The following is a 144,179-nucleotide window of genomic DNA, read 5'->3' as shown; positions in this document are numbered from 1 at the left end:
GCAGCAGGAGCTGGCAGCAGCCAGACAAGCTGTCCCTGGCGCTACCACTGGGAGTGTGTGTGGTCAGGGTGGCTTCAGCATCACTGCCAGGAGGAGCTGTGTCCAGGTTGTACAGCACGTGGTCAGCAAAAAGTGCTAACTTGGGGTATAGGAGGTGCTGCCTTATACCATCTGTGTGGTTTGCGCTCAGCTGCAGCACTCTGGGCTGCAACACTGGCTCTTCTCCAAAAAGGAGTTTACAGCTTATCTGTCAGGTGTAGGGCTCATAACTGTTGCAAAAGATCAGGTGACGGAGTAATATGCTGTAATACTGGTACTGGGCAGTGTCTGCTGCAGCAACAGCAAACAACAATTTCTGGGCCCTGGAGTGATTGTCTGCACTACTGAGCTGGGAGCATGGCACGGGTAAGGTGTATGCACTTAGATTTTGCAAAAAAGATGTTCTTTCTTTCCCTCACTGTCTGGCCTGGGCCTGTGTTCCCTTTCCAAAACCTTTCTTCATGGTGCACTACCAAGTTCATCTCAAAGCAGAGGAAGACAGCTGTTCCAGTGCGTCACCACCCTCTGTGTGAAAGATTTCCTCCTAATATCTAACCTAAACCTCTCCTATCTCAGTTTAAAACCATTCCCCTTGTCCTATCACTATCCCCTTCCTGTTTATATGCTCCCTTCAAGTACTGGAAGGCCACAGTGAGGTCTTCCTGGAGCCTTCTCTTCTCCAAGCTAAACAAGCCCAGTTCCCTCAACCTTTCTTCATAGGAGAGGTGCTCCAGCCCTCTAATCATCTTATGATCATCTTAGTGGCCCTCCTCTGGACCCGCTCCAAGAGCTTCAAGTCCTGTCTGTACTGGGGGCCCCAGTCCTGACTTTGCCATAGTGGCAATCAACCAGGGATAAGGAGCACCAGTCAAGCGTGGTCAAGTGTGACTTATTCCAAGAGAACCTGTTTGCTTTCTCTTCACCTCAGTGATGAAAGCTTTTGCCCAAGGTTTTGTTGAGATGTTAATAGAAAATAACTTGGTTGCCCTCTGCAGTGCTTCTCTCACACCCATCTGCTGCTGTGGCTGGGATCATGCAGCTGCCTGGCCACCTCTGGGTGGCTCCAGTTAGAAGCACAGTGCAGGAACATGCATCAGAGGAGGTCTGGTGTGCTGGTTCCTGAAGCAGCAACATACCCATGCACCTGTGTTGGAGTTTGTATCGATGCCTGCACAAGGCTGTGAATGCACACAGGTCCAGCTGGCAGCAGATCACCCACAGCACCAATGCTGTGTGAGGAGAACCACTGAAGTAGGCATGAGTCAAGGAGGACTGCCGCAGCACAAAACCTTTGTGGTTGATTTTAACAGAGGAAGACCACACAAGGACTCTGGTTACATTCCCAGACAGAAGCACACAGATTCTCGTACAAAGCGGCCACCAACTCAGAGCCGGCAATGCTGATGCCTCTCCACAAAATCCAGGCTAGCACAGTTCCACCTGGCCATCTATATCAGAAATGCTCACAAACAGTTCTGAAAATACCACATGCAGCTGCTGAGCGATAAACTGAAGTTAAAACGTCCATTGTACTGTTGTAAATGGAATCCACATCATGAGATGAGCACCGGCCCACTAACAGAAAGAAAACCCTTTCTTTGCTCCTCAGGCTGGAAAAGAAAGACTGAAGGCACGTTCACACATCCTACTATTCAAAACAGAACTGTACACAAACTGTGAGGTGTGAGTAAGGGAAATGAAATCAGTAGCATGAGTCATCCCTTCATGGCTTTTTGGACCGTGGCAGTGAGCAGCATGTTCCAACAGTATGCTTGCTGGGGTAAAGAAACTCTGTCACCACAACCTATTTGCATCAGGTAATATTGTGGGTACAGCCCCCAAGAGAAAAACTGAGCTGAATCCATCCTGGAACTTGTGGTAGAAAATAGAAGTAAATAAAGGGCGTGGAAGGAAAACTAATTTGATGAATACCGTTCATTTAAATATGTAGAGAATAAATCTTGCTCCACTATGCACTCAGAGTAACTGAAAGCAAAACCTGTCTCTCTTCTGTTTAAAATATGAAGTGAATGATGTTTAATTTAAAATAAAACTGCTTATTATTAGATGCTGCAAGGTCGCATTTCAACATTGAACTTCTTGATGTCGGGCTTCTTTAGTGAAGTCCAGACTGCAGATCTAAGCAGCTGGGCTTCCTTTGTGGTCTGCCAAAAAAGCAGCAAAAGCACGCAGAAAGAAGAAACTGCACACTGCTTGCCTTTGTTTTTTTGTTTGTCTTTTTAATGTCAGCTGCAATGTATTGTGAACCCACAGCTTGACCCTTCCTAGGCATCATGCATTAGTAACTTTGTTTCTGTTTGTTTAAATCGAACCTAATATTTCAAGAATTCTTCTGCATATCTGCATTAGTGCTTTGGGTGAGGAATGTGCTTTTGAAACAAAGCTGTCCCCTGATGAAGGAGGCTTGGAGTCTGTAAATCCCACGCTTTTCAGATTAAATTAAAGTGCAAGGTGTTCTCCACCAGCACGTCTGATGCTCTCCAACCACAGTGCAAGTTCAGTCCACCAAGCCAAACAAGCTCATCTCAATTAACCTCCCTAAAAGGCACAGAATGGGGATGGGAAGCTTTTAGCGTGAGCTGTTTCACTCTGTAGATCTACTCCTATTACATCACATCACTCGATATGTAGGCAGGGCCTTTCCTCAGGTCATTGCAGGCTGCTTGGCCTGAAATGTTTTCTGCCTGCCGTGCATGCGGCCTGCAGCCAGCCCTCACCTTCTCCAGCATCCAGCTGACACTTCAGAAATCACCAGATAACTGCACACATACGCACACAGACATTCCAAAGCAAAAGAAAACAAACAAACAAAACCCTAACCAACAAAATGCCTCTAGAAAGCATAAATCCTGCATGAGAAGACAGATGAGAATTAGTGTATATTAAGCCCCCTGGCTATGAAAAAAAAAAAGCTTATTGATTGGTAAGGAAAGCATCTTAAAGACAAGAATAAGTGTCTGCTTCACTTTCCCTATGGAAAGTGAATGATCACTAACACATCAAACTCTCTCAGCAATCTATTAACACAAGACTGAATGGAAGAACATATTTCTGACAAATCCATACTACCTTCCATCAGGCCTTTACTAGATACCCACATACAATCAGAGGTATCATCACCCCACATTTCCAGATGTCTCTGTTTCACTCAGAAAATCAATTTTGCAGGCATTTTGGGTCTCAAAGTGCTCCTGTCCCCTCACTTGGCTGGTGGTTCCTTCTCTCCTTGCCCCAGTTGTCATCTTCTGCACAGAGAAATGAGCCCAGAGGAGGGAGAGGAATGCCTCTGTACAGAGCTATTCTGTGGGTGTGAGATATGTGCAGAACCCTTATGCAGGACAGGTAAGAAGGACTTGGTTTCCCAAAAGTGTGCCCTTCAGCATTAGGTAGGTGCTGAGCTCACTTCCAATGCTGAGGCTGAGCTACACCACACCACAGCATGCTTGGAAGTAGCACTTCAGCTGTTTGTGGCTGGATAAAATGGGCAAGATAGTGAAAGCAACCCTTGACATTAGGAACTCCTTGGCTTAGGTGGAGATATGGAAGTAGAAAAGGTTGCGATTAACATCATTTTAGACAAATGAAGTTCAAAATTGGGTAAATTTCTTTGAACTCACTGCATGTTAGGAACAACAGGGGAGGAAGTACAGAATAATTAGTGTGTGGTAATGGATACTTCTGCCTATTTCACAATAGTTTATCTCTCCTGACTTCCTCCAGAATTCTATTGGAGCTGGGTCTTTGTTACCATCCATGCAAGTGAATACAAATGAATCCTACTGCTCTGATAGAGAACATTTCAAGCTGACATCAATTAGCCTTCTACAGATAGTTGGCACAGACCTCACGAGAAGCAGTGGGCAATCTGTGTATGGTTTCTCCAGTTTGGATGGAAGGCCTCTAAAGCCGTGATAGCTAAAAATGGTGGGAACTTACATAACGTATGGCATGAAGGACAATCAAGCACTAAAACACAGCCTGATGGAATGAGTTGCAAATGCTGAGGAAAGCAGGTTGGCTGCTAGAAGTACATTAGAGGCTGCAAGCCAGGAAAAATAAGAAAAGAAAGTAGCAGAGAGCATTTCCTTGAGACAGATCTCCTGGAGACGGAAAATTTGGGCAAGCAGAGCTGAGAGAAGAAGCAGCCTTGGAAAGAGTGAGCAATGCGACCTTGCACTGTTTGTGTCCCACTCATTTTGGTGACAGGCATATATGCATTTTCCTGCAAACAAACAGGATCAAACAGCCAAGGATCACATTTTGCATAGAATTATTTTCTCCTCCTGCTAGGAACAAACCTACAATGCCATTAAATACAGTATTATGGAAACAGACAAAATAATAGGAGTAAATTGGAAAGTTGGCTCCTGCTGCATCAGCCCCAAGCTGTATCTGAGCCTCACGCAGAGGGACCCAAGTAAAGCAGTTCCTGCAGCAGACCCATTGGAAGTAACCAACACACTTCTTTAGCAGCAATGTAGCTCTGGAACTGGCTTCTGGTAGTGCATCTGAGTCTGGGTTTGTCTTTGGTAAGCAGGAAGCAGCCAAGCAGCAATGTTTGAGACAACTGTACACCATTAGGGTCAACAACTGAACACTGCCCATTGCGGCTCTGGAGCCTGCTACCTTGCAAGCCAAGCACCTGTTTCTACAGAGTGTCTTTGATTTAAGTGAAGATTTTAGTTTTAAAAGCATGGGTAATTTTCTGTGGCTTTTTGGAAATGTCATATTTCTCTGGGGAAATGGATGGTGGAGGTGTTGTCCTTCTAAGTGTGATGATCACCAAACTGTGGGAGACGCACAGTTTCCTGCTGAAGGCTGAGAGGTTGAGTTCGTTTGTCAGAGTGCATGACATGTAACATATTTTACAACAGCCTTTTACAACAGAAGGGTGGGACGAGAAATGTAGCTAATTTAAGAGTAAGCTTGCTGAATTTGTGCAATGTTTTACATGATGTACTTGTTACTGTGGCAGGACTCAGCCTTTTTATTGCTCTCCGGGATCCTCTCATTGCAGTGCCTTTGTAGCTAAGTCCTCTGACAGTCTACACAGTCTCAACTTTTAAGACCACATGAAGGTCCTTATTTTCAGGTGCACAGTGCACCTATTGCTCTGCATGGCAAGACAAGAAACTGGGCTCACATCCATGGAATTAACTTCATTGCCTCATTGGCAGCAGTGTACACTAACATCAGGATTCCTGTGCTTGCACATGCTTAATGCCGTTTTGCCGTTCTCTGCAGCTACTGTGCACCAAGGGGCTTGGGCCTGCTCAGCCATTTCTCCAGTCTCCCTTCCCATTCCCTACCCAGCATGGGACACAGGCTTGCCCCCTTTGTTTTTTATCTTTTCCTGGCACAACCACTAACCAACATTCCCATGTACATGGTTCATAGGCAAAGGAAACCTCAGCAAAAGAACCCTTTACTTGCCTTCCTTTGGTGTGACGAGTAATTGCTCTGCAGAATTAGCAAGATCTTGGCAGTTAGAAAACATGGAGAAAAATGAAGCTTTGTTTAAAAATACAGGGCAAAGCACTACATGCTATATAGTCACACTGCTTGGGTTGTTTCAGGGGTGATGGTGCAAACTGTGTGTTGGGCAATAGCTCTTGACAACCTCCAGCAAAACATGTGGATATTCCAGTTTCTGATTCAATAAACTCTTACAGCCTTTTTTTAGACATGATATAATGTGTTCTAAGGGAACATCACTGCCTATTCACTTTCAGTGTAACACTAAATATAATCCTTGTCATGAGTGGGTTATCTTGGGAAACTCCCAGCTGTTTCAAAGAAAATTAAAAGTCATGACCATTTGATATAGTACCTTTAAGTGAGATAAATCAGGTCTAACCTGTGGAGCTTTACCTGGGACTATCGAGTCCTTCTCCAGACCAGATGTTTATTTTCCCATGGATGTCTGAAGTCAGGTCTTAGCAGACTTTTCTCTCCTGCCAACTCTATTCAGTTCTCTTTTGGTCAGACATTGGCATGGTCACTTCATGCTTTATGCTTTGCCCACCATGCCAGCATTAGCCCAACAGGGAAGAGCAGTGAGCAGCAAACTCACATCTACCAGGCATGGGGTGGGACAGGCTCTTAATGTTCACAGCACAGCACAGTCCTCCTCTTTCAGCTCCTGAGGGAGGACGAGTAAAATGGGGTCTTGGAGAAGGGCAGAGGACACTTGCCTGTCCACACACACGTCCAAGGAAGATGTCTCTCTTTCACTAAATGAGCTTCAAGGAAACAGAGCACTGCTAATGGAGATTCTGTTCCCTACAGGGTCTCCTGTAGAGACCCACGGACTCTTCAGATTGTTTCCGCAAGGATGATGATTGTGGTGTTCACTGCTCCATAAAGGTCTCTGGTACATGCAGCAGTAAATCATCTGTTTATAACATGAAGTCCATTTTGTATATGCTTCCTAATAGTACATTTACAGCAAAATGAATGACTGTGACAAAGGATATAAAAAGCTGTATGCAGTGACCGACCTGCCTGTCATCTGAAGGTCTTTGAGCAATGAAGCTGTCACCTTTAGGCTCTCATCCCTCCAGTGAAAGGGTGTTTGTATCAAACTTGCAGACAAGGGGTGACGCATGAGGCTCTTGGCAGGTGGGCTTGGTCTCTTTTCATCTCTGGCTCAGGAACAAGGGGAAGAGAGGGGGAATTCATCCCTTCCTGCCAGAAGGTGGTGCGACCATGGCTATGACATCATTTTTTTTTCAAAACCTGATAGAAAGCAAAGCCATGGGGACATCTGAGGCTGTGGATGCAATGTCCCAGCATAGCTAGAGACTGTTAAATCAGTTTATCAGAGTGTTATGGGCTTAACTTGAAGTTCAGAAAAGATACAAATCATGATTGGTTGTAGGAAAAACCCTTGAATGCAGTAGCTTGCAAGTTGTGTATCTCATGTAGTAAGGAAAAAGGAAAAGTATATTGCAGGTAATGCTGAAATTTTCATTATTAATAATGATATACATGGAAGCATAAAATACACATTCAGTACCAAAGAAAAATCTTAATTCTTAGCATCACTGTTGGCCAGTCTGATTGACTGACATGTTGATTTAACTGGAACAGAACCAGCAGCAACGTAAGAAACTACTTAGAGAAATGAGAAAAGGAAGTACAGAAGGTCAAGCAAAAAAGCTCAGTAAGTTCCTGGTGATATATCCCATGCAAAATATGGTTTTGCCACAAGAAATGTCAAGCATGTAAGACTTCTACTGGCTTGTCAGTGAAAACAAAGATGTTTTTTAGCCTGAAAGAACCTCTGCCAAGACAAATGACAACAGTGTAAAGCTTTAAGTATCCTTCTGGGCATCTTTAATGGCCACACATCCCCAGCAGAGGCCAAGAGTCTGTGTATAGCAAAGGGAAAACTGCATTCATTAGAGAGGGAAACAAAGCATCAATTTGGTGAACCTAAGTACTATTCTGAAGGCAGGACAGAAGATGCTTTCTCCTGCTGTAACTTCAGAGGTAACTCAGTGACTAAATAACCCAGCTGGTAGACCACCTGCCACACCATTGACAGGGACGGTGAATGATCCTCAGTGCTCAGGTCACCCACAGACAATGTCACATGTGCTTCGGCATCGATGGAGCATGTCATCATACTGCGCCCTTTAGACCAAGCTGGTGGAAACTCTGCCTGTGTCTGTTCCGAATCTTTATGCAGCTCAGCTCCAGATATTTCAGCTTTATTTAAAGGTGTAGAGGAAGGATTGCATCAGTGGTACTTAGAACAGTTGCTGCCACCTGCACCTCAGCCAAAGGCCCTATGCCAAACTCAGGGCATAGCACTGATCCTTGATACCTTGTCACAGGCAGGCTGCTCTTCTTCTCTGTTCACTCAAAGACTCTTTTCATACACACCCATGACATTTGAGGAAGGGTATCACAAGAATTTTGAGTAGAAACCCCCAAGCCAAGGGGCAGGTTTGGGGCTGCCCTGCCTGCTCACAGGTGTGTGTGAAACTGTACTCACTCTTCCCTTTCCTCACCTGCAACAGGACGTGAAGGCTCTCAATGTATCACCCAGCTGTAACCCTAACATGGGAAATATTAACAGAATGAAGATGCTTAAGCTAAAGTAGAAATAAAGTAGAAGGAAATGGGGGTCAGCCAGCGTTATCTTGATCTGCTGTTCAAAAGCTGTTGAATCTCACAACCTTTGATAACCAAGAAGCACAGAATGTACAAGTACTGAATAATAAATTAAAATAAAATATTTACCAAACAGTCTGACACACATCCAGTCAGTGTCAGCTGTACATCTGTATTTGTAGCCAGTCTTGGAAGCGAAGTAAAACTTAATCATTGTTACCCCAGAGAGGGGAGTTACACTTACATTTCCCCTTTGACTTACCACAAGGATTGAAAAATGCAAAGAGAAGGGAAGAGTGCCCAGGAAACTGTCCAGACACAATATAGGTGAAATATGTTCTTCAGGCATAGGTTTTCAGCCATTGTCAAAAATAAGATGTATAGCTGGGCACTGAAAGCCAAAGATCAAGAACCTTGGAACAAATAATGTGATGATAAATATGGTAGAAATGGACAACAAATCAGAATGGGTTAACTGCAAGAATAATGCCTGGGGCCTCTAATGATTACCGAAACGTGTAAAGTCATTTTCTGTGAAGCTACTTCCGCAGTACTTCTGATTATTGAGTATGTGATGAACTATATTGATTCAATACACATCTACTGTGGTGGGAGCTAAAAAAAATGTTTCCATGCTTTGGGAATGTGAATTCTGTTAATGCATTACTAGCAAATATCACTGTGGCATATGGGACAAAGAAGTAAAAGCTGAAAAATACCAGGGTCAGCGTTCCAACACTGCTATATTGTACAGTGATGCCAAGGAATATGGGGATGCTGCTGTTTTTGTTTTTTTTTTTTTCTTCCTGTTGTTGTGTTCTCTTTAATCATAGGTCTTTAGTTGAATGATTTTCACATGTTCTTTTTCAGGTGGAAATTTTAGAGGGGAATCTCTGCACTCCTGCATCTGTGAAACATTAACATGCTAAAAAGATGAGTGCCTTCCTGTAAAAAGTTGCAGTAAGCAATTGTTTGTCAAAAGGAAAAAGACTAGAATGAATTCCAAGTATGAAAAATTTAACAAGTTACCCTATTTCATGACAGAATTCGGTAGCAACTCTCTGCAAAGCAAAGTGCCAATCAGCCATCAGATCAGGCTGCCCAGGGCCCCATCCAGCCCCATCCCACTTGGCCTTGAATGCCTCCACAGATGGGTCAACCACAGCTTTTCTGGGCACCTTGTGCCAGTGCCTCACACCCTCTCAGTGAAAAAGTTTCTCCCTGACATCTAACCTAAATTCCTGCTCTTATAGTTTAAAACCGTTCCCTCTTGTCAATCACTATCACTATTTGATTATGTTGGCCAAATGTTAGTACTTTTATTGGTGAAACTCATTTTACTAGGAAAACTAGTGACAACTATGCTAATGAGATAGCTCTTAGTAATTCCTTGCTTACACGGAAAGGGATTCACCCAGTCTAGATAAAATAATAATTTTAACTCTGCAAACTTTTTACATGTGAAAGCCAAAAGGAACCTGACTAAAACTGGATTAATGGGAGAACTCTTTGGAGCTGGGCGCATGAGGAAAGATTGGGGATAACTTGTCTTGAATCCCTTAAAAATAAACCACAGTAGCTGAAGTCACCTAGAGCTGGGTTTCCCCATTTCTCAGCCCTATCTCTGGCAAGTGGGGCACAGCACTATCAGGCCAGCCTGGGGTTCTCATGAAGAAAAACAAAGAATAAGCAGCTTAAAGCTCGTTAGTATTTCTTTGTCATTCATACCAGGTCAGTTAGGGAACAGTGTAGATCACTGCATATTCTCTGGTCCAGCTCCAGCTTTGCTGGATAAGGCTGGAGAACTTTATGCTGATGATAGAGAGGAGCTGAAGGGCTCACTGTACATTGCCCTGCAAGCAAAGAGGTTGGCTGCAAAGCTTAGGTGCTCTCTCTATATGAGGTAGGCTCACCAGTGAACATATAATATGCTCTGACATTGGAGTTATGCTATTAAAGGGACATTACTGGGGTTTTACGTGGTCATTCAAAGTCATGGTTTGAACCCAAGCAGAAAGGAGGGATCTGTCCTTTTGTTCTGACCCATATTATAGAAAACCCACTTTCAGTTGCTGGGACCAAATAACAGCAGACGTGAAGGTCAGAAGTAGAAAGCAAACTGGTGAGGCTTTCTAATAAAAATTGTTGTGCCCATCAGTGGCACTTTGGGCACCTGGAAGCCAAAGCCGTTAAAATATTGCACAAACACGCAGAAGACAAATCCCACACTGGGAAATAAAGATAAAGCATTGTGTGAAGCCTAAAGCCTCTGCAAATATCGACTTCTGAGAGGATTTATTCAGCTTCAGAATGCTGGAAGTGGTGGGGAGGTTCTCATGGAAAATACAGACTCCGCTGCAGCTCTGGTTGCTCAGAAGCCCTGGGGCCTGGCAAGTCAACTCTCAGCTACATCTCACATCAAACCCCATCTTTTTAAAGCCTGAGTGCACTGTGGCTTAGCAAGGTATGGACTATAACTGACTCTTCTGCTTTATCTGCCGCCTCTGATTTCTGCAGGGAATCCACTGCTCTGAATAGGATGACTTCTAAAGGATTTGCCAGCTTTGAAATGGATCACAGGGAGATGGGGATGGAAAAGCAGAGAGAAACATGACAAAAACGTGATCAGCAGTACACGTGGGACTGGAGACTAACAGAGCTGACAGCAACAGAGTAGTGGTGAAACTGCAGCTGTGCTGAGATACTACCTGTGAAGTCAAACCACATACAGCCACATTTACAGGAAAGCTGGGCAGTGGGCACTGATTAACACCATATCACTCTTACTGCAGGTGGTTTGCTGTACGTGTGGAGATCTTCAGAGCTTGGACACTAAAGGGAACAGGTATAGAATCTTGACTGTAGGCTAGGTCTACAAACAGACAATGAATTTAAGTTAGTCCTGTGGTTTGCTGTGTGAGACCTTTCCTTTAAGCAGTGTAAAAGCTGTACTTCAGTGCACTGGTGGTGCAGACAGGAACACGACTGACTCTTCACACCACAGGGAAGGCTGCAGAGCCAGACCCTGCTGCTTCTGGGAAACAGGAGATTAAAATCCTCAGGAATGCGATAGGATGGCACGACCAGGCTGAACATCAAATATGAAATACAGAGAAACTGAGGGCTTTGTTTGCAAAGATGTGGTTTTAGAAATAAATGCTCAAGGAAAGCGTGTTGTTAAGAAGAAAAATAATTGGAGCTGAGATGCTGCTGGTGGAGACAGAAAGTCAGACAAGGGAGAGGAGCAGCTTTTCTCATGAGTTCTTTTCTGAGACAGCCAGTCTCCTTTTTAAGGTTTGTGCCCATTCTGAAAGCTCTGCTACAGTGCAGCACCTCTTGACCTCTCAGGTGTGCTGTGCTGTGCTGGCTCTGACAGAATACATGGGCCACAGCATCCCAGGTGGAAACAGGATCTCACTATGGCTGGATGTGTTTATTGGGCATTTGGAGTACAGGGGTGAGAGCCTGCTTATTCCTAGGGTGAGCACCATCACTAGAAATCTTTAACCTGCACTTGAGAATCTTGTGAACAAAGAAAATGTAGGTAGAATGATTAAGCTGGATGATTTTAGCACTTTCAGTTTAATAAAATCTCATATTATTTCCTTCAAGCTGCAAAGAATATCAAACCCCCCTTTGGCATGGCCTTTAGGATGACTAAGCATAGAATCATAGAATGGCTTGGGTTGGAAAGGACCTCAAGAATCATGATACTCCAATCCCCCCGCCACAGGCAGGGCTGCCAACTTCCGTATCTAATAGTAGGCCAGGCTGCCCAGGGCCCCATCCAACCTAATTATAGGATTCTTTTGGCTTTCTAAGGAGGCAAAGGGTAAAAAAAAAAAAAAAAAATAGGTCTCCACTGCTGTAGATGGAGTGCAACTCAATTTCTGCAGACCGAAAGGCAACAGAAAAGCACAGCTGGGAGCTCAGGGGCACCGGTGCCTTTTTAGCACCTCTGTGAGGTGACAGAGCTGGAGAGCCCAGCCTCAGGGAATGCTCTGCATACCGAGGCCATTTTTTCTTCCAGTTGTTGCAAACGCTATAATAAAAATTATCACTTATTTTTCAAAAATCATGTAGGGAAATTATTGTCAGGTGGCAGATTGGGGGTGAAAGGAAGCACAGAAAGGACACGGGAAGGACAAGAGCTGCTTTCCACTGCACACATTCCTCCTCCTCCTCCCATCTCCCCTCCATCTGTGGGTGCGTTTGACCTCGACGCCGCCTCCCTGCAGCCGGGCAGTGCTGGAGGAGGGCTCTGCAGCCGGGCCTGGATCTCTGGCACTGCGCTGTTTTCCATGGGAAGGGCGAGTTAATTTGTTCACTAAACGTTCTCTTATCTCTGGCAGGCAAAATTAGGGAGTCGCCTTTACTGGAAGCCTTTCAAAGGAACAGAATCTCAGCTCTGTTCTCTTCCTAATTTTCCTTTCATCTGCAGGCCAGCGTTGTAAAGCCGTGACTGTCTCCAGCAGTAGAGCAGCTCGTGTTACTTTTCAGTGCTGCTCGATGGTACCAATTCTGCCTCAGCATTTTGAATCTAACAAAATCAATTCCTTCTTTTCTCCTGTGCTGCTGCATGGTGCCATGAAGTGTGCACGGTCATTTTGTTGTTTTCTTTTAGCTACTTTACAAAACAACTGGTCTTACCCATGCAACACAACCAAATCAATTGGAACAATTAAACCAAAGCGAAGCCTTAAGTGAAACCCACTGCCATCATTCTAAGACCTTTTATTCCAGGTAACCAAGTGAGGAAAAAGACGGTGATTGCAGCCAGTGGTTGCCTTTTTCCAACATGGGCAGAGTGCTGCTGAGCCTGCTGTGTGCAGGGCTGAGCCAAAGCTGCTACAGAGACTTTCCAGACAATGTCTGATTAGAAAACTTAGAATATGGTCTCCTATCATGAGTTATTACTGCTCCTGAATGTTGTTCAGCACTTAGGAATACAAATCCTGGTCTCTTCAGCACACATTTAAATGGTCTGTGTGTTTTCCTTTATCACACTGTGAAACGTGCTTCTTATTTTTATTATTTTGATTAGGTTCCTCTGTTGGAAAAGTGGAAAATCAATTCTCAGACAGAATCAATTAAGCTTTAAGTTCAAATACACTACAGGTGAACAGCCAGACCTGTAGGTTTTCCTCCCATCATCAGTACATAAAGGAGATAATGGGTCCTTATCTGACTATGGAATTTAATTTTTTTTCATAGAATCATAGAATCATAGAATCTTTAGAGTTAGAAGGAACCTTTGAAGGTCATCTAGTCTAACTCACCTGTGACTGCAGTGAAAAGGGGCATGCACAGCTAGATCAGAAAATGTGGTTGAGACTTCACATTGTCAGGTTTTCTCATATGTGAAGGAGAACTTCAAAATTTTAATGTATAGCAAAATTTGGGATTCTTCATAACCAGATAATTCTTGGAGGCTGAGCTGTAAGAAAACACTGGGTGTTGGAACACATTCTACAGAATTCTAAAAATGCAAAACAATTATTGTTGGCTTCAAAGAATTACTCAGAGTAAAAAAACGCCTTTATCTACATCTGATCTTTGGGAAAAAAGAAACCAAAACATATGAGCCTGGAAACATCCCAGCCTCTCAGACAGTGTCGATATTCTCCTAATGCAGCTACCAATCCAGGTGTACCTCAGTCTCAGGTCTGTGTGGTAGCCTTTCAGCAGGTCTTTTGAAGCTGCTCTCCTGCTGCACTTTGGTTATACACAGTGATTTATGAGTGTATGACTGCTAACCACAGAGCATTCACACATTTAAGCTTCATCACCAAATCAGGCCATAGGTGCATAAAGACAGCCTTCTGAGGAGGAACGTGGGTTTTATCCGCTCACTTGTTTGCTTGGGGGGCTGCCTTCAGCTGGAGCTGCCAAACCCTCTTCTGTGGTAATTAAATTGTACATTTGGAGCAAAAGGAAAATATGCTGCAGTTTGTTTATTCAGAAGGAAATACTTGATATAATCTAACAGATTACATTCTTGGAAAGGAATGGGAGCAAAAATAGATCCTTGTGCCAAATTCTGCCTTTCGCTTCATCTCAGCGTTCAGGTGCCTCCAGAGCCTTCAAAGTGAGGGGGCTGCACTGGGCTGAGATACAGTGCTGCTGTACTGCTGGCTGAGAGATAGGCAGCACCCTGCAGGCCCCTGCTGCAGCCAGCCTTGGGCTGCATCTGACACTGAGCCTGCAGCTGAGAACACTGCTCCAGGAAAATGCACGGGGCATTCTTACCTGGGGCTGAGTATGGGACGGTCAGGCATGCCTTTCTTCAGCACTGGCTGGGATGATAAAGCCTAATGGTGCTCTTGGAGATGCTGGTGAGCTATGGATTGAAGTAACAGGCAGCCTGTTTCCTGGTAGTGTAGACTGTAAGCTCCCACAGTCTGGGTTTGGTACGCAAGGCCCGTTCTGGCTTGGCTGTGGGGTAGCTCTGCAGTGCAGATGCAGACACCTCGCCCTGCAATGAGGAGCATGGTTCTGCACTGCTAAGCAAGCAAGGACAAGCCTTAGAAAGGGCATAAGGTTCATAAAACATAATAAAATGTTAAAGACGTGCAGTCTGGATGATTCTTTTTAAAGAAATAGACAGAACGTCCTGCAAGTATTACAACATCCCGTCCCCTGCTCATCTCGGTTCTCAGCTCTGTGGCTCAGTGAAGGGGTGGAGACAGGGAAGTGCTCGGAACATCTAAACAAAAAATACAGACTTTAAATGACTGTGGGACAGAGCTGCCTATTTCAGAAATTAGGAAATAAAAAGGGGAATGGAAATCAAAGAATTCCTGTCATTTGTCATCTACCAAACGTTGCCATGATTCAGCTTTTCCTACTTTTGGGACGGATGAGTAGACAGCCTTTCATTCTACTGAGGCTGGGCACTCTGAAAAGAGGGAGCTGATGGCAATGGCTCCAACAGGAACTTCAGCAGCTCTCTGCATGCTGCCAGCCAGCAGTGGCTGCTGCCAAGTGTGCTTATGTCTGTGCTCTGCACATCTGTCACTGCCAAGGTTTCATCTTTTGACCTTCATCTCCATCCCTTCTTTACAAAAAGCAGAAGTATACATAAAATGTTACTTTCAAGGCTTCTACTCAAAGAATCTATTTCAGGAAAGTATCTTTAATACTTGCAGCTGGTGTTTCTCCTCATCGACTCTTCTTTCTCTAGCATCAGTTGTACCGTATTCCCTACCAAGCTGCAGCTGCCCCTGGTTTCAGAGGGCTGCAGCTGTATTTACTTTGCGCAGGAATGTGGAGGTGTAGGAACTGCTGCTGCTGTTGTGCAATGGTTCTGCTGCTCCACCTGCAGGCCCGGGGCTTATCTTCACACACACTTCGTTCCGGGTCAGGGACTCTCATATTTAGCGGTGTGTTCCAACATGTGCGTGCCCTCCTGTCTGTGGGATCCGACACTCGGTGAGAGATTTTGTTGCTACTCTGGGAATAACTTTGTAGTGGAGAAAGTGAAAACGTTTTGTTCAGCACCCGTGAACCACAGTATTTTGAATAGAAGTTTCCTTCTGTTAGTTGGCAGTAGGGGGCTGTTCTGGCTTTATCTGCAGGTACCTGGAATGACTCCCAGGGGGTCTGCAAAGCTCCACCAGCGCTGGCTGACCAGAAACAGGGTTTGGTGCAGGACAGCGGTGTGGAACTGGGCTCTATCACACATATAGGTGGGAGGTCATGGGCAGAGAGCAGGACGGGACCAGCTGGGAAGTGCAGAACAGATCAGCCCCAACACCCACACCTCAATCTGCTCAAATGGCCTTGAGATGTGTTTGCAGACAAAAGAGCTGTGAATTGTGCTACTTGACAGTGCTGGGAGCTGCCTGGGAAATCAGCGTAGGAAGTCAAGGTTAGTTCTATTTTCACAAAGCTTAGGAAGATATTTTGTTTTCTCTTGAAAACACGCTCTGCTGAAAACAGCCTTAAGTTGCACTGGGAGAGGTATAGATTGGCCATTAGGAGGGTGGTGAGGTATTGGGGCGGGTTGCCCAGGGAAGTGCTGGTGTATGTAGGAGACAATAGACGTGTGGATGTGATGCTGTGGGATGTGGTTTAAAGGCTGAACTTGTTGAGTGGTGGTTAGATCTGATAATCTCAAGGGTCTTTTCCAACCTAAGTAATTGGAAAGCTCTAAAGAAAAGTTCTCTCTAAAGTGCTCTCAGGATATTTAACACCTGTTTTCAGGCATTCCTTAGCAGCTCTCACCTAGATGTGTCCCAGGTCCCCTTTGCTCATCCTGCTTAATTCATCATCCCATCCCATTTCCTCAGAACCACCACAGCTGCAGCTGGGCAGAAATGTTATGCCAAGCAGCAGGCAGCTTGCATGCAGCCCTGTTAGCAGTAGATGCTTGTGGCAATGTCCTCTGCTTTACCAGGAAACCCGAGAGAGACACCTGAGAAGGACTCCCTGATTTCAGGGTCCTGCAGGTAGGTCTGTGCAGTGTCCTGGGGACACAGTTTCCAGAACAGGATGTGATGTGAGTCTTAGCATTGCCAGCTCCTGTTACTCCTCAGACCTGACTGTTATGGGCACAAGGTCCCTCAACAGTGGCAAAGAGAAAAAGCTGCTTGCAGCAGTTCTGAGACCTCTCCCAAACACCTGCTATTTTGATGTAAATCACTTCTGTCCACAAATTCAAGTCTCTCTTTCCACAGCTGTATGTGTTACCAGTTCTTGCGCACTTACTGCTGTCTGCTCTTTTAATGGGTGAATTCAGTGATATTGAAATAGCATTTTTGTAAGCTCGGGAATGTTTTCAGCTATATATTTTTTTGCAACAGTTTGGATTTCCCATGTTGAATCCACAAAATGTTTACAGAACAGCATTTTATGAGGCATGAATTTACCTTGGCCTTGCACCCCAATGCTTAGTATTTGTAATCCTGTACATGGTCAAATGGCATGCACCATCTGCAGCCCATGTCGTTTTCTGTGTGGTCAATCTTTTTTACAAGAGACATCAAAACTTCTAAAAAGTCACCAAGCATCCCTGTCCCCACCAATGCGGAGAAGCCACCTGAAAAGAAGAGCATTTATGGCCCTGACAGCAATTCAGCATGGAGCTCTGCCTTGCCTGTAGCTAGTGAATCATAGAAAATCATCTGAGTTGGAAGGGACTTTTAAAGACCATCTGGTCCAACTCCCCTGCAATGAACAGGAACATCTACTTCTAGATCAGGTTGCTCAGAGCTCTGTCCAGCCTGACCTTGAATGCCTCCATGGATGGGGCATCCACCACCTCTCTGGGAAACCTGTTCCTGTGCTTTCTTAATGGTATGAAAATGCCACGGCCCCTGGTCGGAAAGGGAGGCTGGGTAGAAGAAAGGCTTCAGCTTGTTCCAGAGGCAGGTGTGCCTGTGCCGTCCATCCACTGAGCATCTCAAGTGAGCCCATGGCACACAGGGTTCAGCATTATCCAGTGCCTGCTGCAACACTGCACACAGGAGGAGAAAATTCCCAGCATGGTCCCCAGGAAGCAGCAAGAAGTTCCTTCCTGAATGGCTGTTGTTCACGGAGATGCCTCGTTTCATGTCAGTTAGTAGGAACCTGAAGGAAATGACTTCAAAACTGAAAGGAACCCGAATCCAACGACTTCATAGTACTTTTGGGAGGAGATAAAGATGAGAGGACAGATGTCAAGGAGCAGTTCCTCTCTCCAGCACTTGGGCCAAGCTCTGTGTGAGAGCTGTAAGACTCCTGTCCTGGACATCCCATCAGTTAAAAGAGGAGAGAAAAGGAAGCACGGCAGCCCTTGCTGCGGGCCCCACTCCAACTCTGCTAATGTTTGCATGGGAGCACAGAGACATTAATGGGCTTTGGAGAACCATTAACTGCCCCTGCCAGGCCAGGTAACCTCGAGGTCGTGGAGCAGATGTGCAGGGCCACAGCTAAGCAGCACAAGGCTGGTAGTGCTGGGGGACCCAGCTCCCCTGGACTTCACTGCAGTTCCAGGGAAAAAAAATCCAGCCTTAACTGTCCAATCATAACTACCACCTGCTAGATATTGAACAACACAGTCCAGTTGCCTTGAGCTGTGTCTGGGCTCAACCTTCAGTTCTGCAAATCCAAATCTAGCATAACAGGTTATTCTACTCACACTTGACACGAGCAGAAAAGAAGCACACTAGCCTTTAAGCAAGACTGATGTGTTAATCTTACCACTCACAAGTTTAATCTTGTGAGTATGATTCTCAATTTTCAGGGCTTTCTCTCACCAGCTTTGTTACTGCAAGGAGAATGCAGTCAGAAGACGCTGCCAGCGTGCAAAGCCATGTAATTAACAGTCTGACCACTGGATGCTACTGTTGCTCCAAACATCTGCAAATGGAGGCAGGGGAACACCGGGCAGTGCCAACTCCTCATTTTTCAGCCCAGCTGAGTCAGCGACTGCTGGGTCATCCTCTTACTGTCTGCCACCAGGCAGGAGGAAGAGCTGGAAGTTATTCTGATGCAAGGCAATGTCTGCGTCCAGCAGCACACAAGCAAATTATTAAATTAGTGGCACTGGGGTGAGATTTTAGTAATGATGAAGTAAGGGATTTTAAAAACATTAGGCTTAGGAATTCTAGCACACTGCACAGGACAGTCAAATTGTTGTGTATGTAGTACACAGAGCCCAGAAATAAACCTTAATTTCAGGTACTTTTGACCAATATGCTGCAGTTTACTCACTGATATACTCCCCTCCCTCCCACCCAAAGAATGATTAGCCTGCAGGCAGTCTTTATCATCGTCATCACTATCATCAGATACAAACATTTATCTTTTCTCTTTTAAAACCAACAATTAACGTCATAATGTGACACCAGACAAACACTGAATTCTGACTCACAAGCAGATGACTGCACCTGCCAATGGATCAAAGTGAGCCCAGACTTGGGTGCTTTTATTTTTCTCTTTCCACCAGCCTCCCCTTTTTCTTCTGAGATCCATTCCAGGGGATACCTAACAAGCCCACTTCTCTGTGTTTTAATTTTCACTTAATCTCTGTCCCTCCCAAATTTTGTCTCCCTTTCTGGGCAGTGCCGAGATCTGTGATCACTTTTGCTCTCCACTATACACATTCCTCCCCATCCTCTTTTCTGTATGGATCCCACACAGCTTTCTCTGAAGCAAAATCTTCCTATCAGAGCAGCATGGTTGTTATGACTGGGATGTGCCCAAAGCAGTTCATCATTTATTGATTGGCACCACTGTGGAATATTTCCTTTGTGCATACAGTACAACCTGAGATTTCTATTTGATCTTCACCAAATCAGGCAGAGAGCCTTGTGGATATGCAGGATGATGTCCCTATGGGTAGACAAAAGCATTGCTACACTCGACTGAAGCCGGCAAATGCAGTAAATGGCTGCTCACCATGAGTCCGTCAGGATGCTTTTGCAGGTTTGGGCATTTTCCTCACTCATTGTACTACCCATTTCATCTTTTTAGTGTAAATGATTCATGATTTAATTTGTCTTGTTTGGCTTTAGACATCACCCAGTTCAATGTTTTGATCACAAGCAGGTCATGATAGCTCTGTTCTGTCAGTGGGAAGAGACAAGTCCAAGTGAGTGAGCCAGCTCATCTATAGCAGAAGCATAACTCAGGAAGATGTGAAAATCCCAATGGAGATGCTGACTTCTGCCCGTTTGTGTGCGAAATGGCCAAGGGAAAGCTTCATCACTGTGCATACCAATACAGAATGGAGATATTCCAAGAAAAAGAGAATAAATTTTTCTCTTTTTGACTCAAAGTTGTTGCTTAAAAGTGGCTGTCCCCTTAATTTATTTATTTTAATTCTGAACTACTTTTTTTCTATCTCATCCTGAGAAATTCTGGGAGCCTTGGTACTGGAAAAAGTTTCTTTATCAATATTTCCCTCTATTTCGTACACAGGAGCATCTGTCTTGTTGATGAAAGACTGACTGCTGGTGGGTTGATGGGATACCTTAACATAGAAAATGTGGGAATATTTTAAACTGACTTATAAAGATTTCTTCATGTTTGAACCTTCTATTGTAACTCTGTTTCCTTGCTAGGGCAGAGCAGTCTACACCTTTTGCTATGTTCTTGCCTGTTACCATGATTTACAAGCAGGATTAATGTGAGGGCTAATAAATTAACCAAGTGGAGCTCCACAGTGCATAATTCTCAGAGCTTTAAATGAAAAATGGTGTGCCGTGGGCAGGAGAGAGTTCTGTACAGAACTTTGCCCTGCAGGCACATTTTTCACCATCCCTTCTCAGGTGCTATGGATGAAAATGCCAATTTTACTCATTTTTTGACAGCTTTTTTTCTTTGTGTTTTTCTGTTTTCTTTTTCTTTCTTTCTTTCTTTTTTTTTTTTAAACTTTTCTTGAGACTGTAGGAAACTACATACAAAATTAAGCATTCAAACCAGGGCACAGAAGTGGAATGCATGCTACAAGCCAGAGCAGCATGAAATATTCAAAGAATGAATATACATGTATTTAGGTCAAGTAAAATGAGGGATCCCCACAGTCACTTCCTTTCTGTGTCTTGAAAACATTGCTACACATTAGTAATGCTTGGCATCTCTTCTTCTTTCAGGTCCCTTCAGCTGAAGAGCTGGTAGCCTGGCATTTAGTCCCTGGAATATTCTCCTTGTGATCTATCTCCATCTCACTTCAGTTCACTTTCTGGCAGCATGAGGAAGAAATCTTAGCTTATTGCTGCCTGATATAAGGTATCCAAAGGTATTCAGAATGCCCAAAGTGGAAGATGTCAAATTCAGACCCTGGCCAGATTAGCTCTGAAAGGTTTGGAGAAGTGAGTCAAGCAGCAGCACCTACAACAACATTACCTATAATAGGTTTGCTTTCAGCTCTACCTCTATCCTCTCTTCAGAACCATTTTTTCTTGGCATGGGCTGGAATAGCATCTGCTCTGGGAGAAGACAGAAAACCAGGATGCTCTGAGTGACCAACGTATGAGAGTTGAAATAAGAAAAGCTCAAACTGTACCTTTCCACAGGAATTTTAGTCAGACATGAAATTAAAATGGTTGATGGTCATATTTTTTTTTCTTAACTTTTCTCCTAGAAATACAGGTCTAATTCTGTTAATGCTGAAAGCTATATGGCCAGATGCTCTCTCATTGATCATGTCGTGTGGCTTTTCAGATGTATGATATATTATATTCCTGGAACACTCCTGAGCTGTATTACTTTACAGCTGAAACTTAGTTGTTCCTTCCTACCTCATGTAAAAATCCAGTATGGATTAAATATCTGCCTTGACTTAAACAGACATGAGATCTCTGGAGGATCTGAACGTTGAACAGCAGAGTTCAGCCTTGAGCTTTTACCAGCTCAGGAATGAGGGGAATGAGAGAGGGAAAGCCATCCTTGGTTTTCTTTATCTCCTGTTCTAGTTTGAACCATGTCCACCACTACATCTTAAAAAGAGCCCTGAGCATTCAATCCTTTCATGTTTAAAGGCTCTGACAGTGGTTACTGGAACGTCTCCCTTGCATGCTTCACACCCTGCCCGCCGTGGCCTTGCCTGTTGTCCTTTGCAGAAATCCCAGAAGATCTTCAGCACAACATGGCTGAGAATCTGCTTGCCAGTAGCTTCAGGTCTCCACAGGTGTCTCTTCCCACCCTCAAGGCAGATAACGGATTACAGATTCCTTTTTATCTCTGACTGGAGTGGTTGGCCTCCATGGGTTCCCATTTCGGTGGCGTTCATAGGGAGGAGGAAGAAGCTCCTCTGCAGTGAGGAGCCCTGCAAAGTGTCGGTGGTAAATTCTGGTGCAGGATTTTCCTATCTGGTTCTGCACATTTGTGTGTGCACATTCTACAGACCTAACCAAGGCTCCATCTCATTTATAACATATAGCCTCTCCCTTGCAAATTGCCAGTATTCAAATAATAAGATTAGCACAGAAAAAAATAGTATATTTAATACTCCAACTGGGCCATCTGTCTGCTTTCTGTCCATTCATGTGCCTGTTGCCTTCTTGATTACTGTTTCTCATCCCCACTAGAATCCAGCCTTGAAAATCCCCAAAACAGGATTTTGGGCCACAAAGCATCACAAACATTTATGCCAGCACATACTGTAAAACTAATAAAATGAAAGCAGCTGCATCAGTCAGAGGTTTCTGGCAATTTGTGTAAATGAACAAGATAGCAGAGCCTGATCATTATGCATTCCCATGTACAGCATGTACAAGGGCTGCTGGATCTGGCCCCACAACTGTCATGTGCAGCCATGCAGCTTCACTCCTCCACACATTCCAGGCAAGATGACACTGAGCTTAGTATGGGGAGCAACAGTAGTAGTAACATTTATTTTCTGATTCTTTTACTGAGAATAACCAGCTTCTCTAAATGGACTTCTTTAATATACAGAGACAACCCGCTTGGTTTTCATGTTCTCTGCAAAGAGGAGTGAGCAGTTTATTAAAAGGCTCTTTTGAGTGACTTATCTAAACCTGTCTTCTCCTAATCCCTGTTTTAGTCTGGAAAATAAAATACTCTTTCTTTCTCCTTTTATCCCAAAGTCACTCAGCAAATACCCTGCTGAAGATTCAGAAAAATTCTCATTCGTACTAATGAGATACAGTTCTCTTTGGACTAGTAGCTATCCAAGGACATCAGGAGAAGGTGGCAGCAATAGCACTGCTTTGTGGGGATGGAAAAATCAGGCTTACTTGCCATGGCATAGGGCGCTTTGCCCTGTGGAGCATGGCTGACTGAGCTGAGGCCCTCTACTGGGAGACAGGCACTTCCATGGGCTGTGGTACCACGGTGCAGACCTCACCTGGCTCAGCTCCATCCCTGCCTCACCCCAGTCTGCCCCAGCACCAGGGGCTGGTGAGGTGACCTCCAGGCTGAGCAGGGCCATAGCACTGGAACTTCCCTTCAACACTGCTGCCAGCCTTTGACAGCTTCCTGACAAGGATAGAGCATGTTCTGAACAACAGTCAGCAGGCTGAAGACAGAGCTATGTTTTTATTAGAAGTATTATTCAGCTGTCCCACAGCATCACGTAATGAGCCTTTGGTGAGGCAGTGGCACACATGTACACATCTGCCTTCACGGGGGCTGAGACAGCAGCGAGGCCCTGCACATCACACCCAGTCCTCTGGTTCAGGGGGACACTAAGCAAGGCTCAGAGCTTACAGGAACGGTGTTACCTTCTAGATGTGCACAGCAGGTGCTAAACAAATATTAAAACTCCAATTCTCATCTGAGGAAATGCTCTCACGTTGACCTGTTGTGTTAAACCCAGTTGTGATGCATTAAGCAAAGATCACTTGGGTATCTCCAACTGTAGGTGTACCTCATGAAAAACAATGGAATATCTTTTTAAAGTATGAGGATATATAGGACATCAGAATCGCTGCTCAAACCCAGTCTCACATAGGCATAACCACATTGGTTCAGGAACTGATGATGTTCAGCAATGGGAGCAGGAGTCCCACTAAATCCTATTTGCTCCTTATTTTTGCTCACATATGCTACTTAACTTTTCTTTTTTTCCTTTTCTTTATGGGGTAGAGTCAATCAGTTTTGGCTTTACTATGTACAATCTAGATGAGGATAGCACAGTGTTGCTAAAATTAGTCAGGAGGCAGAGTTGTGTCTAAGGAGATGGTCAGAGCGTTCCCTCAAGCTTCTGGATCTGAAAAGAAACTGAAAAGAATCAGAATGCTACCAAACACCATTTCCCAGCCATTTTTGTGATTTTGAAGGTTTTCTCTTGTCTTCAGTGGTAGCAATAAGAAAGAGGCTGTTTAGGGTAAGCATGTGGGCTTGGCCCCTCTGCACTGTCCACTTCTTGAGCACATACAGTTATACTAAGGCTGCAGTAGGGTACATTCTTCCCAATTCCTTTCAGTATTTTTAGTCCTGAAGAAGAAAAGGCAAATAAAGAAATGTAATGTTCACGGATTTGTTGTCATTTCCTCCTGCTCTGCTCTGCAATTAAATCCATGTGGTCTGCACATGGTAAGGCAGGATGCAAGCCAGGAATATGGAGCAGTGAGATGGGAACCTGCTTGCCAGTGACCTGTTAAGCATCCATTGCCCAGTGCCTGGATGTGCTCCTGGGGAAAGGCTGAGAACACCACCTGGGAGGTGCCAACATGCTCCTGAGTGCTGATGAATGTATGTGTAGCCCTTTTAAGGGCTGCCCACTTCCCCTGTGACTCTGTCATTGCTGCATAAGCAGAGTGTCTGAAAAGCCAAGCAATTAGACAAGTAAAAGCTGAGGGAACTGTGCATAAGTGGTCTTCATAAGCATGTACACCTCCTCCGGTTGCATTCCCCACTGCAGGCAGGAGGAGCATGTAAATAGGTGGAGTATTTATCAGCTGAGATCTTTTTTATGATTGTTCTTTTTGGGGAGTGGGGAAGAGAAATATACATTATATTTAATATGAAATAAATGACTACTTAAAGACAGAAGATACTTTGCTAAAAGGTCCATCTTCCCCATACCTTATTTATTATTTAGGGCTTTAGCTGGCATATTTAATACTGCAAGGCACTTGGAGACTGTAGTTTGAAAGAGATATGCTGTATACAGCCAAGCTTCTTCACAAGAGCAGGAAACTCAACCTCAAAAGTTAATTGCTCTTTCACAATTAAATAAACCTCTTTATTACTACTCTTTTGGTAAGGTGAAACAATACACAGCATGTCTTCAAGTTCTTCAAGGCACATGTTAAATGGGCAGTCTGATTCCTCTCCCATTTTCTGTATTGATAGCAGTAAAAGCTTCAGACTAGCCAGCTGACTCTGACTTTATCATGGCATAGACAACAGGAGTTATTTGTGTTATCTGTGATATTTTCTCTTTATGCTGAAATTAGCAAGAGAGACAGCAACACATTCCTAATTTGTTTTATATATAAACCTCAGAGAATAAAATATATAAGAGCTGAAAAGAAACCACTGACTTTGCTCTAGACTGTTTCACGTTGACATTAGTAGATAATATATGAAGTGGAAAGCACACTAGGGACACTAGTGTGTGCTGTCACAATAAGGGAAATAAAAACATAGATTTCACTGTTCAGAAAGAACAGCTGCAAATATCAGTTCTTCACCATGGTAGGAAAGTAATGGCTACAGCCTGAGCAACAACACTGTTTAGATGTTTTTGTCCTCCACAGAAAACCAAAATATTCTTTGTAAACCTGCAGCAAAGACCTTGATTAAATAAACAGAGATCCTATAACCAAACATCATAATCAAAGCCACTAGGACTTTGCAGAACAAATAAACATTGGCCCTCAGTTCATTCCACTCTGAGCCCACATATACTTACATGGTCTAACCCAGCAGTGCTTGGTCCTGCCATGGAAGCGCAGAAGAGGGGGCAAACAAGTGTGCACACCGAGACTGGATGTGAATATGAAGGGCTGGATTACACAGGAAAGCAAAAGTTGAACAAACCCAGCATGTAGCTCCATCCCCTGCTGCACGAAGCTCCAGGAGCTTTGCAAGGAGCTCTGCATTATTTATCTTCCAGCACTTCCAAACAATATCCTGTAGTGAGGTTACACTAACATCATGAAGTGCCTCTCTCTCAGAACTGCATAAGAAAGCCACCTTGTTGGCAGCATGCTCAGTGACTTTTGCAGTCATAAAGGGAACAGGATCATTAGTGAGCATCAAGTCTGTCAACTGGATTTATACCAGAAACACAGATTGTTTACTTAGTAAAGTAATGGAAATGAAAAACGTGAATTGTTAGAAATACAGTTCCAGGTGAGTAGGGGGAGATTTGAGACACACGGGTTTCTCAGATATTTTCCCAGTTGGTGCTTATTTGTGGATCCAGAGAGCTGCTGCTGTGGAGAGGACTGATTTTATAGGGTTATCAAAGCATGAAGCAATCACATGTGGAACTGAAAGGAATAACTGAGAGATGCAAATTTGGAATGGAGATGTTACACATCCATAGGTGGCCCAGCTGGTGCTGCAGGGGGCAGAGTGCCTCTGCAAGCAGGGTTCAGCACTGCTTTGGGCTGCCAGGCAGGTGACTGCAGGTATGCAGCCAGCAGTGTTACCATGCACGAAGCCTCCACAGTCACAAGGGCAGATAAGAACGCCCTAACGTTTGCATTTAGCACACGGGCTGATGTACCACTCAGGCAGAAATACACAGGCTCTTCAAACAAAACAACTGCTGGGATTTTCTCTGATGAGGAAAAAAATGACAGCTATTCAGGCAGGGGATGCCAGGTGGTTCTCTTTGCATAATCAAGCTGCGTTTCATTTGCTTTTGAACAGGGAAGTGGGTGACCCATTTTCTGAGACCTTCTCATAGAAATTTGGGTTTGTTGAGATATCAGGTGATCTCCAGGCTGCTTTTGAACGAATAGATAAATGATAGGAAAGGAAAGGAGGAGGTTTGCTTGTTGTGTTTTGTTCTTCCTGAAGTCTATTTGTGATGGGGAAGTTTTGAGACTGGATTTTGCAAGGAATTTCAAGATGAGCTTTGTGAGAGCAGGTAGGAGCTATAAGGTACCATCAGGAGACCTGGCAGAGCTGCTTTTCCAGCAATCTGTAGGAAAAACTGGATGAGACAAACCATAGGTATTTGTGTATCTCATGTTGGAAGCATATTTCTAAGAGGGACTGTGATGGAAGTGTCTCCTGCCTGGTGCTGGTGGCAGGAAGCAGCAGTGCTGCTGGTAAAACATTTATGAGGTAAATGAATCTTTAATCTTAGTGTTTACAGCCTGATTTGTTGCTTGTATTTTCATATAGTGTTGGCTAGCCTTAACAATGACAACAGCAAAGTGCTTAGAATCTCAAAGTGAAAATTGTCTCTCTTAAAAAGACTAGATGATGTTTATTTACAAAATAAGGAAGGAAAAAACATTTACCGAAGGAGCGTAAAGACTGAATTTCTATGGCTTGCATTATGCTAGTGAGCAGGCTCCTGCTATAGTCTTTTTCTCCTTATAACATTCATAAACATTTTGCAGTAGTTCTTGTTAATTGGGCCTTTTTTGTTATTATTTTCCTGTCCTTGTAAGCTTTTTCTTGAATTTCAATGTATTATTTTCTGTTTCTTGTCTGCTTTTAGCAAATTACAAATAAGCTTTTTAGTCTTGATTTACCAGCAGTAAAATAGACCTGGCAACACCTGGCTATCTCATAGGAATATGCTGGACATTAACTACATTTGGAAAAACGACCCTAGATCCTCTGGCTCTTAATTACCACTGTAATTGTACAGCACTGCAGCCTTAACAATAGTCTAATAATGAGCTACTGAAGACATGACCTCCTTTTATTCCTTGTATCAGTTTTTAGAAGTTGGAAATGTTGCAGTTAGCTCCTGTTCTGGAATGTCATACTTATGACTGCCAGCAGTTAGCTGACAGAGATGTAGTTTCACAAAAGCTTAGGCTACAATATATTTACTACAGCAATAAAGGTGCTTGTTGCAGATGATAATACATGTGCAAAGAAAGTACTGTGTTTCTACGAGCAAGATACTCATCACATCTGGAAATAGCTCAGGGGCAAATATTATTAAAGGAAGCCATGATACCAAAGCAGTGCAAAGTGCAGGTGGGTGTCATGAAGCACCTCTGTTGATGGAAGGCTGGGCTCCTGTAAGGATTTGTTCCAGAACTATGCTACATCAAAGTAACTATTGCATAATACCGGGGGTGTGGTGCAGCGCTCCACTCTGACTGGCTTTCAGAGATGCCTCCAAAAGAACATGGAAGTCTTCAGCTACCAGTCCTGCCCTGGCTGTGCTGATAGCCAACGACCAGGACCACAGGGTAACTTTCTTCTCGAGTATCTGAGCAATTCAATTTAATTCCCGTTTGCAAAAGTGACCTTGGACTTAAAGGCAGTGTGAGTTTTGGTAACTGGCATAGCAGATAGTGATATTAGCATCAACTTAATTGGATTATATTATTCTTTCATGTGATAAAAGTCGCAGCATTCTTGTATCTGTGTGTATATCTATGCCAATCTGTTTTGCATACGAAATAAGCCCTGTTAGTGGTTTTGGGCTGTTAAATAAATTAGGCGCGCCTGTACCATTCCTTAACCAGCAGACCACAAATCATCTGGTGGGTGAATTCCTGCACCCGCAGAGGCTCAGGCGCTCCCTCTAGCGACACTGCCGCTCATTTAACGCAAGCGTTATTTATATTTAATAGCATTTATCTTTGCTCTTCCTCCCTTCCCTCGTGTCTATTTATTGCACGCTTGCTGGCTGCTGCATAGAGTGGGTGTCAAACGCTACTACGAGGGGGAGGTTTGAGTTCTCAGCTAATGGTGTTTTGCATGCACCCGGTTGGATCGGTTACAGGAAATGGGTTTCAAGCAGATGGGTGTCATGAAGCACCTCTGTTGATGGAAGGCTGGGCTCCTGTAAGGATTTGTTCCAGAACTATGCTACATCAAAGTAACTATTGCATAATACTGGGGGTGTGGTGCAGCACTCCACTCTGACTGGCTTTCAGAGATGCCTCCAAAAGAACATGGAAGTCTTCAGCTACCAGTGCTGCCCTGGTTGTGCTGATAGCCAACGACCAGGACCACAGGGTAACTTTCTTCTCGAGTATCTGAGCAATTCAGTTTAACTCCCGTTTGCGAAAGTGACCTTGGACTTAAAGACATTTGTTCTTTTAAAGAAATGGAAAGGCATCTGCAGCTATTTTCAGCAAGTTACAGCACTTCTGGTGAGATGGAGCCTATGGCATTTGTAGAATTCCACCAGGAATTTATCCACCCCAGTTATGTATAGAGGATCCTGAAGTTGACCTGTAGATGCTATGAGGTTTGAGAGGTTTATTTTCCACCAAAGGCTTTTGGCAGGATGTAAATAAGATTTTTTTAAAAACAGTGTAGACTTTAAAAAGGCACTCACATGTGAAGTGTCTGTTCTTGACAATAAAGTCAATTGGGCAGATGGAATTCTAAAACTACCTGAGATGGGACATACTGCAAAGGATTTCTGACTTGATCTATGCTCCTCTGTCGGTGATGACTTTGATCTAGTAAGTGCTTTTGGGGTGTGATTGGTGAGATATCTGGGCAAGAATGTAGTAGGAGAGAAACTGCTTGCTTGTCTGGTTTTCTTCCCCTAATACCCAAGTCATAATCACTTAGGATATGGCAAGTACAGTTTCACTGAGTATCTGTAGCTTTTATTTGCCCATAATACTTACAGTTCAGTATGCATTCGTCTTCCATTTAAGATTATGTTAACGAAATCCTTCTGTTTGGGTAATTAAATCCCTCTAGGCACTGCCTTATGAAGGAGACAAGCTGACTGTGCTCTTTTGCCGTGTTTTGAAATAAAAACTTGGATGTGTTTCCTTAAGACAGATTTCTTCCAGAGGATGACTCAAGGCTCTGAATGAAAGGAGGGCTTGTTTGGTGCCAAGTGAAGTACTAGAGCTTCAGAAAGGGAAGGCATTCAGGACAGATTTCTTTAGCATTCTGTATTGCTTAGATGTTGAGGCTCTGTGGGTTTCGTTCATTTGTACCTGATTCTTGATCTGGCAACTGAAAGACCATGTGAATTCTGCAAGCTGCAGCACACAACTCTGTGCTGCATTGCCAAAGAATGTCTACAGATGCAGGTCAGAAATATGCTAGGACTCAGCCCTCTTGGTAGCTTGGTTGCACAACCATGCTTGTTCATGGCAGTGCATCAGCATAACAGCTACCTTAAAATAGTGCAGCTCGTCATTGGACTCAGCTCTTTGTACACAGGATGGCTTATTTGGAGGTAATCACATCCGTGATGGAGCTGAAGAGACAAAAAAATACAGCAGCATCTTTGGAAAGTAGTTGGTTGTCTTAAATCCGGATTGAGTGAACTTATATGTATTAATTCTCTGAAACCTTGACTTTTTGGCACTTCTGACTGCTTTTCTTGTTATACTTGCCCTAGATCAGATGTTACTGTGAATATTAAAACCAGGATCTGACTCTAGAGCAGGAGATGCAGCCTGACTGCAGCCCCATGGCTGTGCAATGAAGCCTGGTGTACAGCTGCCCCAGGAGCTGCTTCTGGCTTTGCTGCTGCTCATGTGCTCCTGCACAAGTGGCACCTGCATGGGATCTAACTGCCTGGAGGAAACAAGAAGTCAAGGCACAAAGCATAGTAGCTCGGTACACTGCTGCCCCCATTGCCCTTCACACTTCTCCTTTGTAAGGACAATAATGCCTTCAGGGAAGGCTCAGGCTTTTGAGTTTGTTTATAATCTGGGGTCATAATTGGAGCCTTAGGCAACAGTCATACTATTTTTAATAGGCACCAGTTACAGATACTTGTTAAAACAATTCCATCTCTATGTACACAGGACTGTGTAAAAAGGAACTATGTTATCATATTTGGAGATGGGTTTGAGTGTCCTTGCATCTAGAGCCTTTCTGGAAAAGACAACTAGGGATGTGAACTGGCTGAGATCCACAGGTAGCCATTTCTGCCCTTTGAATGGGCTGCAGGTGCTGAGGAAACCCAACTGCTGGGTGAATTGGAGAATTGCTAAACTTGTAATTCAGCAAAAATTGGTGCACTTGTAGGTTGCACCTAGGCTGAAGAGGACAGTCCTAAGTGGGGTGGCTGTGGGTGAGGCACTGCTGTTTGCTCAGTGCCAGACTTCTGTCAGCTGTGCCCAGCTCTCAGGATAGCATGCATGTCCTCACTTGCTAGCTCATGCTTTTTTGGATATGTTGGCTAAGTATTCCTAGTCCCTCAAGCAGTGAACAGATGCTGACAGCTTCCCTGCTATGCAGGTTGGCTCCTGGCAGGCATTTGGTGCTGCTAGGGTGAAGCAGCTGCAAAGTGAAGGGATGCAAATTGTAATGCTCTTGATGGCTTCCTCTGTGAAATAGATCCTGTAGGAAATAGCAGCTGCTCAGTGGGGAAGCCTGGGGCTTCAAGTGGCATACCATGGGGAAAAAAATATTTTAAGAAAAGATTACTTGTACAGATATTTGAAAAAAGTATTTTTTTTTAACAGTTGTAACAGATATGCAGGATGAGCTTTCTCTGGTGAGAACCATGCTTAAATTACTTGCTGTGCTATGAGATAAAAGTATATCCCTGTGTATTTATACCTTGTTTTATCTACTTGCTATTTTTATGGCACCACTGGCCTCCTGCTGTGACTGTGTATATGCTAGGACATAAGCAAGTGTGCCTTTATTCTAGCAAAAGCTTAAGTCTTTAACTGCCTTGTGCACTAAAAAGTACCTGGATTTGATGCTGTTTGTTATCTGAAGCAAGGACATCCTGAATTGGCACCTCCTGACTCTCCATTGTGCTCTGCTTCCCCATGTGACTGCATGCTACATGTCAGGGACAATCTGGCTATTCACAAAGAGCCATGCCAGGCATGCCTTGCTGCTGGTTCTGTGTGCACATCGACCTTTCAAACAAACAATGATAGATATCAAGGCCCGGGGATTTGAAAAGGATGGAGCAAAAGATATGTTTGGTAGCTTAATGTTCTGATAGTCTCCTGCTTTTCAAACTACATAATGAAAAATTCTCTGTGGTTGGTGTTATTTTTGCAGGAAGAACACAGGCTGTAGGTAGGACAGGCACTTCATGGTCTGTTTTCAGCTATTTGATTCTCCGTAACGCAGCCATGGGGCTCAGGTTTGCCTGTTGTGCTAGCAAGCCCCACAGGGGAATGAATCTCAGAAGCTAAAATAAAACTGTGTTTTAATTTCAGCAACTTGGTGCAATTTGTGAGTGTACCTATGCTTTGGCAGCAAATGCATAATAACTAGAAGGTGGAACCACTGAAGGCAGCTTGCAGCATAACATAAAAGGTTGCTGCAGATGCTGTACCTGTGTAACTGCTCACACTGTTAAGCAGAAGGAGCTTTTCCTGTCTCCTTACTCAGCCTGTGTGGGTTGTTCCAATAAGCAGACAACCCAGTGCTGCATGATGTGCATACCACTTGAGGTGTGCGAGCACTGTACAGACACACAACGCTGGAGAGAAAAACACTAGATAAGGACTTGAAGGAAGAAAAAGAACCACAGCTGGAGGAGCTTGGCCTTGGGTTGACAAGCCAATAAATCCAGCCTTAGGACTTCTAATGTTGGATTAACAGTGCTGTGGCCAAAAGATACACAGAACTTAGCCACTACAAGTTAACAATGCCACCTTTAGTATCTTTTCGAGATGGGAGCTGGCTAGGTTGTGCTTTGTGTGAGAAGAGGCAGGGATATAATTTGGATGAGAGGACTGAATACACTCACTAAGTCTGCAGATGTCTCCAACTGGGGAAAGAAATGTTGATCTGCTTGAGGGTAGGAAGGCCCCACAGAGGTGTTGATGGACTGAGGCTAACTGTATGAACTTTAACAAAACTAAGTGCTGAGTCATAACACTTTGGTCACAACAACCCTACAAAATGCTACAGGCTTGGGGCAGAGTGGCTGGAAGACTGTGTAGAGGAAATGGACCTGAGTGTATTGTTTGATGCTTGGTTGAACGTGAGCCAGCGGTGTGCCCAGGTGGTTGAGAAGGCCAACAGCATCCTGGTTTGTTTCTATCAGACACAGCATAGTCAGAAGAAGCAGGGAAGTGATTGTCTCTCTGTACTCAGCACTGGTGAGGCTGCACCTCAAGTACTATGTTCAGTTTTGGACCCCTCACTACAAGAAAGACATCGAAACCTTGGAGTGTTTCCAGAGAAAGGCAATGAACTGTGAAGGATGTGGAGCACAGGCCTTACCAAGAGCAGCTGAAGGAGCTGGGGCTGTTTATTGTGGAGGAGGCTGAGAGGAGATATTATTGCTGTCTTTAACTCTGTGAAAGGATGCTGTAGTGGGGTGGGGGTCAGCTACTTCTCCTAGGTAACAGGGATAGGATGAGGGGTGATGCCCTTAAGTTGTGCTGGGGATGTTCAGGTTGGATGTTAGGAAGAATTTACTCTTGGAAACTGTGGTCAGGTGCTGGAATGGGCTGCCCAGGGAGGTGGTGAAGCCATCATCCCTGGAGATGTACAAGAAACGTGGAGATACAGCATCATTAGTGGGCAAGGAGGGGATGGGCTGATGGCTGGATTTACTGATCTTAGACCAACCTTGATAATTCTGTGAGGCAGGGGCTGTGCTTCAGCTGCCCGAGGGTGGCCCATCAGGCACGGGCACCTCAGGGCCGTGGCTCCTGGGGCAGTCGGTCAGTGAGCAATCCCAAGCCAGGTGGACAGGCAGACGTCGGGCCTCCTCCGGCACGGCCGAAAGCAGTTGGTGTTCAAATCTTATTTTTCAGCGTTTAAACTTCAGTCTCGACGTCTTATCCCCTGGCGGCGCTCACACTCCCCTCACAGCCCTCCAGCGGGCGGCTGAGCGCTCTGAACCACCGCCGGGGCCGCCCTCACCTGGCGGGACCGGGCCGGGCAGGAGGGCCGCCTGAGTGACGCGATCGCGCCCCGCCTCGCCAGGGCGGGCGGCGCCTCCGCCGGCAGCAGCGGCGGCCGAGGGGGAAGGCGGGGGCGGGAGAGCGGTGCCCCGAGGCGGGGAGACGGCGGAGGAGCCGGGGCCGTCATGGAGCCTCACGGGGAGCCTGGTAGGGCTCCGTGTACGGCGGGGCGACGGGCTGCCGGAGCCGCCCGGCATGGCCCTCCCGGCGGTGGCTGCGCGCACCCCGCGCTTCGCCAAGCGTTGATCTGGGTTGGGCTGCGGAGGGACCGCGGCTCCTCGTGGCTGTCGCGGCCGTCGGTTGGGTCGGCCTGGCCGGGAGGTCCCGGGGTGTCTCGGGAAGCGGTCTCCCGGTGCGGAGACGCGGAACCGGGGCGGGGCTGCCGTGTTGTGGCCGCGTCCCGCGGGCGGAGGTTCGGCAGCGAGGGGCTCCCGAAGGAGCGGGGCGGCCGGGCGGGAGCGGAGAAGCGGGACGGGAACTTGCGCGGCGTGAGCGGATGGCTCGCGTCCAGCCGGTGCCGCGAGCGGCAGCGCGGCTCCGGGCTTCGCGATATACGTATATATATATATATATATATATATGGGTGCGGGTAGAGCAGGATCTGTCGGTCTAACAGCTACCCTGGAGGTGCGCACGGAGCCGCAGGACGCCTGCGCCGTGCCGAAGCACGCGGCCGCTTTCCCTGGACGGGGGAGGAGGCGGCCTCGGCTGAGCGGTGTGTGTGCCGGGGCGGCGGCCCTGCCCTAGGGATGGTTGCGGGTCCTGCGAGCATCCACGGCCGGGTGCGCTGCTTCTACGCCAGCCGGTCGGTGTCTGCCGTAGTGCTTCGAGCCAGTTCTTCCAAACTCTTCCCAAGTCTTGTGTCTATCTTCGGTGTGTGCTTAAACCTTGAAGCCGTGGGGATTGGCGAATGGGACTGTTCTGCTAGCTGTTGGCTCGTTCTGAATTTGATTCCAACTGCAGTATGTTAATGCATGCCTTGGTACGTGTCCTGAAGTTCTCTCAGGATTGGTTGTAGTAGTTTTAGGGTCTTGGCCAGCTTCTAGTGAAAAAAGGGTTAACTACTGGGCTCTCAAGAGCTTTATTGATAATGCTTCTCTTCCTAGGGGCGTGTTTTGGTACTGAACTCATTTTTGGTTTAAATATGGCTCTGAATAAAGAGAGTGCTGCACCCCAGGCTGTACATCAAAGCAGTATATCTGCTGTGAAATAAGATTGCTATGGAGCAAACATAGCATAACACCCTCCTCCACTGCTTTCATTTTGGGGGAGTGTGCTTCTCATTCTGGTGAGGTGAAGATCTGTAGGTACATGGAGAAAATCTAGAAAAACACAACGTGCTTGTGCTCAGTCAGTTAATGGCTTGTGCTCAGCTGGCCAGCCCTCAAAGACTTCTCTCTGGCAAACTGGAGTGCTTGTGCTGGAAATCCTGCCTGATGATACGGTATTACTCACCAACGACATGCACTTTGCGGAAACCCAGGCTGCCTAGTCCTGTCCCCAGGGCTGCTGTGAGCACCCTGTGTTGCTTCTAGTAGCCAGGAATGAGTTTAAAGCCTAGAATCAGAGGTTGCATGTGACTTCTTGTTATTATTTGTATGGTATTGCTATAGGACTGAGAATCGTGAAATCATTTAGGTTGATATGAAGACAGCTTTCTTAGCTAGCAGGAGTTCGGAGATGAAAGTCTCCACGTAGGGAGTGTGGCCAAGAAAGCCTTAGACAAGGTTAATCCTCTAGGTGTGCAATGTATTCAAGTCTTCCACTTTTATTGAGTGTAGTCAAGGCGGCAATGCTTAAACAGCTATTAATGTGTATACTTCTGAGGTGATATTCTGGGAGTATAGGATTGCTGATACAGTGAGGTTTAGGGCCAGCAGCTGCCTATGTGAAATTAAGTTTGCTGCACAGTTATATGTAGTAGAGTTCCAAAACAAGCTCGTGGCTGAGCTGGACACCACAGTTGCAGAATGCTTTGGTGGTTTCCTTACTCCTCCCACCTCCTGTATGTGTGAAGAAGCAGTCTCTGCTCGACTTATGCACGGAGTCCTCATATCAGGGGAGAACAGAAGGGAAGGTACTAGCCTATGATCTTTGGCTTGCAGAGGCTTCATTTTCAGCAAAGGAACGTTTGAGCTGGCTGTGTTCCTCTAAATGGTGCCTAGTGCATGTTCCTTTGCCAGCCTCTCTGGGAAAACTGGGGCTCCAAGCACTTGGGAGTCTCTTGATTTGTGACTATAAGCACTGAAACAGTGCTGCTAGTTCAGGCTGAAGGGTTGTAGTATTCTCCTGAGATGAGGAGACCTGTCTTGTAGTGCTGTGTGTTAAGATGCTATGATCAGAAATCCCATCTTTCTCTGCATGGGCTAGTAACTGAAGTTGCATGATTTCTTCCATCTTTAAAGTGAACATGGTTTTGTTTGCAGAAGAGCATCTCTGCGCTCCTGTTTGTGCTGGTTCCATAAGCCAATGGAAAATGAGGATAAAGCAGCACTGACAGTACTGACACAGTGTGCTGCTGTGCTCTGACTGATTAGGCTGTACTGCTGGAAGCCTAACAAACACAGAGCAAAACTGCTGCCTGTTAGTGCGGAATCTCAGTTGGTGATAAGGTGGTTCCTCTTATATTTCTGCACTTCTGTAGTTATGTAAACTGATGTCTTTCAAAATCTCTTGTTCTCAGAGTTCCTATGTGATCCATAAGACAGCATATAAGCCTTTCCTTTTGTAAAGCCTTGTTTTACATGTTTGGGGCTGATAAAGTGTACTTTAACGTTCTTTTTTTTCAGAAGGAACTGACTGCTGGCAGTAGGACAGAACTTCCCTCATTGTCCTAGTGAACAAAGGAACACCTTTTTCTTCTGCTTTGTTTGTTTTCTTTATCACTAAGTATTTGTAGCGCTGGAGGAAAGAATTATTTTTGCTGTGCTGTTATAAAACCAAACACTTGATAAGTAAACAAAAGAGAACAGAGGACAGTTTGAACTGTAAAGGAGGAATTATTTCACTGAACTGGGTGTCTGCAGCAGTGAGTTGAAGAATGGAAGGCCCATTACATCAGTAGGTCCACTGACCAGAGCCAGGTCTGCTTGAAATCTTCGAGAGGGAGAAAGTTTTTGTTCTGATCCACATTGAGGGTCCTGGCTCAACAGTGCTGTTAGAGGAGTTACTTGATGACGTGGCTGAGCTTCCCTCCTCAGCTGGCGTGTGGATGAGCGCAGTGGCTGAGTTGCTGGGATCAGCATGCTGTGTTGGAGGGGCACTCCAATAGCTGCCATGTGTGCCTATGCTTTGGCACAGCGTGGGTGGCTGGAACAGCATCAGCTGTTTTTGCTACGTCAAAGGCTGGGGAGTTGGAGGGTGACTGCAAGCTGTCGCACCCTTTTCAGGAGGATGGGGAGCAGGTGGGGTGGTGACAAGGCCTGAAAGAGGCTTTTGCTTGTGGTGTGCACAGATCCTCTGTCCTTCTTCCCTGTTGCAAATGCTGTGGCTTGCAGGTATCCTGTCAGGAAAATCTTCCACCCAGCTGGAGAAAAAATGCTCTCAGACCATTCGGGGTAGTGAAACTTAGCTTAAGGACTGGCTTTCTCTGGGCTCTACAAGGCCAAGCTGTAACTGTTTGAGCTTTTAAAATCCCAGCAGTGTTAAATTAACGCAAGCCATCTCTTCTGCAGTTTCTCATGCTTCAAAGCTCTCAGAAAAGGCCTTTGGGTTCCCCTTTTTCCCTCTACAAATGCACAGCCAAGAGACCTTGAAATCTCAGCCTACCCTTGTCAATTCAAAACAAAAGCCTGCACCAGACCTGTAACAGTATGAATGAGATCAGTGCCTTGCTCTGCTTGATCTGGGTAGAATGGGCACAGCTGACTCTTACGCAGTCGGGTGCCTCTTAAACTCTATGGGAGGGAGCAGAAAACCTTAGTCATGGTTGTCTTACTTACCTTCAGTTCCACCCCCCACTCCGTTATGTATGCAGTGGTCAAAAGATCTTGCTTCAGACCTTCATCAGGTGCCTCTTGAGCAAGTGCACTGTCGGTGAGTTGAACTGGACTTCCTTGCACCTTCCTGTGACCCTTGTACTTCATGAGCCAGATTTCAGCTCTGTGACCCCTTCCTTTACTGGCATTTTCTCCTTCAGCAGGAAGAGGTACAGATGACTTTCTTGGGGAAGGTGTTCCCCATCTCATGCAGAGAAGTTTAGCCTGAAGATGAGGGGCTAATCATGCCACATACCATCAGTGAGTTTTTTGTAGATTGCTGATTTGTGGTGGTGGCGGATGCTACTCCAGCTAAAGGAGGATATCAGCTATAGCTCTTCAAAAAGTGATGTTTCCATGGCAGCAGAAACAGTGCAGGGAGTCTTATTGAAAGCCAACATTTTGTTGACCAGCTTTCACAAGGAAGGGAAAGAAGCTCCATTCATTTTACAGGGAAAAACCAGAGGTGGTGGTTGTTGAGCCCATCACAACAAACAAGCATACATTTGGCTTTAAGGGTTTTTTTGTTGTTGTTTTTAAGGGAATGTCACCTCTAGATAGACTGCTGATGCTCCCTGTTACCTCTGCTGGAGTCCTTGTAGCATGCGCTATATAGAGAATCTTACATTGGAGGAGAGGATGTTTTTACCCTTGTCCTTTTAATATCCTGCAGTGAGTAAGCAGAAAAATGTCAAACAAAGGATGACTGAAAAGGAAAACAAGCATTAAGTGAGATTAAGCACAAAACTGAAATGCTGTTGTTCAGCCAAAATTGTTACTGTGTCTGTCAGCTTCAATTTAAGACTCCAGAGGGAGTATTTCCTCTCCTGTTAAAGGTAGTGGGTGTCTTCAGAGTCCCTCATGTCTGAATTTGTATTAGCCAGAGAGGGTGTGAGCTGTTGTTCCAAAAACCTTATGCTAGAGGCTAGACTTCCAAGCTCAGACCTTTTCATATGAATGTCAGTTGTAGCATACAGGCTACCCATAGCTTTCTAATCTGTTTCTCTCCTGAAGGTTTGGTGTTGCTCCTGCCACTTCTTCCTCCCGTTCTTCGTTCCTCTTTCCCAGTGGTTAAGGGGGCTGAGTGGGTGTGCAGCACTTTTGGCAGCAAAGAGTGACAGCATGAGCTGTCGCAGGTGTTGACTGTGGTTGCCCTGCTATGAAAACACAACCCCTCTGCCAGAGGTGTAGGCAGCTATATGAATTTCTCAGCTGCAATTACAAATGGTGGCAGTTGGAATACGCAGTCTGTTGCCTTTTGGAGAGGGAAAATACAAGGGAGAGCACACCGGCTACCAGCAAATGCTGGTGTGTGGAAAAAGGCATGTTGTGCTATCTCTTACCCTAGCAGAAAGAAGTAGGCTAATGCTGACTCATGAGAAACCAGTGCTATTGTGGTGTGAGTACTGTCACTGAAGGTTGCAGTTTTCCTGTTGCACAAGTTGACTTCTCTATTGCAGAGTCTGAGGGCAAGCAGGAAGTGTCCTGGGGTGCTGACTGGCTGGGCTGAGCTGAGAGTGCACAGCTGAGGTCTTTTGCAATAAGATGCTGTGCCACAGACAGAAGCAGAGTGAACTATCTGTGTGTCTGGCCTGCCAGCAGCACAGGAAATGTGCATTGTGCTTTAAACCTTCCTAGGCAAAGAGGAAGCACACGTGTGTGTGTACATTATGTATGCACCAGTAATTAATTGTTACTGTAATTGAAACTTTAATTCAAGAATAACTACTGGTTTAGATCTGATTATTACTACAGAAAGACTACTTATGCAGATGAAGTACCAGTAATAATAACACTCTGTTACATCTAAATTTACAGGATGCATTGCCTTTATATGTTAGCTATAATTAGTTTAATTAGTTATAATTTTTTTGCCGCATTTGTTACCACTGAAATCTAGTTTGGTCCAGCTGCAGATCTCCAGTGATGACAGACTTTGAGCCACGGAATCTCCAGTCTCAAGCAATGGCAATATTATGTTACAGGATTGCAAAGGCTGGGGAGCAGCTTGCCGTGGTTGGTGGGAGAGGTTAGAAGCGTCAGAAAGGCAGAATTCTGTTTTGCTTTCCCTTCTGTAGCAGCTGGAGGGGGGTGGAGCGTTGTTAGAGACCCATAAGCTTAGGATGCAGTTGAATGATGCACCAAGGGAAGTGTCTTGGGCTGATGTTGGTGTTTTCAGTCAGGTGTCTGTGTGCTGGGCACTGATCCCAGGTGAAGAGTAAAAACCTTGAAGGAGAATCTTACTAGGTAATGTTTTGTCATCGTAACTTAGCATGGTGAATCAGCGTGTTTTCCCTATGTGTATGAGGGTGGTTGTTCACATCTAATTTGCTTATTTTTTTTCTAAAGTACTTTAAGCTAATAGGAATCTGAAGCTGAGCAGAGAACAATCCTACTTAGCTCTCTCTTCAGCTGGTCTCAGACTACACATGTTGCATCCTGGCATTTGAAAGGTTTGATAAACTTGATGTATTTCAGCACACTTCACACATTTTGCAAGTGTTTTAAGGACTCCTGAGTATTGAGAAGCAGCAGATCTCCTGCCTGAAGCTAATCATTGTTGTAAGCCAACCCGCTGATTCTTCCTAGCACTCTGATTACTGTTTACAAAGCTGAGCTTTGTGTCTCAGCTTTGACAGGCTGCAGTGCGCAGGAGCAGATTGGGAACTGCTGCCTGCCATCTCCATAGCACTGCTGGACCTGGCTGAGGTGGTCCCTGAAGATCAGCTCTGAGCAGCTGGAGTGCTGCCAGAGATGTGGAGCATCCCCAGCCTATTTCACAGCGCTGGGAAAGGAGACTCGATTAAATATTGACTTTCCTGCTGCCAGATGTCACCCTCTTGTCAGAAGACAGACAAGCTGTTTTACTGCAGTGTGCTTAGCTTTGAGCATTGAGGTTTTAAAGCACTTGTCCTGCTGTCCTGCATCTTCTCAAAAGCCACTTGTGATTTCGTGCTCTGTGCTCCACAACTTTGTTTTAGAGAGGATTTGATGTTAAGAAAAAGGATAGATCCTTGATCTGAACTTTGAAAGCTTATTCTCTGGAAGGAAAGTGGGGACTCTGTCACAAGCTTGCTATCTTACATGCATTGCGCAGTACAGATGCTTTTTGTATTTCCTTCAGGTTCTATTGCATCCAGCTCTGCAATACTGGTCCCAAGATGGTAGTGTGTGGGAACGTATTGGCAAACAGCACTGCTGTGGCCAAGCTCCTTCTTATTTTAGCTCATTTTCTTCCCTGCCTCCCAGTGCAGTGGCAGCTTGATTTCAAACTTGTGTAGATTGCTTTGGACAACACTGGGAGCCTTGAGCAAGGTGGTGAGGGTTCCAGCTAAGGCTGGAGTGTCGGGATGTCTCCTGTGAGCTGTGTGACGGTCTGGGTGTTGTGCCTGCAGTGTGGCTGGCCCTGATGTGACCTGCAGGGAGCCCTTGTCTTCCTCTTTCCCTGGGACCGCCCCACTGCCTGTGCAGCATGAATCTCTTCTGTGTTCTTGTCATTCTGGAAGCTTTTCTACTGAGTATCAGTTAGACCATCCCTGAAGCATTAGGGTTGAAAAGTTTACTAGACTAATCTATTAAGCAGAAAATTGATCGCTCAGACTGTAGCATGGCTGTATCTCAAGTGAGTGAGAGTAGGGTGTTTTTTTTTTTTTTAATTTACTGCTGTGAAATGGGACGTGTGATGGGTGAGCTTGTGTGGTAGGAAGTGACACTAAGCCTCAGTTAGTTGTGAAAAGCTATATTTTAGGGTTTTTAGTGATGTTCAGGTCAAGCTGAAATACTGCGAGGCTTTCGTGTGTCAGTAAAATCGATGGTTTAGCTTGTTCTACTTAATGCTCTGTAGGAGTATAAGGAGCCTAGAGATCACCTTATCCAAGTACACTGATATTTAGGATTTTTTTTTTTGTGGAGTAGATGGGGACGGAATTATGTCATGCATAAATACAAGAACCACTGCTTGGAAATCTTGAGGCTTGAGATCAGTAATCTGAAGGCGTTTCCTGTGTAGGTTGTGAAAAAGCAAATATAAATTGCCCGTAATGTCACCCAGAGGTGAAAAGTTGCATCTTCTGTCCAGAGCCAGGTGTCAGAAAAGGGATACTCGAGCTCTTCTAGGACATGGAAATCCTTAAAAGCTTTCCCACTCAATGTGAAATCATCTCCAGACAAGCTTTCTTGACCCTTTTCTTTGTCCTCTGCTGTTGGAGCAATCACTGTTTTATGGCTGTCTAATTCATGTGACAGTAATATCTCTGTCAGCTAGCCATTTCATTTAATTGATTGTCCGAGTCTGACTTGAAGTAAGAGCAAATGTCTCTTAACAGAATTTACTCAGCTCAAACAGCATTAAAAGTCATTCAAGGAGGTATCAATCATAAAATCTCGGAGCACTTATTAATGTAATGGAAACTTCAGTGGTTATATTACTTTAAAGGTAGATGCATTAACTGCATTATATTTAAAATAACAATGAAAAAGCAAAGCCAAAGAAAACCCTGCAGAGACTTGCTGATTTTGTGACTGAATTCTTCATGGCTTATTGTATGCACAGTTACAGGATTCTTTCTTGTTTCCTTAACAAGATTAAGAGTAGCGCAGAAACATTCAAGTGCCATATTTTAGGCATAACCAATTTGCAGCAATGACAGAATCCATGACAAGGACATGGTGTAGTCTATCTACCTGACCTGGAAGTCTTGGACGGGGAGCAGAATAAATCCCCTACCATTCAAGTGGAAACAGTTGGAGACCTGCTACTCCACCTGGACTGCCACGAGTCCATGGTGTTGGATGGAATCCACCCAAGGGTGCTGAGGGAACTGGTGGAGGTGATTACCAAGCCACTTCCCATCTTTCAGTGTTCCTAGTCAACTGGAGAGGTCCCAAAGGATTAAAGTCTTGCCAATGTGACTTCCATCTACGAGAAGGGTCATAAGGAGGATTTGGGGAACTACAGGCCTGGCAGTCTGACCTCGTTTCCAGCAAGGGTTGTGGAGCAGATCATCTTGAAGGAGATCACACAGTGTGTGTGGGTCAACCAGAAGATCAGGCCTAGCCAGAAAGGGTTTGTGAAAGTCTGGTCCTGCTTGACCACCCTGGTCTCCTTCTGTGATCTAGTGACCTGCCTGGATGAGGAAGGGCTGTTGATGTAGTCTACCTAGACTTCGGCAAAGCCTTTGACACTGTCTCCTGCAGTATTCTCCTGCAGAAGCTGGCAGCCTTTGGCTTGGACAGTACACTCTTGGCTGGGTGAGGAACTGGCTGGTGGGCCTGGCCAGAGAGTGGTGGTGAATGGAATTAAATCCAGCGGGTGATCAGTCATGAGTGGTGTTCCCCAGGGGTTGGTATCAGGGCCTGTCTCTTGTCCAGTATCTATGTTGATGACCTGGATGACAGCATTGAGTGCACCCTCATTAAGTTTGCAGATGACACCAGTGTTTGTCTGCCTGGGGGTAGGAAGGCTCTACAGAGGGATCTGGACAGGCTGGATAGCTGGACTGAGAGGCCAGTGAGGTGAAGTTCAAAAGAACAAGTGCTGGGTCCTGCACTTTGGCCACACAACCCCAAGCAATGCTATGGGCTTGGGGCAGAGTTCTCTACAACTACCTGAAGGGAGATTGTGATGAAGTGAGGGGTCGGCCTTCCCATTCTTGGAAAGAGTGGTCAGATGTTGGAATGGGCTGCCAGTGGAGGTCTGGGAGTCACTGACCGTAGAGGCATTCAAGAAACAGTTGTTGTACTGAGGGACACATTTAGTGGGAAGTATTGGTGATAGGTGGACAGTTGGACTTGGGTGATCTTGGAGGTCTTTTCCAACCTTGGTGATTCTCTGACTCTTTGCAGGTAAAAACTGTTGCTCTGTTGCTCCAAAGCAGGCTGGAAGCACTACAGGAATTTGTGCTGCCTGGCTGGGTGTGCTGTGTACTCTATGGGCAGGCAGCAGCCAAAGCCTTGCTGGAGTAAGGCACTCCAAGCAATCCATGTTTGCATGGGTAGCTTGTAAAATCCTGTACTTGTTGCAGATAGAACAGCACAAATTAGTGCTCCCTAATGAGGATTATTCAGTTATATCCAGTGATAGTGAATGGCTGTGCAAAAGCACAGAGGCAGTGTGGGCAATCTTTTGGTGCAATGCTAGTGTTTCTGTGTTACCTCTTGCATCTTGGTGGTGGGCTCACCAGTGCTCTGTGCCAGGTGAGAAGTGTAAATAAACAACATGGGCTTGTCTTCTGTATAGGCTCTTTAGCTTGACCATGCTATGTTACTGGCTCTGTGTCTGTTGCCTGCCCCTGTGTACCTAGTGGAAAGGCTGGTTCCTGGAGGGTTTGTGGCAGCAAACATTACAGGGCTGAAGGTGTGATTTGAGCGTTTGGTGATCATTAGATCTGGTGTGTGTTCTTACATTCTGAGAGATTCTGGGGCATGTCTAAAACATATATATGTACTTCAGCTGCTGGCTAGGAGGGTTTTAGTATTTCATGGGCACTTAACACTCTCGCCTCAGACAAAACAATAGCAGAAATGTTAATAGAGTTTCTATACAGCTTATTCCTTGTGGTTACTTGCGTTATAGACATTAAACTTGAAGCGTTATGCAGTAAAAATAACTGGATTTCACTTGCTGAATTTCAGAAGTTTAAATCTTAAGTTTGGTTAGGCAAACGCTCTGAAAGGAGTAGAAAACAGGTAAATATGTTAACTTGGTGATTGCCCTTATTTGTTTTATGTCAAGTACTGTCAGCTGTACTGTGATACATCATCATCTGTTTTAAGCCAGCTCTGGAGGAAGGCAGGGTAACGCAATGAGGGGATTAGACAGACTAGATGTAAGGTATCAAAAAAACTTGGTAGAAGCTCTGTCATGGTGCCACTGAGCTCTGTGTGTAACAGTAGCATTCAAGTGATGCTTCTATTAAGACCCATCAAATGTGCAGTGAGGTTGCAAGGGATGAGGATACCTAAACGTTGCCTACCGCGTCTCCTACTGAATGTTCTCATAGCAGCTTTTGTCTGGACCAAGGATGTTTGCTAGGAGACTGTGACAGCAAGAACTGGGGGATGCTGCTGGAGAAATAAGGGAAGCTGCAGTGGGGCAGGTGGGGAATAAACTGACGAGTCAACATGGGAATTTGGAGTCAACTTCAGTCTAGTTTTCATATGCACTTTTAAATCAGTGGATTGAAGGAAGAGAGGCTTCTGTTTTAAACAGCACGTGTAGTAGTTTCAGTGTAGTGACACTGACAGCAAATTTGTTATCTTCAAGCTTTTCTTTTGTGGAAAAAGTTCACTGAGACAAAGAGTCATACATTCACCTGCCTTCTGGAGGACAGGGTTGGGGAGAAGTGAATGGCTTTGGAAAACTTTTAGCAAGAGTTAAAGGTCTGATGCCACATATCGTATATTTGTAAGAAGTTGCTCATGCCTTCATTCGTTTTATGAACAAAATGTAAGTCAGGCCCTTTATGTAAATACAGGCTGCTGCTTCCAGAACCTGGCTGAACTAGACTGGTCAGGTGCCTTTTGCCTACGGACTCCAAACTGAAATCAAAGCAGTCTGCTGTTGTACATGTCCCGTACTTAGCAGTCACATCACTTTCCTGAACACTGGGGAGATGTGGAAGTCCCAGGTGTTCTCAGAAATTCCTGTCCGTGCCTCCGTTTAGAAAATACAGAAGAAAATTGCACTTAATTCTGTCAATTGATGGGTATTTGCAAATCCACTTGACAAGTTGGAGGCCTTTGCTTCCCCCAGTGCATGGCACCGGGACCAATGCTCCCATCCTTTCTCATAGGCTGTGACTTTGTACAGCCATCATCTTCATCAGGGTGATAATGCCTCCCAACACAGAGCTGCCTGCCACAGTACAGCATGCACTCGCAAATGCACCGAGCTGCCTGGCAGCTCACACGGATCTCAAAGTTTGTGTGGCACGTTCTCACAGACGTCCTGACAAAGCACCCCTCTGCTGCTCCCTGTGAGGAATACTGAAATGATGCGCTAGAAGCTGTGGAATTCCACCAAGCCAGGTCTCCGTGCCTGGGTCTGAGCTGTGGATTTGGAGTCTCTCTGCTTCGAGTACGAAGCTCAGAACCAATATACTCACTTGTTGCTATGCTTGCCAAAGTACACTTGCTAGACTACTTCTCCTAAGCCTTGTTGTTTGCATACACTTGTGTACTGCTTGGTTGTACAGGTGCTTTGGGTACTGTCACCTGTTGTGCTTCTGTCCTTTTTAGTGTGGAGTTTACTTCACTGTACAAAATCCAGGTGCGAGCTTGGTAAATACATAGTGGGAGTTAGTCATACTCCAAGCATTGAGAAGGTGTTTGCTAGTGCTACTAAAAGCAACGTTGCAGATGGTGCTTCCCTGGTGATTTCAACTTTCTTAATACATGATTCAGCTTCACTTGTAACTGTTCTGTGGTCAGACATAATACTGTGAGGTTGGCACTGAGCTTTTTTGGAGTTCTTTTTGGAGGCAGAAGCGTTGGTGTGTAGCTGGAAGAGGGCTTAAGAGCACAGGAGATCAGAGCTGTCTTCTGAGGGAGATAGGAATCATTCCAATCAAACTCACTTTAGTAAAGCTTTTAATTAGATTGAGAAACAACAGACTTAAACTTTGTTTAAAACAGTCCTGTTCTGTACCATGGCCTCTGTTCTTTCTAATCACTTAACTGTCACCTAGCTGCAGCTCAACAGTATCTTCCTGAAGTTTTTTCCTGTTTCAGTCTCTACACATGGATTGGAGTCTCTGGAGAACGGCCACAGAACTGAAATCACCAGCTAAAGTCAAATAACTAAATGCAAATTCCTCCTGGCAGTATTCTGACTTGATCTGGTTTGGAAATATTTCTCTCTGCTTTCAATTTGGCTCCATGTCTCCAAAGGTGATGCAGTGCCCTACTTGATGGCTGATCTGGGGGTGCTGCTGCTGCAGGCCTGGACTATTCCTGTAGATTGGAAATGCTTCTCACCTTTTATTGCTGGAGTGGGCAAGTGGGTTAGTTCTGACCTCTGCTTGAGATGTAGCTTTGCGATGAGGCAGGGATTTCTCCCTAATAAAAACCTTACAGATCTTGGAGGAGGTGGCTTCGAAAGGTCATGGAGAAGCTTTGAGAATGCAAAGCCTTCTATCTGATACAAAAAGGCTATGGATCTTACTGTGGTATTTGATTGTCTGGCTGCAAAATATGCTGAAATGTGGATCTACTCTTTCACAACATCTCCAGAAATTAGTCTGAGTTTGTAATTGGATTGGGAGGAAGAGAAATGAGAAGTGCTGCTGCTGCAAGACATGCCTCAGCTGTTGGAAATGACATGAGCTGAAATTCTGCTTTAAGAAAAGAACACTACCAGCAACCCAGTGATACTGAGCTCGCCAGTGTCCATGTTTCAGGATGGTATATCTTGGGAGGATACTGATCATCCTAATGTGGTTTTTTTTTTTTTGTTTTTAATATGAGTGAATGAAGATAGTTTACTCCTAGGAAAATGTTGGAGATGTTTCTTTAAGAAGGACCCTGCTAGACAGTGCTATTGTGTGAAGATCTGGTCCAGAGAAAGTCTTTGGGGGCGGGAAATTGGTGTGGTGGTGAGTTGGACTCTGCTAGAAGACTGCAAATCCCTAAACTTCTAAATCAATCTGCTGGCCTCTACCAGTAGGGCTGTAGAAGCCTGGGCTGTTACTATTCAAACAGCTGCTATAGCTCTGCAACCCCATCTGTGCCATGAACTGACCTTTAAATGAAGGCGAGAGAGCAAAGTGTACAAATCAGGATCATAGAATCACCAAGGTTGGAAAAGACCTCCAAGAAGATCATCCTGTTCAACCATTCACCTGGCACCAGTATTTCTCTGCTAAACCACGTACAACATCTAAGTGTTTCTTGAATACCCCCAGGGATGGTGATCCCACCACCTCCCTGGGCAGCCTGTTCCAATGCCTGACCAGTATTTTGGAAACGACACCTTTCCTAATGTCCAACCTGGGCATAAATGTACTAACTGAATGCTTGCTTACTATTTGGCTTTGTCGTACTGCTTCACAGCATTTTTGTATCCTAGAGCAGTTTTAAGCCTTGGATCAGGTGCTGTAAGGCTTTACTTGTCTATAAACTGGCGAGGCTTTGAAGATCAAATTCATAGTTTAGAGCCTAGATTGGCTTAGGATTCTTAAGTGACTTTTTAGCTCTTAAAAATGGCTTAGACCCTGCAAAACTCATCTAAAGTGGGGACAGAAGCCTTATTTGCTGCCTCATTGAGACCTGCCTGGGAGAGATGGAGGCAAGGGAAGATCTTATTGGAAGTCTTTACCCTGGTTGCTGGTACTAAAAAGTCTCTTTGCAGTTTTGCCTGTCTGCACAGTGCAGGAGGTGTGAATTCAAACCAGCTGCAAGCTGAGTAAGCAGTCATCCTTGAAACAGGAGATAATCTCTCTTGCTCTGCTCCCCATAAAGCCAGCTCATCTTTCCCTTCTCTGATGATGCTCTTTCCCCCTCCACCCCATGCTCCTTTGCTTGCAGACCCAAGTGTTAAAGTCATCAAGGAATTGGGATGCTGCAGGTGCCCACACAGTGCAGGATTTGTTTTTTTTTCAGGGAAAGGAGAATATAACTTTTTCCATATGTAAATAAATTATTTTCCTTCAAGGCTTAAACATGTGAAAGCAGTTTATCTGCAAGACTACTATAATGTCTTAGCCTTACTTAGTCGTCACCAAGTTAAAATGCTTTAACGTTATTGCTTTACTTCACTTGTTGCTGGGTGGCCTTGGGCTGAGCCTTGGGAAGCTAGGCTGTATAACTGGGTAGCCAGTGGTATCAGAAGGAACTGTGCTGACAAAAAGCAGGCATACAGCCAGCTAGTAGTGTTTACTCAGTCTTAACAGCTCTTCTAGCTGTGCAGAAAGTTTCCTCCCCTCCCACATGATTAATGACCTGTACGATCTGCTAGATTGGTGCTCAGCAGTTACATGAGAAACCTTCACATGCACTGGAACCTTGGAAGAGCAGATTACAATTTGGTTAATGGTGGGAAGCCTGTGGTAATGCCTTGCTGAGCCTTTTGGAGCCACTTTGTAACATTCAGTGGAATTTGTCAGTAATTGATTCAAATGTCCTTGACAGAAGTAATCTACCTTAGTGCCAGTCTTCTGAAAGTCAGCTTCTAATGTGGTGTGGATGCCTGCTTCCTTATCCTGTCTTGTTAAGGACAAAGAAGTGTAAGTTCTGAAGCAGCAGAAGTACCCACAGCAAAATTTTCAGTTCTGATTTCTTGTGTAGTGAGCAAAACCCCACTGTTTCCTGTCTTTGGTGCAGGTCTCTTGCACTCCTCAGGTATGGGCTTGCAGCTGATAGTTGCAGTAATATCTAGGTACAACTGTAAGAAGTGGATTTGATGTGCAAGGCAGACAGCAAAGATACTTGAGCGTGCAGAATAACTGCTCTAAGCCTCATAACATATGTCTATAGTTAGCCTCTTACAGCTCCGAAATGTATATGATTGCACCAGGAGGTACATCTATGTGGTCTTAATTCATCTTGAGCTATCTCAGTGAGCTGTGAATTACCTTGAGGAGCGAGGGGGAGGAAGGCTGTGCAATGGGATGTTTTGGTCATGGAAGGACACTTTAGAATGGCTGCAGAATAAGGGGAGTCTGCCACTGTATAGCAGTGCTTAGAGTGTGGTGAGTCAGTAACCTTGTCCAAAAGCTTCATGCTGTACATCAAAGGGCACCCAAGATGAGAGCTAGCAGGGCCCAGCTCTGCAAGCAGTCTTGCTTTGCTCCGCATTCCTGGCTGCACTGGGGAAGGAGTGGAGGATCAAGCAGGCTCCTGTGGCTGACAGGGAAGTGTCTGTCTTCCCTGGAGTGGGGAGTTGGGAATGCAGCCCAGGATACAGTTTGCCTTCTAGGCTACAAGAGCATACTGCTACCTTGAGTCCAGCTTTTTGTCCATCAGGACCCTCTCTCAGCATGGCTGCTCTCAGTGAGTTCTTCTGCCAGTCTTCAGAGGAGATTGCCTCAACTGAATCATAGAAGTGCATCACCTTGCACTTGGCATTGTTAAACCTCATTAGATTCTCATGTGTCCACTCTTTGAGCAAGTCCAGTGGGAGGCTGATGGGAAATATAGGTGGCTTGTTTGGGTGCTGCTGTAGCAACCTAGCTCTATGGCAACCTAGCTTAATCTGAGCAAAGAGACTGCGCGTTAGCCAGGGTGGAAGAATTCAGTCTTTAACCTGGAAGCTTAGATATGTAATGTGTCAAACTTTCCCTGACACCTGAAGTGACAGTGGAGTGATGAGCAATGCCTTGGACTCATCTTGGTTTACGGTGCTGGTGAATAGCAGAGTTTGGCTCATACACACTTCTATTGTGGTGTAACTGGTGTCCGGATCAGAGCTCTCAGGCTGTCGATCTGGATGTCAGTAGGGATCTGAAACCAACTTTGGTGCAGTGAAGATACAGGAAGAGTGCCAGTGCCAGATTGTTTATCCTCATACCGTTCATTAAAAAGTGATGCAGGGAGTTTCCTGTAAGTGACAAGAATGTAAGTATAGACTCTAACTAAATGCCCTTGGCCAGGAAATGGTATTCCTAGCTGTTAGTGTTAGTGAATGAATCTCCATTAGAGGTTCTTTTTTCCTGCAGTCGCTATTTCTAACAGTCATAATGTGCTAGCATTGATTAGTTTACAAAGAATGATTCTCTGGGGTGGTTAAACTCACCTTCGTGCTTTCTGTGTCAGGAGAATGACAGCTGATTACATCCTGCTTTTCCACCTTGCCACATCTAATAACTTTTCATTTGTCTAATCCAGTTAGTGCAGCTCTTGCGTGAGCTTTTGTGCAGGATAGCATGAAGAAAGGCTGCAAAACAGTGTCGGTAGCTCTTCATGTTGATGTGTTTGGTTAGCAGCCTATGACTGCTGCAGCTATGGTACTCTTCTCTACCTTTTCTGGATGCCTAAAGCAATACCTGTGACCAGGGGTTTGACCTTTGTTAGATAAATTTAGTAATATTGTAATACTGTAATATACAAAAGTAAAAAATCTGTGTGGTGCTCAAGTCACATGTCAGCAATGCGGAGGGACATAATATTCTTGTCTTTTGAGTGGATTTGGGAAATAGCGGGGATCTGTATTTCGGGCTGCTGTACTCTCATTGTTAGGAGCCTGCAGGTTGCCTGCTCCAGAAACCAGCTTAGGTCTGCAGCCTAAAGGACTGCTCTTTAATTAGCCTGGAGGTCTGCTCCTGCGGTGGAAAGGAGGAGTTAAAGCTAAAGTGGTGTGCTTTCTTCTGGTATCCCTCTGGATCACATTGACTTGAGTATGTGGCAGCACTCCTTTGCTTTTTATGGCTGTGCAGAGAGTGGTGGAATGGCTCTGGTCAGATCTGCCCTACAGTGTCACTTTTAGGGGGTGGAGGGGGAGAAGATTAGCTTACATCTGATTGTACTCCTGTGTGTTCAGGCTGCAGTTCACAGCCGAGGCACAAAACATGGAGCTGGGAGAGCTCAGTGAAGGAAACTGCTTAGCTGTGAAGCTGCTCTCTTGTTAGTGAAGCTGTGTTTGCAGTGGAAGGAGCTGACCTTAGGGGGGAAAAAGTAGCAAAGAGCTGCAAAACTGGGCTAAGTGCTTCTTTTAAGTAAGAACTTCTGCTTCCCGAGGCTGGTTCTTTATAGCACCAAGTCAGATGGCTTGCGCGCGCTGGTCTTTCTTCATAGTATACGTGTCAAAACAAATACATTTTGTCATGGCCATGTGTTCCGGTGTTACCGGTTCCTGGCTTAAAGCTGGCTGCTATGAGTGAGTGCAGCTCTAAGGGCACAGGGCAGTGTGCTCCCATTTATTTTAAGAAAAGAAAAAAAACAGGCCAAACACGTCTCGTACGTGGGTATGTTTAGCCTCTTGGGCAAATACCATAATGCACATCAGCACCTTCCTAAAAAAAAATAAGCCAGGCAGATATCGGTGCAGCCATTGGAGGTGATTGCTGTTACCTTCAGACTCACCCTGCAGAGTGATGCTGGGCAGTGGGACTGAATTTGGCCACTGGTTGCTGCACCGCTGGGGACTGCTGGGGAAGCGGAGCTATGCAGGCAGAATTTTCCATTAATCAGAGGAAAAAGTCCTACACAGATGGTATATAGGATAGATTACTGCGGGTAATCCTTTTGTGTCCTAGAAGATTAAGGAGATCCCAGTGTAGCCGCTGTCAGCTGACCTTTTTTTATTTAAATGACTGGAAATTCATGATGTGATCCTGCAGGAAGGAGGAAGGCTTCTCCAGCAGCCTGGGAGCAGCGCACCGTGGGTGTTTGTTAAAGGCACGGTCTGTTTGAGTCCGGCTCTGGTTATAAATTGACAAGAACTCAGTTTTGTGCTGTGTAAACAGCAGAAGCTACGACATGGTTAAGAAATTACTTGTTGGACGGCTGCATCGAATTTAAGAGAGGTGTTGGCTGAATTTGATGAGGTACAGCGAGAGCCGGGTGAAGAAACAGGGGGCGAAGAAAGCCCCGTGCTCTGGTGCGGCTGCCCAAAGAGAAGATGCCTCCTTCAGTAGAAGCAGAGGGTGGTGGTGCTCTCTGAGCTTCCTGGCATGGATCTGAACGAGGATTACAAGTCACCCTTTGATTTCAATACAGGAGTGGACAGAAACTACCTTTACCTGTCACCTGGCATAAACCTGACTCCACCTGAGTCACCTACGCTGACCAAGTCTGGTAACTTCTTTTTAACAACTTCATGTGGGAAGCTCGGTGGCTGAGATCTGTAGAAAGGTGATTTGGCTGAAAGATAGATTAAATGAAGATCAAAGTCCTGCTGGTAACTGTGGTGATCTGTTAGCTTTGGTATGTCATGCAGGTCATGTCTCATTTACCAGCTTTGGCTAATTTTTTCAACTCTGTAGAAAGGCAATCCTAGGGAAAACAAAGTAAGCAATAAAATTAGGAACAGAAGGGCAATATCTGCAAGATATTGTAGCCAGACTATTTTGACTGTTAGATTTTTATTTATTTACTTATTTAGTGAAGAGGAAAATGCAGGAATTGCATACTTAAGCTGTCTAGAGCTCTGAAGTTACTTCATCGCTGCCACCTTGGTATAAAAAAAAACCATGGACTGCCAGAAATACTTTCTAAAACATGGGTTCTGTTCCACCTAGCATTTGAAACGCCATATATTTTACCCATGTATGCACTTGGTGTACTTGCCAGTGGCTGTTGCATGCTGTGCTGCAGGAGCTTGGTGCTAATTCCAGCCTGCTTCCAGCTGGTAACCTGGTGTGCACATAACCAGCACCATGCCTCTTGGTGCAGCCTCGTCTGCTTTTTGCCATCTTTCTTCCATGCTGTTGCATATTATTTTCCAGTTCCTGGCTATCCAGGGTAATTATAAATACAGAAAGCTTAGCTTTTTCTTTTCTTTTTTTTTTTTCTTTTTCCTTCCTCGTAGTCTTGCTCTTTAAAATTTTAAAGTGTGTCCTCTGAGAAGGCTCTGCTTGAATAAAACCAAACGTCTGCATGACCTAGATGAACCACAGAGTGCTGAAGAGCAGCAGTCAGCTCTGCATCTCACCCCTCCTCTAGGGGGGCAGCAGCTGTCCTCTGTGTGTACTGCTGATGTATGGCAGTAAGCACCAACCTTTGCTGCTTTCATATTCATTCACTTTGATCTTTGCTTAGGAGAAGCCCAAGCTGGCAAAAGAAAACCTGACTGCTACTTTCACTCAGACAAATGGGTTGTACTTCAAATTTGATCTTATGTATTGTGAATAAATATACTCTGTTAGTCACACTATTCAAGTCTTAGAAATTTAGGATCATTCCAACAGCTTGTTCTTCTGAGCTCTAACAAGTACCTTTTGTCAGCTGTGTAGTGATCAAAAGCGACTCATCTTGAGGATGTTAGCACAGCCTGTCTGCCTGAAGGTAGGCTTTGGAAAGGCTAACCCTTCCCCACCCCAGAGGCTGCTGCTCATCTAAGTGACCAGTGGTTCCTTAAATGGCTTGTGTTTGCGCTTATCTCCAAATTCAGGCCAAGAAGTGGTGGTACTTTAGGTCAGGATAAGTAACAAACTTGCTCTGAAGGTAAACAAAGCAAACCCCAGAGCAGAACCTGAGTGAAAGCTTCATGTTTTCTCTACTCTGGAAGAATAATGTGGGCTTAGATTCTGTTTTCCTGACTGCTCATGATTTCTATAAGACTCAACCAATTGCATTCTCAGTGGCTCTATTTGATTAATTTAACTAGATTTAGTAAACTTCTGTGACTATACATCAGTCGTAGAAATACAGACTCCTAAATACTGACCTTGAAATGATGCAAGTTTTCCCAGTACAGAATAAGTGTTTCCATCTGTTGGGTTATCTCTGCAGAATTTTCCCTTTGCTTAAGAGACTAGGAAAGATCATGCTAAACTTGATTGTAGCAGAGTGTCAAATGCGTTGTTTTTTCAACTCCAAAGTAAAGAACTGCCAAATAAAAATAAAGCATTGCCTTCCAGTAGTGCAGATGCACTGCGTCCTACAAGTATTGAAGTGAGAAATGGGAATAAAACAAGTGTAGAGGCGATTGGTAATGAGAGCATAGGTGGCTGGATAGACATGTTAAATGGGAGGGCGGCAGAGAGCAAGAAGGAGAAGGTGTGATGAGATGAACTGGGTGAGGTGTGGAGGAGTCTCAGTAGCAGTTGATTTCCTATCTTCCTAAAGAATCCATGCATATAGAGGTCTCTTCCTGCTCCTTAACGTTTTTCTTCTCAGTGTTGAATCTCAAGTTTGGTGATGTGCTGCAACAAGCAGCATGAACTGCATTAATATGCCAGTTTTCCAAAGGAGGGGTGTATGCCCAAAACAAGCTGTTGATGCAGATGATCCAGCACGTTTTGCTGCTGCTGAATTCACTTGATCTATTTTTGGTGAGCTAATCCAGATGACTTTTCATAATGAGATTGAACAACCTCTCAGCGGGATGTGCTAATGCTCCATAGTCAGTGTGCTCTTTAGCGCCTGAAAAGCTTCTGCTGTTTGGTTTTGAAAGGGCGAGCTCTGCAGCCCCTGAAAGGACTGCGCCCTTAGGGTAAGCTGACAGTCAAAGGCCAACATAGGGAAACATAGCAAAAAGTGCAATTTGAATTTCTTCCTTCAGTTGAACTTATGTAATTAATAGCATAGATAACGATCAGATAAAAAGTTACGGCATTCTTAACAGCTTGATGCTAAGAAAAGGAAATATGTTCAATGTCCCACAACCAGATAATTTATTTGTAGAAGAGCCCGTAGTCATTTGTGTTCAGGGTTGTAGTGCTGTGCTTTGATTTAGACATTGAACTTAAATCCTTTTTTTCCTTTCCTTAAGCTTCTGCCAGAAAATAATTGGGAAACCTGTAGGCAGTTATGTTTGTGTAAGGCAGACGTAAATCTCTGGGAAAACGTGATACTGATTTTGTGCTCCCCCATCAGTAACTCTGCAGCTGCCTTGCCTCTTAGAAACGTCTGCCCATGTAGCAGAGAGCAGAGTTATTCTTTGTACAAATACAGGTAGAAAACATATGGGAAATAATCTGTGGAAATTGAGCTTTACTTGTTATTTTATAGGCTTTACTTTATTTTGTAGATATACAACCTTGTATAATCTTTTTTTTTTTTTTTTTTAACAGACTTTTTGACTTGATTGTGATATATCTATTTAATACCAAGTCTTACAAGGAAATCAGAGGAATGGTCTCATTGCTCGTTAATGAGTTGCTGGATTCCCAAGCCAAATAGTGTCGTGTAATGCCATCAAAAGCTGCTGAAATGAGAGTGGAATTGCATCTGGTTAATTACTGTAGTGATTAGTAAGGGAATGTTAAATAATGTGTCCTCAGCTAGTCTGGATGAATGTATGCTTTGAACTCTATGAAAGGATAGAGAAGGCAATTGTTCTCAGGTTACCCGTGGCGCTGCAGTGCCAGGCTGCTGTGGGCAGAACGGCTGGCTGGGGGGAGCCATGCCTAACTGCTCCAGGCCTGATTTACTGCTCTCACACACACACATGTACACATCTCTATCCCTACAAACAAAATATTCCCCGTAGTTTAATTTGTTGTATTTTAGAACTTGAGTAGAGTGGTAGTTCTGGGATGCCATTTTTCTGCAGATTGGTCTTTTGCAAATGAGCGTAGGATTACTTCGCTGTGGTGAGCTGGGTGTTTAAGTATCAACGGCAAAACTACAAAATGGGAAATCTTTTGTTGTTCACTGCGTGCTCAGTGCAGAGCAGAGGAGCTGAGGGGAGGCCTGATGGTGGCTGCAGCTCCTCACAGGGAGCGGAGGGGCAGCGCTGAGCTCTGCTCTGTGTGACAGTGACAGGGCCCGAGCTGTCACAATTCAAGAAGCATTTGGACAACAATCTCAGATACAGGAGATGGTTGGACTCAATGGTCCTTGCAGGTCACTTCCAGTTTGGGAACTTCTGTGATGCTGTAATTGCTGTAAGAAAGGATCTAACTAAGAGTAGGAAAGAAACAAATTGTGAACTGAGTGATGAAAAGGAGATTGTTCTCCCTCCTTTGCCAGAAGCTGTGAAGGACCACAGGGGTGTTTCATACAGAAGGAACTGGTGGAGTTTTGGTTTCTGGATTTGGAAGGGGAGAAGGAAAAGGCACACACTAAGGACAGAAGGTTGCACAAGATCCAAGGGAAGAGTTCCTACTTGAGGTGTAATCCTTTTCTTGCTGCTGCTGAACTTGCTTTTGTCTATGGCAGATCTTGTTTTGGTGAGAAGAGAGGGGAGAGACTTTTTAGAAGGGCATGTAGCAGCAGGACAAGGGGAAATGGTTTTAAACTGGAAGAGGGTAGATTTAGACTAGATATCAGGAAGAAATTCTTTACTGTGAGGATGGTGAGAAACTGGAACAGATTGCCTGGCAAAGTTATAGATGCCTCCTCCCTGGAAACATTGAAGACCAGGCTGGCCGGGACTGTGAGCAACCTGGTCTGGAGGGAGGTGTCCCTGCCTATAGCAGGGAGTTGGAACTTGGTGATCTGAGAGGTCTCTTCCAACCCAAACCATTCGATGATGATAATGCTTGGGGAATGTGACTCTGATGTCCTCTCATTAGTCTTTATTATGCACTGCCATAAAGGGGCTGTACATCAACTGCTGTACATCCATCTGCTGTCTGGGCAGCATGTTTTGATTTGGCTTTTAACATTTTATTTACCACTAGGGCTGCTGAGAACTGATTCTATACCTGAGGTTGGAGAGGATGCTGCTGCTACAGTTGGCATGTCAGAAACTCTCTCTGAAGAAGAACAGAATGAACTGAGAAAGGAGCTTGCCAAGGTAAATCTCTTGCAAGTAGTTCTTCAACTGGTTTTGAGAACGAAAATCTGCTGTAACAATGTCTGTGAATGCACAGTCAGTGCTCTTTGTATTCCCTCTAAATCTGGGTATGGGATTCTTCTGTATTGTAGCATGGAGAGTGATGAGAAAAGGAAGGTATCATAGTTTAATCTATGAGGAATTAAGCTAGAAGTAATTAGCATACAGTGCTTAAAACAGAATCTGTAAGTGTGTAACGTTTTTCCCCTTATGTGAGAAGCAAGTAAACAAGGCTGTCAAAGAGAAAATTATTTGAAGCCAAAACCAAATATAGTCTGAACTGATGTGGTGTGATTTAAAACTGTTATTTTCATGAAGGATGCTCTGTGTACACTGCTTTGATGATGGCTAATCGTGTAACTGTTTTTGTCCAGAATTTGTAGTAGCAGAAAAATTAAAAGCAATAGAAATAGCACTTGTTGAGGAACAGCCAAATATTCAAGCCTGCTAATTACATGTAAAATGTTGTCAAAGTCAAGATTCATTGAGTGGCTGTTTTTTTTTTTATTTTATTTCTTCCCCTTTGTAGCTCCCTGCAAACTTAAGCTTAAGTTTGGCGTACCAACATTAGCTGTGAAATAAATGTACAGCTGTATTCAGTACAGCCTTGTTTTTGGTAGTTCTGAGTATTATTCCATGCTGAAAGAATCAATTGAAGACTGTGGGGGAAATCCAGTCCTAGCAGGGTGTATCATGCTGATTTTCAGAGGTATCCAAAAGGAGGTACATTGAGGTAATGAGATTCCTTCAGGGGCACCTAAATGAGTGAGCAGCCTCATGTCCTGCAGTAGTGTGGTCCAGTGTGGTAGGGATAGATGCATGCCTTTGGCTTTTGTCACACCTGTACAGCCTATGGATTAGCGCTGTGAAACTGTGACGTGTCTAACCATGCTCTGGCCATGATTCTGAGAGACTCATTTGGCAATTTATGTAAATGAGAAAGTGCACACACAACGGTTTGTTCTAGTTACCAAGCAAGTTTTGGTATGGTGTATGGGTTGCTTTTTTTTTTTTTTTAAATTGCTCAGTCTGCCACTGTTTCCATTCCCTCCTCCCCCACTTCCTCCCCAAGTTCTGTCAAGCAAGGAGACAAACTTGTGTGGAGCAGATACTCTGAGCTTCCTGGATCATACAGGCTTGGCAGCTGTCCCAGGTTTGACTAATCTTCATGCACCATGTAAGCCAATGCTGTCAGAAGGTACTGATTTCTAACCATACGGTCTCTCAGTGCTACCTGCTTCCTAGTGTGCACTGAACTGATAGAGCTGGCTGCAAGTAGACTGCTTTCTGACTAACAAACTCCATTTTAATAGTCGGAAACAATGATGAGGCAATGCTAAAAACACATTATCCTTTCCATAACTAATGTCTAGTAGATGTTTTCATGAATGCATAGTTTTACAACAGTGTAGATCACTTATTAACTCAATTCTCTTATCTCTGCTGCAACAGGTGGAAGAGGAAATCCAAACACTCTCACAAGTGCTAGCTGCCAAAGAGAAGCATCTAGCAGAAATCAAGAGAAAGCTGGGAATTAACTCATTACAGGAACTAAAGCAGAATATCACCAAAAGCTGGCAAGATGTTACATCAACTGCAGCGTATGTACTGCTTCCTGATGATAGTCTGTCCCAGCTGTTGAAGTGAAAACTATGCAACTCATACATCTAAATACTCGACTCTTGTGAAACAAGCTGAGTGTAGATAAAACAGTGCTAAGTTGTACTAAGGTGAACCTGTGGAAGTTGTCATAGGTTTCTTCCAAGAAGGCCATAGCTAACCCTACTGGCCGTATCATCTCATGAAAAATTATTGCCTGTAATTTGGGCAGTTCTAATATATTTGACTAAAAGAACTGAGATGTGACTGCTGAGATATCCCAAGTCCAGCAGAATTCTTTTCTAACCTGAGAAAATGTAAACATAGTTCATGTAGGAAGAATACAATGTCACTATATTCCAGCAAAACAAAACCTTTACCTTGCAGTTCAGAGTTTATCTTACTACATGATCTTTTCTGGTGAAAATTGTTTTTCACAAAGCCATTTGGTGTGAATTTTAGATGCTTGGCACCAAAAGTAACATCTGCCGTTCTTTGTGTTTGTGTGGTGGTTTTTCTGTTTTGAAAGTCCCCACAATAGCAGAAAATCACATGTGTGGGGTGGCAGATGCATCTTGGTGAACCTGATTGGAAATCTGAGGTTGCAGAGATGCCATTGCCAGAAAGGACTGCAGGAATTCAAAATAGCTTCTCAAGTGGCTTGTTTACTCCACCTAAAAGTTGAAATATAATTCTGGGTTTGAAACAAACTTAGTGTATACTGGAAAGTTCCTTATGTCATATTAAAATTACAAATTTAATTTTCTTTGAACACAGGTACAAGAAAACATCAGAAACCCTATCTCAGGCAGGTCAGAAGGCTTCTGCTGCATTTTCCTCTGTTGGTTCAGTCATAACGAAGAAGTTTGAAGATGTCAAGTATGTTTCTTTAACTTTTAACAAGCAGTTGCACTTCTTTATTGAAACAGATGCCTGCTGAATGTTGTGCTGTTAACGTACCTAGCACTTCAAAAAGTTAATCTGTCACGAACCTTCAGCATGTCTTAGGAATGCTGATTGATTTGCTGCAAAATCTGCTTGTATGCGGATGAATCTCTTCACTGATGCGGACGAGTTATGTGGTGTGTATTTCATATATGTGAGAAAATCAACAAAAGCTGTTATCTACACTGCTGCTCTGATTTTTCTGATGGGATTGCTGATGGCAGCATTCCTGCCTGTTTCTGTGTGCCCAGTGCACATGGCATCATCACTTCTCTGTTTTTTCTCAGCTTGTGGAACACCACCTTTAAACAACCAGTGTCTTTATCTGTCCTTTCCTGTTTTGTTTTTTTTTGTCTTGTGTTGTCTTGGGTGTGTGTGGATTCCTTTTAAGGTGTCTTACTTCTTTGTAAGCTGTTCCACCTTACCACAGTGGCTTGATTTTATTACCTTTTAATAGACTACTGATACTTGTTAATTCCTAAATATTGGTATACAGCAGTATATTTTGACTGTGTCAAATGACAAAGTCCTGTCATGCAAATTAGGTAAGTTTGGTGGTAATTTTTAGCATTAAATGCACTGTTAGCTGCATGGGGATTCTTCCTGGATGCAAACTACTCATGTGCTTAACTTAGAATTCTGTGATTATATAATTTCTACAACAGGAACACGTAATTACTCATCTCAGTTTCTAATTTACTGTGAATAGTGGATCAAACTTACTTTTCAATTACTGAGCAAGTCATAAAATCACAATCTAACAGAATATTGCTGCATTGGTGGACAACAGTGTAATAAAATCAGCCATTGGTTTTCAAGTGCTGCCATTAACCTCCTTCTTGCTTCTTGAAGTTCAGTGAGAAACTTTGAGGTGGAGCAACGTAGTTCAATATTTTGCTTCAGATTTATCAGAACTTCCTTTCTCTCTTTAATGCTTACTCTGGCATTGTGCAGACTACAGGCATTTTCACATTCCTTTAGGTAAGGTGGGACGCAAGAATTTTTTCTGAAACTAAGCATGTAGTCAGACTGCCTCCATTAAAAGCTTTTAATGAGTTTTATCTGTAAAAGGTAACTTCTTTTTTTCTCCAGTGTTATTGTAAAACTGCAATTTATCTGATGTCAGGGAAGATCCTTCTTCATGTTCACCTGGTAACTGTCCCAGAACATGAAATAGTGATGATACGTAACAATCAATTAGTCTCTATTTCTTATTTAAAAAAAAAAAAAAGGGAATCTGTTAAAATGAGTCTGAATTGTTTTTTTTTTTTTTGAGATGAAATTTGTTTTTGAGGTCAATGGCGTGCAGAATTCCTCCTTTGTCTGTACAGTGTTTGTGCTCTGAGAGTAGAAATTTTCCCTTTTTGGTGTGTATGACAAGAGTTGTTTAGTGTTGTGGTTTTACTTAAATCAATGGAGTCTAAGTCTAAAATAGTTGATGAATTCATTGGTCACAGTTTGTCTGATGAAACAGTTTTTATCTTTCAGCTGATTACTTTATCAGCTCCAGACACAGGATATTTTAATTACCTTGCCTGCAGTGTGTTTCATCTGCTTATTTGTAAGCAAATACTGAGTGTGAACTTTTCAGTAGTTAACTTGACTATATAGCAACTTCTTATCTTATATTCTGTCCTCTGTGCACTTCAGTGTCTGACTTCATCTTTTTTACTCTCATTAAATAGCCACAGACAGTATTAAGAGGTGTAGGTATCTGGCTCCTAGAATGCTAGTGAGGAGTTCTAGCCCAGTCTGTAGTGCCTGCGAAGTTGAGTTTGTTCAAGCAGAAGAATAGCAGCCCATCTTAAATCTCATCTTTGTCATCAGTAAGACAGAGGGAGACTGGGAGGTGTCTGTCTCTCAGATGCAAGGCTTAGCTAGCTGCTCACTTGTCAGGGTTCAGCTTTCTTCCTTAAGGCTGTGGTGTTCCTGTGCTTGTATTGGTCTGCTCATTTGATGAGGACGAGCACAGACTCAGAGCTTTCTTCTGGCCTGAAGAATTTAATACCTCAATATGCAACCACCTGCTCAAGTTGGAGTACTCAATGCCAACATAGCTACTATCAGAACCTGTGCCACTGGAAGGGGTGTGACGGAGCCTAAGAAGTAACACTTTTCTTGCATTTCTTGGGAGAAATCGCAGCAGTGGAAATTCAAAGTGTGAATATAAATTCAGGTGGATTTTAAATAAATAAAAATAGTGCTGTTCTAGGTCTTAACTGCACTTAAACAAGAGATTATAGACACTTGGGGTGTTTTGCTTTCATAAGGACCAAATTCTACCAGGGTTCAAACAGTGAATTCAGGTCGGGCTGTAACGTGACTACTGAAGCAGTGCCTACTACAAAGGTAGTACAGCTCTGAACTTTAGAAGCATATAGATGTCAAAGTCTTGTCCTGGAACTGAGAAGTGATGGGCCTGATACTTGAATAAGTACTGAACATTCAGGTGCATTTTCTTAAATCATTTTCTTTCCTTGTGACTTTGTTTCTTGCACTGTTTTAGCTTAGTGACTGCTCAGCTGTAATAGTGTGATTCCTTCCATGCTGGACTACTTCTATGTATTCCATGCAGCTCCTCATTCTTACAAACTGACTTTGGAAAGAGTTGTACCTGGAAGCAAGGGGGCTAGCTAATGGAGCTGAGGTGAGCTTGAAAAGTATGGAAATAGAGAGCTGGTAGTGTGAATTCAGGTCACTATTGCTTTCATTGTCTGTCTTCTGGTTTTTGTTGGAATTGAAAACTCTGTACCTTCTTAGGTTTTTCTTAATACCTTTATTTTTCTTGATATAAGTATTTTGATTAACTGGACATCTTGTAAAGGCAGCATGAGCATTATAGGCAAAATAGCAGTAGTACCAGGATTGCAGGTCCTAGCAAGCTTCCTGAGCAATCATAACTCTGCTGCGTCCATACTGTGGAGCAGAAATACTCATCTTTACCCTGTTTGCAGGTCTTAGAATAATTTCCTTTGCTTGCTTTGGGAACAGTATATGATCATGGACTTCTAAATGTCGCAATTTATCAGCATATCTATTGGAAACCTAACCATTAACAAAGGAAATAACCAGTGCTTTTGTTTTCTAGGGAGGGACACTGACACATCTCCCTGTGCATTTTCAAAATGTAGCGTACAGTGTAGTGACTGTAAAAATAATCATTTCTAAAATAAGAGCAATCTTTCAGTGCGGTACAAAGTGTATGGAAAACTAGAGAGCAACTTACTATACCTTTTTTGTTACTATAGGGACTTGATGGTGGGTGTTATAAAAAGGGCTTCTAGTCTTCAAACCATCCTACTTCTTGGACTGGTTGAGTGCTTTGTGGTACTCTGTCACTTGTGAAAAGAAAAATTGACTTGTCTTTGTAAAGTTTTTCAATATTTTATCTTGCTTCTTTGCGCTAGTTGAATAAATGATTTGATGTTAAGGATAAATTTATCTAATCCAGTTCTCCTGCAAACCAGATGATTCTGTGCCAAAACCATCTATTCTGGTTATATTTTACACATATTCAGGATGTTTTGTGAAATATATTGCATAACAAGTTAACTTTTTGGGATGTGAATAGTTCTTCCATTAAATGATCTCTGTAGGACTGAGCTAAAGTTCTCTAGGTAGCCGTTAAAAGATACGCAGTATAACACAGCTTGCTGCTTTTCTGTGCAAGCAGATTGTAAATGTGGAGAAACAGAGGTAATTTTCACCCTCTTTAGTCTTTAACTTCTCAATTAGAGAGGCACTTCTTGCAGGGTAAGTGGAAGTGGCTCAGTGTGACTGCATGAAGATTTAGGTAACATCAATCTACTTCTATGCTGAAACTTGGCAAGAGCAGCAAAACCAGAACGTCTAGTAATCTGTGTCAAAGAGCAAAGAATGCAGATGGTGCTCATGAAGCTTGTCATCTTTGTGCGCTCTAAAAAACTTGGCTCAACTCAAAACACCAGTGAAGATGAGAAACAGCAGAAAAGGGCTTTAGGGTAAGGGGATGAAACATGGCTCACATGGCTGATGTGGTGGGACAGCACCCGGCCTCTGTGAATCTGTTTCCCAGTACTCTGCACCCACAAAATCCTTCAGATGTGCATCTGCCTTAAGGGATCCCAACCTTAAGGCAATTTGTTTGCGTGTGTTTTTTCTTTCTATCACTGTTGTTTCAATGAGCCTCCGATACCTTCCTGTGCAATGAACATGGAGCCCTTCGGCATCTGTGAATGTACTTCCCATTGTGCTGCGATACTAATTTGGCTTCTGAAGGTGAATCATGTGAGGATTTTTGTTGCTGCACCACACCCTGGCAATTGCTTGAAACAGATTCTCTTGAAAGATGCCATAAAGCCCAACCAAGATTCAACATCCTGAATTACTATGAAAAACAGGTTTTTCTAACTTGCTGTTGCGATATTTGACAAACATTTAATGTGTAAGGCTAGTTTGTCTGAAGAGTAAATACTGATTTTTCAGCGCGTGAAACTGCTGGTCTTAGAAGTTACCTGGGAGCTCCTTAATGTAACTGCAGTCATTTTATAGGAATAGGTACATGTTGTCAGTAGACAAACAGTTACAGAATGGCAGTGTGGGCAGCTTACAGGAATTTTCATGAGTTTCAGAACAGCATTGGAGCTAGAACTTTCCCCTTGTCCCTACCCAGAAGCTGATCTTGAATATAGATGGATGGAACTGCTCTCTCCTAATAGTTGTTTTTATATTGATGAGTATGAAACTTCTGTGTTGTAGTGAAGTGGGAATTCTGACTGTCAGACTAATCCTTGGAGCAGGAGGACTTGACTGATAGCTGTTGAGTGTTTGCTTTGTATTTGATATCATCAGAACTGTAAATGCAGCATGTCTCATTGCTTGAAGACTTAACAGATAGACTGCAGCTAAAAAAAAAAAGAACACATACTTACTAACAAGCATGGCACTTGAATATTTTTAGAAAGGAAAGAATTGTTGCAGCTTTTGCTCTTTTGTACTTGTGTGTGTGTACTTGTGCACGCATGGCTAAGCAACTTAAAAAAGCAAAACCACACATTTGATGTGATGGACTGTTTACCAAAGGTGGTGTCCAGAAAGTCATCTTTCTAAGCCAGTTTTTCCTCTGTCATTTCAACTAACTTCTTGCTTTCTTTTTTTTCTTAATGCTGGCAATTTAGTATACGCTCCATACAACATTCAATTAGCATGCCTATTATGAGGTAATGTATGCATAAAACAGCTGTTGGGTTTATTTATTGTCAAGCGTGGAATCAAAATGGAATTTAACAGATAAAATACTGGATTTTGTATACTAATGTGTAGGATGAAATTTGTTTTTATTTCTGCTTAACAGTGATGGTATTGCACACCTGGAATGTGACTAACTGTGCTTTCCTGCTGTTTGGAGAGCTATAACAACTTTCACCTTCTTGTTAGACATGTAATATTGTGCAAGTTTAACAGTTGCTTGGTGTCTGTTTTAGAACTGTCTGTGACAGTGAGTAGAAAATAATGTTTCACAAAAAGTGTCTAGCTCACTTCAGTGCTTGCCTCTTGTTGCTTCACACTGTTCCTTCATCTCCTGAGAGAATCCATTTATGAATACATGTGTGCAGTTTCCCAAATGAAAGAGTGCATCCAGGCATGGCTGGCATACACAGCCACCAAGCAAAGGGGGTAAAGGGAAGCTTCTTTTTGGAAGTTTTTTTCATTTTTAACTTTATTTTGTCTGCTTCCAGTTTTTAGTCTTGGTCCAGTGAAGGCAAGCATTTTCCACTCTGCACGAGGCAGAAAGCTGTGCAAGCTATTGTACAAATCTGCAAGCAGCACTGACAGCTAATTGGAGTATTAAGGCACCTTTGATCCTAGTAATAACAGTACACTGAACCTCTATATTGAACATCATAAGCTGTCCTGCTCTTGTGCATTTAGAATCAAGCTGTCTCTAGCAATTAAAAGGCAAGAGGAGTCTCCCATAAATTTACATTAGCAGAAAATGCTGTTGTGAACTGGTCTGTTAATTAAACACACAGCCTGTTAAATTAAAGTTATTTTCCTAGAACAAGCAAAAAAAAAAAAAAAAAAAATCTGACAGCCAATCTTTATTTAGGATGGCAAAGTCTTCTAACCCATAAGCCAGAAAACTGCTGAAATTCACTGGGAAAAATAAGCTAAAAATAAGCTAAATAAAATAAATAAGCTAAATCTGAAAAATTGCTTGTTTTCCCTTCCATGTTGTGATAAAAGAACCTAGTGTTGAGACTGGCAATTGTTAATTGCAAAAGATATAAATGAGCTCTGCTTGAGTGTTGTTGAATTTTAGTTTTGTAGTGTAAGTAGGTATTTTGGGCTTTTCTTAAAAACAAGGAAAAAGCCCCAAACAAAATGCATGTTGACATTGGAAAAAGCCACTGTTTGCTTGTTTTCTGATACTTATACGTTGACTAGATCTGTTTTTAATTCTGTGGTTCCTTTTTGTCCCCTAGAAATTCTCCTACTTTCAAATCTTTTGAGGAAAAAGTTGAAACCTTAAAGGTAAGCATTACTTGGTGATTGTGGAGCTGTGAATGTGGAGAAAAGACCTTTGTGAACTCTGGGTAACTTTTTTGTTCCAATTTTAAAGGTACTGGTAAATTGTCAAAGGTGCTTAGGTGATGCCTTTTTAAGTACAGTGGAAATGGTTTCTCGGCCTAATGATTTGAGGAGAAGAAAACAGACCAGGAAAATGCCTTAACTAGATTGTTTAACACGTAACTAACCTCCACAAACAGCTAGTATAATGTACCTAGTATTATATATTGAAAATATATAGTACAGCTTGGGATGCTTGTCTTGATTCTGACATAAAATGTGCAAGATGTTTGTATCTTAAATTTGCAGACAGTGTTTGTAAAAATAAATTGACTTGGCTATTAGTAGCTTCTTCAAATTAAACAAGGAAACAAAAAAGCAAACTCAGCTTTTAAAAATAATTAGTACCAGTAATTAGATTTGACTTTTTTGGGCACACTGGGTTAGATGAGAAGCATGCAAACAATAGCATGCAGCTCTGATGACTGTCTAGCAAGCTGAGTGTTGCTAGTACTCGCACAATAGCACACAATACATACTGCAGAGAGAAATAAAGAGGTAAATGTGTTGCCTTGTGCAAGCATCATAGCTGCCAGGTTTCACTGTGGAACTCAAGATGTGCTCTCAGCCTCAACTGAAAACCATTTGAGATCCTTACAGAGCATACAGCAACTAGTTTCATCTCTGGATCTTTTAAAACATAAATGGCCTGAAAGGCTGCATGCCTGGATTCCTTGGAATTTGGGCTGTTTCATGCTTTTTGTATCTTGAAGCATGCCTATGATTCTTAAGGTGTTGTCTAAATAATCTGAAGTTTATTTGGATGTAGCTCAGTTCTGGAAAAGCTGAGCTGAGGAGGGTTATTAAGCTGCTTTGTGCAGAGGTGCAGCTAACTGGCATGCCAAATAACTGCAGTTTTACATTGAGGGTCTTTATTATGCTTCAGTCTAAAGTTGGAGGAAGCAAACCTGCCAGCGGAGACTTTGGAGAAGTTCTGAACTCAGCTGCCAATGCCAGTGCCACAGAAACGATTGCAGAAGAGACACAGGAGGAGACCCACTGAGATTCCTGCCTCTATCCTGCTCCCCACTGCCAGTTGCTGCAAGCAAGAACCAAGCACACTTGTAACATTCTTTGTGCTCTTTCCACCAGATGTGCTTTTATTTAGCACGTAGTTGTTTTACCAGATTAACTGATAACAAGCTTGTTGTGGGTTCAGATTATTTTTGAAACTAAAATATGTTGGTTGTTTGGGGTTTTGTGTGGGGAGGGGAATTTTTATGCCTTTCAAGCATTTAAAGGACTTATCCCTTATTTGAAGGCAACCTTAAAAAATATAGCAATGAAAAACTATTTGAAGAAGTTAATTATACTGTACATACATGTGGATACATAATTCTTTCTGAATCTGTAACTACTGTTCAATTTAGCCATTTTGAATCTATGCTGCTGCCAAACTGAACCTTGCTACTTCACTCCCGTGTCATTATTTCAGTTAAGTGTTGCCTGCATGGGACACCGGACTTAGAGGGGCACTCCCAGCTTAAAGAAAGGCCTTCAGCAGGCTTAAGATTTGTCCGTGAGTTATCCAACTAGGAAGGCTCTGACTACTAGAAGCAAGTTGCCTATTAGTGCTGGTTTAGTTCAGCTATGATGATGCTGTCAACATTGCATTTTGTCCTAAATAATGGGGAAGATGTACTGCTCTGAACTTTTGATCAGTTGTGAATCATCTTAATTCACAGAGTGGTCTCCCATTTATACCTACAAAAATGTGAGGATGAGTTTGGGGTGAAAGTTGTTCTGTTAGGCATCAAATTGTTTTCACGTGCTAATGTTGTTTTCCCTGTAGCCTGGCCATTGATAAAATCTGTTTGTTTGTTTGTTTTTCTGTAGCTGTGAAGGACCTGTAGCATCCTGCTCTTGTTAACACCTAAAAGCAGTGCCCAGTGTTGTGCTGCAGCACAGCCCTCCTTCCAGGGCTGCTCTCCTGCCTGTTGCTTTATGCCCTTGTTCTCTTCAGATTCTGTTTTCTGTTTCTGACACAAGATGTGGGTAAGATCACAATTATTGGCGAATGTTTTTATCGCCACACTTAGAACTGGAACCAAGCTTTGAAACAGTGGTGTGTGATCTGTGCTCCTTCAACTGCTGCAGATGTATGGAAGAAAAAAGGTTCCCCACGCCTTTATTAGCACGTCAGCTGCAGTGTATATATGCTCAATTACATGTCCTAAATTCAATAAAACCAATGTGTGAGCCATGCAGTGTCTGTGCAGCGCGGTGTTCTCTGGCTATGTCACAAGGCTGCTCCTCTGAGCAGCGGAGCTCGAAGCGCCGCGTCCGGCAGGGGCCGCTGGATCCCTCCTCGGCCAGGCCCGCCACGCGTGGTGCGGAGCAGGCCCGGGGGCCGTGCGGACCGCCCCGGATTCTCCTCGGCGGGCGCGAGCGCCGCGGCCGGCTGGGCCGTGCACTCCCATCTCTCCTTCCCCGCTAAGATGGCGGGCTGTCCGCCTTAGTCGGGTCCCGCGCGCATGCGCCCGGCGGGGTCAGAGTTCGCGCCCCGCCCACCACGCAGGACAACATGGCGGCGCCGGGCTGCAGTCGGGCCGCCGCGCGGACGGTCGCCCGATGGCGGCTGCAGACGGCAGCGAGGCGGTGCAGCGGTCTCCCGCCTGAGGAGCCGTCGGCCGCCGCGTCGCTCCGGCAGGAGCCGCGAAAGGGGCCGGGGAGCACCGCGGCGACGGAACCCCGACAGGTGAGGGCGCGGTGGGGCGGGGCGGGGCTCCCGATGGCGGGGCGGGGTTCTGCTGCCGCCTGTGCCGCGCTGACACCGCCCTTCTCCACGCAGGCCCGCTCGGTCCCCTATCGTAGCGGCGGCGCCGTTTGCTCCGCAGTTGTAAGGCTCTCTGCGTCCCTGCCGGCATTTTCTCAGAACAGGGGTCACGCGTGTAGCTACTGAGACGCAGAATCATTGAGGTTGGGAAGACCTCAGAGATCATCCAGTGCAACCGTTAACCCGCCGTTAACCCATCCCCACCCAGCGCGGGCCGGGCGGGCGGTGCTGCCGGCAGGGGGGGGCCGCGCTGCGCTGAGCTGTGGAGCCGCCCGCGGGCTGCGTGCAGCGCCGGCTGTGTGGGGAGCGCCTTCGTTAGCGGCGAATGTGGCCAGGTTTTGCCGTTTGTTCTTTTTTTTTTAAAGCTCGCCTTTAAGGGACGGGCTTTGCTCAGAGACTGCCCTGCCTTTCTGAATTTCTACCTCTCAGCGTTCAGTCTTAATTGTGGTTGCCTTCACCTCGGTATAGCGCTTCTCAAAACCACAGCTCTCATACAGCAGCTTAGCACGTCCGTCGTGTCTTTTCTTTGTAGTTAAATTCGTTACGTGGATATTAAAGAGAACCAACTGTATCCTGGGTGTATTAAGAGTGGTGACACACTGGAACAGGTTGCCCAAGGAGTCTGTGGATGCCCCATCCCTGGAGGCATTCAAGGCCAGGCTGGATGTGGCTCTGGGCAGCCTGGTCTGGTGGTTGGTGACACCGCACATAGCAGGGGGGTTGAAACTAAGAGATCATTGTGGTTCTTTTCAGCCCAGGCCATTCTATGATCCTTGATGTGAAGGTGTTATAATTCGGATTTCACTTCAGTGACCATAATGTTCACTTGGTAACCTTAGGGGCTATCATATTTAATAATGTGTATGCCTAAGAACTTGCAGTTGTATGAAAAATATGTAGTTTGGTCTGCAGACCACAGAATAAATTTCGTAGTGATTTTCCATCTCTGCAAAAGAAAAGTAACGGAGATCTACAAAGTGGTGACTTTTCAGTGGGTTGGTATCACTCAATAATCACAGCTGATTTCCTGAATAGATCAGAAATTATTCCTTCAAAAATGTATATCTGTAGGTAGTTCTGAAAGTAATGCCTCCTTTTTACTTCCATTTAACATACAATAGATACAAAGAGCGTGATAATGACTATGTGATAGAGGAAATTCTCAGCTACATAGCACTCTTTTTCAACACAGTCCCCACCATTAGCTGTGTGTTTTCACTAGTGATGAAGAAGAGCCTGCGTTCTGCACTCATAAAAATCTGTGTTAGTGTTGAAATGCAGCACCCGCTGCCTCACTGTGCTCACAGCTGCTGTTTGGTCTCCATAACCATTCAGCAAGCATCATGAATGTAAATGGATGCCATTTTTTTCCATGTGAGGGAGTTAAATGACAGCTCTTTGTTTCATACTTATTTCCAGGTCAGACACCATTGTATTAGAGTGCCCCTGTGCTGCCATCTATTGCACAGTAACAGCATGTAATGGAATATTGTTGGGAAGGTTCAACCTCTGCTGCCATACCACTAATGTCCACCTCTGCAGTGTTGGGCCAACAGAATAAAATAGGAAGCATTACTTTCCGAGCAACCCTTCTAGTTTCACATTTGTTTTGCAAGTCACATGTTCAGGAATTTCAGGTACTTAAATTTTTGTTACTGTCTTCAGAAATGAAGTATCATTTGTCATAAGGAGAAGAAGGATGATAAAAAGTGTTTTAGTAGGTGATAGAAAGAACTGTCATAGGTGCTTCTATTTCAGGGGAGAGGTTAAAAACCAAGACACAAAAGCAGTAGTTTTGAAGGAGTGTATCACTCTGTTACTAAGGTACTGATATATTCTTCATGAAGAATACATATCTGTGTTGCTTAAGCAGCATCTGGATTAAAACTAATGTGTAACACTGAATGTTTTGAATAATAATCAACGTAATTTATAGTGTAATTATCAATATGGAATGGTTTTCTTGATCTGTCTTTCTACCTGGGATAGCAGTCAGAAGATGGTTCTACTGAGGTTGCAGTTCCTTGAGAACTAGAATACGTAGCGCATTTTTCACTTAATTGTAGTGTTTCATGGGACACCTATAACGTCTTTGTGGCTGGAGGTCGCTTTCAGTCTTAACAAATAGTTTTAGATAGCTGGAGGGTTAGACAGGAATTGAAATCCTTCCCAGCAATCAGCAGGGATGGTTCCCTTTTGGGGATCCATGGATCCAAGGACTAGGCTCACCCTGGGCTAGAGATTGCCCTGGTGTGTAGAGATGAGATGATTTCTCTTCAGAACTAAACTGAAGAGCTGAATGTTTGGGGTATCGTGCCTGCTGTGAGTCCCGTTGTGCTCAGCATGCAGGTGGGTTGGGAATCCCACTTTTGAGAGCTGATCATGTTTAGGAACTCTTTGCAACTCCTGGTTCTTTTTTTTTTTTCCCCATCTCTTTTCACGTATCTCAAAAAGTAGTAAGAGTTGCATTTTAAACAATTCTTATTTTCCAGTTTCTGCCAAGTGTATCTAATGAAGATTTGAAAATACCTTGAGAACCTTCATTTTATGACAACGAAAGTTGGTATTGAGTCAGCCAGTGCAGCAGGTTGCAAACGTATAGGATCTGGGGGGGGGGGGAGGGCGGGGTAACCCTTAGTGATTTTGGTAGCATTCAAATGTATTAGCAATGTATTAGCAATGTAACCTCACCGCTCTCAGCTTCAAATGGACATTGGATTTACATCACAAGAAGTTTCAGAAAGGGGCCAGAAACAGCTACAGGTGCTTAATTCCATGTGACACATCTGGAGTTTTCCCCACTCCAGATGTACTCTGGTTCTGTGCTGATCATCCTAACCATGGCTGCTTAAAGTCACAGAAGAAAAGAGATACAGAGACAATTTATATAACATAAAATCCAAACTCCAACAAAACAGAGTATAGTTTATATAACGTTAGTAAGGGGCAGATTTACGTGTAGCTGAGTCAGAATTCACCTGGTTTTAGATTTACTAAGGTAGTGCAGTATGTATTATAAGGCATGCGGGGCAGTCTGTAAATTCCGAAAGAAAAACAAATCACATTTGTTGTATGAACAGCATTCCTACATTTGGTTTGATTTCCTACATTTGTTCCTACATTTGATTTTGATTGTGGAGAAGAGAAGTCTGCAGAGTGACCTCATTGCAGCCTTTCAGTACCTAAAGGAACCTACAAAGAGGGAAATCAATTCTTTGAAAGAATAGATATTAGAAGGACAAGGGGAAATGGTTTTAAGTTGCGGGAGGGAAGATTTAGGTTGGATATCAGGGGGAAGTTCTTTACTATGAGAGTGGTGAGGTGCTGGAACAGGCTGCCCAGGGAGGCTGTGGATGCCTTGTCCCTGGGGGTGTTCAAGGGCAGGTTGGATGGGGCCCTGGGCAGCCTGGTCTAGTATTAAATGTGGAGGTTGGTGGCCCTGCATGTGGCAGGGGGGTTGGAGCATCATGATCCTTGAGGTCCCTTCCAACCCGAGCCATTCTGTGATCCTGTGATTTAGCTGTGTGTAATAAGACGTTGGTGACAAGTCATCTTCCAAAATACATGCTCTTTTGTAAGTTTAAAGAACTGTTCTCATCCTGCATCTAGATGATGAGTTGTAGAAATATGTAGAAACAGGTAGAAGCTTTGGAAAGCCTTAACAGCGCTGTGAAGAGTTTTCTGTACAGCTTAGAGGTTGTGATATTTAAAGTGCAATTCAGGAAAACCTGAACTCCACACAGCTCACAAATAATATTCCTGTGATATTTTTTATTTTATTTTTTTTAAGTTCTGCTTGATCCTACCTGAAAAATGTAATTAGAAGACATGGAAGGGTAGTTTCCACCACGATGCTGTAGTGGTTAAGTGCTACGTGTATTTGCTTAAGTGTTATTTGCATCTCTTTAGAACACGCTTACTTCACAGTATTATGTTGCTCATTGTTGTGAGGACTATATATATACAATTGCAGCATACAAATATAATGCTGTCTGCATAGCTGAAACAATTCTAATTAGAAGTTATTCTGCATGCAGAAATAAAATGCCATTCTTCAGTCAGCACTGTAACAAGTGCCAAAAAGGGAGCTTGGTGGAAAGTTAAGAGCAAGGCAGAGACTGAACTTGAAGTATGAACGTCATTCGCTTTCAAATACTGTATGGTGAATCTTTCATTATTTTTAAAATACAGGACTAATCCTTTCTCAATTGCTAACCAATATATAATTTAAAAACACTTAAAAAAAAAAAAAATTAACCAGTGTAGGAGTTGGCTTGGAAAATGTGTGTTTATTAAGTTTTAAGCATCATTTTTCAGTGCCTCATGGCAGGTACGACAGCAATCATTCTCGTCTCTTACAACATTTGTGACCTTTTTTAGTTCCTTTAGGATATTATTGCAAAATATGGAAGTCCTATTCTTAATGTAACTGAGGTTTGGTTCTTACAAAATGGGCACAAAATGAAGATTTTTCAGTGAAAATGAGTTACAGCGTGCAGTTCACATTAGCTTTGTAGATTCTATTGTGTACTGGCCTCCTTCTTAGTACTAACTCTTCCCAGGTGGAAGTCAGTGAATTGGCTCAGCTCTTACAGACTTTTCTTGGAGTTACGTGTCTGGAAATGTCACTGCTTGCATACAGCATAGGGAGAAATGGTATCTGTGTTATTGACACTGTATAGGTACTTAGGTAACTCAAGGTTAAACAACTGAGTTTTAGGCTGCAGAGGGTCGTTGTAGCTGTCTAGTCTGACCTTCACATAAAGTACTGCATTTTCAGCCATAGAATCTTAGACTTTTTTTTTCCCTTCAAGTTGTCAACCATAAAACATGCATGTAAGAAGGCAACATCAGAGATTCTGTTCCAGTGTTTCTTTTGGTGTTGGATATCCACGTAAAGTAGATATCCGTGGGACTTCTAACAGGGCTTTTAAAAGTATTAATTGAAAAAATAAGATACACTTCACTTTCCAGAGCCCATAGCTGAGCCAACTGCCGATGGATCAGTGAAAGCAGAGTTGAGTCCCCTGGCTTACAACAGAGGTTTAAAACAGTGTGGGAAGGTTTTGCCCAAGCTACCTACAAGTGATACAGAGAAGCGTTGTTTTCTCAGAGTGCCCTCAGGGTGGGGGTCTTTTCCTCAGGCACTTCAGTTCCTGTGCTGCAGGCGCCATGGGAGCGTTGGCACTTGTGGTGCATTGGCGAATCACTGCCAGAATTTACCTTTGTGGTCCTGGAGGTTATGCAGATACCTGGGCCATAGCTGTGCTGCTTCACACTCCATCTGCACTACTGAAAAAAAACAAGGGGCCAAGATTTTCAGGAGAGTGCCTTACAAATCATTGGGCTTGCACAGTGAATTAGTTGCCAAAAATTCTAATATCTTCAGTGAAATGTAAATGATGCTTTGCCAGCACACTTAGTCACTGCTTCTCACAAGGGATGCCGAAGTGTTTAATTTCAGTTTTACTTCCAGCCTTTTTGGCTGAAGAGGTTTGTTTATTTTGCTTTCTAAACTGAAACCACATTTCTACTTTGTACTGGGGAAAATGTATGGATGTTCCTCTTCTGGTTGGAACGAGTGAAAAAGTGTGTTTTGCTTTTTGGTGATTCTTTGGGGATGCGTTTAATTTTAAGGTTCTGATGGGAAATACCTCTGGACAGTTAAAATAAATACATGAGTTTTTGAATGTTAATAAAGATTTAATAAAGATAAGAATGGAAGCATAGCAGTCAATTTCCTTAATCCTATTCTAGGTAAAAGAGCTGTTTGCCTTTTTCAGTCATCGATTCTGACCCAAACCACTCCATGGTTCTATTGTTGATATATCACCTTATGTTAATGAAAAAAAAGGTATTTTCTTCTCCCTTCTCCTTTTTTTTCTTTCTTTTTTTTTTTTTTTCCCAAATTTCCTTTGAAGACATGGCTGTAGACACTATTTATATTGGATCTAGAGCTGGATGGTTTGTTTTTTTGGCTATCACTGAGGTTGAAATTTGCATCATTACTCAGGTTTGGATAGAAATTTATGGATATGTTACTGCTGGAATTTCTCTGCTTTTGTTTGTTTGTGCCTTTAGAAATGCTGCTGTTCCCTTAATGTCCAAATCCCTTTCTCTTCAGAACATGATGTGCAGAAGAGCAAAGGAGACTTTAAAGCTGGGAAGATAAATGTTTGGCATCTGCTCCGTTGTGATCCCAGATAGAGCTTTCTGTTATTTCTTGTGCTGGGCTGCAGATTTGAAATGATGAATGCTAGAATACATTGCATTCCCTGCAGCTAAAATGCTTCCCCTGAAGATTTCAGATCATCATGGTGTGAGATGGTGTACAACTCTTGTGTTTACAGAGTCTGGGCATAGAAAGTCTTTGCAAGGAAAGGAAATTGTATGAATCTTATTGTTAATGTCTTCTTGCTTTCTATCAGGGAAGTTTCCAGTTTTCTCCTTGATTGCTTTTAGAGCCGTCCTTTGTGACTTTACAGTCATTAATCATAGATTTTTCCCTGAATCACAGCTTTTATTTCTGCTTTGAATCACAGGTCCTTCTTTTATGCTTTCTCTTTGGACCGTTTTCCTTCAGTAGCTTTATTAAATAACACAGATCTTGCTTTTGTTTCAGTTTTTCTATGGTAGTTAATTTTCAAAACCCTTTATTAGCAAGAATGATATGCTAGCTTCTCACCATTATCTGTTTTCATGGAATAAAATGGAAAAGTCTCTCATTGTAGGGAAACTGAAGAGATCTTCCTTGTCTTTGTGGTGGTCCAGTTTGCACTGTGAGTTCAATCTGTTGGCAAGCAGCCTGAACTTCAATTGTTTCAGTTTTTTAAGTTTTGTTTTCCTAGATAGGGCAAAACCTCTGGCCGTTAATAAGGAGGAAAACAGCTCTGTTACAGTGGGAACGTTGCAAAACACACTGTGTTGCAAAACACAAAGAGTAAACTCTTGAGTTTGTGCTGTCTTTGATTATTACTGTATGCTATCGATGGGATTTCGTTGAGCTTTGAATCCCATTCAGCTGCTCATGAACTTTATTAGCTGAATTTTGCTGGCAGTCGTATAATATTACTTGCACGCTTACAGCTCACACTTGTGACCTAATTTGCTTTGTGCAGAGCTGTGTGAAGAATAATTTTTTTTTTTTATATTGTGCATAGTTTCCCATCTGCTTTGTCCATGAAGTTTTTATAAATGCTGGGTAGCATTTAAATATTTGCCTTATTAGATTTTTCAATTTTTCGATGAGTTTTTAGTTGTACCTTGCTTACAGTGTAGAATTGATTTCAAAAGGATGTTTTAGCAAAAAGTGGAATTAGATTTAAAAATAGTCAAAGAGCATTGGAGAGGAATTCAAAACCAAACTGAATCACTGGGAGCCGTTACCTTACTGAAGCTACAACAACTTTTTAAAAACTCCTAGTATTTAGGCTTATATCCAGTTAACACTGCACACTCTTAGTAGTTACAGTGTATGGAAAAGAAAAGTCTGGTAGGGCAGTGGAGAGCCATGAGTCTTTTTAGGTTGCTGGTTGAAATAAGTGCCTTATCAATGTATGTGTATGGTCAGGTGAAGGCTTAATGAATTTTAATATTCTTTATAGCAGGATCTCAGTCTTCTCTATTCATTAAATAAAATAATACATGTTGAACAGGGTCTTTGGTTCAGACCCATAGCTCCAACCAACACAACCTTGGGTCAGATCGCTCAGGACCTTTTCCAGTCGGGTTTGGGCATCTCACAGCCATTTTCCTTTAGCTGTGTGGCATTGTACCAACTTGTTATTCCACATCAGTTTTTTCATTTTATTACTTTATGTAACTAAGCTGGGATGTAAAAACCTTTCTAGCTATGGGTGGCAGTGCTGAGGAGACAGATTTCACAGTTAAATAGAGGATTGCAATCTTTGCATGCTGCTTGCTGCTGCTGTCTTCACCCCCCTAGCTGTAGCCCTCTGATTACCAATCTCCCATCTCACTTCTCCATGTTTCATCCATATCTCTAGCATTCCAACATGCGGGCTGCTTGTCTTTGCAAGCAGACACAAAACACGTTGCTGGAGTTTGAAAGATGTCTTGTGCAGTGGGTGGGATAGGACCACCCTGCTTGTGTGGTCATAGGCTTTGTTCCAGAATCTGTATGCTACTTTCCTCCATTGGAGTAACTCCTTTCATTTGGACCTTATTGGGGTTTAAATCTACTTTAAATCCTACTGACTTCTTAAGCTTTCCGGCTAGTATTTATAACCTTGCAGAATATTTTGTTACTGAAAGAGCTGCATTATTATTATTATTATTATTAAACTATGTACAGAGAGAGTGGAAGGCATCCAAATATTTATGAATAACTTTCAAACCTAGAAAATTAAAAGACAAATCAAATAGGCTAGGAAAAGGCAAAAATCAAACAGGCTTTTAAGGGGAAGAAAGTCTTTGCACTTCAGGGTCTTGGAAAGAATGTTTTGTTTTGTGCTTCTGACTTTTTTTGTGGTCTCCAACTTTTGTAACTAGATGAGTGATCAATTCATTGTATGTATCCCAGCTGTATGGGTAATGCTCAGTAAGAATCAGAGAAGAGCACTGTTTTACTGTCTCACTGTTTTTTTGTAGCCCTGTTGTGGGGATTGCAGGTAAGGAGATTTAGAGATCATGGAGGAAGGTACTCCTCAAAATGCCATTAAATCTCTTCAAAAATTTGAGGCAAGTTCCTTCCTAATGAAAGCTCCTTTAGATTATGCAAAGAACTGGGAATAAGTGCTGTATTTTAGCTTGTTCTCTGTCTGTAGGCTGTTCCCAGCCATATTCGTGATGGGATGATTCAATGGAGTCTTTCCATGATTCCTGTATACTGGAATTAGATCTTCATGCTCCTGAGAAGTTCCTCTCCAGGGAGCAGAATGAAGAAAACTGTGCACTTGCAGATCAGTGATACCATTGAAGTAGATTGCATTATTTTCTTGGAAAACTGTCCACAGTGAAAAATGACAACTGAATTCTTGGTACGTGAGCTAAATTGGGTCTCTCTGACTTTATGTTCTAGGAAGGAACCAGTACATCTATCAGTGTATAAAGACAGCACTTGTGTGTTGTGTACAGAGATTATTTCCCAGGCGAGTTTGCATGGGGGAGGAGAGCTTTGGGTCTGTTTTTTCCTGGCAGGGAGATAGAACGATGTTATTAACTAGAATCTCCTCTGGAGATATTCAGAACTTGCTTGGATGCTTTCTTGTGCAACCTAATATAGGGAACCTGCTTTAGCAGGGGGGTTGGACTGCATGATCTCCAGACGTCCCTTCCAACCCCTATGATTTTGTGATACTGCATACAGTGTGCCATTGTGTGAAAGGAGCAGCAATGATGTGAATGCGATTTATCAGTGACACAAGCCTAGTTGCAGGTCAGTATGTAGCAGTGCATGCCAGGGGTCAGTACTGGCAGAAAAGGTCCTGGGGGTCTCGGTGGACACCGAGTTGAACATGAGTCAGCTGTGTGCCATTGCTGTCAGGAAGGCATGTGGTAGCCTGGCTGCATTGGGCTAAGTGTTGCCAGCAGGTGGGGGGATGTGATCCTTTCTGCAGCACTGGTGAGGCTGCACCCAGGGTACTGGGTCCAGTTCTGGGCTCCCCAGTGCAGGAGAGACATGGACATTCTCAAGAGAGCCTAAAAGAGGAAAGGCTGAGAGAGCTGGAACTGCTCAGCTTGGAAAAGAGCTCTATTGTAAATTACTAAGACTTAAAGGAATTTCTGAAGGACCCTAGAGAGATTTTTGTAAAACGTTTAGTCTCAGAGCAGGTGAAGTATGTGGGAACTATGATCTGTCTGAAAACACAGTCTTCTGAAGAGCTGGCATCTCTACTAGCTGATGGTCCTGAGTTTGTGTCTCTGTCTTCAATATTAGGTATACTGCCATTCTGGATTTAAATTATATGTATTTTTGAGTCCCTGCACACAGGATTCCCAATAGTTGGACTTAATGATCCATCCTCGTGGATCCCTTCCACCCATAATATTCTAAGATTCTATACATTACCTCTTGACTATGTTAATTTTTGCTTGGAAAAGTTGTTTTTCTGTGTGGCACCTAGCTGCTCTTTCTGGATGTCCAGAAAAAATCCTTTGATGTGAGCATTTCTGGTATAATTGTCCCTGAACTCAGGAGCACAGAGTGAGAAATGGAGTAGTACTGGTTGGGAAAGGAGGGATTAAAACAATCAGCAAAAGAGCCCCAGGCAATGGACAAAGTAGTTAACCAGGAAGTTTTGTTGTATTTGGCTGGCATTGCTTGGTGCTGAGTGGCAAGCTACCACTAAGATGTGATTCATCATCTTTGAAAACAGTGTTTGTGATCCCAAATGATAATAGATGGTAGAGAAGGGTTTATCACTATATAACTTCAGAGGGGCAAGCGGTTGGATTCCAAGGCAAGTGAGCGATTTTTGAAACTCTATAGTGATTTTATAATGAGAATATCAGGGGAAAACCTGAATTTTGCACTTTTTGGTACCACAGTTTCCCCTAAAGCAGATTTCCTAATTTCTATATGAGGACTGATGTGTAATCTCTTGCCCAAAGAGTCATTTTGAAGGGGTGATCACTTGGAATGCAAGCTTATGGCTTCTATGTTGAATTAAGTTGCATGTTGATTATTACCACTGCTCCATCAATTTGTATGATACATCTCATGTAAGTACTTTCTCTTATCGATTCCTCTGTTTTGCATTTATTCTTGCAGCACTTACAAATGTGTCCTGTGCAGTTAATTTTTATGTATTTGGTTTTAGATTACATTGCAAATTCGTATGCTTGAAACCGTACATGATAGTAGCACTCCTTCTATGAAATCCTACTTCTCTGCTGGTGGTTTGCTATCACCAGCAGCTTGGTTTCTGTCTGTGTGCATGTGTGTGTTGGAAGGTATGTCTTTGATCCTTGTCCTCGGGATGCTACATTTAAGCTGTTCCATGTTCTGAAGCAGCAAACTGAGCGGGGTGTCAGATTTGTAGCTTTTAATTCCTGAAGTTATATCGCGTCTGAGCAGCGCACACTGTGCATTCCAGGAAAACTGGAATTCCAAACAGTTGCTTGTTTTGACTTCCTTGAGAGTAAAAGTTTCCAAATGTGTAAATTGAAAATGATGGCATTCTTCTCTGTTCATAGGAAATGTAGATGACTTTTCTTGTTTTTGCTTGAAGCAGCCAGAGGAAAGTATCCCTGCTCCTCCCCCACCCCCCCGTTCTGTCATGTTTGGTAAATAGCATGTTTGCAGATGCAAGGTGTGTTTTGTCTGTGCTCCAGGAAGGCATGGTCTTGATTCTGTGATTTAAATAACTTGCAGCCTGATGGTGGTGGTTGGTAATGCTGCCCATGGCAGGCGGTTGGAACTAGGTGATCTTTAAGGTGCCTTCCAACCCAAGCCATTCTGTGATTCTGTGACGAAGGAAGAAAATTCCTGATGTGCATTACCTTTGCTGTTGTGTTACACGCTATGTTGTGATTGTTTCCCACTGCTCTGTACTACAGTGCCATGGAAAGCCAGGGAGAAGCAGTCAGGGCTAGCCTCTGTTCTGAGGGCTTAGTAACTGTAAAAGAGAGATTGTAATGCTTTGTTTACAAATTCTAGATTACTCTTTTTTTCTCACTGGTGAGAGGGGTGTGATTTAGTTAAACTTCATGTCCTGAATTCATAGAATCACTGAGGTTGGAAAAGACCTCTAAGATCAGGTAGTCCAACTGTCAACCCATCACCACCATGCCCACTAACCACGTCCCTCGATGCCACATCTCCGCATGTTTCTTGAACACATCCAGGTTGGTGACCCCACCAACCCCCTGGGCAGCCTGTTGCATTTCATTACCACTCTTTCAGAGAAGAGATTTTTCCTAGTATCCAACCTTTTGGGGCAATTGCAGGCCCAAGTTCCTCTACATTGAGCAGAGCTTTGAGTGGCCACAAATTCTGAATATGCCCATGTATCCCTGTCACATTCATAAGCTGTTCTGAACATCTTTAGTCACTGTAGTATCTTACTGGAAATAGTAACTCACTATGAGAATGTTCAGCAGTATTTCTTCTCTCCAATAAAATGATTTCCTTTGATCCACCTTCTGGATTTCAGATACAGATTGCTTCCACAATGTGTGTTCCCTTTCAGTGGTAGTAATCTTAAGCAGTGGTCATGTTTAGTACATCAGATGAATAATATATGAGAAGGATCTCACTTCGACGTAGCTGGGTATGTGTGCCTAGGATGACATGGGAAGCACGTGACCATCAGTCTCAGACTGCAGAACAGAAGTGTAGAAGAGCAGGAGGGTATATGTTCTCACATTTTCCTAAAGCTCTGTGGGAAATAACTGGCATTATATTTATTTAGTCACTGAATCAAAATATTATTTGCTATTGTAGAATAAAAAATGAGAAAAGTGATGGTTCATTTTTTTAACGTCTTAGATCAGTCCTGTGTATGCTTTCTACTTTTGCTGTTTTGTCAAAATGGTTTTGTTCTTTAAAATGAAGATTTAAGTACTATTCATTAAAAAATAGTTGCATGAATGATTGCAGAGTACTAACTCTGCTTTGGTTTTCACGAAGGAGGTAACAAAGATATGGGCTATGTTCTTTGCAGGGCTAATTTTGCAAATACATTTTAGAGTTAATTTGCCCAACCAGTAGTAGAATATGTTGTAGTCTTAGACTTAGTCTTCAGTATGTGAAATATTTTGGGTTGGAGAAATGTAACTGATGCCTCCCGAGGCGTCTTAATAAAGATGCACCAGAGGCATGAAATCTTTACTTGTAATTTAGTGAGTGAAGCCTTTTTCTATTCTATGAGTTCGATTTATTTCCTCCTGGAGATGGTATCTTTTGTGAAATGATACTTGTCTTTATCTGTAGGTTTCTTCAGAGAAATCGGAATCCTTTGCAGCCATGTTGAGACGCTCACCTTTGATTCAGATGGGACCTGCCAAAGATAAAATCGCCATTGGTCAAATATTCCATGTTGTAGAAGATGACCTTTATATAGATTTTGGTGGCAAGTTTCACTGTGTCTGCAAAAGACCAGAAGTAGATGGAAAGTAAGTAATAAATTATGGTAAGCGATTAAAATCGGTGAATATCAAACTGGTAGGTAATTGGACTTGATCTTAGACTTTCATGGTTTGTATGAATTATGTGGTTAAAACTAGGCAAGTTTAATCCTCGTGCAGAATTAATATTTGTGTAGCTCACAAGTCGTTCTGTTGTATTCATATATTTTTTGTAAATTTGCTTTACTGATATCTACATTGTTTATGAAGACCAAAGGAAGTTGGTTTTCTTTAAGGTGTAGGTTGTTTGCAGACCCTAATTACAGCTCTAGAGTGATTTGTTAACATTGCCGTTAACATTTTGTGATAACTTGCATATTCAAGGTAACAGAATTTTTCTTCAACTGAAATGCATGCTGGCAGAAAATTGATAATGGACTGATCAGTTTTGTGATAAAATGACATTGTGTTTGTGTGTGATTTTGCTTTTGTTCCTGCTTGATTCAACACGGTTAATGTGCTCTTCAGTTTGTTTCTTAAAAATAACAGATCCTTGCAATTTCTGATCAAGCCACAGAACAACTTAGTTACAGCAGTGCTTCAGTTACAGATAAGGAAATCTTGTCAGTTTAAGAAGGTGGTACTGTAAAAAGAAATGTCAGCTTTTCATCGTGAAGGCCTTAAGCCTAATCCATTGCTTTTGTAAAATAAACAGTATTTCTGCGTGTGTTTGAGAAACCTCTGCTCTCTGTGATTTTTAAGGAGAAAGCATAGCACATGTGAACAGAATGCAGACTGATTGAGTCTTGTTCTCCTCAGTTAGAGCAATCGAATACTTAGAGTTGGAAGGGACCTCTGAAGGATATCTAGTCCTGCTCCCCTGCAGTGAACAATTCTGTGTCACTTTGCAGCAGCTGCAGTTGAGAAACTCCTTTTTTTTGTTGTTTCAAATCTCCCTGAAGGGAGTCTTCTCATTGTCCCATTCCCACTCGTGCAGTTGGCTTCACCTTTTGGCCAGTGGGGCTTTAGTCACTGAGAAACAGGGAAGTCGTTAGTATCTGAGTTCTTAAAATAAGCTTTATTTATGGACATGCTTCTCCATTTACTGAATATGGAATTTTCATGCTGTATCAAGTGAAAGCAACCGTGGGCAGGAACTGTCTTTTCTAAATATATGTACATGAGATGATACACGGGGGAGCTTGTATGTTATTTACTTGCGATATTGCAGTTCTTAATAGATTATCAGAGTCAATGTGCTGTCCTGAACTATAACAAGTACACTTGGGAAGGCAGTAGTTAAACTGGAAAGGTAGGTGAGCAACAGATTCTGTTGGATCTGTGGAAGTCACATTTATAAGCTTTCTTAACACCTTATGATTATGTATTATTTAAAGATATCTTGCCTGTTTGTTTCCAGGATGCTTTATCACTTTGATTTCAATATGGAAGCAAAATACCATTTTTTAAAATTTATAACATTAAAACATTTAGATCCATCTCTTTTCCTCATTTTTTCCTTGAGAGAGGAGAAGCATCTCTATTAGTCTGCAAGACCACTGTGTCTAAAACATTAAGTACGTTTCCTGTGATGAACAGCTCTAAAATGATTTGTTTTTTTAAGAAAAACTTATCAGAAATAATGACATCTTTGTGCACGAGTTTGTGATAGTGAACTTCTTGTATCGACTTTAAGTCACTAACCAGTGTCCTTTCACATGCTTCCTCATGTGTTGTTAGCATCTTGTTTTGTAGTGGTGCTCTGTAATACTGAGATGACGAGACAGTGTGTGGATACAAATGTATTTCAGTGAGATACATCTTTCTAAAAAAATCTGCCAGGTGGGCAAGTGTTTGGTCTGATGTTTCTTACTGCTTTCATCTTGCTCTTGGTGTTGGATTTCTTTCCTGTTGGCGCATGCTGGTGCTCAGCACTAGGAGTGTAAACCTGGCATTGAGAGGATCTAGGCTAATAATAATTTTGCCTGTCTGTTGTAGTGATCAAAGCAGGTAGACCTACAAACTGTTGTGCCTCCCCCTGCCTTGGAGTGGCAGTAGAGTCTGCGCATTTTGGAACTGAAGGCGGTTCTTCACCTAGTAATACAGGCAGCATCCCCAGCACCAAGAATGTGGTGTCAGTGGAGTAGCAGTGTTAATCCAAGTACACCCTTACGTCCCCAGCTTTCATTTGAGATGTAGGAGGCCTATTCACATCGCTTTCAGTCCCAGAACCTGAATTTGTTGATGCTTTCATAAACGTTTAAATGCTGTATGGACCAAATCCTCTAAGTAGAAATATTTGCATCAGAAAAGAAATAATTTAAATAAATCTTACCACCTTTGTGAAGTTGATTATATTTCTGTAATTGGAACTTTAAAAAATTTATTGAGGTTTATCAAAGAATTCAATTGCAGGTAGTCTTCTGTAGTTTGTCGTTAACTTGTCATAAGATGCTGTGTCATATAACATAGTTGTTCCAGTCTATTTCTGAGTGGGTTTGTAATGTGAAATTTGCAAAGGTAGTTTGGAATGAGAAATAAACCCAGCAAATTGCTATCTAAGTCAACTATGTGTACCATCAATACTATTGAGATGTTGCTGAGTTTGGATCTCATTGCTTATTAAAATGTAGTAGAAAAAATACGCAAACAAATATCTTGCACTGTTGTTTCCTTCTGTGTAATTAGTAAAGGCAGTGGCTCATTGATTTACTGTGTTAAGTTTACCTTAACAAAACAAATATGATCTTTTCATTCGCTGGCCTTTTAGTAAGTGCAGATGCTTAATGTCTTTGCTGCTTATGCACCTTAAAATAAGAAGTTGTTCCCTTTGGAAGGGAATAACTGTTTTTGATCACCAGAAAAAGGGTCAAAACAGTACTACAGTACCTTCTTCCAAAAGTTGAAAGGAACCCAGTAGAATTTGAGGTCTATATTTAGTGATGTGATTATTTACCTTGGTGGCTGCCTTAAGGCTTTGTTGCTGTTATTTCTGTTAATGCCTTTGCTGATGAAAATGACTTTCTCTCAGTATCTTATGGGCATGTTATCAGTAAGAATATTTACTGATTTGTTACCAGAATGTTTACTGTTTGTGCCAAGGAGAAGGAAGTACATACTAGTCTACAGATAGATAATTTCTTGAAGGCCAGCTATTTAACACAAGAGATTCAACCTTAGTATTCAAACGTGGAATTTCATAATCCTGGTTTTATGACGTCTGTTTTGTGAGCGTGGCTCTTCTGGTACTTCTGAGTATTGGCTTTTTAGTATTTAGCAGCTCCGCCAAAATGTATCTTTAGAATTCTTATGGTATTTAGCGGCTCTTTAGAGTTCTTATGGGGGAAACCCCTTTCTCTTGCCATTTACGTAAGGAGGTGTCTTAATGAGGACGTGCTTTTGGTGCGTTCTTGGTTGTTTCTCTTTGAGAAATCAACTGTTTTCTTTGGTACTGTGTGTCCTTTGATTTTTGAAAGTGCTAGAAGTTACTGAGAAACTGAAACCTTGTGAAATTCCTTGTGAGATTCTCCTCATTCTGGTTCATGATCTCAGTGGGTTTTTCTAACATCATGATTCTCTGATTCTCTGAAAAACTACTGCTCTTAACCTGCTTGGTCCTCAGCCTTACGGTTAGGATTTCTAGGGATGTGCAAGTGAAAGACTGCAGTTCTACTGACACATGGCAAGGGATTTCATCCTCAAGGCTGTCCAGGGTGAAGGGAAAAGATGATATCCTTAGCTTGGCAAATTTGAAGTAGCAACCTGAATATATTTTTCTGTCAGTTCTTCTTCATCCTTAAAAACAAAACCAAAAACCACCCCGCCACACACAAAGTAAAACAAAAAGAAGCAAAACCAACAACAGAATACTCCATCCCATAATAAACTACTAAGTAAAATAAATCTTCAAAGAGTAGTAATACAAAATCTAAATTGAATTGAGCCCATTTGAATTTTCTTTTTCATTGGTTGTTCTCCCTCTTTCCTTCTTCTTTGGAAAAGTCCTTTCTTGGGTTTGAAAAAGCATATTTTATCAGTCTTGGTTGTTTTGAGATTGGAAGCATGTATCAGCTTGGAGACCAAAGGTACTGCTGGTGAAATGTCACCAGGGTCATGCAAGGATGCATTTGGTTATAAATACCAATGGTGGGTTGCTATGTGGGATTTACTTCACATAACAGGAATACTTATTACTGTTATGATTACAGGATCTTATTTAATATGTGCTTTACTTATTTAATATACACTGTAACTAATAAATATATATTTTCCTGGTACACATTGATGTGAATGCTGTATTAAATTGGACTTTTATGCCAACAATACAGGAATTCAGTGAAGACTGCAGAGACTTTACAATTGGCTGAAAGGGTCTGTAGGAAAGCCAGTGTAAAATAACTTTTCAGCTATAGGAAGAACTTGATATTTTTTTGCTCCTTTCTTTTAACACACAGAGGAAATGAAGTCCTAAAGAGGAACGTGTCTCTATTTTGTCTCCAAATGAGCAGCGCTTTAATCTATGACAAAAAAGTTGCTGTTACAACCTGCTTCTGCCATTATCAGATGGAATTCTTAAGAACCAGAAAACGTGGGAAGCTGTTATGCTGACACTGCCTGTTGCATGATCTGCACCTGTGCTGTTAATGACCAATTCCCACTGAAATCACAATGGCTTTCAGCAATTTTCTGAAATGTAGGATTGTAGGATCAGCTTCCAAAATGGACTAAATGCACCTTTCCATGCAGGTGTAATGAAGCTTTATTTTCAGAGATTGCTGTAGCCTTCCAGCAATTCCAGCAACTTATCAGGCTATAGAATCAAAAGACATTTTCTTTCTGTTGGAGTATGCAGCTGGTGCAGGGATTTCCAGTATATCCTGTGGCAATTTTACTTGACACCTTTCATATACGGTGCATATTTGCCAGACTTAAATAGTACAGGAGTGGAAGAAATCACTTGATGTTGGCTGTGATTTAGAACATGACAGCTTAATGAGCATCATAAAACATTACCTAATGTTGTTTCTGTAAGTTGTATCAAAATGTTTATGCTGTTTGAATGGTTGCCAGGGTGAATTTTATTTGGGAAACATTTCAAATTCTTCTCTTTTTGTTCTATTGTTAAAATATTTTATAGATAGGGATGGTGTGAAATCCACTTAGAAACAGCATGCTTTTTTAGGCTGGGTGCTGTGAACAATGTTGACTGTTCTCTAGCGAATTAATTTATTAAGGCTGTTTTAAGTTGAAGTTAATTGTGATAGGTGACACATTAAATAATCTCACAAAATGAAAAAAAAATATCAGTGTCCCCAAAAAAGTCCATGAGAAAGGTGGAAGGATTTCAGTATGACAGCATTTGATTTAGTTCCAGTTTGAGATGGTGTATTAGCAGTTACTGTGTGTTGAGCTAGGGGTGAGTTTGGAGTCACCTACTCCAAAGTCATTCCATGGGACTGCGCTTCTCGAGCAAGTAGTGCTTCTTCCAGCCAGAACCAACAATCTTTCATACAGCAGAGCACAAAGCAGTCTGCCTCACAGTCAGTGTTTGACAGCTAACTGCACAAGGAAAGGTGCTGCTGTACGGTGGATTTCACCCTTTGCTTGCTGAAGTCTCATTTCCCTTGCTGTTGAGTGTATTGTGGTCCAGGTTGGCTCTGGCAAGGTTTAGAGTGATAGTGGTGAACACATAACCTCTCCAACGCTTTTCTTTAAAAATCAAAAAGACCAGACCACTGCCAGGGCTAAGCCTTTTCATATTTAAGATTCTAATAGATCATAGAATTGTAAAATCCTTAGGGTTGGAAGAGACCTTTAAAGGTCATCTAGTCCAACTTCCCTGCAATGAACAGGGACATGCACAGCTAAAATACGTTGCTCAGAGTTTGATCCACCTTGCCTTCAAGGTCTCCAGGGACAGGGCATCAACCATGTCTCTAGGCATTCCAATGCCTCACCACCCTCACTGTAAAGGGCATTTTCCTTAAGTCCAACTTAAATCTCCCCTCTTTGAGTTTGAAGCCATTTCCCCTTGTTCTCTCGCCACAGACTCTGCTAGAGAGTCTGTCCCCTTCTTTCCTGTAGGTCCCCTGAGATACTGAAAGGCTCCTATCAGGTCACTTTGCAACCTTCTCTTTTTTCAGGCTGAACAGCCCCAGCTCTCTCAGTCTGTCCTTGTAGGAGAGGTGTTCCATCCCTTGGTTAATTTTTGTGGTCCTCCTCTGGACTCACTCCAACAGGTCCACATCTCTGCTATACTGAGGACTTCACATCTGGATGCAGTACTCCAGGTGAGGCCTTCAGTTCAGAGTAGAGGGGCAGGACCTGCTGGCCACACTTTTTTTGATGCAGCCTGAGATACGGTTGGCTTTCTGGGCTGTGAGGGCACACTGCTGGCTAACGTCCACCAGTACCCCCAAGCCTTTTTCAGCAGGATTGTGTTCAATCCTTTCATCCTCCAGCTTGTATTGGTAGTGAGGGTTGCTTCGACCCAGGTGTCAGATCTTGCACTTGGATTTGTTGAACCTCATGAGGTTCTCCTGGGCCCACTGCTGAAGCCTGTCTAGTTCTCTCTGGATGGCATCCCATCTCTCTGATATGTTGACTGCACCCCACTTGGTGTCATCAGCAAATTTGCTGAGGGTGCACTCAACCTCTGTCAATGTCATTGATGAAGATACTGGAAGAGTATCATTCCCAGCAGTGACCCGTATGGGACACCTCTCATCACTGATCTCCATCCAGACATTGAGCCATTGACCTGCCCCACTCTGAGGACTCGATCCTGCAGCCCGTTCTTTGTTCATTGAACGCTCTGCCCATCAAATCCGTACATTTCCAATGTAGACAGAAGGATGTTGTGGGGTACTTTGTCAAAGGCCTTACTGAAGTCCGGACAGATGACATCAGTGGCTCTTCCGTAGATACTCCTGTGGACATAATTCCAGTAATCCATGTGATGCTTTATGGCTTTTTTTTTTGTGGCTTTTTTTTTTTTTTTTTAATTAAAAAAATTGCTTCTGATCAGTGCTAGCTGCTTGATTCATTGGTTTCCTTATAAAAATAAGCCAGCATGCATTTAGGCCGAGAAGCAGAGAGATTTTTAGAAAAATAAAGGTTTGTTTCAGTTGTCTGGATTACTGTGTTAAACATTAAATAAAGCATTTTGACAATGCTTGTCCTTTTTAACTGCCACAGTCTTTTACTTTGTGTTCATTTTAATTCTGATAGTGCTGTGCACATGAAATGCTTTACAGTTTTTACACTTGCTGATGCTGTCAAGCAGATTTTGTCTTTTGGGCCAGTTAGGCAGGAGGAGCACAGGGGGAGTCGTCAGGATCCTCCAGCACTTGACTGCTGTCCCCGAGTTCCGTGTACAAGAACAGAGGTCACTAAAGTTCATCAGTTGGCTCTTTGTTGTGCTGTTTGTGACACTTGCACAACTGAAAACTGTGACATCTGCCACTGAAAAACTGTTCTCCAGCAGGGCATATCTGGAAGCATACCGTGGAAACCTCTCACAGGTAACAGCAGTAAAAGGAACAGTTAGTTACTTTTTTCCAGTGATGAGAAGGCTTTTGCTCAGTCATCATCGCCGTCTGGATAGAAGGCTTTGCAGTGATATTAACCAGCTCCCTTGGATGTGTCCCTGCTAATTCCACAGACTTGTCTGAATTTAATTGGTTTTAATGATTTCTAGCTCTCTCCGTCTCTACTGCAAATGATATTTTGCTCCTCCACATTCTGCACATGGCCGAGAGGCTTGAGAGCAGACCTTTGCCTGAAAAGCTCGACAAAATAAAGCATTGGATGCCTGAGCCTTTTCTGTGCCCCTTGTGATGAGGTTCCCACCTCACAGAACATGCATGATGAAGCATGTTTCTTCTTTAAAGCACTGTTGAGAGACTTCCCTGTTTTCTGTCTGAGAGGCACAAATCCTAAGGAAAGATGAAAGGAGAAAGGTTCTACTTCAGACCTTTGCAGTGGGAGCAGAGAGGAGACGAGGTAGCCTTCAACATGAGAGGAGGACTAAACTTGTTGGGAATCATAAGTTCATGTTCATAACAGTGCTCGGTGGATAGGGCAGAGAGAAGCTGAAAATATCCCAGAAAAAGAAATGGGAAACAGGAAGAAAAATGTGAGTTGGGAAGTATCCAGTGAAACCCTTGCTTGGATAGCTATCTAAGAAGGTGAATGAAGGTGATGCCCAGAGGTGTGCTCTGGAGGAAGAAGAAGGCAGAGTGTGATTGGAGTCAGTGAAGGAAACCCAGGAAAGTTGCAGTGCTCTGGTAGCCCAGAACATCCTACAGCTTTCATATCAAACTCCTAATGCTGGTGGAGCTACTACTACTGCTTTAAACAAGAAAGTAATGATGTGATGTATAAAGGAAACATTTTTTGCTGCGACAGTGCTGATTTTAGCTTTACACGTTTGTTTTTATGGGAGTCTATTTCCTTTTTACTGTCCATTGCCAGCAAAATAGCATCTATGCATGGTGTGTAATTCTCGAGGGGAAAGAAGGAAATTGCTAACAAGCTGTATGAGAGTTACAATACGAGCGATGGATTTGCAGGTACCATTACTGAATTCCTGCAGATGCCAAAAAGCAAGGGCTGAAAGCCCATAGAAATGTAGCGTTGGGATTTTTTTCATTATTACTGCATGCCAACAGAGGTGGATGTTGGTGGGATGGCAGCAGAGGTTGAACCTTCCCACTGATGTTCCTTTCCATGTTGTTGCCGTGTGACAGATGGCAGCAGAGGGGCACTCTGACACAATGGTGGCTGACATGGAAGTGTGCGTAAAACAAACGTGTGGCACTGAATTCCTCCATGCAGAAAAATTTGCACCCACTGACATTCATCGACGCTTGTGAAATGTTTATGGAGATCAGACAGTGCGTGTGAGCACAGTGAGGTGCTGGATGGTGCATTTCTGCCGTGGTGACAGGGATGTCAAAAAGAAGCCACGTTCCAGATGACCATGCAGATTTTTAAGAGCGTAGCTCTTGTTCATCTCTGTAGAAGAATGATAACAAAATGAAGTAAAGGTGCAGCCACTCTGTTACATGGAATGAACTGTTGTTCTTCCTTCCTTAATCATTCAGTGTCATTGCCTTGCTCATGTGATCTTGCTTCTATTTGTGCTGTTCTGTATTCTTTTTTTTTCCCAGTTATGATTTCTAATATATTAAAATATACAGTGCAACTACATTTATAATTATTTTAATATTATTATATCTATTCAGTGTTATAGAAGCTAGTAAACTTTTTTAGTTTACATATTACTGCTCACTTCTTAATCAGTGAGTTTTCCAAATAAATTGGTAGAGTTTGTAGATTTACTGTGTGATTTTAAGCAGCTAGCATGTCTTAAAGGTGCCTGTATTGTAGGAATATGTACCAATAGTGCTGTAGGGAATTATGAGATATCCATTTTTTCCCCTTGATAAATAACTGCAGCAGAAATTGCATAATTTGCTGACGTAGATGTTAACATCATCTTAAGTAATCAGCAAGAGCTGGCTGAGTTAGAGTTTTCTCTGTACTTTCATCATCAAATCTTTTTTTGTTGTTTTGTTTTTCGTTTTAAGTATTTTTGTCTATTTAAAAAGAAAAACAAAACAAAAGCAAAACAACCCAAACCAGAACAACAAATACGTGTTGTGACATAAGTAAACAGCCTGGGACAATTGGGTAACCTTGTGTAACAATGATCTCTTTTGTGCTTCTATAATTTTAAGCGGTTTAAGATCATCAGTCCATCAGAGCCGTATCGCTGATAAATTTGCTGTACCAATTACCTCCCTGTAATTAGAGCATTCTTCAGACTTGCCTGCTCGCCCCTCAGCCTCTTCAGCTTGAAAGTTGTCCTACCCATCCAAGTAAGCACGCACTTATTGGAGGCCCAAATTCCTCTGCATTTTAAGGGATGAACGTAGACCAGCTTATTCTTGACTTGTTGAATAATCATGACCCGGTCAAACTTGCTGAAGTATAAAACGAAGTTCACACATGCTTTCCTGAAACTTTTCCAAGTTGTATCTTTTACAAAAAACATCATCAGACAGCCAGTCTCCACTCTGTGAAAACCAGTCTCTTGCTGTGATTAAAAGTACCAAAATGCCATGTTGAAATCCTCTGAGGACCGAGGTGGTTGGCACTACTCATCAGCAAAATTAGCTTTTGGCACTCTTGCCAGCCCTCGGTCACAAACTCTGCCCAAATTCCAGGGAGAAATGGTAAGCAGGACTGATCTTGTTGTCCTGTTCCCACATACCAATACTTCAACTTGAAAAGGAAGCCTTATTGTTTATACTTAAGACAGCTAAACTCAAGGAGGTGGCACGAACTCCCTTTTCTACAGAGCTACCGTATAGCAATGCACCGTTGCTACTCGCCCAAACAATGCGTGCGGTGCCGCTGTGTCTGCTGTCGAACAATTTCAGCTTTCTTTTCAAAAGCATGCTCACAGAATAGCCATGTGATTGCAAACCTAGTCTGTGTGCTTCAGTAAATAACCTCGCACTTATTTATGGCAGCGTGCAATTCTGAAATTACAGCATTTCTGTCCCCTATGGACACAGCTTATTATTTGCTTGGTTACTTTACAATTGTGACTGTTCTTGCCACCCACTGCAGATCCTTCTTTGGTGGTTGTACTCAACCCCAAATTGAGGTGCTGGCTTTGTGTGGTTCTGTAATACACAAGACTGCTGCCAGAGTTCCTGGAGCCCACTGTCTGTAAACTTTTTGGACTGCAGATTTTTCATCACAGATAGATACTTTTGGCTTTGGTTAATGTAATAATAGCATGAGACAGGTGTTGCTTACGAAAAGAGCAGTTCAGCGTGGACCCAGGATTACTTCCACAAGCTGTCTTGCAAATCACTTTCTGTCTTTGTTTTCTGACAGTAATTCTTACATTAGTTTAAAGAAGCAGAGAGTTATGAGATTTGATGGTCTCTGGAGGAGCAAACTGAAAACAAAGCAAGTAAACAGGCAAACAAAAAGCCCCAAAACCCAAACCCAAAAAAGCTGGTGAAAACGTGCCAGTTCTGTCTTCCCAGGGCACCGTGATAAATGGGAGATGGAATATGCTGTATAAAATGTCTTGGGAGAACAAAGCAGTTCATAGGAGGCCTGGGGCTTTTCTGGCTGTGTCAAAGCTGTAAATACTCATTAAGCCACACATTTTCTCATATGTGGACGTGCACACACACACACACGATAGAAAATAAAGCTTGGGAAATGGACTTCTGCATTGGAACGCCTGAGTGTTGTCTGTAGAACGTGAGGTGGGTTAACTCTCTCTTTTGCCCTAATTCACGTATCGGATGTCAGAAACTATAGAAACTAGAATTACAAACTCATCATTTGGCAGAAGAATTAAAATTGTTTCTAGTATTTCATTCTGAAATCTATGAGAATAAGTGGCTTAAATCTCTTTATGGAACCTATTTGGAAAGTATTGTCTTTCAGTGCTATTAGATAACCTTGCATTAGGGGAGTGAGTCTCTTCCTGAAATACTTTGAGTGAGGTACAATTAATTTCCTCAGTAGCCTGGTAAGGCTGTAGGAATCTCAATTGCTCCACATGCAGGAGGTTGTGGTTCCTGCTGAAAACCCCATCCTCCCCAGCATGAGGGACTCTGGCAGTGCTGGTGGGTGCCGTGTACTCCTGGGGCACAGAGAGCTGTGTTTTACTCAGCACACAACAGATCAATGTTCATGTGTTCCTGGCTTAAATCCTGATCAGTGTCTTCCATTCCTGTAGTGCAGGTGAAGGAGAGAAGGAATAACAGCCCAGCTTACAGAAGCAGCCTACCTGCTGTATTAGGGTGTATGTGCTTGTGCTCTCAGCCCTCCTGTTAGCACAGCAGGCTCAGCTGCAGCACTGTGCTTCTGTGGCCTTTCCTTGCATTTTGGCAGCCATCTTTACCTCATCTGGCTCGTGATCTCTGCATTGCAACCCATGGAGAGGTGTAGGCTTGCCCAGAGACACAAGCTATTTAGTTTATAGGTTGAGAAATTGAATTAATTACTTCTAGGACCAAACGCGAATTATAAGTCTTCATGTAATGTAAATCCTACTCAGGAAAATTAATGCTATCATATAACACTAAGCCGAGGAGTGGTCATTATTCATCCCTCTAGAATAGATACAGTCAGAGAGTCTGAGAAGGGGATTAACACAGCCAGGGGAGTGTTCTGAAGGTGATAGATCAGCGTCACGTTCAAAAACCATGAGTCAAGCCTCCCACAAATCATAATATTAAAGTTGGGCTTTTTTGTTATTTTGTTTCTGATTTTATTCCAGTTTCTTTTTGAATTCTTTAGTTTTTTTGGCTTCGTACTGTGTTTTTCAAGAGAAATGTGGAGCTACTGGAGGGAGAGAGTCCAGAGAAAGGCCGTGAAAATGAAGAGCTTGGAGCACCTCTAACATGAGGTGAGGCTGAGTGAGCCGGCACTGCTCAGCCTGGAGAAGAGAAGGCTCAGGAATTTCATCAGTATCCATCAATACTGGAAAGCAGGGTACCGAGAGGATGGGGCCAGGCTTTGTTCAGTGGTGTTCAGTGCCAGGACAAGAGGCACAGACCGTGGGCATGCACTGGCACACACTGACTCTGAACACAGGGATCAATTCTGTGCTGTGGCTGCTAGAGCGCTGGTTACCCAGAGAGGTTTAGGAGTCTCCTTGGAGATCTCCGGGAAACACCTGGACATGGTCCTGGGCAGCATGGTCTGGTTGAGCAGGGATTGGGCCAGACTATTTTCAGAGATATCTTCCAACATGAGCTGTTCTGCAGTTCTAAGATAACAACTTGATAGAAATCTGTCTGTCTGACTATGAGCAAGCATGCCACTGATGCTTCAGTCGTGCATTTGTATTTGCAGCCAGCTGTACGGAGGGGGCTGTTTCAGCAGTGAGAGCTGTGGGTGTTGACTGCCATTTGGAATAAGCCAGAAAGACTGATAAAATTAACTCTGTCAGTTACTCCTACACACAGAATGCCTGAAAGGTGCTTTTCTTCCACTGTCACTTTCTGTAAAACTCCTTGTCAGCCTATTCACCTGCCGTTACCCAACATGAGCACAAAGGCAGGTAAATTCCAGTAGGAGGGGTAAATCTTGCAATTTTGAGTGTTTCCAACCTGTGTAGGGGATTCAGCTTCTTTGCTAATATTAGACAGTTCTGCAGATCTGAATAAAAAAATGTTATTTATAGATAAAAAAGGAATTCTGTTACATGCCCGTTACTTGAGAGTCATTTTCTTTCCTTTTCTGCTCACTAATATGCTAACAAAGTAACACAGTTGTTGCTGCCTTTATTTTTACATGCATTTGTGTGGGACTAGAATGGGAATAGCAGTTGAATATAATTTTTGTATCAAATGTTCTCGTGGATTAAGCAGAGATAATAGAAGCACTGCAGCAACACCTCGTTGTAAGCAATTACCCATACTGTGTAAAGAGCTGCTGACAGCACAGCCCCTGCTGTTGTTTTTCCTTGCCTGTGTTTCCCAAATAGTCAAAATTAAATTAAAAATCTTTAGCAGGTATTGCTGCTGTGCTGGAGGAAATGCGGAATACATAAAGACTCATTTATTAAAAAGAAAGGAGTACTGCTATTCTGAGAGTACTCAGTAGCTGTTACAACTTGCCCTAATAAATTGTGGAGTCTGTGTGGTCACTGCTGCTGGGGCTGTGTCAGCAATTTGGGAATGGCAGCAGCCAAGCAGTGCTGCAAGTTTCTGTGCTTTGTTAACACTGACATATCAAGTATGGTGATAGTCAATCATGGGACTCTTTTTCTAGCAAAACAAAGCTTTTCACTTCTCACTTTTGTGCTGGTTGTCAGGAGGCAAATTTTGTGTTTTCCTTTTTTTAGCATTTCACAACTATTTGTTATTTTTATCTTAAGAACTGCATATCCAGCTACCCCGCGTGGGTAAGTGAAAATGCCCCACCTCCCAAGTCCTCCAAATCCTGAAGGAATTGTTCTGAGAAAATAGAGCACATAGCCACTGAACTGAGAAACTGAAGTACGACTCTAAAGGTAGAGAAGTAACCATACAACAAAGCTTGTATCTCACTTATCAGTGTTGGTGACTTCACAGTGGTAGTTTAAGTGGAAAAGAGCTTAAGCAATTTTACTTCTATTAATGATTTTATAAGAAGGAAGGAAGGATTGCTTATTAGTTTTCTCTGAAACCTCTTGTTCTAGTCTTTTTTTTCATATTAGCTTGTGGGCTCTTCCAAAGATAATGGGATCTCATGAACCAGTTTCACAACTGGTATGGATCTACATGGAGCATGGCTGTATTGAAGCATACAGTGTGCTTGTTTAACAGTTCTGAAGCCCTCTGGAACTAATGGAGTATTTGTTTTAAAAATTAAAGCATTTAAAATGTAACCCTCTACAGCATTAAATCCCAACCAAACATTTAGGACTTTTCCATATATCATATGGAAATACGGCATACAAGTTTCATTTATTTGTAATTTGTACTCATTTGTGTCAAATATTTGTGTAGAGATCATGATCTGAAGGGTAATTATATGTTGATTGCTAATCTGTCCTTCACTTTGAATTCATGGACATTTTCCTATGACTTTGTACATCTGAAATTCCGTGAGAACATCTTAACCCTTTGAATAGGGTAGTACTTACTCCCTCTCACTCCTCTTCAGAGTGCCCAGCACCACACCAGTCTCCTCAGTGAATAAATACTGGAGTTTGCTGTCTCTCTGAAGCCTTTCGAGACTGTTCTTGGCAGCTGCCTTGAAAGGTCTGCTGGAGATGGGAATGAAACGCTCCCTGCTTCCTCCAGACAGAGCTCTGCAAACAAGTGGTGAGCCTCTGCTTGGCAGTGCATCGCCTGCCCGTGGCTGCCAGCATTGTGGGGACACAAAGCAGCAGTGATGTGTAGCAGAACGCACAATATCCCCTTTTCGGTCTTTCCCTTACTTGAATTGCACATTGCTATAAGATGAAGGTTCTTGAAATATTCCTTTGCTTCTGCAAGATGTATTAAGACTGTGCTAGGCTTTGGTCTGATGTGCATGTCAATTATCAGTGGTGCATTTAGCTAAACCTGTGGGTTATGGTAAGCCACTGGGAAGGACTAATGTAAGACTGGAGTAGGTTAGTGTACATCTAACATGCTTTGCTGTCATTTAAGCTAAAGAAAAAAAAACATTTAGAATCACTCTTTTAAAAGAATCAGTGCAGCAGGTTATTTCTCCATTTTTTTATCTTTTCGCACCATAGGCCAAATTTGGATTTGAAGGTCTGTCTTTGCTTAGAGTTTTGAGTTTGTTGTAAGAATGGTGCTAAATATTCCTGTTTATCAGGCTTTAGATCTATGAGTTCATCTGTGCTGGGGCATGCAGTAACCCTGATAGTAGTTGAAAGGTAAGGATTCTTCTCCTTGAACTAAAAATGGGCCATTCAGGATTGTGATCAGTCAGGTTCTCAGCAGGATCACGGCGTACTTTGACACTTGTACAAACATTTGCCTGCTTTACATACTCAGTGCCTGTATACTCAACTGCAGCCATATGTCTCACAGCTAGTGTTCAAAGCAGTCATGTCTGCTTTATTTAAATAAAGCCACACATCAATATAAAATGTATAAGTTCCTGTGCACTTTTAAAATAGAATATTTTAAAATACAATGATTGTCTTCACATATCTTTCAGGTTACTCATTCAGACTCGTTTGCCAAGAGTGAAAGTCATGGCTTCAGACTCCAAAAAATCCTTTTGACTAGCTCACACATAATGAAAATTTCAATGTATGGCATTTGATTTTTTTTCCAGCTTTAGAGACATCATGTTTTTAATATTTTAGGCCTTTCTTCTGTAACTGTTTATTCTTATTGGATACTAACAAGATTGCAGTATTATGAGCTTAAAAATGAAGTTGAAAGAACAGTAGAAAGAAAACTTGCACTGTCTTCTTGGCTGTTGATGCCAGAATGAGCAAAGTTCTTGGTGTTCCATTCATGGAAGTTCAAGGATTTGTTTAACTTAAAACGCTTAAAAAAAAAAAAGAGTTACTTTTTCTCTGCTGTAGATAGTTAATACAGAGTAGCATATACAACAGTGGTGGTGTGATTTTGTCTGTCAAGGAGTTGAAGTGCAGCGGGGCAGTGGGAGGCCTCACGGCGGTGCCATACAGCCATGGTGCTGGGTGAGCTGTTGTTTGGCAGCTTGCACCTCCTGCCCTACTGGGCCACCGTGTTGTTGGCTCAGGTGCTTCCCCAGTCACGGCTGCAGCTGCTAGCATTGAGGTGCTGCCTTGGAGGAATGTGCTGTGTGCTCCCAGTGCTGAGCTTCGGTATTACCTGGAAACGGGGTGGTTTAACAAGAGTGGCAGAGCAGCGAGGTGGATATTTACTCATGCAGGCCGACAGAAGGCCACTCACAGTTGCTAGTATGTTTCTGCTGCCTTCCACCTGTGGTTGTCCACGTAGCATGGCTGGGCTCCTCATGCAGCTATTATCAAGTTGTTTCACACCAGAAGAGTGTAAAATGCTTCTGTAGTCATGTCCTTCTGAATGCCTGTGTGGTACATCTCTGCAAACGTCACCCACAGTAACTAACTGATTTCTTCTTATCAAGTTGCTCACAATAGCTGTGGTCGTTAGAGGCCATGCTGCCAGGATTTGCAGTTAACAAACTTTTATCATCACTAGCCAACATCTCAGAAGTGTACAAAGGCAATAAAACATTGCTGGCCATATATTATTTTTGGACAACTGTGCTTTTAAAGTGCTTTGGAGCGGAGGCGCAGGATTTGCATGTAAATTGGTCTGACACATCCTTTCCTCCCCCTGTCCTCTTCTGCTGGAAGAAAAGGAAAAGCTCCCAGCACAACATACATAATTATAAGAACACCATGCAACTTTCTGTGGTAGGATAGACGACAACCACTGCAGAAAATATGGGGGTGGGAAATGCTCCCCATATAGGTGACCTCCATGACACATCAGAGCTGCGAGCTGCAGTGCCCTGACAGCAGGGCAGTCAATAAGCCCCCATTTCCAGCCATCTCTTGCAGGAATCACTGGTTTGCTTCTGTTTGCATTTGTGTCCTAGTGCTGGTCTTTAGCATCTAATTATTTAGAAGAGCTGTTGCAACCTGGAGTGTAATGCAACAGGGAGAGCAGATACTTCAGTTCAGCACTATGGCAAAAGTATATAGTCCTTCATCACTGTAGGAGGACTGCAACCACTCAAAGTGTGAAACTTGCTCCTGCAAAGGTGAGTTTGCTGGTCCTGAGTGGCAGACTGGCTCTTCATTCACAGGGAAGAAGCAATGGTGAAAAAGCCAAAATGCATCCAAAATAGATTAGCCTTTGCATCTTAGAATAAGGAAAGAGCAACTATCTACAAGCAAGAGATATTGCTGGTTATTCTTGAATCATCACCATTACAATACTCTGAGGCTGTTCATTTCTGTAGAAAGGAATAAGATGTATCTGGTCTACTTATATTCTCTGTTTTTCTTGTTTTTATTTATCTGTTTTCACATAGGTTTATAATGTTGTAAAAATACTAGACAGTAAGTTGTTTTTCCCCATCTTTGTAGCTGTCTCCTGAACCACTCACCCATTTCTTTAGTTAAAAAAAGAAAATATTCAAAATAGAGCCTTTCTTTTTCAGCATCTACTGTTGTTTTTTTGTTTTGTTTTTTTTTCCTTCTGTGAGGAGAGACCAAAGAATATTTATTTAATGGACTGTGTGTCTAAAACAGTGTTCTCCTCAACTCTATAGAGGACATATATGATACTGAGGATTAGTCCTAAGTATGTAAATGTCTTCCACTCTTTAAAATACTTCATGTCTAAAAAAACCCACCTGTTTCACTCCAAATGTAAAATGCCAAGAAGTATTTGAAAATTCCCAAGAAAGGGTAAGAGCTTTGTGGTTAATTTTGGTTTGTTTTTATGTTTCCCTCATTTGCCTTTTATGCAGAATGTCAGCAGTTTTAACTTTGGTACTCAAATTTGGATGGCACGTGCGTCCTGTGACATCTCAGGTATTCTGAGTTACAAACTGTATTTTTCAAAGAGGTGAAGACAATTTCTTGTTTTCAGATGTTTCCTTGGACTCATCAACAAATTCATGTTAATCACAGTGGGATCCTTATACCTTTGAAAGGTTCATACAGTGAAAGGAGGGTTGAAAAAGGAGAGTAGAAATAACTGTGCTCAATGGTTTGGAGCACTGAGGCAGTAATATGTAAGTAATCATGGTAGTGTAGTTTCCTGCTTCAACAAACAAGGCATTATAGACAGACTTCTTACAGTTTTAGACAGCAGAGAGCGCAGACTTCTCGCATACTCGCTGAAGACTGATTGCTTGGTTGAGAATCAGAAATGAACAGGTTTCCTGATCACATGCAGTGTGCTAATTTAACCTCCTGGCCCCTTATCTTAGTCAACAACCTCAGTATGGGCTCTTAGGTTTTCCCCAGATGAATAATCCTTAGTAACTTCATTGATCTAATTCATTTTCTTGGAGCAGTGGTAGCTTACAAAATTAAAAACAGACAAATAGGTGTAACGAATTTCAGTTGGAGTTAGTTATGATTCTTTTTTTCTTGGAGATGATAATGCTTGAAGTATTTACTGTTAAATGGGAAACAGCATTTCTCTGATCACCACTTGGCAGCTTTTTCTTTGCATTTCATGGCAGTAGCATGTATCAAATGAAAAGCCAATAAAAATTTAATGTGCCTTGTATGAAGAATTCTGCTCGTTTTTTTTTCAAGTTGTTAGTATAGTGGAATAGATAATAATGAAATTTTAACATATCTTTTTTTAATTTTACTTTGAGTTTGCCTGTGTGAGCTTTCAATCATAATGCTACATAGCAGACTGTCTATCAGTATCTTTCTTTGTACATTGGAAGTGAAAATGAATGATATTCTTTCTGAAACTAGTATACCTTCTGTTAAAGTCAACCCAAAATATGATGCATATGTGTGTACCATTTATATATGTTGCATACATGGCCAGAAACTAAATGGGCATGGTTTATATGTCTTTCTTAGAAAGAAAATAAAGTGTGAATCAAAGCAAGAAAAAAGGGGGAAAAAAATGTTTCTAACATAAATTAGTTGTCTTGTTTCTACAAAGGGCCCCAGGATATTGTAACCTGTGTGTAAAAACAGCAGTTCCTTGGCACACATCGCACCTGTGAGTTCAGAATAACTTCACGGAAACTGAAATAACCATTCTAAAAATATCTTAGAGGTCATTCCTTGTGAGTTCTGCAAATAGCGTACGGTGTGGGACAGCCCTTTTCCAGTACATAGCTCCTGTGGATCACAGCAGTAAAGGTCTGGTAGCAAGAATGGAAAATACCGATGGATTAAGGCCAGTGTGTTGTCAGTGGTCTTTCTAAGAGCTGTCTTTGTACAGCCTATAGAAAATGATTGGTGGTGCTGTGAACTCAAAGTGCAGATGAATCCACTGGGTAGCTTATTTATTTTAGTTTATGAAACTAGCAATGTAATGTAATGATGAGAAAAGCTATGAGCACATTGATGTAATGCGTCCAGTTCTGGATATGTTGAATTGAGGAGCTCAGATGTCTGATTTACAGAAAAACGGATGGGGAGGATCAGGCATTTTTGTTGTTAACATACTAAGGCAGAGAATTTACTTCAAAAAAAGGGAAACTTTGATCAGATGAGTATGGTTTGTTTTTCCTAACCTGGGAGCTAATGCATAGTAAGAGCAAAGAAGTGGAGTTGGATTATAAATTACCTCATTTGGACTATGTAAAATCCAAAGTGATTAAAGCCAGCTTCAGATGTCTTGTGATACTCTGTAAAATGAGGGGTAGTTGGCTAGTTAACTAACTTTTCTATGTTTTTATAAGTCTAAAAACATTCAAACAGTTTGCTTGTCAGTATTGGTTTTACTGCATGCAGACATTTCTCACATTCAAGTTAAGCTATTTTTTCCCAGTTATTAGAATGAACACATTGTGATTTGCACTGCTTTTCATTAGGGAAGGTTTCTGTATATAGGCAGGATGCAGTGGCTAAACAGGCTTTTGGAACGTGAAAATATAGATTACAATCGGTGTAAGTCAGCCTTGACACGAGCTTCCTTTAACTCCCTCTGACTATTGTCACAGCTTCCCCCCATTCAGCTGGAGGTTGTTGTTCTTTGCATGCAACCAAAAGATGATACTGATAGATCAGCAAATACCGTTTTTACATTTCATCTCTGGTAATACAGAAATACCACTCAATTCTGTAATGAAAAGATTGCTGTTGTACGGCATTCAGAAATGCAGCAAATTACTACTTGGGGGTTAAGTGCCAGCAGTCTATTCTTTCTTTATTCTGTTAAAGAAATTACAACTTTTTGACAATTTGATACTCTTAGAAAGAGAATAAACACTGCATACCAAAGTTACGCAGAAGGAATGCTCATTTGCCCATTCAATTTTAGAAATGCTAAATTAAAAACAATGCTGCCAACTATCTGGTTAATTCCTCTTCACTTACAGAATTGTCAGTGTGAAAGTGTGGAAGTTTGGAGCCCTCACAGTATTGGCATTGTGAAAGCTCCTCTGCTGTTTCTAGGAAGATGTTTACATCGTCTTTTCTTCTAGAGAAGAAGTAGGTGCACTAGAGGGTTAACACTGACACGCTGAAGTGTCTTAATTAAGGCTTGGCAAAGAGCCACAGGCAGTACAAAATGCTTGTGCCTGAGACAGCAGCAGTCACTGGTAGCTGGAGCCTCTGGCAAGGTCTCACACATTCAGGAGCACTCTGTGCTTGTGTCTACCTGTTGTGGGAAAGCAAGATGCTGTCCAGACCTGAAACAAAACCAACCAGCACTTTCCCACCCAGCTTTGCCATTGTATCCTTAGAAAGAAGGGATGCAGGGTTGCAGAGAGCAGGGGAGATACCTGTCAGTAAAAGCTTTTCAGCAGTTTGCTGTATATGGCAGCCTGCAGTTAAAGGAGGAGCTAGTTAAAACTGCAGAGCAAATCTCTTCTTGCAAACTGAGAAGAATATTTGTGTGAAAATGGGAAAATGGGAGAACTTAGGAGTTTGAGAAGGTTTTAAAATACTGTGATGATACTTTTAAGATTGGCAATTACTGCATTTTTAAAAGAATATTGATGATTTATTTATAGGAATTATTAATTCATACTGGTTTCCCAAGATTGTAGTCTACTTATAGTCTAACAAAAACAATTGGAGGGAAAAATAAAGTGTCAGCTGGTCCAGTTAAGCATATATTGTCAAAAGATGGGCAGCTGGATGATACTGGTTAAATAAACACCAAACTTGTAATTTAAAAACCAAACAATAAAACTGTGTATACTTTCTGAACTTGCTTGCTGAATCTTACATTGAGAAGTACAGAGATGGAGACTTGTGATAGGAGTGAGCCAAAAACACTGAGCATGTGTAGGCACATACTCAGAGAGGCAGCAGGAGATGTACAACTCCTCAAGTTGGTATGTCTGTAGAATGCACAGTAAGACACATATTTCACCTTTTTTTAGCAAACAGATATTGTAAGACTGTACCGTGGGGTCTGTGTCAGTGGGTTGACTTGCCCCATGCTTCTATTTGAAAAGAGGAAAAATGTGTTGAGAGAGTTTCCAAAGTTGCAAACAGTAATGAAGTTCTTTCACCTCTCACTGAATTTCAGTGGAAATTCAGTGCCTGTACCAGTTTGAAAGCCTGAACATCATCTCCTCTTGAGGTATGACAGCATTTTATATTACACATTGTAGTCTGACTCTACTGAGCCTTAGAGCTAAAAATAATCCTTACTAGTTAATGTTTAATAATAGGTAACAAGATTGAATAAAAAACATGCTTATGTGTATCTTTAAGTCTCTACGTGGAGCATCATCACCTCAGGGACTCTAACGTGGTAGATTATATCAGTAGTTGCTGCAAGTCACAGCAACAGAAGGCCATCTAATTAGTTAGGTGCTGAACTGTCATTTAATCCCTGCCAACAGTCACCTGCTCCAGTCACATCTCACTGGAGTGTTTCTCAGGTTTTCAACTGTGCAATTCCCCGTGGAGGAACTGCAGAGAAATGCCTTGCCTGTGCCAGTCTGGCGGGTGCCCTGTGGGCCTGTTCTGCACTATTCAAGTAGGTTCTGGTTGTATGAAGGGAAGTCTTAAAAAGTCAGATGTGAATTACCGTCTGTGGTGTGCTCTGGTGAAAACTCTTGGAAGTTGGTAATGACCCTATAAAGATTATTTCCTGTTGTATATGTCTTATATCTCCTGCTCACGAGTTTGTCTCTTTACCTGGGATCATGCATTGTTTCATGGGAACCCAGTGGAACGTTCCATCAGAGAAAGTTCACACTGTAGAGCAAAAAAAGGCCTGTTCCCATAGCACTTACAGTGCCTGCACAATATTTTATTTCCAGTTTAGCTGAACAGAGGAGAGTGACAGCCAAACTGTTGCCAACTACAAATCAGTTAAACTATGAAATTGTAGTGAATGTTGCACTTCTTCATATTTCTTGTTTTGTGGAGCAGTAGTCATATGGGTTTGTAAAAGTTAATGGTGAGTGAGAAACACATGTACCACCAACTCCTCATACCTTCATGTGCAGTGTGGATGTTCAGGATCAGCACGTGTTGTGGGGAAAGAGCCGGCATATTTTCTGCAATGCGCTTTTGTATTTTATAACCAAAGACCAAGCGTGGTGGTTCCTGTTTGTGTAATGTTGTGTTATATGTGGCTCAATACAAAGTGAATGTGTATATCTAGAGGTGTGAATGAGCGTGGCGCCATTTTAGACCAAACTCAAGTACTTGAAACTCTTACGGACACTATCTTTGTACTGTGAGGTAAATGGTGTAGTGCCATTTTAACTTCAGTGAGGCTTCGTAGCATATAAAGCTTGGCAAATTTGGCCCTCACACAGATCTATGCTTTGTGTAGCAGTATTATATTCGGGTGACTTCCCCTTCAGTTAAGGGGAAGTGAATTCAAAGGTAGAAAATACAACACTTGATCTTTGGTATTGTTGTATAATTGTGTGGTATTTTATATAGCACTTTTGCTGCAGGCTTCTGTGCACAAAGAAAGCAAATTCCTCCCTGTTCAGGGTATTTTCTCTTTAAAATCAGATACTGAAGCAAGGAAAACGAAATTACAAGGGCCGAAGTTTGAAAAGACTAAATCCATCTATATTTAGTCTAATTCATTTTTAAATAGAGCAGAAACTCAGTCATTGGTTACAGTAAAGTTCTGGAGCTACAATATTCTTGGGAGCAAGCTGGCTTTAAACTAGATATGATGGGGGAAGGGGATGTACTAGGTGACAGAGAAGAGTGTGGGAACTCTGTCACCTTGGGAGGTGGTAAGGGAAAACCCTAGACTTGTCCTGGAGGTACCAGGGTGGGCTACTGGCAATGAGGCCAGTAGCTAAGCTGAAATGCCTCTGTACCAGTGTGTGCAGCATGGGAAATAAACAGGAAGAGTTAGAAACTGTGGCACAGTTGGGAAAGTATGACCTAATTGCTATCATGGAAACATGGTGGGATGAATGCAATGATTGGAATACCCTGATTGAGGACTACAGACTTTTCAGAAGGGATAGACAGGATAGAAGGGGTGGCAGAGTTGCCCTCTATGTTAGGAAGTGGATACAGCAGGATGTCTGAGGAGCAGCCATGATCAGGTCGAGAGCTTGTGGGTAAAAATGAGGGATCGGTCCAGCAAAGGGCATATAGTGGTTGGGGTCTGCTACAGGCCACCTGATCAGGAGGAGGCTGTTGATGAGACCTTCTTGCTTCAGCTGCAGGAGGTGTCATTCTCATGGGCTCTTGTCCTGATGGAGGATTTCAACCACCGGATATCTGCTGGGATAGCTGTATGGTGGGTGGCAGACAATCCAGGAGATTCCTGGAGTCTGTCAAGGACAAATTCCTGGTCCAGACAGTAGATGGACCAACCCGAGGTGAAGCCTTACTGGATCTGTGCTCACTAATGCAGAGGAGAGCATTAGAGAGGTTAAGGTTGGAGGCAGCCTGGGCTGTAGTGACCATGCCTTGGTGGAGTTTGTGATCTTGAAGAATGCAGGCCTGGCAAAAAGCAGAGCTGGGATCCTGTGCTTTAGGAGAGAAAACCTCTGTCTGCTCAAGGAACTGCTGAATGGTATCCCCTGGGAAACTGTCTTTAAGGGCATGGGCACAGAACAAAGCTGACAGCTCTTTAAGGACACCCTTCTCTCCATCCAACAGCTCTCCATTCTCCAGCAGAAGAAGTCAAGCAAGGGAGGAAGGCTGTGCAAGGACCTGCAGCTTAAACTGAGAGAAAAGAGGGAAATGTACAGAAAATGGAAGCAGGTTATGTATCCTGTGAGGGCTGTGGTCTGTGTGTGTAGAGATAGGATTAGGAAAGCCAAGGCGCAGATGAAGCTGAACTTGGCAAGGGATGTGAAGGATAGCAAGAAGGGGTTCTACAGGTACATAGGCAGGAAGAGACAGGCCAAGGAGAGTGTTCTCCCTCTGATGGAAGGTAGTGGGGAGCTGGCTTCCTCAGACATAGAAGAAGCTGAGGTTCTCATTGAGTGCTTTGCCTCAGTCTTCACAGGTGGTCAGGCTTCCCATGTCTGCCAGGACCATGAGCCTTTAGGTGAGAGTGTGGTGTGGTTTGTGTCCCACTGTAATGGTGGAACAAGTCCAAGTCCTCCTCATGAAATTGAATGTGTATAAGTCCATGGGGCCAGATGATATCCATCCTAGGGCGCTGAAAGATGGCTGATGTGGTTGCCGAGCCGCTCTCATCATATTTGAAAAATCATGGCTGTCTGGTAATTGGAAAAAGGGAAACATTACTCCCATTTTTAAGAAAGGGAGAAAGGAAGACTTGGGAAATGACAGGCCAGTGAATGTACTTGGGAAGATCATGGAGCAGATCCTCCTAGAAGCTGTGTTAAGGCACATATAAGATAAAGAGGTGATTCGAGACAGCCAAATGGCTTCACCAAGGGCAGATCTTGCCTGACCAATCTGGTGGCCTTCTATGATGGAGTGACGGCTTTGGTGGATGGGGGAGGGCAGTGGATGTCATCTGCCTGGACTTCTGAAAGCCTTTGACATGGACTCTCACCACATCCTTGTCTCTAAATTGGAGAGGTGTGGATTTGAAGGATGGACTGTTTGATGGATTAGGAACTTGGTGGCTGGTCGCAGCCAAAGGGTTGTGATCAGTGGTTCTGTGTCAGGGTGGAGGCCGGTCACAAGCGGTGTTCCTCAGGGGTTGGTCTTGGGACCGGTGCTCTTCAACATCTTCATCAGTGACATAGATGATGGCATTGAGTGCATGCTCAGCAGGTTTGCGGATGACACCAAGCTGAGCGATGCAGTCGATACATTGGAAGGAAGGGAAGCCATCCAGAGGGACCTGGACAGGCTGGAGAAGTGGGGCCATGAAAGCCTAATGAGGTTCAATAAGGGCAAGTGCAGGGTGCTATGCTTGGGTCGGGGCAATCCCAGGCATTTATACAAGCTGGGGAAAGATCTCCTTGAGAGCAGCCCTGCGGAGAAGGACTTGGGGGTCCTGGTGGATGAGCCAGCAGTGTGCGCTTGCAGCCAGGAAGGCCAACTGTGTTCTGAGCTGCATGAAAAAAGGGGTGGCCAGCAGGTGATTGTTCCCCTCTACTCAGCTCTTGTGAGGCCCCATCTGCAGTACTGCATCCAGGCCCCGAGTACAGGAAGGACGTGGAGCTCTTGGAGCGGGTCCAGAGAAGGACCAGTGAGATGATCAGAGGGCTGGAGCACCTCTGAGGAAAGGTTGAGGGAATTGGACTTGTTTAGCTTGGAGAAGAGAAGGCTCTGGGGAGACCTCATTTTGTCCTTCCAGTACTTGAAGGGAGCGTATAAATAGGAGGGGGAATGACTGTTTACGAGGGTGGATAGTGACAGGACAAGAGGGACTGGTTTTAAACTGAGATGGGGGAAATTTAGGTTAGATATTAGGAGGAAGTTTTTCACACAGAGGGTGGTGACACACTGGAACAGGTTGCCCAAGGAGGTTGTGGATGCCCCATCCCTGGAGGCATTCAAGGCCAGGCTGGATGTGGCTCTGGGCAGCCTGGTCTGGTGGTTGGTGACCCTGCACACAGCAGGGGGTTGAAACTGGATGATCATTGAAACCCAGGCCATTGTGTGATTCTGCGATTCTGTGATTCTATGATGTCATTTCACAGAATCACAGGATCACAAAATGGCCGGGGTTGGGAGGGACCTTAAGGATCATGAATCTCCAACCGCCCTGCCACATGCAGGGCCACCAACCTCCACATTTAGTACTAGACCAGGCTGCCCAGAGCCCCATGCAATCTGGCCTTGAACAGCTCCAAGGACGGGGCATCCACAAGCTCTCTGGGCAGCCTGTTCCAGCACCTCACCACTCTCTCTGTAAAGAACTTCCCCCTGACGTCCAACCTAAATCTTCCTTCCCTCAACTTAAAACCATTTAAAACCATTTCCATTTCACCACTTAGCACGTGATAACTGGAATTTGTTTTTGTTTTAGGAAATTAAATCATTTCCTTATTATTATATCTTACAAAAACTTGCAAGATAAGGAACAGCCTCTGTGGATCTATTAAAAATTCTGTTAAATGAGTTTCACGTTCTTTAAAACAAAAAATAAATGAGGGGTTGTTTAACAGGCTTTGTGGACGGGAGAGAAACTTATGTGTCATAAGCTTGACATCAGTGTTTTCTGCCTTCTTAGTTGCCTTCTCATAAGAAACCGTGGACTTTTTGGACCATGTTGGCTTTTTCTTCCACACCCTTTGTCTGCTGATGATTCATGGAGCTCCCTTCTTTCTGTTATTCCTGTCCATTTCCAGTCCCCTTAGAAACCAGAGAGGGTTTTGCAGGCCAGCAGATGAGACCAACCAAGATGCCTTGGGCATCATAAAATGTGCTGGGCTGGGAGTGCTGCCATGGCCTGCCTTCATCTTTATAGGCTACAGTTGCTACCATTGCCTTAAAGTACCTGTGATGTCCTGTGGTTCCTGCAGATCAATCACTGGTCTAAAGAAACTTCTGTGGCCTTTCAGGCTGTTCAGCAAGTGTGGCTTTAGTTCTCTGAGATACCTATACTTAGCATGACCTCTTCTTATGTCAGATGAAAGTCAGTCACCATACTGCAGTGCATTTTCAGTGATTGTTATTGAGGGCTGCCCTCAGCATAAAAGGATTAGCTCTGGAAAAGCTCTTTCCTACAGCTATCTGGTGACAGAAAATGCATTTTTATTGTGGAATGTTCGTTTTGATTAAATTATGTTAAAACAAAGAGCTGAGATAGTTGCTTGCATTTTAGTACATATAAATACATGAATGGTAAAAACCATTAAAACCATTTCCCCTCGTCCTATCACTGTCCACCCTCGTAAGCAGTCATTCCCCTTCCTGTTTATACATTCATTAGGCACACAATTTTCAGTCACTGCTTAGTTTATTATTACCTCAAGTGAAAGAGGCTATACAGGCAAGAACTAGATGAAAAATCTTCAACCAAATTAAAGCAAGATTGCGTTCCTGGAAAGAGGAAGGAGTAACTTTGCTGAATTATCTTCAGTTTAGATTCAGATTTATTTTTTGGGTCATATTTTTTAAACTAATGGTTTTTAAAAACTTTTCATACTTGTCTGTACAACAGAGAGTTTCCATCAAGAGCATCTGTGTTTTCCTTTATAGTGAGTGCATTTTACTTTCAGGCAAGTGATGGGATTTCCTGGTTTGCATATACTGAAGTTTATGTAGAAGGGTAGCTTTAAGTAAAAATGTTTCCCTCTGATGTCTCTGAGGGCAGAAGGTGGGTGCTAGTGTGCCTAGCTCAATGAACTTCTCAAGTAGGTAGCCAGGTTACATTAGGAAATCACCAGGCAGAGTAGTATTGTGAAAATGAAGAGAGAAATTGATGTGTGGTGTTGTATACTGAAACAGGCAGACTAACAGTTTTGTCTTAAGTCCTACAAGGGGTAGAAGCTTAACTACCATTCTCAGTCCTTCTGGTTGGTGAGTGGGATCCAGGTAGAAGGAGGAGGACAGCCATTCATATAGGGACCATTCATGTTGAGACATCCTTATGCACATCTTTAATACCCTAGTGTGAAATTTTACCTACAGCCAACACAAGAAGCATTTTTCTTCCAGAACTTAGCATTCAAGCCACATTTCTCAGCATCACACAGCAACACAAGGCTTAACAGTTGGGAAGTGAATAGGACTTGCTTCTTTTAAATTTTGTTTAACCTTTTTTAAGCTGCCGTTCTTTAAATTGCTGCTACAGTTACCTGCTTTTCTTCCCTATTTACTTATTTCATTATGTAAGCATTTCTTCTTGCTCAAATGGTGAGAGATAATAGCTCTGTCACAGTGATGATTTAGCCCTGGTGATGCCATGGCCATGTCACTGCAGGCAGCCACCAGCTCCTGGCACCATGCTGGCAATGCAGTGTCCTTGTCACAGTGGGCAGAACATTGGCGGTGGCTCCTATCACAATAGGGTGAGTGGCCTGCTTGGCACATGAGAGGCAGCCATCAGGCAGCCATCAGGCAGCTGTACAGTGGCCACATCTAGCTAGAGAGGGGTAATGACCACACCATGATCTCCAGCAAGTGAATGTTGCAAGGTTATGCAAGGATGTTGAGCCTGAAATACTCCTGTGCTGCTGTTCATAACAAATGCTGAAGAGCTCATTTTCATGTTTTTACATGAAAATTTTTTTTCATGTATATTTTTACATACATTTCTCTCTGTAAAGACACTTAGTCCCAGCTTTGTCCCAGCCAGAGGTCTATAGTGTTGCGCCTTTCATCCTCGCAACAAGCCATGTGATCCAGTTAGATTATCTCTTGTAGCTTTCTTGCTGTGAAGAGAGGCTGGAGGGGATGTCAGTGCACCATATGAAACATCTGCGTCTCTCTCCTCTTGTATGCAGAACCTCAGGAAGGGGGAAAGGAAGCCAAGATTTGGGTTAAATCCAGTGAGTGTGGAATGAGATACATGAAGAATTTGAAGGATGGTGGCAGTCACTATTAATGTTCTTTAAAAGCAATTTTTTTTCTTGCCAACTAGGTTATCTTTTTCCAGAGTTTGAGCAATAACTGTGTGACAGAGTACAGTGAGGGGAAGCTGGAGGAGCTCTTTCTTAGGATTTGGCCTTTTGACTCCACTGGAAGTTTAATCATGCTGCACATTCTAGATCACTAACAAGTGAAGCAGCTCTTTCAAGTGGTGGACATGCAACGGTGCAGAACACATCTATAACTTTTAATTTGGGATTTGATTTTAAAACTAATTTAATCTTCCTGTACGTTTTGTTAGAAATCCACTCTAGTCTGTGTGGGGGACTAATTTGAAGTTCAATTAAAGCTTGGGTCAAATAGAAGGACCACAGGATATGACACAATATAAGTTATGAGATCAGTAATGTGATATCAATGATATAATTCAAAAGTGCTCAAAGTAATGATGTAATAAATAAAAATCAATAGCATTGCTAACAGATTTCCATTCTGAAGTAAATTTACTCAGAAAAAGTATGATTAAACCAGCAAATTCATTGCTGTTGTAAAGCTCAGGTCATCACCTTCGTATTTTCTGTCTGATTAGTTTTGGGATTATTTCTGGTTCTATTATGTCTGCTTTCACTTCATTACAGACACAACTTCATCAAATATTAATAGTAATGGCTGTAGGATAAAACCTTTATGTCTATTTCCTTGTTCTTCTTGCTGCCTTATCGGCACTGTGAGCATTGTGGAAATCATCGTCAGCTGCTGCTGCAGTGCCAGCAGATGGAGAACAAGAACACTACTCTGCCTCTGTGTGAACACGAAATAAAAAGTCACTGTTGTTTTCAAGGAAGAGAGACAAAAATGTAATCAGCCAGTCAGTACAGTGAATAGAAAGTCAGGTTTTGGAAGGTTAAACTCTGTAAAGAAAAGCATGCAAAGTAAGCACGCCTCTCCAAAGCCTGTTCCCAGAGAAGTTGCTTGTTCTCCCCTTAAAATATTAAATATACTCAAAGGTTTCTGACTGAACAAATGGGCAGTTAGTGCATTTAACATGCAATCTAACGGTGTGGCTAACATCTGCCTGAGTACTTTATTTCAACTTTTTGCACTCTGCAGCTGATAGAACAATTTGTGGTAAGAAACAGGTAAGAATACTTTTGTTTTTATGGGAATTGGAATTGACATAAGTCAGCTACAAACTGACAAATAGTTGCATTTATCTGAGCAGTGATGTGGCCTCTTACCGAAGACAGACACCTGGGCCGGTTGGCAGCACATATAACATTATCAGTCTACCATTATTTCCCTAACAGAGTATCTCTCATTATAGTATTTTTTCTTTCTGAAGCTTGAAGTAGAACCTCTGATTTCACTGAAGTTTGTTTTGTAACTAAATTTAATCCCAGAAGAAAGTATTAATTACAAATTCTAGAGTGAACTAAGTAGCATGTACTGGCAAAAGTATTAAGCTTTTTCCTGGTATTCATGTCAATAAATCAAGTAATTTCTAGGATAAGAAGAAACAAAATAGAGACAACATTTTGATACATAAGGAAGAAAGCATCTTGTAATTTAGTTAATAATGGGCTGTTAAAGATCTCTGATTGGAAACAAATAGTCTGCATGTTTAACTCAGAATTCTCATTTATGGCAAGAATAATTCTTCATTTAACAGAGCTCATCTGTGCTTGCTCTTGTTCCCAAGCCAAAAACTTTTTACACAGAGTTATGATCAATATTTTATGTTCTGTTCATAGCAGAGCCTCAAGTTGTATGGTCACTGTAGTCAGGCTCAGCTTCATACAGTTCACAAACCTATTCAGCTGAGGTTTGAGTCATTCTGCATATTGGCTAAGTAAGATGGCATGATGATCCAAACTGCAATCTGAATATTAAAAGCAAAGTTTTCTGTTTGCTCCTATAGGTTAGGGACAGTGGAATTTTTTCCTGTTAGATCCCATCTCTTGCACCCATCACCGCATACTCGTGCGCATTGTAGCAGTACAGTAAGAGGCATGACTAACATCTGTCACATGCAATTCTTCCTTTGTCTCTGTTTCCTTTTCCCAGGGGTAATATTTCATATAAAATTGTTTTTTTACAGATTTAAATTCATATCTCATTTGTGAAGTTTGCTTCATAGAGGGAGCCCTGGCTAAAGCAACACAGCTAGTACTGGAAATAAAAGAGTGCCTCAGTGATTTTTGCTTGAGGAGGATCTCTTGTCACGTGTATGGAGCAGCCTCAGGAAGCAGTCTGTGTCTCCAAGCCTTAGATTTTGTTTGTGAGTAAATAACTCCATGTGTTTCAGCTGCAAAAATACCTTTAGATGATTTAAATTTGCTCCCTAGATCTTTTGCATATGCAAGTTTTGTCCAAGGGACAAAGATTATGGAGTACAGTGCCATGCTTTCTAAGTTAGTGTGCTGACTGCAAGGTTATATGGCTGTTGTTTCCCTAAGAGTAGCCTGATGGCCAGAGAAAAAGATGACAGTGTTGTCCAAGAGCCTGAAGCCTACCTCTCTCCTATTACTCTAAAAGATGGAACTTGAGTCTTTGGCTGGTTGGATGCAGTCCCAGAAATGAGATGGAAAAGGCTGTTCCTGGGTGGGAGAGAAAAGGTGGAATTCACTTGTTATCCTCAATTCCCACCCCTAAGAGTGAATCTAACCTTTCTGTCAGCTAAACAATAGTACCTTTGACAAACATAAGAAAGCTGTGTGTCTGAAAATGACTCAGAAGTCTGTAATCCTGTTGTCTAATTTATTGAAGATGTGGTTATGTATCAGTCAAGTTTTTTTGTTGTTTTTTTTTTAACAGTCCTAGGTATCAGTGTGTATTCTTTTAAATGTTGTGTGAGACCTTAGTGCAGATGTGACTTTTGTACCTGTAATGAAGACTTTTTTCTTCACTGAAACAATTATCAGCTCTTCCAATTGGGAAGTGCCTCACTTGTACAAAATCAGGGAAAAATCTGGGTCAAATCAGCAAAGTTGGACTGAAATCTCCTTAGGATTATGTATTTTTTTGCATATGCAAGTATTGAACAGATGGAAACTTGACAACTTGTTTAATTGGTGGCAGAAGGTGGGATCATGTTATGAAAGGCAGTTTTAGGGTACATGTGCTGAGGATAGGTCTTTGTAGAGTGTGGAGCTAGGTCCTGCTCTGGGTGATAAGCCAGGCTGAGAAAGCAGTTTCGTATGCTGAGCAATTCTTTAAATTCAGTAACCCAAGCAAAAAAGAAACAACCCTAAAACATATCTTTTTCCCTCAGAATTAGACTTCCACGAACAGTGATCACATTTGTGTTCCTTGTTATTCCTCTCTTAGAAAATCAGGCTTTTCTCAGTTCCGCAAGGAGCTCACTGGGAACCAGTGCAGTGACCATAGGGTGATAAACCACAGCCACTGTTGGTCTGCAGGCAGAATATTGCTGTCCTTCAGTATATCTAGAAAGCTGTGGACAAGCCATGCCTACCTGAAGTGTTGGGATTGGTTTGTCTGTATGAATGCCAAATGCAAAAGCAAGTTTCAGGATTTCCCGCTCTGATGGATCACTTCTGCTATGAGTTACTATTATATTTAGGTATGCATTACACTGCAGTTAGAATATCTAAAAAAAAATATCCCAGTCACTCTGTTACACATGGCTTCTTCAGTTCTTCTACAGTTCTGTTCTAATGGCTCATTTAGCACAAGTAAATAAGTGTTTTCCTGCTTTCTTTCATTACTGGTGTACTTTGCTGATTTTGTTTTCAAGAAAAAGAAGCTTAATGATTTTGTTAATTAAATAAAAGAATGAACAGTGTCAAATACCTACATATAATTGGGTTTGGAAATATCTTTAAATACTGCCCTTGATTTTTAGGCCCTATGCAAGGAGGATGTAAGCATTCTGCCTGGGCTCAGAGTGGAGGCACACATTGCTTTCCCTTATGAAGGCAGGCTGAGGAAGCTGGGGGCTTGTTAGCCTGGAGAAGAGAAGGCTGCAGTGTGACCTCATTGCAGCCTTTCAGTACCTAAAGGAGCCTATAAACAGGAGGGGAATCAACTCTTAGAAAGGGTAGATAACAGCAGGACAAGGGGAAATGGTTTTAAATTGAGGGAGGGAAGATTTAGGTTGGATGTCGGGGAAATCTTTACTATGAGAGCGGTGAGGTGCTGGAACAGGCTGCCCAGAGAGGTTGTGGATGCCCTGTCCCTGGAGGCGTTCAAGGCAGGACTGGATGGGGCTCTGGGCAGCCTGGTCTAGTATTAAATGTGGAGGTTGGTGGCCCTGCATGTGGCAGGGGGGTTGGAGCATCATGATCCTTGAGATCCCTTCCAACCCGAGCCATTCTGTGATTCTTTCATCTGAGCAGCTGTAGGGCTGGTGAAGAGCTATTGGCAGCTCCCACTCAATAAGAGCAAGGATGTGCAGGCATGAGCATTGTGCTGCATGAACGCCGAGTGACAGTTCAGGAAAGAAAAAGGACAAAAAGAGCTAAAGGAAAAAAAAATTGTGTCTGCAGCCTGCTGAGCACTCGCAGCTGCTGCTCGCTGTCTGTGCTGTGAGAGCACCTTTCTGACAGGTTCTCATGCTCAGCTCTGAGGTCAGGGTGGGATTAGGATGGGAACCTTCTCTTGACAGCTGCAGCACTGAGTCACTGCGTGCTGACTTCAGCTCTGTGGCTTCTGAGGAATGTTTAATTAGTTCGCCCGCTATCAGAAATTATCTCAGGCAGAGATGCAGACATATGTTGGAATTGGAGAAGGTGCATTAGGGGGGCGGTGAAGGGTGGCATCCGAAATATGAATAATTTCTTACATGTGATGATGTGCTCTGATTCTGATCTCGTGCTTGCCTGTTTTAGTACTTCTTGTCTTTTTTTTAAATCTCAGCTAATTAAAGTCTGCGGTTTAATTTTGACGTTTCGAATGGTACTCCGGGCGGTGTATGTGGTGCTATCCCATTGTGCGTGGTTTGGGCATATGGAAGAACAATTTAAAGTTTTCCTAGGTAGTAATCCCAAACTAAAGAGATGCTTTTGTTACCTATAATCATTTCTGAGACAGCCACCCAAATCAAAATTTCTTCTTTAATGAAGAAGTATGCTTAAGCGAACAAACGCGCCCTTGTTCCCTGCAGCAGAACAGGGCTGGTAGGAGCTCAAGGAGCCTCAGAGACACAAGTGCCGTTGTGCGCGGGAGGGCAGCCTGCCCCGTCCCACTGCTCGCCCCGCCAAGTCCGGCGACTGCATTGCAGATAAAGGCATTAGCTCTCCCCTCTCTTCCTCTGGGATTGGCAGCATCTCACTGAACATCGTGACTCGCTGCGCCCTGAAATAGTTCCTGAAAACCCCTTTACTTTCTGAATGGCTTTGAAAGCTGCACAAAATGTATAGACATCCCCTCCTTTGTTTGCGAGCTTGCTGGAAGAAAACAAACTGCGTTTGAAGCGCAAAAACCTTTTCACCCGCTTAAACACAGGGCTGTTGGTGTGTGGTGGGAGCAGGGCTGGGTGGGTGGGTTGCAGGGACTGCGTCCCATGCGTGGTTACGTGTGGCTTCTTGCAGACCCTGCTGCTCCTTGCCAAAAGCATTTCCCAGCAGGAGGCCAGACGAGGAGGCTGAGGAGTGCTGACTGGCCTGCTGCTAGGGTTGGTGGGTATTTAGGTCACATCGGTATAGAGTGTGCAGGCGCAGTACAGGAGTGTGTGATACTGTGCACAGTTATAGGAACCCTTCAGGCATATGCCCTGCAGCCCTGGCTGTGCACGCATTGTCTGGGTGTTTATATCCTTGTCTCTCTGATGTTTTTTCTACCTTTCTTTTTCTGGCTGTCCTTCACAGCAATGTTTGTGGGTTTTTTTATACCATTTTGATTGCAACCTCTTCATGGTATGCATAATTCCTACAGTGAGCTGTACACTATATTTTGTTTAAAATAGTTCTGACTGATCAAGATCTGTATTTTTTCACATTTTGTCCTTAGTCACATTATAGACTTTCATAGCGTTTCACAGAATTGTATAATTTAGGTTGTAAAAGACCACTAAGGCCATCTGGCCCAACTTCAGCCCATCACCACTATGTCCACTAACCATGTCCCTCAGTGCCACAGCTCTACATTTCTTGAACACCTCCAGGGACAGTAACTCCAGTGCTTTCCTGGGAACTATAGAAACAAAATAGTCTTTTAAAAGCAAAATATATTTGGGACTATTTTTAAATGTTCTTCTTCTTTTAATGTATATATTGCCTTGGTGCTTCCATTCCAAGCATCACATAAATGCCTTTATTTACTTTTTCCCCTTTTGTTATGTTGGAAATGTCACTTTCTTCATAGATCCACATTACCGAAACCCAGCAATAACCATTAATTTTGAGGACAGGCTTTGATTTCAAGTATTTGACAAAAAAATGGAGAAGGGCACTGAAGAGTACAAAATTATCTGCATCTGACCTGCCCTGCTTATTTCTATCACTGAGGCATGTATTCAGTAAGAGAGGAGGAGTTGCTTATAAGGACTTCAGTCCCATCTTCTTCCTTCCATCAATCCACTTAATTATAATAAGCACAGGGCAGGGCAGACTCCAAGGCTGTGAAGTCCTTCATCCACATGCAGGTTGGTCTTCATCTCTCCTTCTTCCATCCTGCTGTTTTAAAATCAGTTACTCTTTCATTAAAAATAAGTTTATAGGCTTCTCATCTTGCCTGTTTGTTGCATTCATGTGACACAGTGCCTTTCCTTACACATGAAGAGTTGATAACATTATGAGGAAAACAGTCTGTTAAACGTACATACCTGAGTTTGTATGGGTAGCCATCAGTAAGACATATTTCTGTGTATAAGTTGTAGTAAACTCTGAGTAAACTCAGGGTTGAGTAAATTCTGTTTCCGAGTTGGAAACCCTCAAGAGGAATTTTGTATATATTAATGAAATGTTTCTCAACATTACAGAATCATAGAATGGCCCAGGTTGGAAGGGACCTCGAAGATCATACTGGTGGCAAGTGGTGTCCCCCACAGGGGTCCATCTTGGTATTCTTTAACATTACAGAATTACTGAATAGCTCGAGTTGGAAGGGACCTCAAGATCATGTAGTTCCAACCCTCCTGCCATGAGCGGGGTTGCCTACTGCTAAATCAGGCACTGAGTCAGGTTGCCCAGTGCCCCATCCAACCTGGCCTTGAGCACCTCCAGGAATGGAGCATCCACAACTTCTCTGGGCCATGTGTTACAGCACCTCACCAAGTGGTGAAGTGTTCCTAAGGTTTCCAGGCCTGGTTTCTGGCAGTCAGATAAGAGCGACGTTGAGCCACTGCAACATCCTCTCTGCTTGTTTGGTTTTGCAGAGCTGTGCAGTAATGATGTGGTCAGGGTTCTTCTCATGACCTTAATGCTTGACATTTTCATTAGTATTTAAATTTGTGTTTTGCTTACTTGAGATTTGTGAGAATAAATTCTGGTAAGTTAGTACAAACAACATTTGTATAAAAGTGGTTACCTTGTCATGCCTCAGTCATGTGTTCACTGTCTCTTTGCCTATATAAAAAGCATTGCTGAATGCTAAGGTAGCAATGTTGTATATGGTCCAGAAAACAGATGGTTTTCTATATTTTGGATAAAGGTGGTGAGAATTGCATGTTTTTAAAAGCTATAGACTTTGCTAAATTCACAATATTTATTGTCCATTGTTTGACTGCAATTGTTTGGTGGTATTTTTCTGTTTAAGACTTGCTCGTAAGGAAGATTCCTGTTAAAAACCTAATTGCTTTCAATGTAGAGAAGCAATACAACAATACTGAACTCCTTAGAGATGAATAGTAACACGCAGTGCTGGGGAAACAAAATGGAGAACGTCGTGTTCTCCAAACATGTGCGAAGATTCTCCAGACTTTCCAATCACTGCTTCTGGAATATAATGGAAACAACTTGTAGGAAGCAATTGTGCTATGAATAAAGGAGCAACAGCTTAAGGCTTACCTTCTGCATAGTGTGTACACAGCTTAAAGATACTGTTGTGAATGTGACCCTTCTTTGCAGTGTAAATGGGAGCATTTCTTTTGTGATGTTTACCACGTAAGACCATGTGTTCGTAGAATCATAGGCTTGAGTTGGAAGGGACCTTTAAGACCATCTGGACCCAAACCGCTGCCACGGGCAGGGTTGCCACCTACTAGATCAGGCTGCCCAGGGCTCCATCCAGCCTGAGCTTGAACACCTGCAGAGATGGGAGCATTTGGTAATAGATTGTTTCAGGGCCTGTAATGGGAAGTGTGGGTGTTTGGTTTACTGCGTGCTTCACTTCTGAGACAGGAAAGCATTGCTAGCAGCACAGCGAAGAATGGTCCTTGTGCATTGTCAATTTGATACCAGTGTTATTTGGTGTTTGGTGTACTGCATTCATATGCATTCATATGCAGGGTGCCAGTCATATATATGTACATGTTATACAATATGTAAAATTATATCCTCACTTGAAGGATGGGGATATGTTTTCCTTGTTTCAGGTGGAAATAGCACTGCTCATTACTAGCTCGTCTCCAAGGTATTGCACTGTAATGTCAGCACTGAAGGCAGCTGTCAGTGGATGAATGAGAGGAGCCCAAGCAGCTTACAGGTTGTGCCACCAACGTTGTCTGCAGCCCACCCTACAGGGCTGGCTTGCTTATGATGACTTCATAGTGAAGTTGAGAAAGAATGTTGAAAAGAAGACCAAGTCTGGGACACAAAGTTTCCCAAGTCACTCTCTTATTAAAGCATTTTTAATATTTGATCTTTAAACATCACCAAAACCCTAGAGACATTTTAAAACAAATGTAAGAAATGTATAAAAATGTTAGATTTCATGCTCTTTATATTATCCTTCTGCTTGCCTTTAGCAGTGTGCTTGACTAAAAACACAGACTTTTTCTATTACGCTTTTTACTCAATTTACTTTTTCTTAATAGTGCTATAGGGAATAATACAGGAAGACATAGAACATTTCTGAAGGCTTCAAGGTAGATGGTTTCCATTGTGTATCAGATCAATCTTTCTTAAGGGGGATTGTGAAAAGCATTGTTTCTGATGAGTCAGTGTATGAGTGCTATCTGTTACTGAACTCTCCCAGCAGCTATAGTAGAGGTATTAAATTGCATTTATGTCATTTCATAGCCAATAATTGTATACGACAAGTTGAGAACGGAGACGTTGATTTCTGAGTGGCAGAGGTTGTTCTTTTTTTCCCCGGATACTTGTTCAGAAGGTAAGGCAAAATGGCAGGAAGGTGGGACATCTCACCCTGAGATAATTGAGGTGTTCTGGATGGAGAATAGCGGATCACAGTGTTGCATTGAAGAGCACGCTGTGATCCTGACGTAGAAGTGCCCAACTGCATGAGGACCTACCAGTGTGGTGCTGGCTCCCACAGGCACTGGAGATTCCCACGTTTGAGTCCCTGCCTCACGTAGCTGGGAGGAGCCCTCTGGACTCACTCTGGAAATGACATCCACAGTTACCAGGTGGCACTGTGCTGGAAGAGCTTCACAAAGCTCCTCACTCCTTTTGCCCCTGACTTTGCTCCCCATTCCAATGCTTTGTCCCTTTCTTGAAGTCCTCTCCAGTGAAGCTCCTGTGATTCTGAGACATCTCCAACTCTTTTAGTTCTGTGCATTTTTTACCATTTATTCATCACTTCCAGCTGTAGAGTTCTGTCTGTTCCCTTGGCCTTGTAGTTGCCCTTTCAGCAATGAATGGGATATGAAAGCCCCTGGTGTTATGAATTTTGTGCAATTTCTTTACCAGTTTAAGAGGATGTAGATTGTTCAGTATTTGTCATCAGCTGCAGAGTATCTGTGGAGGTGGCTTTTTCCAAAACAGAAATGAAGAACTGCCTGCAGGGAAGTATAGACTACTACATAATGTCCTCTGAGCCACAAAAGAGAAACCAAGGTATGTTTCTCTGCTATGTACATGCTGTGTATATGTGCACTCCTTTCTCGTGCACATGTTCCTGAAATCAACCACAGGGGAAAGATCCCTGTCATTTGTTATAACTGTTTTCAAAATCTACCTGGCACTCAGAAGTTGAAAGTGCTTAGGTGACCTCCATGCTCTATTTTCATCTTGAATTTATTAAGTCATTAATGCTGTTCAGTGCATAGAATGAATGGTATTTTTGTAATGAACAGCTATGCCGTAACATTTATCCCCCTAATTGCTCATTATATTTTCCTGTTCTTTGGATAGTTTGCGAAGATAGAATTCCCTGTTTCTTCTTGGTATCAGTATGATATCGTTATCCTGATATGCTTCACAGTCACAAATGAATTCATTTTTTAGGATAGGCATATTTATCCTCAGTTCACAAATGGGCAGCCAAGGATCACAGATTAAGGATGCAAGCATCTCTTATAAATTCTGGGAATTAGGATTACATAGCTTCAGCCATTCCATCCTACATTTCTCCTCTCACTTTGATACCCAGCTCTCTTCCTGCAGCTGTATGAATCAAGCAGCTGCCTTTGCAATTAGTGCCAGCATTAGACACTGGCTTGTGCCTCCAGCACTTCTCCTTCAGCTGTATGGGCAGGCAGGCAGCTGCTTTTATGTATGAATATGTGGAGTTGGCATTGGTTGTGAAGGCAGCTGCTCAACTGTCCTTACAGCTGGAGGAAGGGTGTTTCCTATGAGCAGCAGCTAATAAGAGCAGAGGGACTTCGAAGCAAGGAGGGTACAGCCTGCTTTTTCATCTTTCAGCTAAATTGTTTCAGGCTGCAAAACTGTTTGATTTCATTAGGAAGTATAAACAATTAATGGAAGTAATTGAGTACATTGAAGTTCTCTACCTCTGCACTTTATGAGTTTACATTGTTGATAAAGTGACTGTGTGACTTGATTTTTTTTGTAAGCAGAAATGGTTTTGTTGCTTAATTTTAACCAGTTGAATTGAAGATTTCTAGTGAATTTAAGGTCTTATAACATTATTTTTTCACTTTACAATTAGAATCTGTTCACAAAAGGTTTAACTTCTTTTGGAGTTTGCATACATGTAAAGATAAAATGGAAGGTACGTCATTGCCACCTGTGCTTGTAGCTTGGCTGTTTGTTAAATACAGGTCTGCAGGCTTTAATGACCTAAATGGATTTGAACTTGGAGCTTTCTCTTCTGCCTTTATTTACAGAAAAAGAATGAAAGCTTGCATTATGGTTTGTCCATTCTTCTGTATTTGCTCTGGTCACTACTAACACATAATTTTTGGAAGGTCTTGTCCATATGGAACTGCATCCTGTCAAATTCTGAAGTTGCACAAAAAGAAATGCTCGGAAGAAGAATGGGGATTAAGGGAAAGCCTGGAAGTGCTGTGTGTGACATAAAGCCATGCCATCGTCAGTAAATTACACAGGGCCCACCACTAGAACTTGTGGCCAGTGCTGAATGAAGTAGAAGAATTCATCAGAGAAACACCAAAGTTGTTCTTGAAAGAGGAAAGCAGCAGAGAAAAGGCGAGCAAGAAGTCAGTATTCCGTTTTGAGCAGGCAGATCAGACTTCAGTGGTACAATAATGTGGACATCTTGAGTCTACCACAAGTGTCAACATAAGGCTTGTGGAACAGAGAAGATATTTGAGGAGTACGCAGGAGAGCCTGACAGAATCCCACTGTTGATGGAAGTGCGTCTCTCTGTGAGCCCAGGAGGCCCGTGCACCATAAGCTGCTTCAGGAATGTAAGCAAACACCTCTTGGAAAATGTGGCATGCCTTCCTTTGATCTTGCTGAGAAGCTTTGGAGTATGTATAAGAAGGAGTTGTCTTTTTCACGCCCACCTCCTCACACTGCATGGTTAAAATTAGTTTCCCCTCTTTCTGATGGTATTTGTAATATGCGGAGTGAAAGTGTGTTCTTTCATTTCTTTGACTGTAATGAAGATTTATTCTCCTTTCAAAAGTCTTCAGGCCAAAAGTTAAGTTTGTCCTAGGCTCTTTTTAGGTGGCAATTCAAAGAAACATCATCTGGCATTATGATTGAGCATAATTTCTACTTTGATGTACAAATTAGGTTCTTTTGATGTGAGGCAGTTGTTCCCATAGCAAAGCGATTCTTCAGTGAAGTTCATTATTAGCAAGCAATTATTAAATAAATACATCTGTGTGTAGCATGTAGGCAAAATTGATGGTGATGTTGCCCAAGTTAGCCTGCCTTATGCTTTGTGTTCTACCCGCTGTTTCTGGTCTGTCAAAGTTCCGTCAGATTCTGAATGTTTGGAATTGAATTATCCATCATTGTTTCTTCTTGAGTCTGCTATTTATTTGTTCTACTTTCTGTACTGTAGAAATATTTCAAATGTTCCCAGAAATACAAGGCCTTGAGTATTGTTGGGGGAGTTGTTATCCTGCCCTGCTTCAGGGCAAAACCTTGAAATCTGAAAAGGTAGGGAGGTGTCTGATACCAATCCTTGATAAGCCCCTTAGGCTGGGCTGAAATGGTGATTGGACACACACAGGGATTTGTTGGGTCCTTCATGCCAGGATCTTTAAATGCATCAGCTTTTCTTAGCACTGCTCATCCCCAAGAATGCCCAGCACTTTCAGTGCCCCTTGGTCTTTGCAGTTGTTCTCCCAGACCGAATGCGAGCTGAGCAGAAATGCTTGTCCTACAGCCCGGGGCAGGAGGATGGATAGCAAGTCAGGAAGAAATAGTGATTTCTAAACTTTTTTTTTGTTTTATTTCTCCTAGACTGAATAAGAATGATCTGCATTTCACAGTCTCTTTATCAATGTGTCAGTCATCGATCTTATTCTGAGGGAAACAAATTCAATTTCTGTGTTGGATAAAAGAGTTTGCACAGGGTGGTTTCTGCTGGAGCCAGGAGCACCAGCTAGTAATATTGCTTCTTTCCTCAGGGGAAGAAGGGGATTAGAAATTGAACTGGGATTGAGAAAAGTTGGTTTGTTTTCTGCTCAGTGATATGGTTGCTGTAGCAGTAAAACCAGCAATGTTAGGTCCAACTCCTGAGTATTTCAAAGGAACAGAATTGGCAGTGTTGGAGAACCTTAAATTTCATCTTTTGCTTTTGAAAGTTTGTTTTTGCCACCTTAGCTTTCGTGCAGCTTTCCTTCATGTCATAAATATCAGAATTAACCAAATATTAAAGGAAGTGTTGATATCTAAGATATTTGTATTTATCAAAAAGATTTCAAGACAGCAGTATTTAATGTGTGTATTTGAGATGTTTCCAGTACATAGAAGATTTGTCATATCTGTTGATCTTCATTGGAGGAAGAAGAAAAAAAGTTGGCTTGGTTTAGGCAATTTGCTTAGACAATTATCTTAGATGTTAAGTAAACAAACTCAACTGTTACGATGGTGAAACTCTGAGAGGGCTTACCTTGGGGCTGTTTAAAACACCCTTTCCTTCATCGAAGTTTCTTAAAAACAAAGTGGGTAAATATTTGTCTGCGGTGACCTTCTTTAGTGTGAAAGGTGGGACTGGAGATCTCCTTCATTTTGAGACGCTTTAAAGAAAGCAGAAAATCCAGCTTTCCAGTAGAATAGGTGCCAGTAATCACTTCAAAATTCCCCAAACAAATGGTTGTACAGGGTAAATAGTATTTACAGGATATAACATACCATCTTTTTTCCCAAGAATTTGTGTTTCCTTCTAAGTGACCCAGATAGCTGAGAAGTGTTCATTAGCTCCATTTCAAAATAATCTGCTCAACTTCTTTTGTAAATGACTGTGAAATAATTAGGAGCGAGATGGGAAGCATTTGAGTGAAATATTGATATAACCCAGAATTGATTCTTTTCCCTCAGCTTCATTTGTGTTTTCTTGGCTCTCATTCCTTTCCATTTGCTAGGTAATCACTGGAAAAATCTGAGGCGATCAATCAAATCATCTTATCTCCAAAACAAGTTAGTAACAAGCTTTCTAAGCTGTAGCTTGAGAAAATTCACATTTTCTGGCTCACCATGCTCTTGCTCTGACAACAAATAACCTCATGATGTGTCTTCTCTGCTTCTCTCCTCCTAATTTCTTGATTCCCTCGCACATGCTTTGAGGAAAAGAGTTTGTTCATTGCAAAATGAATATACAAGTTAACAGCTTTGTAGTTGCCCAGAGAGGTTGTGGAGTCTCCTTCTATGGAGATATTCAAGACCCATCTGGATGCCTACCTGTGCCACCTATTGTAGGGAACCTCCTTTAGCAGTGGGGTTGGACTTGATCTCTTGCGGTGCCTTCCAGCCCCTGTGATTCTGTGATTCTGGATTCTGTTGTCTTCAAACGTTGCTCTTATTTGAGCAAGCCCAAGGCACAGAAGGTCTGAGTCCCCTGCTAGGGATTTCCAAATATCTAGCACTAATTGTAGTTCTAGCTGAACTGCTGTCTGACAGTGTAGTCAATAAAGCAAAGCCATCATTCTTGCAATTTTTTGCTGTGTTACTGGTAAATATGGTATGTTGATAAACTCCTGTAAGCTAAATAAATAGCTTGACTTTTCACATATTAAAATGATTCCTGAGCAAAAAAGTGAAACTGTAAGGCTTAGTTAATTACACCTAACTATTTTGTCACATTGTATTACCAGGGTGATTTGTCTTGACCAGTTATTTAAACAATATAACTGTTCTTCCTGTAGGTGAAAAGCTAAACAAATTGATCATATGTTGTGCAAGGAACATTAATTAAAATATATATGTATGTCCATTGAAGACTTACTGAGCAGAATAAGGAGCAGAATAAGTACTGGCTTTTGAACTGAAATAACTTTCTTTATGTGTTAGTTGTACACATCTATCAGTACTGAGGTTAAATAGCTTCCACTCAAGCAACCCACTTTCGCCTGGGTTTCTTCTGATGCTTGGTTTAACTCCCCAGGTATGGGCAGTGGTAGAGTGGAGAAATGTGGGAGGTGTCTAAGGCAGAATGCACAGGGGTATGAGTCCAGTGGGCTTAAAGAAGCCTTTGGATTGACAACATTCAGGTTCTACAGGTGCTAAACTGCTGGGCAGATACTGAACATCTATCCTGTAACAATATCAGCCTGTTCCTGCTTTCCTGCTGCTAAAGCATGCTCTGGTTTACGTGGGTGTATTATCACCTGGGTAATCTGAGTTTATTCCCAAGCGTAAGTGAAAATTAATTTGACCTCTTTGAATACAGATAGCTGACTGAATGCCTATTTTTGTCTGTGCATGGTTATTCCTTCTTGTTAGAACTAACACCATGGGCCTCAGAAGCGTTTTTACTGCAGGCACAATTAAAATGAGTATGTAGATGCTTTTATTTGGAGTTACTACAGTATTGCAATAGGTTTGGCTCGTTAATAGACAGAATCTCTTATGGGTAGTTTTTTTCTTTTCTCAGTGTGAGAAAATTTCTAGCGCGATTCTTTCCACCCTAGAGTATTGCAGACTGCTGGTACGGTCAATACTTCCCTTAAATCTTTTGTTGAGCACAATGAGCCTCCCTGTCCTTTTTATGGAGAGAGTGGTAGAGTTTCACCCCCCACTTAAAATGTAGATAATACATTGTTTGGAGAAGTTTGTTTGAAAAAGTGGTTTAGGTTGGAATGAGTTGTCACCTAGGCACTCTGTGTGTGTGTGCTTATACTGGGAACTCGATACTGTGGGAAAGTTGCAAGGCACCTTATAAGATGATAGAAAAGAAATACTGTACCACAATTAGTTTTACTCACAAGTTAGATAGGATTTTGTTATCGTGATTAATTGTGTCTTACCATATTCCAGGAGAATGTAAGCAATAGTAGGAGCTGAAATTCTGGAACAAGAAAGAAAAGATTAAGAAGTAAAAGGTACAGCAGCAATCTTGAGATCTCTGCTACTTTTGCTAGCAAATACAAGCACAAGCTCTGAATTCTTGGATAGGTCAAAGTGATAAGCAGCTCCATTTTCAATGACCAAGTTCATTTGAACATCGATTGAGACAAAACAATTCTTTGTTTTGTTAATATTACTGAATCTTGAGGAAAAAGTTGGCATTTAAACCAAAAGCCATCTTTACTGCAAGGCTAGTTTCTAACATTTCAGGTATCCTTTTTATTCTAGGCTTCTAAATTGTGAATTCTCTATTGATTTCATTTGCTTTAAAGAATCCTGCTAATATGATAGACCAGCACAGCGTGTTGTCCTTTCCCCTATTCTCCATCTGATTCTTCTTGGTTTTCTTCAGTAGCGGAAAGGGAGGCAGAGGAGTCTCCAGCCCTTTCATGGCGCAGTCTCCAGTTGTGAGCAGAAGCAGGTAGGATGCTGCTGGCATCAGCCTCAGCTGCTGGCACTGCCGCCTCCCTTGTGCAGCTGCATTCAGAGCTGTCAGGAGCTGGTGCAGAAGGAAACTGATCTTGTTTTTTTTGCTGCGGTTAGTTTTCACAGGGATCCAGTTCCCTGACCTGCTTGACAGTCAGAGAGCTTGTAGTGTCATGGGGATGGCCTCAGGAGCAGCTGGGAGAAGGGTCAGATCTGGCAGCTCGGATTTATGCTGGATAAGTACACCGAGGCAGTCCAGGCTTCATAGGCTTCAAGATCCCCATTTCTTCCACAGCAGAACAAAAATCAGACTACAGGTGTACGCAACTCTCCTTCGGTGCGGTTGGGTAATGCCCCACTGCAAAGCCAGTGCGCAGCCTCCATGGCAGCTCTCTGCAGAGCAACACCTGGGAGTGCCGGGGTGATAAGCAGGTTTTCAGGGCAAGCTGGATAAAGAAAGAGGCTGAAAGATTAGATTGGAAAACAAAGGGTTGTGTGACCTAGAGGAGTGTGTGGAAGGGTAACGGGTGAACGTGCTTGAGCCTCTTTGCAAATATTTCCAATATTCTGCTCTGTTCATGTGTGCCTCCGCTCTAAATCTGCAGTAATTTGCTAGCAGGATTTTTCTAGCTCTCCGTTCCTGAAAAGCTTCAAAACCGATTGAAAGACAAAACTCGTTTGTTGTAAACTTAAAGTGAAAATACGAAATGAAACATTCTGTTTCTGTTTGCTGCAGAACATTTTCTTTTTTAGAAAAGCAAGTGAAACTGTTGAAGTGCCTTTTCAACGTCTTTGAGAAGTGTGGATGTTTGATAGAGAAAAGAGAAATTAGTGAGAGGCTTTAAGTCCATTCCTGTGATTTCGTACATGATCTGGGGAAAGCTTTCAGAGATGCAGTGAAAATAATTTCTGATGGACCAAGTGCAGACCTTGCAGAACTGCTGCATACAAAGATGTGGACTTTCACTTCCTTAGATAGCAGACAGTTTGGCAATAGGGCTTACGGTCAGGAATTGAGGGCACTACAGAGGAACTGCAGCAATGAATTAAGATAGTGATACAAGGTTTGAATATTTGTTGTGTATTATCAAGGATTGGCTGCAAAATGTACAGAGAGAGAAATGAGACAGCATTTAGCAGGGTTTTTTTCCACACCAGTAGGTCAGGATATGGGCCGGGGGGGGCTGCTAGGGGGAAATACTGTAGGATTTGGTGTTTTTATGTGCATACTTACTCAAAACCCAGCACAGTCACACTCTCAAATTGGGTTGGAGGTATGGCAATAACAATGAGAAAAAGTGGGAAATTTCCTAGAAAGGGTGTGTATTCCTCATATTTGACTAACTTCAACCACTTTTACCTTGTTCTCGTGACTATTTTAATCAATCAGTTTCGCTCAAAACTGCAAAATGGGAATTAAAATCCACTGTATATCTGCAGAGATCATACTAAATTATTTGTATTTTTCTCTGGCAATACGTATTCATGCATGGAAGAGGTCAAACATTTTTCTTTTGCACAGTAGTGGGAATAAGTAAATGCTCTGACTTTATCACAGAATCATAGAATGGCCTGGGTTGAAAAGGACCACAATGATCATGGAGTTCCAACCCCCCTGCTATGTGCAGGGTCACCAACCACCAGACCAGGCTGCCCAGAGCCACATCCAGCCTGGCCTTGAATGCAACCAGGCATGAGGCATCCACAACATGGATGGGGCATTCACACATTCAATTGTGTTTATCTAAACAAGCCCTTAGTTTGCACTTCCTTCTTTGCACTCACCTCTTTTACAAGGTGTTTGCAATGGAGATACGCGTTTTTTTCCAACCCACAGAATCTCACAACTGCTGGAGACTGTGCACAGGGAACACCTGCGTGGTTCCACACTGTCACTGGGCCCCCATCACACATGCACTGGTTTCAGGCCTGAGCACGTTCCCTGCCAGGTGAGCCACTTTGGGGGCTGACTGAAAGGCTGAGCACCGCTCCAGATTTACATCTCCTGTCTCCGTTTTCCCCAAAGGGAGAGATGTAATTTCAGACCCTTGGTTAAAGAGTTACAAATATTTAGGGAAACAGATAAGTCACTGCTAATTGATTCCCTGGGCCACTTGCTCCCGGTTTTGGAGACAATGCTGGCATTAAAGGTGAGGCATGAAACAGGCAGAGTTACTGATATCTGTTGAGCTCTGGGATTGCACCACGCAGGCAGGAAGCAGAGGAGGATATGGCATTAGTAACTGTAGCTCCAGAGAAACTTTGAGTTCCTTCTCGTTTTCATACGTAGCCTGGAATTTGAACATCTTTAAATGTCACTGCTTCAAAAATGCACACCACTGGGGGATGCTTTTAAATGAGGAACAAAACAGTATATTTCCGTCCATCAGCAAATAATTGTTGGGTTATTTAAATGGCTGGTGAAGTAGATCTGTACTGAAACAAAATAGAGATGCTCTCTTGTAAGCGTTGGTTTTTGCACTGGGCTTTTCATTGCTTTACTACTTTTAATTTCTTGATAGAGTCGTTTCCTAGCTCACATTCTCTAGCACTGCTCCCCAAATGACTGATCCCCTCCATTCAGAAAGGCAACACTATTTATATGTTTTGTTGTCTTTCATTATTTCTTCTTTCTAAATTTCACTGTTTATATTCATGATCAAAGCCATCAAAGGCATCCATATTACTGAATCACAGAAATGTATGGATTGGAAGTCTGGAGTTCATCTAGTTCAGCTCTTCTGCTAAAGCAGGTTCCCTACAGTAAAAGCACAGGAAAGCATTCAGGTGAGTTTTGGCTATCTCCAGAGGAGACTCCATAACCTCTCTGAGCATCTTGTTCCCGTGCTCTCTCACCCTCACAGTAAAGAAGTTTTTCTTCAAGTTTGTGTGGAATCTTGTGTGTTCCATTTTGTGCCCATTGCCCCTTGTTCTGTTAATGGGCACCGCTGTAGAGCCTGGCCCCATCCACTTGACCCCCACCTCTTAGATATTCATAAGCATTGATAAGGATCCTCCCTCAGTCTTCTCCAGGCTGAGCAGTCCCAGGTCTCTCAGCTTTTCCTCATAAGGGAGATGCTCCAGGCCCTAGTCATCTTTGTGGCTCTCTGCTGGACTCCTTAGAATTTTCCTATTTTGAACTGAGGAGCCCAGGACTTGACACAGTACTCCAGACACACCGTCACCAGGGCAGAGTAGAGGGGCAGGATCACCTCCCTCAGCCTACTGGTCTGTTTTTATTGCACTGCAGCATATCACTGGCCCTCTTGGCCACAAGGGCACACTGCTGCTCATGGCCAACCTGATGTCCACCAGGACACCCAGGTCCTCTGCAGAGCTCCTCTCCAGTGGGTCATCCCCTAACTTGTACTGATGCATGTGGTTATTCTTCCCCAGATGTAGGACTGTGCGCGTGCCCTAGTTGTACCTCATTAACTTCCTCTCTGCCCAGCTCTCCAGCCTGACCAGGTGTTGCTGAATACCAGACATTCCTCCCAGCTTCATATCCTTAGCAAACTTTCTGAGGGCGGACTCTATCCCTCTATCCATGTCATTGATGAAGGTGTTGAGCAAGACTGGATCTGGTACCACCCCCTGGTGAGCACTGCTAGTTACAGGCCTCCTACCAGACCTGTGCCCTTTGAGTTTTGCCAGTCAGCCAGTTCTCAGTCCACCTCACTTTCCACTCATTTATCCCAGACTCCTTTCTAAGCTTACCTACAAGGATGTTACAGGAGACAGAGATACTGTGGGAGACATTTTACTGTCTGTACTTCAGCATTTAATAAGTACAGCTGTAATAATTAGTGCTAAATGGAAAATTAGACCCAGAATCCTCAGATTATATGCTTAGCATGTAAAGAAATCCTTTATGGTGAAAGTAAGCCCAAGCTAAAACCAGTAATGTGGGAAAAACTTAACCCTTTTCCTTAGGCTTGGAGAAGTAGTTGATAGCTGCAGTGGCTGTTTGACTCCCTTGTTCAGATTAAAAAATAAATTAAAGGAGGGAGGAAGGGAATGAAAGAGCATTTCCTTACCAGGCAGTCACACGAGCTATTGTCTGCGCGCTCCCACCCCCGGCTCTTTCACACGGGCACACGCACACAAAAAGCCAGTTTTGTGTAGTTCTGAGCACACAGATGTTCCTCTTGGCATCCCTACAGTATGGATAGGTTTTTTTGCAGATGCAGAATGTGAGGCTTCTTTGTTGGAGACAAAGTGTTGCCTGTGGTGGGAACTGCTGCAGTGATGGGAAAGTATCGTAATGTATTGTTGGATTACTGTGTTTTTTTTTCCCAGTAGAGACAGTACATTAAAGTAGCTTTGTGGGCAGTGAATTGTTTGAGCCAAGCCCGGCTAATAACACTCTCTCCTTGGCAAGCAGGCTCACAAGGTATGGTTGGCATGGTTTGGATGGTCACGAGTTTGTCCCAAGCATGTGCAGCAATGCTGGTGCACTGAGTAGTTGTTTTAACAGCCTAATTTGATGAACTGACAAAAACGGTCTGACTCTGCAGGTATAGCTGATGTGCTTTCAGGTCTTAATTATTTAATTGTACAAAGAGCTGAAACTATATGTGCCTTCTCTGAAACTGTTTTTAGGACATCTATTCAGGGTCTTCCATATAACAGTTCTGAGAAAATGTCTTAAAATAAGAAACAAATAACATTAAGTGTTTGCCTTAGTTTTCATAGAAAAGGAAATATTTCAAATTGTTTCTTTCGCTACAGCCTGTCAGAGAACCCCGTTCTTTGGGAGTTGCTGAAATATGCACAGATTTGTCATGACTTTTTCTGTTCTGGCTGGCAGTTCTAAATACAGTAAATACGTTTTGGTTTGAAATGTAGGCTTACGCAGCTCCAGTTGAAAGATCACACGGATGAGGTGGATGGAGAAAATTACATTTGTCTCCACTTCAAAACTGTTCAAAATCCTTGAGGAAGCTGCTTCCCAAGAGAGTTTGGAGACAGGGCTGTGGCGGATAAGGTTATCTGACTCTGCAAAGACCTGTACTAATTTTGCTTCTCAATTTGTTCCTCTAACAACAGAAGCTATTTTTTCCTTTTTACCCAGATATTTTTAACTATCTATCTTTGGATTCTTCACTGTTGAAAAAGATGAAATGATTCATTTTTTTCCTATGGAGCTTTAATTGTTTCACGGCTATTAAAAAACAAAAACAACAAAAACCCAAAACCTCATTAGTTACTTGTTTTCTCAGTTTGTCTTTGTATATCACCTTAATGAGAATTTATCAGTGTTTGTTGATCAGAAGACACATAAAGTATCATAGTATCAAAATATCATAGAGTCATAGAATCATAAATTGGTGTGGGTTGAAGTGACACTAAAGACCATCAAGTTCTAGCCCCCCCTCCATGGACAGGGTTGCTAACTGCTAGATCAGGCTGCCCAGGGTCCCATCTAACCTGGTCTTGAATGCCTCCAAGGTGGGACATCCATAGGTTCTCTGAGCAGCCTGTTCCTGTGCCTCACTACCCTCTCAGTAAAAAATAACTTCCTAATATCTCATCTGAATCTCCCAGTTTAAAACTTGCTTGTCCTGTCACTATCAGAACGTGTAAAAGTCAGTCTACGTCTTGTTTATAAGCTCCTTTTAAACACTGAAAGTCTGCAATGAAGTCTCCCCAGAGTCAGGATGAACAAGCCCAGTCCCCTTAGCCTTTCTTGGGGCCTCCTCTGGACTTGCTCCAACACCTTTGAGTCTTTCTCATACTGGGAGCCCCCAGCCTGAATGCATTGCTCCAGGTGGGAGCTCACAAGGCAGAGAGAGACAATCACCTCCCTCGCCTTCCTGACCACCCCTCTTTTGATGCAGTCCAGGATACAGTCGGCTTCTGGGCTGAAAGAGCACACTGCTGGCTTATGTTCAACTTTTCATCCGTCAGGACCCCCAAGTCCTTATTTGCAGGTCTGCTCTCAATGAATTCTTCTCCCAGTCTGTAGTTGTATCTGGGATTGCCCTGACGAAGCACCTTGCACTTGGCTTTATTGAACTCATTAGGTTCACATTGCCCCACTTTTCAAGCGTGTCCAAGTCCATCTGGATGGCATCCATTCCTTCTCTTGTATCAACTGCCCTTCTCAGCTTGATGTCATCAGCAAACCTGCTAAGGGTGCACTTGATGCCATTGTTCTGTGTCACTGATTTTGAAGAGCACCTGTCCCAGCATGGACCCCTGGGGGACACTGCTCATCAACCAGCCTCCACCTGAGCATAGAGCCATTGACCACAACCTCCTAGCTTATTCACTGAGTAGTCCACCCTTCAAATCCATATTTTTCCAATTTTGAGATAATGAAGTCATAAGAGACCATGATAAATGCTCTGCTCCATTCCTTTGTCCCTAAGCTTCCCAGAGGATAGCATCCAGTAATGCCTTAAACAGCTCAAGTACATACTCCTGACTGGTTTTTACCAAGTCATATTCTTTGAGATCACATAGATCAGGTAGATAGGGAAGATATTTTTTTCTTCCCCTTAGCATTGTTCTGCTCCTTTCTGTTTCAGGAACCCAATGCACATCTTGGTGGTGGACCTAGTGACACAGCTTCTTTCCTGGAAGTTTCTCCTTGTGTGCTTCCAGTTTGCAACTTCCAATTGTCCCTCCATGTCTCTTGATATTTCTTTTGACATATCCAGCTGTCCACTTCTTCTTTATTGCCTTCAAAACTAACTTTCTGCTGTACTTTCTTAGTTTCCTTTGATAGTTACACTCAGTGGTGTGATCTGTATGTCCTTAGCCTCAGACATCATAGCTTTATGATGATCTTTGTTATTTCTAATGTTTTAATTATGTCTAGCCATACCTTGTTTCCCACTGTTTCTTAAAGTTTTTCCTCCTTTTAGTATTTCTAGAAGCTGCCCTAGCAGTCAGTTCTCACTCTTGCCAGCATCATAATAGTCCTGTTTGGACCCACAGTGCTCTTCACAGATATTTTTATGTTTGCTTGTTCTGTGCTTTGTGAAATACATTTTTTTTTAAATCTGAAACATACCTTTTGCAAAACTGCCCCTCTCCATCTCTATTTCTCTTATAGTAGTTGTTTTTAGCAGAAAGAGAAGCCATCAAATACTGGGTTTTCTGAGACAGCTGCATGGCATTCTGCTGGTTTTTATAAGTATTTTTACCCCGTGCTTCGCACTCTTCCTTGCCAGTTCTTGAAAATTGAACTGACAGTGTCAAAGCATTCGTATTTATAAGGTGCCACTCCCCAGTAAGATTTTCATGTTGTCTCTGAATAGGCTTTTATTAACTGTGAAGGCATTTGAATGAATAATGCAAGTGTTAGCATGCAAAGAAATGTTCCTGACGGAATCTGAAAATGTCCCTTTTACAGGAGCATCATGACCTCTTTTTCATCAGAAAATCTGTTCTGTATTTGTATTGTTTATTCATAATCTAAGTAGCCGAGATTGTTCTTGAGACATTCGGATTAAAGGAACACTAACAAGTAATTGAAACTTTAGAAAGTGTTACTTAGCATGTTTAAATGTGAGTAGTGTTCTCTTGTATTTAAATGCAGGTATGCATTCAAGACCTGCACACTCCGTGATGCTTCAGGATAATTTGTGTGCAGTGAAAATTGTGAGGCTTATAGTCTGTTGTTAGAGCAGTACTTTCTCCCTTCATGATCCCATTTTCCTATTGTCAGTTTTCTCAGACTTTTACCACGACGTTAATGCTGTCAGATATCCATAGCTAAAATCTTCTGTTCCTTCTTTTTTGAGTGACTCGGGTACGTCTGTGCAGTCTGCCTCTTACAGACCAGCTGTTGTGTAAGTGTGTAAGTCATGGTAAAAGGGACTGAGCAAGCCAGAGGGTAGTTGTTATGGATGGTGCTATTATGTTGGTCCCGACAGCCAAAGAGAGAGCTGGGCAAGACATGGGAATAGGGAGCTTCACGAAAGAGGCTGGTACTTTCCAGCAGTCCTTTGGCAAAGAGCAGTCCTCAGCATGTGGCCATAGCTGCTTGATGAAGGAGAACCAAGTGGTAGCTCCATCCATTCCTCTCTGCTTTCTCTCAGACACAGCAGTTCTTACTAACCCAGTATTCTCCGAAGACATCGCTCTCATTCTCCAAAGTTGTACTCCTCAGCTTGCACCTCCTCCAGACACCACTCCCACCTCCCAGTATTTCTCTGAGTATTTTCCCTTCATAGAGGCCTCAAGATCATTAGTGCCCAAACTTCCCCCTTCTTTAGCCCCTCTCCCATCTATAAAGTTGGATTCACATGCAACTGGAGATTCAGGTATCTCTTTCAACTGTTCAGCAACTCCATTTTCTATGTGAGAGCTCTGCCACCAGTAAGCCATTCTAACTTCTTCACCCATCTTTTGCATCAAGCTTCTCCCAGGAGAAAGTCGATCTGGTTTATAGCGACAGTGGACTTTAAAGACAAAGAAAGGGTGTGGGAGTTACTTACTATCAGCTCAGATGGGAGCAGCATTGGAAGATGTGTCTGCAAAAACCTGCTGACAGTACAAGAATTATCCTGGCTTGCCGATGTTTTTCCTGTGTGTCAGCTTCTCCATGCTGTACAAACCTTGAGGGTTGAGCAAAGGTTGAGCAAGTTTTTAAATGCAGTGCCATTGTTCCCATAGCTTGTGTCATTACCCAGAAAGAGGGGGAAAAACAGCCTGATTTGAATTATCAAAAAACAGTGTCTGTCTGGTTCATCAAAACCCACTGTTTTTAATCCCTTATGAGAGACCTGTCAGGATTGCTGGTGCAATGGGACTGGAATTGGCTGAGAAAACTGAGAAGCATTGTAAGAAAAAGAAGAAGAGGATGCAAAGTAAGAGAGGACCGGAGAAAATACCTCATAGTTCATCTCAGGACAGAAGAACACTTGGTCAGGGATCCTAGGGAGACAGGATCAGATGAGGACGTGGTTAGGGAAACAGTGAGTGAGTGTAGGAAAAGAGAAAGATCAAGATTGCACAGATGGAGAGAACAAAAATCAGACTTGTGGAAACTGGTTGCGATTTGGAGGGCTGAAGACTTAGAATATGAAGAGTAGTCCCAGCATGGGGGAGGAAAGGGACAGAAACTGTGATGGGGATCAGTTGCAGAAAGGTGGACAGAAGAGTGTCTGCTAGAGCATGCTTTGTGGAATCTTTTTCCTGGATTCCTTCTTTCATCTTCTAAGCAGTTTGCTGAACTTCTGGTGCCTAGAAGCATGAAGAGCTATGGTTTTTAATATTTTGTAGTCTAACTTAGTATATTTATTGCACCAAAGCGTACAATAATCTTTACTTTTTAGCATTTTATAAGTTATGATTTTTTTTTTTTTAATCACAATAGTTCATTACATAGTTTAAACAAGAGAAAAAATGTAACCATCTGAGTGAAAGACTCAGATTTCTTTAGTTCTATTGTTTTGGAGTGATGTTTCCTCTCAAATTAAAAGATTCATTTCATGTTATAGACTGACAAAGTAACTGGCATAAATTATTTCATGAAACCATAACTGTACATGATACACATTCTCAGATGACAGCAGCCACCTTTTGCAAGTTTCTTTTGTCAAAACTTGCCTCACTTGCCATAGAGAAAAGGTTGTGGCATTCATCTCTGACGTGATATGAAGTGCATTTTAAAATACATTTTACAAGGAAGGTAATTCTTTTGATTTCACTTTTGGAAAGCTAGAATGTATCAGGAAATGTTAAAAACAAACAAAAATCAATGCCTTCAGTATAGGGCAGGTTTAATAGCTGTTTTCCTGTTCCCTTCAGACAGGCAGGCTTGTGAAGTGGGGTGGGTGATGTGGAAGAATGGATGGTGGGCAAAAATGGTTGTAGTGCACCCTAAATATTTCGTTTAGCTTTGAATTCCACCACTTACCGTTCCAAAAGAAAGTGATGGAAATTGAAAAACAGCAGTAAAATAGAAGGAATGTAAGCTAAAATCCTCTGTGTTTCAAAATTGCAGCCCTGCATTTTCATGACATGGAACAGAGGATACCTGTGAGTGAATGTTTAAAATGAGAAATAGTAGGGAAGACCCCGTGGGACTCAGCCATTGCTGTAACTGTATTCTTTGTGAAGCACCTTTCCCCAGAACAAAACGTTTGTTGCTTTGAACTTTAAAATAATAACTTGAGTAGTTTTAATGGAAAAAGGACTGCTTGCTAATTTGAGATCACACGCAATATTAAATATTGGATAGTTCAACAAAACACTTTAATGTTTGCACCTATAATTTAGTGTGTGAATAAAATTCTTGATGCTGTTTAGTAATGAGGATGCTTCCTCAACGTGAAACTGCATACCTGCAAAGCTGCTCTCCCATTTTCCTGGTAGCAAACGGTATAATTACGATAAAAAATATTTTTCAGTTACAGTCTCCTTATTTTCACATGCTCATTGCTTTCTAAGTTAACTCCTTTGCTGTAGCTAGAAATGACTTTGATATTAAAAAATAACATTTCCTTCCCCAGGCTTCTTGAAAGTTAGCAAGAGCTGAAATAAGCCATGCCATACCCTCCCCCTTCAATCTCATGGTGTAAAGATACATCTTTTTATTTCTTGTCATGGTAGTTTATAAATATGTTTTAAGGGGACATATTAAAATGACTTACTTTGTGAAAATTATAAGCTGAAAGTCTTGAGTGAAGAGTCCTGGGGCTTGGGGGATGTTTCCTTTAATTTATTAACATTTTAAGAGATGTAAAGCTTCAGTGGAAAGAGGAAAGGATTAGGGTAAGGGCCAGGTGGCCATAAAAGAGCTGTAGTTAGTCACAAGGAAGCTGCCATGTTGCTTGGGTTTGAAAACACACACTGTGCTACTTCTGCACTGTCAGGGGAAAAAAAACCCACGCTACTTTCAATGGAATAAAAGGCCATAAATGTTTATTTTTTAATTTGCTTTTAAAGTGTCTTTAAGGAGTGTAAGCAGTGCTGTCAAAGCTCCACTGTGCATTTTGTCACCGCTCCTACATATTTAATACGTCAGTGATGTATGGTTGCACAGACTTATTGTTCAAAGAAGATTTTTCTACTCGGTTCTCAAATTTCTTCTCCATGACAGTCTAAAGAAAAAGCACTGAAACAATTATTTGAGTGACCTCCAACTTAAGTCATACTCTGTAAATGGACACTTGAGGAGAAGTGTGCCTTTATTCCCAGCATTTTGCCCACTCCAAAACAGATGGAGAGAAGCCTGCGTGTACTTGTTCAAACTACAGAAAGCTTTTTGGAACGCTTTGATCCATGGCTTAATTTCAGGTGAAGGTTTCTGGTGAGTACTTCAAATGGGTGCCCACATCACTACCACTGCTGGCCTGGGTCGGGATCGTGGCTTGGTACCAGCCATGGTGAGTTCCTACCTCAGGCTGGGTGCTAGCTGGAGTATCTCCAGCCACAACTGACTCAAAAGCTGTTCTCAAAGAGTTAAAGATGATAGCTCTTGTGAGGAAAGGGTTATTAGTGGAGAAGAATAGGTTGGCTTTAAGCTCTCAGTGTCTGTTTATATTTTGGAGTATGTCTGTGCAAGAAAATTGGGTATTGTTTTTAAAAAGAAGCTGCTCCTAGGTGGTTAGGAGTTGATAAAGTATGATTGATAGCGAGGGGATTCAGAGAACAGCTGTGCTCTGGGATAGTGCCATTTAGGAGGAAGCAGAGAAAAGAAATGCTTTCTCATGTGGATGCGTGTTACGTGTAGAAGTGTTGTAGGATATAAGGGTCCGAATGAAATACCTGTCCCACGTGCTTTGTCTCCATGAATTGAGTTCCGTCATTCTCTTCTGACGACTGTTTTATAAAAAAGACATATGGAAGTAGAGAAAGATTTGACTACTTGAAAAAGAATTTTTTAGCATAGTACCATACCTTGCATATACATATATATGCAAGCAAATTTTCTTTGCTTCAAAGTGAATTTAATGCTTTCACCTGCCTCTGTGAAGTAGTAGAGGAAAAACATGTGCATCCTTGACAAGCTCCACGCGTGGGGGTTGGGCGATGGTCAGTGGTTCCTGCCCATGGTCATGAGATAGGATGGTCTTGAATGCCAGCACTGTTACTCAAGAACAAAGCAAGTCCTTTTGCAGAATGGAGTAGACAGCTTCTTTCCTTTTATGTTGGTGTTCTGTGTCTACTAGGATGCAGTTTCTGAAAATAATGAAATGCCTGCTGTTGTTTCTGGGTCCTGCTTAAAGCATCTGCTTTAAATGTAGTCTAGTTTTATCTGTTTTAGGATAAATACCTTCGTGGATAGAATATGATTACTCTGCATAGAGCAGCCTATCATTTCATCTTGTCCTAAATGTGGTGGATAGACCACCACTGCAAGTTGTATCACTCTTCTATTTATCTACAGCTTCTTGTTTATTCTAAAGCGCTTTAGCTCTAGGGGACATCTGTCATAAACCTAAATGTTTATATTCACACAAATTGGCAACTGTGTCAGCTCCTTAAAGTGATGTTCTTCAGGATCTCTGTAATCAGATGTGCTGTGACTGGAGAATGTTCTTTAATAGATGAGTTTAGCATGATTGAAGTTATTTGGATTGTAGTGTTTTTTACAAAAGTAGAGTTGCTTGGATTTTCCTTACAGATATATGCAGAAGTCATGTCTGAAAACTTGAGGAGAGTCCTGTATAAACTGTACAACAAAATTTTTGTAATACTAAAATGGGGGTGTCGTGCTTAATATGTTTTATTAAATCTAATTTATTTATGAATTCTGAGAAGCACAGTTTCTGCACAGCTTTCCTTCATTGGCTTTTCTGTTTCTGAATAGCACTTTTAAAGTTTTGATAAGAATAAAATAATTCCATCTATTCTGTGAAGCACTCCTATAGACTAGCAAACAGACCAAAAGGAGCTGTTGAATGATGAAAGTAATGTTTTGTATTCCAGTTAAAGATATGTAACTCAGTGTCTTCCTTGCTTTGCACTGCCAAATATAGTGAGGATGTCCAATTCCATTCTAAGCCTCATTCACTTCAATATTGCTTAGAAAAGTGTTGGACTCTGAACAGTTTCACAACTGCATCTACTTTACACTGTTGGTGAGCTGCTTTCCCTGTAGAAGGGAGAAGGCAAAAGGCAGAGGGGTTACTGGTCTCTTAACATTTGTCACAAGCCCACTACTTCTAGTATTAAGTTTCAGTTGGTTGGAAACATATCCTTGTCTTCCAAAAACAGCTCAGAATGCTGTAGTTCATGGCCCTCTATGTAGTGTCACTCAAGCTTTAATAATTTCATGTACCATCTACTTTTCAGTGAATCTTGTATTGTCTTTATATACAGTCTCCTTCATTTCTAGGCTGTTTGCCTTCTCTCATGCTTCATCCACTACTCACACTCAGTGATGAAGGCAGACAGGTGTGGTTATCTGTGCCAAAGATAGTATTAGGGACCAGGGTAGCCTGACAGTTGGATGTTAAGGCACCCCATCTAGCCAGCAGCTGTCAAAGAAGGTAGAGTTTGGATTAATACTAGAGAATTTTCTACAGATTTTGCCCATTTTCCCAAATAGTACAAATCACTAGCCAGCAGTTATCTTCATTTAAGGCTCTTCAGACATTGGCTGCAGGAAGTATTGAGAATCTTTTCTCTTCCTCCACCTTATCGCAAAACATCCTGACGTCTTTGGGGAACATTCTCTTTTAAATGAGCCCAGCAAATCCTGGCAGGTACTTTCCATCCTTATGGGTCTTACGCATTGTCTTTTTTTGATTTGCCTCTGTATTATGATTCTTAAATGTCACATGCTAGCTTTCATGGATTATTACAATCACTTGTGAAACTGTTCTCTTTTGAAATGCAAACAGACAAAGGGATAGAATTGATCAAACCCCTCATAAAACATTCTCTGGCTTTGGTAGCTCTGCCATATCTTCACCATGGCAGTTTTTACTCACATTTTGGGCAAATAAATGTCTCCAATTTTATGGGTTTTTTTTAAGAAAGTAGGTGGTGTTTCAAGTGTGTTGGGTGGAACGCAGGGGCAGCGCTGAGCTCTGCTCTGTGTGACAGCGACAGGGCCCCAGGGAACGGCATGGAGCTGCGTCAGGGCAGGGAGGGTGGGGGTCAGGGACAGGGGCTGCACTGGGGGGTGGTGGGCATGGAACGGGCTGCACAGGGCAGTGGGCACGGCATTGAGTGCCGGAGTTCAGGGAGTGTTTGGACATTGCTCTCATATATAGGGTTTGATTTTTGAGTGGTGCTGTGTGGAGCCAGCAGTTGGACTCTGTGATCCTTGTGGGTCCCTTCCAACACAGTGCATTCTATAATTCTGTGACTTAAAGGGCAAACAAAAGGAGAAAAAAAAGAAAACACAACTGTGTAGGCAGGGCAATAGTTGTGGGGTTCAGCTTTAGAAGAGAGACTGTGACAAGAAATTTTCTTGCCTGAGGTCCAAAGTTAGAAAAATTAGCTGATAATAGCAGTGTCACCACTGACCTAATGATGACTTGTCCTCCCCTTCAATGATGTGTTGCCCTGCAGATAATTGTATGCATGATACCAGATAGTAAAGTGAAATACCTGATAGAAAACACAATTTCCTCTACAATAACTGCTCTTCAGTCGGATTTGGTAGTGTCTTCTCTTCCTTGGGCAGGATTACGTCAAGGAAGAGAGACTCTGCAATGTTACCAAGTAAGTCCCAGCAGATTCCTGCACAGTTATTATTGTGTATCAACTTAATTTTTCTATCACTGAGTATATAAAGCTTTTCCATCTACTATTTGTCTTTCCTCTTGGTGAAAACAGTTTCAGTGGCAGGTGAGCCTTGACGAAGACTGTATGCATGAAAGGAAAAGAGACATACAACTAAACACCAATGTTTTTGAGAAACTCCGTGTTTAGTTTATCTTTACACCAGAAATTCAGTCTTTTAGTGCTGATGCATTTTGGTTCGGACTTCAGTTCCATTACAACATAGTGTTTGCTATGGGGCTGCTACTTCAGTCTGCGGGCAGGAGAGCAGCTGTAAGGAGATGAAGACCCTTACTTAACAAAACTTAGCTTTTTCATCTTCTCCCTTTTCTTTGCAGCAAGTATCAGAGAGGATCCCGAGTGCGTCTGAGACTGCTGGATCTTGAACTCACATCTCGGTTCCTGGGTGCAACGACTGATACGACTTTGTTGGAAGCTGACGCGGTGCTTTTAGGGCTCGTGGAAAGCAAGCAAACAAAGCAAAAGGAGTAAATTTCATGTAAATAAATCTACTTTGTGCTTTAGAGCAAATTATACAAATGAAATGTACCCTTGGGAGAGGAGCAAAAAGTTTCTTTCCGGTTGGTTATGTAAATAGTGAGATCAATAAAAGACAATGAGCACATTGTACCCGATTCTTGCTCATTTTTTATTCACTCATCTTTCTAGCTATTTGCCTTTGCATTTAAATGTGGAACATTAACTAAATCTCTTCAGATAATATTAGTTGAATGTTAGTCTTCTCATCCCAAATGGATGTTGATCTGAGGCATCGTGCTTCCTGTTGCTGAGCTCCTTCCTGGTGCTTCATGCAGAACAGTGTTAAGGGTTCCTCATTTCCAAGTTACAGTGTAGGATATTTACTGCAGATATTAGTCTTTGTCTTCGTTATATTACATCGTTATTTTATCTCCATTTGCATGAAGGAATAGAGGTTATTCATTGCTTTAATTTGTTTTCTCATTTCCAAGGCATGTTAGTAAATTTTCTCTGGTTGTTAATGTAAACTGAAAAAAATAAAAAGGCCAAACAACATTTCAACATAGTAGGCTGAATGCCTTAGATTTCTGCAAGTATATTTAAGGTAAATATAATGAGTATTTGAATGCACAAAGAAAGAACCATGCTATGGTTTTGGTATCAGACCATTTTTGATTTCTGGTGTACTTAGGTCTGAATTCTGCACAGTCATTTGCAATCTGTATAGATGTGTATAGATGTGTATAGCTGCGTATAGATGCGTATAGATCCTAGCAGATGTGCTGAGGTCAGGTCAGTTTTACAACATAACCACTGAATGGTATTTCAGTCACGTCAGGAAAGAGAAGGGGTCCCCAGACAGGCAGAATAGCAGAGAGCCAGCAGCGTGCTGCTGCAACTGCAATGAAAGGTACCTCTTTCATTGTCGAGATCTGAGGGAAACTTGGATGAGATGGCATCAGAAAGCAGAGGCTGGGAGTCATTCAGTTAAATTGTAGCTGGCCTGGTGGTCAGCTTTGCCTCCCAAACTCCAGAACTGTTCTTGTGGTCCAGGAAAATTCAGGACACAAAGGCTGTAATCTGTTTAGAAATCTTTTCCAAAAGCATTGTATTTTCTTTAAAGGTTGTCTTCGTTTCTTCTTTCATTTAATAGCATATGAATGGAGAAGGGAAAGCAAAGCTTTTTGTATCTAGTTCCACAGCCTCAGTTGCCAAGTAGTTTGATTCTTCCTGATTCCTCTACCCAGAAGAAAAATTTTACAGAAGAAACAAAATTCCGTTCCTACCTGTGCCTATTTGTAATGAGAAAAGAGTTTTAAGTGCAGGCCACTGAAAGTCTCTAAAGCACTTCTCATGCATGATCTGTCAAGAAGAATGCTGTAATATAAGGTATTTATTTGCTCAAATTACTGTGAGGAATCACGTGGAAAATGCATGATAGTTCTGAAGGGGATGGATTTGTTTTTGCAGGTCATTTTTATAGTTTTGCAAACTGAAGTTGTATTTCTGAAATAAGCAGGGGTCCAAGTAAAAGAGGAAGCAAGCAGTACGAGCTGCTTTTGTTGCCTTAATTTGCTCACTCATCTCAATGGACCTACAGAGGGGAGTTTGAACATGAATCATTGTATATTCTATGATTCTGTGGTTGGGTGTTAGCCTCCAGATACCACTGAAGTAGGGAAAGAAGGCCTTTTTAAGGAGCCAGAAAGGATTTAAAATAGCAAAGAGAAATCCTTTCCAGTAACACCCTTACGTACTTGATCAACTTTCAACAAGGAAATTTAGGAGAT

The 144,179-nt window shown here is 42.6% G+C and overlaps 1 protein-coding gene across 4 annotated transcripts; it reads left to right on the top strand.

Annotated features, from left to right (window-relative positions):
* The first annotated feature begins 33,669 nt into the window (after positions 1 to 33,669).
* Positions 33,670 to 142,539, top strand: TPD52 (tumor protein D52). Of its 4 annotated transcripts, none has more exons than XM_042868987.1 (7): positions 33,670 to 33,743; positions 56,797 to 56,912; positions 58,404 to 58,552; positions 59,328 to 59,429; positions 64,652 to 64,693; positions 65,960 to 66,008; positions 66,991 to 68,312. In XM_042868987.1, exons 1-7 carry the CDS (start codon positions 33,722 to 33,724, stop codon positions 67,105 to 67,107), a joined length of 597 nt encoding a protein of 198 aa, XP_042724921.1. In that variant the 5' UTR covers positions 33,670 to 33,721; the 3' UTR covers positions 67,108 to 68,312. The 4 variants fall into 4 exon arrangements, with proteins under 4 accessions (XP_042724921.1, XP_042724919.1, XP_042724920.1 ...); XM_042868985.1 differs by lacking the exon at positions 33,670 to 33,743 and adding an exon at positions 51,966 to 52,303; XM_042868988.1 differs by lacking the exons at positions 33,670 to 33,743; positions 64,652 to 64,693; positions 66,991 to 68,312 and adding exons at positions 51,979 to 52,303; positions 81,776 to 81,957; positions 142,248 to 142,539.
* Positions 142,540 to 144,179: the final 1,640 nt, after the last annotated feature.

The sequence above is a fragment of the Lagopus leucura genome, unplaced genomic scaffold (assembly GCF_019238085.1).
Source record: "Lagopus leucura isolate 7727_CA_CO unplaced genomic scaffold, USGS_WTPT01 Super-Scaffold_100002, whole genome shotgun sequence".
Classification (NCBI taxonomy): domain Eukaryota; kingdom Metazoa; phylum Chordata; class Aves; order Galliformes; family Phasianidae; genus Lagopus; species Lagopus leucura.
The sequence above is the reverse complement of the archived record's forward strand: the minus strand, read 5'-3'. Positions and strand labels throughout refer to the sequence as shown.

What these genes read in the sequence shown, in the direction of transcription:
- TPD52 (XM_042868988.1), top strand. Translation starts at nt 52,180, where the DNA reads ATGGATCTGAACGAGGATTACAAGTCACCCTTTGATTTCAATACAGGA. An exon ending in GATGTTACATCAACTGCAGC is followed by an intron (nt 58,553 to 59,327) that starts GTATGTACTGCT and finishes CTTTGAACACAG; the next exon opens with GTACAAGAAAACATCAGAAA. An exon ending in AAGAAGTTTGAAGATGTCAA is followed by an intron (nt 59,430 to 65,959) that starts GTATGTTTCTTT and finishes TTTGTCCCCTAG; the next exon opens with AAATTCTCCTACTTTCAAAT.